Below are 119615 nucleotides of genomic sequence, written 5' to 3' on the forward strand. Positions count from 1 at the left end.
GTTGGGTATTAAGCCTGCGGTTTCTAGAGTCCCCAGACCTGGCTTCAAATTCAGCCCCCACTGTGGACTCCCAGTGAGAGCCTCAATTTGTCTATTTGTAAAATAGACACCTTACCGACACCGCAGGGTTGGCGTCAGATGGAGCCAGATGATACTTGTAAGCGCTGAGCACGTGCTCCGCAGGTGGGGCGGGAATTTCCATAGAAATGCTGCTAAGGGATTGTTTCCCAATGCTCCAATGTACTTTCTAATGGATTGGTTTTGGGTCGTTCTTAAAAACTAAGTTTTAAGAAGGATGCTAAGGTATACATTTGTTAATATGACGGTGAGGGGAGAGATTCAGTACTGTTACGTAAAATTCAGGGTCCTGCAACCTTGTGCTCAAAGGGACAGTAGGGCCTGAACTGAAGGAAGTAAGACAGGGAGGTGGGCTTGACCCAAATGCCTCAAATCTCCCAGCATGGCTAGCGGAGTCACGTGATACTTGCCCTTCCTCCTCCCCATGTCCTTGTCCATCTCTCTCTTCGAATTTCATCTCTCCTTTGTTTCTGTTCTCTAGTTTGTTTGTTTGTTTGTTTGTTTGTTTTTCTACAACGGTCATTTGTTCAAGTTCAGTTTTTAGCTGAATATTTTGGAAACGTACCCTAAAATGTCCTGGTTACCTAACTGACTAAGGGGGTGAGGGATGGGAGTAGAGGGAAGAGATCTGGCCACACTTGGTCACTGCTGAATCCGAGTGGGGGCACACAGGGGTGTGCTTTTGGGGTGTATTTGAAACTTTCTATAACAAAATGGCAAAAAACAATTTTACACTCTATAGGCCTGACAAGGAAAGATCAGTCATATTAAGTGAGAAAAACAGAGTGACAAGACACGTCCCATACCCTGATCAACTGAGAAAAGACTGAAAGTTTTTAAACCAAAAGCAAATAGTGATTTGTTTGTTTGTTTGGTTGGTTGGTTACAGATTTTATTTATTTATTTGACAGAGATCACAAGTAGACAGAGAGGCAGGCATGGGTGGGGAAAGCAGGCTCCCTGCTGAGCAGAGAGCCTGATTTGGGGCTGATCCCAGGACCCTTACTTAGATCATGACCTGAGCTGAAGGCAGAGGCTTAACCCATTGAGCCACCCAGGTGCCCCACAAATAGTGATCTTCTCAAAGAGGGCAGGATGACAAGTTCTTGTTGTTCCAATTTTGCAGAATTAGCATCACATTCTGGGTTAAAAATTAAAACAAAAACAAAAAAATCCCACCCAGCTGTACAAGAGCTATGAAACACTAATCTATCTCAGAAGTTTGAGTTGGAGGGTAAAGTCAGGAAAAGTGAAGAAAATCTTTCTCTTTGGGGAGGCTAAAAACTCCAGGGAGGAATGGGAGGAAACCATTCCCATGCAGCATGCGTATTCCCCTATGAAAGCTGAACCAGAGAAGCACCGTGGGGAAATCCCTCCGGAATCTGCTCCGGAAGCAGCTGGAAGGCTTGTGATAGGGAGAAGCTGCCAAACCCCAAGGAGACAGATGACTCTTCCTGGCAAGCAGAGGGAAGTCAGCAAATGCTTCACTCTCAGCGGGGACACTTGATACCAAGTTAAAATTTGGAGCAAATAAACAAACCCAAAAGACCCCCAGCAGGTTGAGAATAAAAGTACCTGTAACCTGTATAACAAAGCATTCATAGCTTTAATATACAAAGAGTTATTAGAGATCAATAAGAAAAAGATAAAACCTCCTGAAGAGAAAAGTAGGGAAAAGTCATGAACAGGCAATTCACTTAAAACAAAACAAAAGCAGAAACATAAAAATGGCCAATAAACATATTTTTAGGTTCAGTGCCACCATGAGTGAAATTTAAACAATGAAATGTCTGCGTGTGTCTCAAGTTGACTTTTTTCTTTTATGAAACTGTCTAGTGTTTGGAAAGGATATGGAGAATATGCAAAAATGCTGTTGATGGGAGTATAAGAAAGAGGCCAGCTTTTCTGGAGAGGAATAAAGTGGAGGTATGAGGATTATAAAAGCCTTGAAATGGTGCATATGTTTGACTCCAAATTCTGTTAGTAGACATTTACCCAATGGGAATAAGGACCGAGGTGGCCTAAGATTCAACTGCAGAATGTTCTGGGAGGAGGCAGTGGGAAGAGTGGCTGGACCTCAGTGCCAGAGGCTGGCTGCCCAGGGCGAGTTCCTCTCTGAGCCTCAGCTTCCTCATCTGTAAAATAGAAAGTATCATCAGGAGGCAAAAACATATCAAATGCCTGACACAAAGTAAATGCTCTGGACATGGAAGCCCTCGTAAAAGAAACTAGGCAGAAAATGACAAGCACCCAGGAGATGCGTGGGCCAAGGAGAGGAACAAAGTTTCACAGAAAAGAAGCTAAAATAGTTCTTAAACACACAAAAAGATGCTTAATCTCATCTCCAACAAGACATGCTTGTAAAAATGATGCCAAGACACCATTATTCACTCAGAAGATCTAAGAAATCCTGAGTCAGCTGGTAGCCTGTGCTGCTGGGGAAATGGGCCACCTTTACATGGGGGAGGGGCAGCAGGTGGGACCAGCCTGGTGGAGAGTGCTCTGGAAACTGCTGTTAAAATGCCAAACACAAAGGCTCGAAACTCTGAGATTTCACACTGGGGGATTTACCCACAGAGACCTGCACATTCCTGGAAAGTATGTACAACGTCATTCCCTGTAGCACTAACAGCTAGTTGGAAGACTAACTAGTTAGAAGAAGTAAAATGGCCATCACTGGGTATATTCTGTCAAATGGATTAAGGGGCCTGTTTGCAATCCTTCATTCTTGCTCGTGAATCCCCAAATATTCTGACCTCAGAAGTCTTTCTAAAACAGTTTAATCTCCATTTATCCCCACACTTGTGTATACTCATCAGTTTGTCTACAGTGATCGACTATGATCACTATGACTAGGCCAGATCAGCAATGTATGAGTGTATCAGTTAGCTATTGCTGTGTAACAAATGATCCCAAAAGTTAGCAGCTAAAAACAACACACATTATCTCAGAATTTCTGTGGGTGAAAAGTATGGGGGCGCTCAGCTGGGTGTGTTCAACAGCAACACTCAAGGGGACTGAGCTGTGAGCTGTTCTAGAATCCTGCACCCGCCCTGGGTTCTGAACATCCAGGTTACAGTTGTCCTGCCCACCAGTCTGCTTCTAGGTGGACCAGTTGTTTTCTGCCACATCTCAGGGAAGTCCCCATGATGCATTTCCATCTCACGACTGGAGCTGAGGATCTCTGCCCTGCCAGCAGCGTCAGCCACAGCCCTACATTCACTTACTGCTCCAACAAAGAGTTCGTTGTAGGATCCTGCAGCAGGAGGCCAGGCTGCCCTGGCCCTGAGCCTGGCTCCCTATACCCATCTCCTAGTACAGCCCTTGCTTGCAGTGGCCCCGAGGCTCCCATCACCACAGTCTTCCCTTGCAGTGTTGAGAACTCCATGAGCTTGACCAACTGGCTGGGTCAGGAGATAAGGTATATGTTGTTCCATCCAGGAATCCACACTTACAACCATCCCTCCCACCCCATGCCAAGCCCCCCCACTCCCCCAACAATTCACTGGCATGACCCAAGAGCTTGTGATGTCCTCACCTACTGCTGTCTGGTCCCATGGGGCCTCCGAGCAGCCATCCAGAATGCAGGACACGTCTCTGGCACCAAGGGCCCTTTTCAATTCTAAAGCGAGAGATAAACGCTTGCACCCACCTGAGGATTCCATGCATTCCCTCAGAGAGGTCACAAGAGGGCAAAGGATGGGAGGAAACATCTCAACCAGGAATCCAAAACAAGTGGTTCAAATAAGCCTCTCTCCGTACCTGTGCTCACAGCAGACAAGGCTAGCCGATCCCCACCCCTTCACTGAGCCCCCCACCAGTCCCACCAGTCCCCAACACAGCATCCCAAGCAGACATTACAAGTCAATTAAGGATAGAATACCGCTACCTGTAAAACCTCTAGGACAGAAACTCTCTGAGATTACCTGTTTCTGGATTTCCACCCACCCCCCATTAGAGAATAGCTTTTCCTCCACTGAAAATGCCCCTTTCCAAAAAGAAAAGAAAGAAAGATAAAAAGAAAAGCCCCTTTTCTAAGGGAACTTAGGGGGTTCTTTTTGCATGGATGCCCAAGGACCAAAGACATCCTCACCTTTACCTCCTGGTTCCCAGAACCCTACTGTCTTTGGCTTTCTCCCAAGAAAGGGGAGAGCTACCTGAATCCATCCTTTGCCTCCAGGACTGTGCCCTCAGCCTCCTCCTTGGCTTCCGGTCTGGTCACTGTTGCCCTCTGCTCACACACCCTCCATGGCTCCCCATTGCCTGCTCAATAAAGCCTAACCTCCTGAACCTCCTGTGCCTGTTATTTCAAGCCCTGCACACCTGCCCCAGCAGCCTCCTCTCCTTCCGTTCTCCTTCATGCCCTCTGCATCAGCCACATGGATGCCACGCCATTCCCTCAGCCTCACATGGCGCATCCCAGCGCACGTTTCTGCAGTCTCAGGCACTGGCTCATATGCAAACTGATGAAGCAAGAAGGAGAAGAGAGGGTTCTGGAGCCGCTGCCCAGCCCAGAAGATCCAAGAACTCTGGGGGCTTCAATGTCAGCCCGGAAAGAACAGGGAGTTGCTGAATGAATAAATATAAATGTCTACCCCCAACTTCTCCATTTTGCCTCCTTCCCCCCATCCTAAGACATCCTACACACTCCTCAGAGCCTTGTTCCAATGCCCCCTCCTTTAGGGAACTGCCATCAGTGCCCCTCGAAGACTCGCTCAGCCCATTCCCATCTGTCCCAGTCCTACCCTCCATCAACGGACTAGTATTGACAGGAAGTAAGAGGTGATAGGGAATGTGGTAGAGGCTGCTACACACAGCCAGGGGTCACGAGGCTTCCTTGAGGCAAAGAGGAATGGGGTTTACCTCCATCGATCCTCTGCAGCAGGACCCCCTGGACGATGTCTTTATAGATGCCCTTGACGGTCAGGGCTGGGCTACCCACGGCAAGGACGTCTCCTTCGAACTCAAGCAGCTCCTGGAACAGAGGCGGCTGAGGGGCTAGTCTGGAGGGGAGGGTGGCCACTCTGATCCTGTTTAGCTGGGGGGGCCTTGGGATTAAATTTCCTCATCTCTAAAATGGACTCCTTGATCCATATGCCCTCAGGTTGTTGTGGGGATCAATGAAACAGCACATCACATCTTACTGCGCATAGGGCAGGCATCTCCACTAGCCCTCCCACCCATCTTCCCTGGCAAGAGGATCTTGTCAGCCACTGAGGCAGACCCCTCCCTGATGCCCCTGTGTGACCAGGCCCCTGTGACCTTCTCTCTCACCCCCTTCCCATGCCCTCACTCACCAAGCTCCAGCCATGTGCGCCTCCTCACTATTCCTCCCACACACCAGACACTGGCTGACCTCAGGGTCTTTGCACCTGCTGTGCCTTCTGCCTGGTCCATGCTTCCCCAGGACATGGCTCATGCCCTCAGTTCACTGCTTCTCGAGTGTCATTCTCAGTGAGAGCCTTCCTGACCATCCGGCAAACCCCCCAACAGACACACATTCCCTCTTTGCCTCCCCACTTCCCTAAGGCCCATGTCACCCACTGATATGCGATGCCTGGGTGCATTCACCCACCCCCCTCTCCAGATTTCAAATGACAGATGCTGAGCACTCTCATGGGAGAAGCAGAGAGCATTGTGGGAGCCCAAAGAGCCATACATCCCAACCATAGGGCTTAGGGAACAAGAGTCTCTTATCATCACAGTGACTCCAAGGGAGAGAGCACTCTGCCCACTTTACAGAAAGACAGAGACCCTTGACTGTCCTCTAGGATGTGCGCATGCGTGCCCTCTTACTCACCACTGTGCAGCTCCCCTCCAGCTGGTGCAACACAAAGGGCAAGAAGATGGAGAGCAGCCACCCACGGGTAAAATTCCTCTGCACTGAGCCACTGTCTGACTGGAACTTCTGCCAGACACACACAGCAGCCGGTCCAGGGGCCATCGGAGTACCCAGGCCATGGGAGTAGCCATGGCCACCCAGTAGACCTCACCTTCAGCACACGCCCCCGGACTTTCTCCAGCTGCTGGGCAGCCTGGGTGCAGTCCAGGGCTGTGGTCAGACACTGGTCTGCCAGTTGTAGGAAGGTGGCCACGGCGTCAGCCATAAGCTGTGGAAAGAGCATCTCATAAGCCCCCTGGGAACCCACACTCTGGCCTTTTGGGCCCTGTGCCTACCCGGCTGACCCTTCTTGGCATCCAGACTAACCTGATCAGCCACTTTCCCCCAATTTCCTTTTTGTCTCAAGAAACAGCCTCTCCCTCCACTCAGGACCTGGGAGTCATGCAAACAGTGGGAACCTATGTATAATCTTGGCAGAAAATGCCCTTCCCTCTGGAGGATGGTGCCAGAGTGCTCAGTCTGGGGAGCAGAGGGCTGGTCGGAGTTCCACCTCTTTAGCTGAGTGCTCTTGTGCAGTGTACAAAATGAACAACTGTACCAGGCAGCGCTTGGTCTTCTCAATCCTTGTCTCCTTCACCCACCTTAGCAGGTCCCATTCCCTTGGCCTACAAATGCACCCCACTTCTCTCTATTAACGGCACCCATTCTAGTTCAGGCCTCCTTCTTGCCTCCTCTAATCCTGCCCCCAACAGCCTCTCTTCCCCACAGCAGGTAGGGCTTCCTAAATCTTGAATCTGGTCATGCCCCTCCCCTGCTCACATACCTGCTGGGGCTCCCCACTGCCCTCAGGACAGAGCCAGACCCCTTAGCCCCATATTCAAGTTCCTGACCCATCTTCCCACCCACTTTGATGGCATATCTCCTACCTTTCTGCCCTCACTTGAAACATACAACCCAATGTCTCCAAATGGCTTCATTTTCCCCAAATGCAGATAGACTCCCTCACCTCCTGGTGCTGATCCACACTATTCCCTCTACCCAGGACACAACCCATCCCCCATTTTCCCCCCTGCTGCCTCAGTTCAGAAGTTCTCTCCTCCTGAAGGCCCTCCTAACACTGGAGATGAATTGCACACCTCCCCAGGGCTCCCACAGCACCCCATGTGTTCCCACCACAACTCTGCCCACCACATGGGAGCCCAGGGAGGGAGGCCAGGTCTGTTGGTCATCATGATCTCCCCAGCACATTCTTGGCACCCGTTCAGTGGACGCGGCTGCCCCCACCTCCTTCAGCCTTCCACTCCCCACTCACCTGCTGGGCAAGATCCTGGGCCCCAAACATCAGGCTCCGCGTTCCAAAGAAGCCAAATGGCACCACCAGCTGCCTCAGGCGCCCCTGGCTTCTCTCAGCCTCACGGTAGCAGGTCTGCATCAGCTCTGGGTCCCATGGCATCTCCCCAAATGAGTAAACCTGGGCTCCACAGGCAAGTGAGAAAAATACCATCAGTAAATGGAAAAGAAAGGCCAAGGATCTCACAGCCAATTCATAGTAGGAGAAACGCGAATGAAAACACATCCCACCTCAGCCACCAAAAAAATGCATAATAAAAGTAACAGGTATGGTGTGATGGACATAAAATGGTAAAACCTGAAAAAATGGATAACATGCAGTGCTGGCATGACTGATAGGAAATAGGCACAGCCCTTGTCACACCTATACCCACCACCTGATGCCCTCTCTGTGCTGGGGAGCTCTGCAGCTGCAGAAATGAAGTAATCCAATATGGTCTTTGTCCTCAAGGAGCTCACAGAGAAGTTGGGGGAGGTAAACTATAGACTAACAACTACAGGGGTGTGTAAACCCATCTGTGAGGAGGGCCGCACAAGTAGCTGCGGATGCAGAGAAGAGCAGGGAAAGTTCCTGGAGGGGATGATTATGAAATGGAAGCTTAATGAGCTCAAGTTTTCCTGGCACTTAGTCGGTCTTCATTTAATATCAGAAAAACTGAGGTGACCTCCATGGAGCAGAATTCACTGGCTTAGGGGATGGGGTGGCCTCTGACAACAAAGGAATGGGAAAAGGAGGAATCTGAAGGTAGGTGGCTCCAGACTTATGTTAGTAAAATGCTACTCTTGTCATTTTACTCCTCTCTCCAACCATGGTTTAAACTGTGGCCCCAATGACCATAGCATAGTGGTCTACAACAAGTAAAAAGCAGCCTACAACAAAGTTAAGAAAAGGTTTTCAAAAGAAGTTTTCAAGAAAGAGGAAAAAGAGTTCACGCAACTCTTCTGTAAAGCCAATACACTGTCCATTGGATGAACACACACACACACACACACACACACACACGAGTCACCTCCTTGCGCAGCTGCGTGCCAGAGGAGCTCCCACGCAGATGGCCAGACAGGCGGTCCATGCCCTGAGCTAGGAGGGTCTGCACTGCCGAGAGCACGGCTCCCATGGTGCTCAGCAGCTTCTGCGTGACCAGGGACAGCTGTGTGTCCACCTTTCCGTGAAGGCACGACTCCAGGGGGCGCTGGACCTCGACTGGGAGTGGAGGACACTAGCCTGGGTCTCCTTCACAAGGTGCTCCGCAAAGGGCGTGGAGGCGGCCCGGGCTCAGCACAAGGAGGAGGACAAGAGCTCAGACTCTGAGCACCCTTTTATACCATTTTATACAGGAGAAAACTGAGGTTTGGCGTAGGGCAGCAGTCAGCGCGAAGTCCCACCGCCCAGAGGCAGAGCCCGGATTCCAAGCCGGTTCTTTTGGTTACTGAGCCGAGTGGGAACCTCCGCCATCTGACCGGGATATCCCAAGTCAGGTTGACCACTATCGGCGCCTCCACCAGTCTCCCGACTGGGTGTCCCTCCCTCTTGACCCCACCCGTGTCTCGCATCTCGGAGCCTCGGCCACGCCCAGACTCCCACCGACACCTAGTCCCTTGTGCTCACCCTTTCTCCCACCCCTTCTCCCACCCCTCCTCCCACCCCGCCCTGCCCTGCTGGGTCTGGGGTCCGAATTCTCGGCCCCACCCCTTACACCCACCCTCACACCCACCCGGTTCCCCTTCCACCTCTCAGGCTCCCGGCCCCGCCCCTCCCTGCCAGTCCCGGTCCCCAGGCCTCACCCCGCAGCCTCCCCGCCAGGCGCTCCCGCTGCCGCAATATCTGGTCTACGTCGGGCCGGATGGTTTTCTCCAGGACCGCGAGCAGCTCGTCCTTTTCTGGCTGGAAGGCGCGGAGCCCGGCGGAGGCCTCGGCAAGGACCGCGGCGTGCACTGCGTCTAAGAGCTGCCCGGCCCGGCCGAGGGGACCCCACACGGGCCAGAGGCGCAGGACGGAGCCGTGATGGGGCGGGGGTGCGAGAACAGAGAGACCAAGACGGAGACGCAGAGAGACGGCGGAAAGAGTTTCGGGGACAGACGAGAGGAGGGGGAAGATGGGCCCCCGGGTAGGGCCCCCATCCGCCTCCGCGACTCCCCGCGTGTCCAGGCCCCCCCTCCGCGACCCCGCGCCTACCTCGGTCCAGGCCCAGGCACGGTTGCGCCTGGCCCCCCGCAGGCCGGGCAGGGTCTGAGCTCGCAGCGCCGGCAGCAGCTTCCTCATCAGCACCCCGGTCAGCACCTGCGGGAGAGGGGACCGTGAGCGCCACGGAGGGCCTAGGGGCTCCCGGGGACGGCCTTGCTCGGCACTGACCTCAGCGTCCGAGCCCAGGGTCACGTCGTCATCGCCAAAATGGCCTTGGTGCTGACGATAGAGTCTTACGGCGTCCAGGAAGGCACGGGCGGCGGGGGCCTGACTTCGCTGCAGGACTGAGGGGGCAGCGCCTCAGGGCCAGCCCACTCCTCCTCTGCTCTCGCCTCCGCCTGGCTCCCCATCGCCCGGGAAGGAAGCCCTCCACCCCCTCACCGGGTCCCAGAACGCCCAAGCCTCATCACCTCCAGACCTTTGCTTGAGCAGTGCCATTTGCAGGGAACACGGTGCCCCGGGACCATCACCCGCCCAGGCTGCACAGCCACCCCCCGCTACCCCTCCACAAAGGTATATTTGTGCACTCAACGACCTGCTCAACATATGTGTTGGTCCTGTTCCCTTCTTCAGCCGGCTGACCCCTTATCCTTGTCAGACCCCAGCCTTGACAGCCCCTTCCTCCCCTCCTCCGTGTAGCCCTCCCTGACCTCCCAGGCTGAGCTGCTGCAGGGCTGTGTCCCCATCGTAGCCCTGGTTGCTTCTAACTGCCTGTTGTCGCTTCTGTCTCCCTCCACAATCCATTTCATAAGGAAACTAGAAGCTTTGAGGTGACCCCATAGCCAGCAGGAGCAGAGCTCCTGACCCACTGCTGCCTGGCCTTTCCCAGGACCCACCTGTGCCACGAAGCCGGATGCCACCCTGGAGGGCTAGCCTCCAGGCTCGCTGTGCTTCTCCTGTGGCTGCAGAGAAACACAGATGCCGGCGGAAGGGGTGCTGGAGGAACAGGGGGAAGTTCACCGGCATTTCCAGGAGGGGGTCAGACTCTTCCTGTGTATGCTCTCCTGCAAGTGGGCAGAGGGGATTGTCTTCATTCATGCACTCACTCTACAATCATTCATTCACTAGAAGAAAACACCCATGACGGGCTGAGAGGAGCCATGCGGTTGCGCAGTTGCTTGGTAAGGATGAGCTATGCCATCATTATTGCACTCTCCTTATTCTTGCTCAGTCCCAGGGGGAGGTGGGCCCACGATGGACATCAGCAATCCCTCCCAGCGTTGTTTCCCAGCCTCAGTATCCTCCTTAACCCAGAGGCCTGGGAAACCACCGCTAATCGAGCTAAGCTGGCATGCAATTTGAGCCCGGATTGCCCCTGGGGTCTCAGCCAGGTCCAGATTCAAACCCGGCCAAGTCATTTTGCTCGCTCTATGTTTAGGGCGCAGTTTCTCTGTCTGAAACTCGGGTCTCTTGCCTGAAAAATGGGCTTCAAAGTGATACCAATGAGATATTGAGAGGACTGTTGAAAGGACTGTTGGGGGCACTGTTGTGGGGGCAAAATGAGTGAATTTCTTTTTGGTTACTTAATTTGGGGTGTCCTAAATCTTCAGTGTTTGGTTCTGATTTCCAGGGTGATACATGGGACCACAGTAAGATGGAATAATCCAGAAGGTATAAATTCCTGGTCACCCCAGCCCTTCAACCTTGGCCCACCCACCAGTGCCCATCTCCCCACATGCTCACTGACACCAGGTTTTACTGTTTTACCTTTGCTACTTGGATTCTTATCCAATGTTCTAGGTCTCCTTCTCTCTCTGATGAGAGTGGATATTTTGCTTGCTAGAGCTGGGGTATTCAGCCAAAGACAATGCTGCCCCAAGGGGACACCTGATAGTGTCTGGAGATATCTTTGATTGTCATACCTCTCATGGGGGGCATGGAATGCTACTGGCATCAAGTGGGTGGAGTCCAGGGATGCTGTTCAACATGGTGCAATGCACAGGGTGCCCTTCCCCCCCTCGCCCCCACAAAGAATGATTTGGCCCCAACTGTCAACAATTCTAAGGTAAGGAAATCTGCTCTTGAGGATCCAGGAAACTTACCTGAGGAGACTGGGCAGAGAGTGTCCAACAGGTGGAGATATTCACGCTGGGAAGTCAGGACGGTATACCCTGTCAAGGTCGTGGAACCCAGGGGATGGCCCCCATTTTCATATTCCTATGAAAGGCATCGAGAGAACCAGCTTGGGACAGGTCTAGACTGTGCCTTCCATGTCCCAACTGTGGGATCAGGAGAAGGCGAGGGTTCACTAGGGAAGTCCTCCACCCCCCCTCCCTCCCTCCCCGTAGTCAAGCACCAGCACCCACTGTGTGCTAAGCTAGTCCCAAATATTGTATGAGGATTATCTCATTGACTCCTCACAGCCCTATGTGGCCTAGACCACCATTATCCCATTTCACAGAGATGGAAACTGAGTCCCAGGGACATAAATGACTTGAATTCGCCAGCAGATGTGATGCATAAAGGACTCTCACAGTTTCAACCTCAGCTCTGCTAATGACCATGAGTAAATCCCTATTCCTGGCCTGGACCTCAGTTTACCTCCCCGGCCCAGCAAGAGATGGCCACCCCTCCCAGGCCAATCTCACAGGGACCCTCAATTCATAGCAGGTGACTGAAGAAAGGAAAGAGGACCACATTGGGAGCTGCTGAGGGGAGTGGGATAGTGAGGCTCAAATGGAAGGGACAAGAGCCACTTGCTTACCTCCCTGTGGCTGAACCACTCCAGGCGGCCGTCCCCACGCAGGACACAGAAGATCGGCTGCCACCGAGGCGGATGGCCCCCAAGCTGGGTCAGAGGCCCTCGGTGCTCACGGACTCGGGGAAGCTTCTGTAGGAGGGACCAGTGGATGTCGGGGGCCCAGATCGGTATCCCCATGTCCAGATCACCTAGAAAACACCCTCCACCTCCACCCATCCCAGGCGCCACCAAGTACAGGACTCGGGCACTGATGTGATCGCACTGCTCTTCTTGCTCACACGCTAATACCATGCACTTGTTTGGGACACTTCCAAATACACACTGACTTCATTCCCTCCCACAGCCCTGGGAGGCAGACACTTTGTCATCCCCTCATCACTCGGAAGCAGCCCACCCCTGACTTGAGCCTCGGATGAGACCCCAGCCCCTCGCCAATATCTTTTTTATTTATTTATTTGACAGAGAGGGAGAGAGGGACAGAGATCACAAGTAGGCAGAGAGGCGGGGGGGGGGGTGGGGGAAGCAGGCTCCCCACTGAGCAGAGAGCCCTATGCAGGGCTTGATCTTAGGACCCTGAGATCATGACCTGAGCTGAAGGCAGAGGCTTGACCCACTGTGCCACCCAGGTGCCCCCCACCGGCCAACATCTTGATTGCAGCCTGTGAGAGACCCTAAAAGAAAGAACTCAGGAGGCTGTGTCTAGATTCCTGACCCACAGCAACTTTAAGATAATACATGTGGGTTGTTTCCAGCCACTGACAGTGTGATGTGTTGTTACGTGGCATTATCTAACTAATACAAGAGGGATTGCTGGGTCACGGAGCAGGTGTAGTCCGCCTTCCTGTGAAACAGCAAGTCCTCTGTCCACAGACCCCTCCCTTGGGCAGGGAGGGATATCCTTTGTTTTAATAATAAAACCCTTTTGTTTTATTATCTTTGCTGCTCTTCTCACTCCCTGGCCACCTGAATTGTATGTGTTTTGTTTCATCACTGGGTCCCAGAGCAAGGCCCAGTGCACAGATGGTGCCCAATAAATATTCAATGAATAAATTAACTGTATTTGTGATATTTTCATTCTTTGATGGGGTGGTAGAAAGTCAGGTGCTTGTTGAATGGTTCTCCAAACTTTCTCTGAGGTCTGAGATTTTTCATAATAATATCATTAAAACATTGTTATAGAGGGGTGCCTGGGTGGCTCAGCCTGTTAAGCGTCTGCCTTTGGCTCAGATCATGATCCCAGGGTCCTGGGATCAAGCCCCATATCAGGCTCTCTGCTCATCAGGGAGCCTGCTTCTTCCCACTTGTTCTCTTTCTCTCTCTCTCCCTCCCCCTCTCTCGCCATCTCTGCCTCTCTCTCTCAAAGAAACAAAGAAAAAAATTAAAAACTTAAAAAAAATAAAATCCTTAAAAAATAGTTATAGAAATGATGTATAAAATAAGTATATTATAAAGTGTTCAAACTGAAGCAAGGGGAAATCCCCCTACACTGTTTGAACCCCAGTGTCAATGGTTTCCTGGGCCCAGTGGCCAGAACCTACAGGTGGCAAGAGGTGCAGGTGGGGATGACACCTGGAGTCCTGAGATGCCCCAAGCAGGACAGGGAGCGCCCCAGGTGAGAGAAGGCTCTGCGTCCACAGGGCTGGGAGCCTCCAGCCCAGGTTGGGTGCGACTGGGTAAAAGGCATCCGAGAAAGATGGGATAACTCGGAGCCCTTGATTAGGGCAGGGACCCAGCAACTAGCGTGGGCTCCAGGGTCAAATCATGCCTCGCCTCTTCCTGACAGGGTGACCTCAGGCAGGTCACCTCACCTCTCTGTGCCTCAGTTTCTTCTCTGGTCAAAGACTCATTTCACAGGCTGGCAAGGACTGGGGCAGTGGTACAGGGCATGTGGAGCCATTCGTTGGCTCAGGAGACATCTGGAGCTGGACTGGGCAGCTCCACAGTCTTTTTTTTTTTTTTTAAGATTTATTTTATTTGACAGAGAGATCACAAGTAGGCAGAGAGGCAGGCAGAGAGAGAGAGAGAGGCAGAAGCAGGCTTCTTGCTGAGCAGAGAGCCCGACGCAGGGCTCAATCCTAGGACCCTGAGATCATGACCTGAGCTGAAGGCAGAGGCTCAACCCACTGAGCCACCCAGGCGCCCCTCCGCAGTCTTAAGTTCCATCAGCAAACTCTTCTTGACCTCCTCCTATGCATAGTCATCACGTGGGCACAAGGGATATGGCCCCCGCCCTCACAGGGCAGACGAGGGAGGGAGGCAGATGTGTGACCCAAGGCTTCCCTGGAAAAGCATCAGGATGGGGATCCCAGAGGAAGCACCCAACCCAGGAAGGGGCTGTGGTGATCAAGGAAGGCTTCTTGGAAGAAGCGTGGCTGGAGCATGAGGAACACCAGGAAGAGTGCCCTGGGCAGAGGGTACCATGTGTGCAAAGGCTTGAGGGTCCAACGGGCGGGCTTCACGCCCCATCAACAAGGCAAGCCTTTTCTACCTTGAGGGCTTTTGCATGGACTGTGCCGCCTGCCTCGAATTTCCTTCCTACTCTGGCTTCCAGATCTGGTTCCTTCTCATCTTTTACATCTCAGCTCAGAGAAGCCCGCCCTGCACCCCAGCTCCCCGCCCCTCGACACTGCCTTTCATCTTGTCTTCAGAGCACATATCAGAAGTCCTCCAGTACCATGACATGCTAACTTGTTTGCTCACTTCTTCCCCAGTCAGACTGTGAGCCTGGAGGCGGGGGGGGGGGGGGGGGGGGGGGGTGGGGGGCACTGCAAAGCAGGATCCTTCCTCCACCAATGCTGTGCGCTCCCGGCCCATATATCCAGCCCAGGGCATGGTCTGCTGTAGGTGCCCAGTGAATGTTTATTCAAAGAATGAATTTTTAACAATCTCCCTAGGTCTTGGTGTCTCCTATAGGGTAAAGGTGGAAGGCAGGAGGGCCCCGCAACTGAACCAAAGTCCCCCCAACTCCCGTCTCCCTCCCTTAGCAACCCCTCCCTTTGTGGCACCCACTTTACTGCGCATCAGCTGACATCCGGCTGGCTCCCTGGGCCCCAGCTCACGGGAGATCTGTTGCAGGACAGAGGCTGCCAGCTGCTCCCGGTAGCAGGGCAGGAAGTTCCTCAGCAGGGTGTCCACCTGGCCTGCAGCGACAAGGGCATGGTAAGGTGATAGACTCAGAACCCTGAAGACCTGCCTGGGGAGGGCAGAATAGGCAGAGAGGCCACTGGTGAGCTCCTGCCCTTGCCCCAAAGCTGCCCAACAAGATGTGCTCCAGATTCCACTCACCATCCATAGACTGCTTGTAGCCACGTGGGGGTCAGAGGCGGGGGAAATGAGTGACTCAGGCTTAATTTATAACTGATGCACAATAAACTTTAATTACATAAAGCATACGATCTGATGAAATTTGACACCTTTACACACCCTAGAAACCATCACCACGAACAAGATAATGAACAGATCCATTCCACCCCAGTTTCCTCTGGCCCTTTCCCTGGAGAGAGTTTCTGAATATTTTAAGCCTCACCCCAGCACCAGGGAACTTTCTGCATCTTGATCTAGAAAGTGATCGCACAAGTGTTAAAGTCCTTCAAGCTCTTCCCCTAAGATGTATGCACTTGACTGTATGTAAAACAAATCCATATCTGCTGCCTGGAATGTGGACCTAATGGCTGGAGCTTCAGCAATTATTATGTGCTATGAGACGGCCTTAGGTACAGAAGCCATGAGTGGTAGAACCATGAAGTGGAAGGAGTTCAGGAGTCTAACTTATATGAGGCTGCCTGCCACTGTACTTTTCTATAGGCGGGAGAAGTAAATCTTTATCTTGTTTAAGCCACTATAGAAAAAAACAAACAAAAAACAAAAACAACCAACATAGCAAAGAGTAACTTACTGAATCCTTACAATGGTTCCATGAGATAGACATTGTTGCTATCCCTGCTTTACAAATAAGAGAATGAGACCTAGAGAGACGAAGTCGTTCACCCAAGGTCACACAGTGAGTGAGGGTAGGGCTAAAGTGTGAACTTGCATGGTCTGAGTCCTTGCAAGACACACCACATGCCTGTGAACATGCTGTTCCCCCTACCTGGGATGCTCTTCCCACATCTCCTACCAACAAACTCCATCACAACCCTCCAGCCCTGGCTTGACCCTCAGCTCCTCAGTGGGCAGTTACCCACCCCTTTTCTTGCCCCCGACTTGGAGAACCTATGGGCTTTCCCACAATGCTTATCAGTCAACTGCTATTTTTGTAATTGTAACTTGATCTTCTTTCCTGGTCTAGGTCACGAACCCAGGAGCTGGGAACCATTCTTAACCCCACTGTGTCCTCACTACCCAGCACACTGGAGGTGCTCAAGCATGTGAGGGCACCAGCCACTCTTAGTCTTGAAGTGGAATCTGAGCCTGTTCCCCCTGCTGGTCCCCGTCCACCTAGTAAAACCATCCCAGGAGATCTGGCTGAGCCACCTCTCACCTGCTCCCTCGTCCTCATCCTGAGCCCATGCCCTGAATAGGGTTACCAGATTTACCAAATAAAAATATAGGTCATTGGGGTGCCTGGGTGGCTCAGCGGGTTAAGCCTCTGCCTTCAGCTCGGGTCATGATCTCAGGGTCCTGGGATCAAGCCCCACATCGGGCTCCTTGCTCGGCGTGGACCCTGCTTCCCCCAGCCCTGCCTGCCTCTCTGCCTACTTGTGATCTCTGTCAAATAAAGAAAATCTTTAAAAAATATATAGGTCATCAATTAAATTTGAATTCCGGATAAATTAGGTATCATTCTTTAGCATAAGTATGCTCCCGTGCAAAGTTTGGGACATACTTATACAAAACAAAAATATTCATCCCGTATCTGCAATTTACATTAGTAGGGCATCCTACTGTGTGTCTGACAACCTTAGCCCTGACCACCACCACCCCCACTCCCACCGTACCCCATGCCGGCTCACCCCTCAAGTGCTGCTGCTGCCGCTTGTCCAGGGGGCTCGAGGGCCGCCCACCCATCCTGCTGCCGTTTCTAGGGTCTCCCTCAGGAGCAAAGCAGACACTCCCTCCCCTCCCACAACCCCCAGGTTTCTGGGTTCAGGGGTACCCCGGGAGCAGGGCAACCAGTGAGGGGCTTGGATGCCGCTGAGACCAACTCCCTGGGAAGCCAGAGCATGGCCACTGTGTGAAATGTGTCGGGGGTGGGAGGGAATCCCCGCTCTACCCCTGCCCCGCCCCACCCTGCACCTGCGTCCTCCTGGTTCCCCTGGGGCCAAGGCCTTCAGAACTGCTGGTTTCTGCAGGGGCTGCTGGGGCAGCCCCAGGGGTGGGTTGGGGGTATGGAAGCCTAGAATCCTAGCATTGGAGGAGGGATGCAGGGCACACCAAGAAGGACAAACAGCAGTTGTCAGGTGTGTGAGGCAGGGAAGGAGGGTGGGCAGGGACAGGGACAAGGGGACAAGGGACAAGGGACAGGGACAAGGACTCCCCCCAGTGGGTGATGCTGGGTTCTGAGAGGACTCAGCACTGACCCAACAGTCCCCAGCAACCCCAGACTGGGGAGGCAGAGCTGAACAGACACCCCCAGTTCCTGGGAACTGTGCTGGGACCAGGGAAGAGGGCAGGCGGCTGTTGGTGTACCGTGAACTGGTGCAATGCGTCCCTTGCGTTCCTGTCTTGTCAGCCTGTCCTCCACCAATGCACACAGCACCGGACTGGCTCAGGCTAGTTGGACCTCCCTACCCCTTCACACCTGTTTTCCCAGCACCTGGCAGAGAGCAGCCCTGGTGAAGGGAGGGTGAGCAGGAGCAGAATCTGTGCTCCAGGCTGAAAATAGGATCAAATGGGAATCTCACAGGCTTTCAAATGAGGGGAGTGTTGAGTTCCAGTGGCTGGAAGGTAGATGTGATGGCTGGAGCATATGCAGTCCACCTTGGACCACGAGGTGAACCCCACATAGTGACAGTGGCACAATTATGATTTAGGAGCAAGGGGTCCCTGAAGAGTACATGACATTGCTCCAACCCCGGGTGGCCTCCCTCCAGAGAGAGAGCTAACCCTCCATTTTGCTTAAACCACCAGAAACACTGTAATCCTCACCCATGCCCAGGATTCATTTCTCCTCTCAACAAACATCACTCCTTGCCAGCCCAAGTGTCATCCTTGAACTTTGTGCCAGGGATGCAGAAGTGGGCAACACAGACCATGGCTCCAGCCCCCATGAACCGTCAGTTGGCATACCAACGAAAGTGTCAGATAACGACAAAGTAAGGATGAAAGATGGAGCTGGAAGAGGTAGAAAGTACTAGTGGTGGAGCAGGATCGGGGAGATGTTGCACGGTGACCTCAAGCAAGTGAGCACCCACACTGTACACAAAGCTGGAGAAAAGAATACTGGGTAGTGGGCAGAGCACAGACAAAGGCCCTGAGGTGGGAATGTGTGTGGCAGGTTCCAGTAGAACACAAGGTGGGAAGGTGAGTGAGCTGCGGCTACAGGGAGAGGAGTGGAGAGGTGACGCACCCCAAAGGACCTCCATGTGGGGACCCCACGCCTCTCATCACATCCCTCTGCTTCTTGGCACCCCCCCCCCATCCTGGCTACTGCCTGAAACACTGGGGGCACGGCCACCTGCTGTTGCCCAAGCCCACGGCTGGGCTGCTTTCTCTGCTTTTCTTCATGTTTTCGCCCCGGGCCCTGTCCCACTTCCTCACTCACACATCTGAGTGACCAACCCAGACAAGATGTTGAAGGAAACTTCACTTTCTGTGGTTTTGGCTTCAGGGTTTCAACCCCCACAGCCTGATCAGGTGCCTCTGTGGGATGGGCCCAGCTGCCAAACCTGACAAAGCTCCACATGGCTGAGGGCTCCCATGCACCCACCAGCCTCCCCCACAAGGCTGATGGGTGGTCTGTATGCACAGTCAAGCTCTGGGAAAATGCTGCAGCCCTGATACATCACAGACTGAGGAGTCTCGGCCCATTCAACATTCAAGGCTCTGACAAGGCCTGCAGCACAGCGGGACACAGAGGCTGCCACTCCCCTGTGTGCAGGGAGGGCTCAGTTAAGTGTGTAGTGAGCTGAACAGTGTATACCAAAAGGATATGTCCCCAGGCTACTTTCAAAACAAAACAAAACACACATTGGTGAGGTGGTGAAGAAGCCTTGGGCACCAGCGGCAGGAACAGAAAATGGTATAGCTGCTGTGCAAAACGGTACAGAGGGCCTCAAAATTTAAACATAGAATCACCATATGAATCACCCTTTCTACTTCTAGGAATATCCCCAAAAGAATTGAGTCTGTGGTAGCTCTGTCACAGTGAGCAAAGTGTGGGAGCCGCCCAAGCGGCGGCTGGTGGATGGACGGGAAACTACACGGCATATGTGCACGGTGGAATGTTCTTCTGCCGTGGAAGGAGGAAGGAGGAAGGAGGTTCTGACCTAGCCTCCAACACGGATGAACCTTGAAGACATTATGCTGAGTGAAAGACACCAGCCACGGAAGCACAAATAACGTGTAATTCCACATATGGGGGGTGCCCAGAGCGGTCAGAAAGTCGAATTGTGGGTGCCTGGGGCTGGGGGAGGGGAGATTGGGGGGCTGTTTTATAGGTGTAGTTTCAGATTCCCAAGAGTTCTGGGGATGGACAGCAGTGAAAGCAGAGAGAACATACTTAATGCCGCAAACGGGACGCTTAAAAATGATTAAGATGGTAAATTTTGTTACTTTTTAAACACACACACACACACACACACACAGGCCATGTCCCCTGGAACCTCCAAGAGTGACCTTATTTGCAGCTGTAATTCTTAAGGATCTTAAGAAGAGTTCACCCCGGATTTAGGGCTGCCTGATATCCACTGGCAGGTGTCCTTACTAGAATGGGAGAGGACACAGAGACACAGGGGAGGACATGTGACAAGAGCGGAGGAGACCAGAGCGATGAGTCTACAAGCCAAGGATGGCTGAGGGCTGCCAGCAGCCACCAAACACCGGAAGAATGGCATAGGACAGACTGTCCTTCAGAGCCTCCAGAAGGATCCAAACCTGTGGACACCTTGATTTCGGACTTCTGACTCCCCCACCCCCGAACTGAGCAACCATACATTTTGTGGTCCTTTGCTCCGGCAACCCTGGGAAACTCACCCAGGGTACCCCATCCCTGCCCTCCCCTTGCTGGGCCAAGGGCTTTGGGTCACACACTCAGCTGGGGCATCCCTGCTCCCACCACCCACCAAGGACCACGAGAGAGTGGAGACTTCAAGCAAATGCTCCCTTTAATCTCTGGTCCCCCAGAGCCCTGGCCGGTGGGCTGAGTGCCCCCAGAGCAGGGCTGGCAGCCAGACCCTGAGGCCTTCCTGCGGCACCAGGTGGCTTTTTGAAAATGAAGCCTGGAGTGGTGGTGGCAGTGGATCCCAGCCCAGGAAGGTCCTGGCCCATGAGGGCCATTTGTGGTCCCCGCCGTGGAGTCCCTCGGAGCCAGCTACAACGTGGAATGCTTCTCAAAGGGCACCGTCAGGAGTCCAGCCGCTGCCTCGTCCAGGAACCAGCAAAGTTTCCCGGTGTGGGGCTGCACCAACGCAGCGGGGAGCGGGTTCTCCTCCTTGTCCTCCAAAATGCGCTGCATAGAAAGGGCAGGAGCATGAGGCACCCCCCAGCATCCACACAGCCCCTCAGAGCTCCCAGTTCCCTGCATGGACAAGACTGTCCTACTCTCAAGAGGTGATGTCGCCCTTCCAGCTGTCTTAGCCTCAGTCGGTCCCTGCCTTTTCTATCATCCGTGACTACAGGACACGGGAGTTGGCACACCTACCCTGCACAGACCGGGGTCACACTTGCATTCTGCGGATCACACCCTGTCCCTGTCACAAGTGCGCAGCTCTGCTCTCACACGGCGAAAGCAGCAGCAGATGACACATGAACAAATAGGCAGAGCCTGTTCCCGTGAAGCTTTATTCACGGACACTGCAATCCAGATTCCACGGAATTTTCATGGGTCAGAGAATATTCTCCTTTTTCTTCCTTTTCCCATCTGCTTTAAAATCCTTCTTAGGGGTACCTGGGTGGCTCAGTGGGTTAAGCCTCTACCTTCAGCTTAGGTCATGATCTCAGGGTCCTGGGACCGAGCCCCGCATCAGGCTCTCTGCTCAGCAGGAAGCCTGCTTCCCCTGCTCTCTCTCTGCCTGCCTCTCTGCCTACAGAGAGGCAAATAAATAAATAAAATCTCTAAAAAAGAATTCCTTCTTAGCTGGCGGGATGTGGGCCCATGGGCTGTGGCATGCTGATCACCCCATGTGACCTTACAATTAGTGGAAATTATAAATGCTGCTTTCTGATAGCTGGGCCTGCCCCATTCACTCTGTGAGGTCACCTCTATGCCCAGCCCCATTTTACAGGTGGGGAAGCTGAGGCTTGGGGGGACTCAGGTGAGTGTACTCTGAGCTAAAACTGCCTGGACTGACCCTCAGGAGGTCCACAGGGAGGAGCCCTCCCAACCCACCCTACAGAACGGAAAGTTGAGGCTTGGGGTGGAGGTGTGAAGTGGCTGCCCAAGGCCATGCTGGGCATCATGGGCAGAGATCCTGGTCTGCTGGATTCTTTATAGTCTGCACCTTTAACCCTAACACCAAGCCAGCCCATGAGGACATCTGGGCTCAACTGTTTGGGAGGATGAATTGTTATTTGTTAATTTTTTTTTTTAAGATTTTTTATTTATTTATTTGACAGTAGAGATCACAAGTAGGCAGAGAGGCAGGCAGAGACAGGAAGGGAAGCAGGCTCCCCACGGAGCAGAGAGCCCGATGCGGGGCTCGATCCCAGGACCCTGGGATCATGACCTGAGCCGAAGGCAGAGGCTTTAACCCACTGAGCCACCCAGGCGCCCCTATTTGTTAATTTTTTAAAAATATTTCCAGTTTCTCCCATAGTTGGTCTTTCAATGATGGCAATTACAATATATTTTTTATTATTTTGTTTACTTTTAATAGCTTATATATTCTATATTTCCCTAAAATATTATGTTTAACTGTCTTTCTTTTTTTCTTATTCCTCCTTTTTTACTTATGCCTCCTACATAATTTTCCTCCCTGATTAGTTTTGCCAAGGGTTTATCTTTGGAATCTAATACCACTAAGCTTTTAAGAATACTAATCAATACATTAATTTCTTTTTTTTGAAGATTTTTTTTTCTTTTTTAGAGAGAGAGAGAGAGAGAGACCATGAGGAGGGTTGGGTGAGAAGCAAAGGGACAGTGAGAGAGACTCCAAAGAGGCACAGGCAGGCGTGGGGCTCAATCTCATGACCATGTGATCACCACCCCAGCTGAAACCAAGAGTCAGACGCTTAGCCCAGAGTCACCCTCCCCTTAACCAATTCATTAATTTCTGATTATGTCAGGTATTCCTTCCACTGACTTTTTCTAGACTTACGTTATTGTTCATTTCAAGTCTAAAGTGGTCAATTTGTTTAACAATTTTTTTTAAGATTTTTTTTTTTTAAGATTTTTTTTTTTTAACAACTGAGCCACCCAGGCACCCAAGACTTTATTTTTAAGTAACCTCTACATCCAATGTGGAGATTTGAACTTACACCTCCAAGCTCAAGACTCACATGCTCTACCGACTGAGCCAGCCAGGTACCCCTATTTAATACTTTTTAAAACTGCCTTTTCAGGGCGCCTGGGTGGCTCAGTGGGTTAAGCCGCTGCCTTCGGCTCAGGTCATGATCTCGGGGTCCTGGGATCGAGTCCCGCATCGGGCTCTCTGCTCAGCAGGAGCCTGCTTCCTCCTCTCTCTCTCTGCCTGCCTCTCTGCCTACTCGTGGTCTCTCTCTGTCAAATAAATAAATAAAATCTTAAAAAAAAAACAAAAAACAAAACAAAAAAAAAACCTGCCTTTTCAAAGCTATGAATTTGCCCCTGAATGCAGCTTTGGCCTCACCTCATCAATATGCTTTAATAATTGTTTATTCCTAACTAGCCTATAATTATAGCTTCCACCTCCCCTTCAGCCCAAGAATTATTCAAGTACCTTGGCACCTGGTGCTTTCAGCACTATGATATCTGGGGCCATATTCCATCCTTGGGCCCACACACCTTTGATCTTCTTGGGAACAGGGCCCTTGGCCATTACCTTCAGGACAGCTGCCTTGCCTTCTCCAGTAGCCACGAAGATGACGGTTCGAGCTGCGTTCAGCACAGGAAGTGTGAGGGTCACACGCTGTGGTGGTGGCTTTGGGGAGTCACTAATGGGGGCTACAATCTTCTCCCGCTCCTGGGGGAGGAAGGCCGGGATGTAGACAGAAGGACAAGGTCACTTCAGCTTCATGAGCACTCACACACACCCGGCATGGTCTGTTGGATCATTCCAACCCCTCCTACTGATCCTGTATTACTTGATTTAAATCCTCATTTTAAGATGGGTGAACTGAGGCTCAAAAGGGTTAAGCCCAGCCAACTGGCAGATGCTAACTAAACCCCGCTGTGGGTACCTCCTGGCCCCCAAAAGTGGCCCTCCCTCTGGAAGCCCCAGTCAGCAGAGGCCCATGTGGGCACACTCACCTGCAGGAGGGGGTGGTCTGGGAAGAGCGAGCAGGTGTGGCCATCAGGACCTACCCCGAGAATTAGCAGATCAAACACTGGAATGGAGTCCCCTTGGAAGGCCTAGATGGGGGAGAAGACAGTCCTGTGAGGTTGTGGGGGGTACTCGAAGGCCACAAAGAGACAGTGATCAGAAAAAGAATCCCAAGTGGTTTTAACAGGGAGCAACACCCAGTCTCACCTGCATGAAAGGGTCTCTACGAGGTTCCATGTTTCATCCATTTGACTGGCCAAGAGTCTGGAGACACAACTGTCCCCCAGATGTGAGAGCCTAAGCCCACTCCCAGAGGGTCAGAAGCTGGGCCACCCTGAGACACCCAAAGGTGGGGCTGTGGCCTCTCAGAAGAGGGAACCTCCTGGCATCTGTCCAGGGTGGGGCGGGATTTGCCAACCACCCCTGGGGGCAGTTTTTGCTGGTGACAATCATGCAGCGCCACCTGCTGGGCCACTCCCCCACCACCTCCCTGGGTGCCAAGTAGGCCTCCCTGGGGCCAAGTAGGGGGTGGGGGGCATGGGACAACCAGAAGGTCGACCACAACTCACCTGTCTCAGCTTCTTGGCATAGTCTTCCGCTGCCTCCTCCACAGGCAGCTGGGGGTTAATGGTGATCACCTGGCTGTCAGGAATGGGCAGCCTGGAGAGCAAGTGGGTCTGCAGCAGACAGAGGGAAAAAGTCACCCAACAGCAACACGCAGCTCCCAGAGGCACAAGGTTTGCATGGGTGACCGAATGGCCCCTGGGACAGACCCATCATCGCACCCACCTTCTGTGTGTGCTGGGATCCCGGCGGCACTCCGCCAGGAGTCTTTCAAGTCCAGCATGTTTGGGGGCCTCTGGCCCCAGCCAGCACCTGTGTGGCTGTACCACAGTCCTGTTTCAAAGCTCCCAGAGTCCCTTACACCTCAGGAGAAAAACCAGCCCCTCTCTGCCCTGCACAAGGCTTTGCAGACCCTGCGACCCCAACCCACACATAAGCCACTGCCCTTGCCTGGGAGACTCCTATGCGTCCTTCAGAGCACCTCCTCTGAGGACCCACCCCCCGCCTGTGCCTCCCCTACACCGCATGTGACAGTGGTAAGCACTGACTTCTCTTCGGCTGCCACTACAGGGTGTCCTTGGCCAGCATACAGCACATGCCCCGGGCTCGGGAAGGTGGATTTAATTTCTTTGGAAGCACCTGGAGTCAGGTCCCCTGCAAGGTGGAGGGCTCTAGCCTTTTCCCTCATCTCCCCAGATTTGATCTGCTCCAGGAGGGACAACTGTGACCCCCACGTTGGTGCCTCCCTTCACACAGGATCTTGGAATCCTGTGCCAGGGAGACAATGCCAAGCTGAGCCACAGTGGAAAAGCAGGAAGCCACAAAAAATACTGTATGAGAAGGGACAAGGGACAGGGCCAGGGACATGGAGTACACATACCAGACCACATAGGGCAATGGAAAGTCACCTGAACACTGGCCCGAGGAGTAAGAGCTCTCTCTGTATTAAGGGTAATGGGGAGCCAAGGAAGGTCTGTGAGCCAAGGAGGGTCAGATCTGTTGGCAAGACCTCTCTGCTTTGTCCAAGGTTCCCATTGATACACACCCTTAGGGATTACACTGAGCGAAGCCAGTGCAGGGTATCAGTGTCCTCTTTCTGTCACGTGATCCTCTCCTTAGCTGCCCCTTCCCACCAGGCTCAGAGCCATTCCTTTCTCCTCCTCCTCCTCTGCCTGGGCTCCTGCCAGGGAGCCAAGGGCTGGAGTGTCAGTCAGGCAGGTTCCTGGAAGTGGAACTGCTGGTTGATCGGACTGTTTCTCTCTTAACATTCTGTGGGCATTGAGAAACCATTCCTAAGAAGGAGGCAGCCTCAGCTAATCCCCCCAGCCCAGAGGAAGCCCTGGCCTCAGCAGCAGCAGACCCACAGAGCACACAGGGTAAGCAGAACACTCCTGCTGACAGAGCCCCAGGGTATACCGGATCTGTCCTTGAGGACAGAAGCAATCCTGTGCTCCTATACTGGGTTGACTCGTGGCCCCCAAGATTCGTGTCCAATCCAGAACCTCAGAATGAGACCTTATTCGGAAGGGGGTCTTTGCAGATGTCATTAGTTGACTTCAAGTAGAGTAGTGTGGGCCCTGAATCCAATGACTGGTCTCCTTGAAGAGGCAGATGCAGAGACTGGAGGCCAAGGAACACCAGGAGCCCCCAGAGGCTGGAAGAGACCAAGGATCCTCCCCTCGAGCCTCCAGAGGGAGTGTGGCCTTGCCAACACCTGGATTTTAGGCTCTGACCTCCAGAACTAAGAAAGTAAGTTCTTGTTTTAAGCCACCCAAGTTGTGGTCCTTTGTTAGGACAGGCCAGGAAACTCACGGGACTCCCCTCACAGGGAAACTGGCAGAAGGAGCAAATCTTTGCCCCACACTTGTTCCCATGGCATCACATTTGTCTCTGTCATACCCTCTGCCCCAGCTCTGCCCCTGGCCAGGACCTCACACCTCCAGGCCTCAGCTCAAACATCCCAGGCACTTTCTCTCTCATGCTATTATCTTTGGTCCACACTGCATTATGTGAATGCTCTGAGTGGACTTCCCTTATTTATTGCCCTGTGTGCTGGTGCCCGATGCCCCACTATGAGCTATGAGTCCCATAAGGGAACTTTCCAACACCCCACTGTGTCCCCAGCGCTGGATACAAGGACAATGAACAACCCTGCAACATTTTTTTTTTTTTTTTACTGTTTTGTTAGGATTTTGTTACTTGAGGAAGTACAGTTCAAAAAAAAGCAAAAGTTCTTCAAATTCATGCAAAGTAAAAAGAAAGAAATGTGAGCCCAGTTTTTAATGAAGCTTTTGAAGAAGACACACTGGGAGGCCCCTGCCCTTGAGATGCGTCCCTGAGGGTCCCTGGGGGGGTCCGTTCAAACCTTAGCTCCCCTGCAGGTCAGCAGGAGACCCCGGCACACAAGCTCTCCTTTTCCGGCCCCAGTTTCTCCATCTATGAAATGGAGGAAATGACAGCCTCGACTTCCTAGGTTATTGTGAAATTACATGAGATGATGTGGAGAAAATGTTTGATAATCAGTAGACCTTCCTTTTGATGACAAAACAAAACAACAACAACAACAGAAACCAGGAAATCGTCAGCTCAAGCTTCTACGCAAAGAGAAGGCAACAACACAACCAGGACCTAAGTGACCTGTAGCTTCTTCTGACCAAGCCCACCCCTTCCACACCTCCCTGGGCGTGTTTTCCCCAGGCGGACTTAGCCGATGCAGCTGGAGGACCCCAGCGCAGACCACGCCTCCTCCAAGCCTCAGTTCTCCTAATTGTGTAAGATCTGAGGCCACAAGTTAGATAACCAGACTGGGAGGTCATCAGCACCGAGAACAGCATGTAGATCATCCTGAAGGCGTCCAGGCTGGAGATGTGAAAACTGAGACCTAGGCTCCACACCAGATACCTCCTGCCTGGCCCTTCCCTAACTCTGCCCTTGCAAGCTACCGGGCTGGCGCCCCAGAACGTCTCTGGGTCCCTGGAATGGGCCACTGTTTCACCTCCACGCTCTCGCCTGGACTGTGTTCCCTCTCCCTGGCCACCGGACAAAGCATAACGAGACTTCAAGGTCCCTACCGGCCCACTCGGTGGCAGTGGACGTGGGAGTTCAGGGCACGCTGCAGGCCATTCCCAGATAGTGGCAGAAGGCAGAGTGTGACCCTATGCGACCCCCGTGGCGGGGTTCAGGAGGTGGGCGCGGCCTTCTTCATATGACCCCCAGCGGCCCCCGTAGTCGGGTGCGGACGGTGGGCGCGGCCCTCTCGGTGTGACCCCCGGCGGCCCCCGTAGCTCTCACCCGGTAGAGACCGTACGTGCTCTCGGCGTGCTCGAAGGGCACGAGGCGCTCGTCGCAGAAGCCCACGGTCCAGCGCGCGAGGCTGGCGGGGCCGGCGGGGGCGGCGGCGGCGGGCAGCTCACGGGCCAGCATGGAGACGAGGCTGCCGCCCGACAGGCCGAGCGCGAAGCGGGCGCGAGCTCCCGCCAGGCAGCACGCTGCCCGTTGCGCTACCAGTTGCGCTAGCGACGCGCCTAGCTCCTGCGGGCTCGAGAAGACCGAGATGAGGTCCGAGGCCGGCGCGGCCATGGCGACGGCGGCGGAAGGGAGGCGGAAGCGCTCCGGGCAGCCACCAGTGCGCCTGCGCGAAGGCCGGCCCTGCCGCACGGCTGTCAGTACCTACGGGCGGCCGCCTATGGCACATGCGCAGTCCCACGAGTGAAGTTGCGGCAGGGCCCTGCGGTGCATCCGAAGGGGCTCTTTGATTCTTTGCACGCTGTTCCTGAGCTCTTCCCTGGGCTGGAGCAGGCAGAACCGGTGTCAGGGTGGGGCCGAAGAGAGGAACCTAGAGCTGGGGTCCCTAAGAAGGGATTGCGAGGTGGGATGGAGGGAAGAGATGGGAGATCTCCTGGAGGAAGGCACCTTTTGGTGGACTTTGATGCTCCTGAGCCTGATATTTATCTTGTTGCTCTTTTTGGTCTCCCTCTTTAATTAAAATATAAGCTACAGGAGGACAGAGTTTGTTTTGTTCTCTGATGCTTGGAAAGCTCCCTGATGCCAGGAAAGCTAGGCACAGAGTTGGACCTGAAAAGATACTTGTTCTTTGGCAGAATTGCTTCTGCCAATGCGCCCTGGGGATCATTGCTCTTGCTTGGAGAGGCCCAGAATGGGGCAAATGTGTAATGGCTGATGAGAAGGAGTATTCCAGGGAATAGCATGGGCAAAGAAGTCTGGAAAGAAGAGAAGGCCTGGTGGGCCTGGGGAGCTGGCCCACTTATGGAGGTGGGCGGATAATTCAGTAAGTGCAAGGAGACATGCATAGGTAGTACATCTTTAAAATCAGTAGCAAATTGGTGGCTCAGTGGGTTAAAGCCTCTGCCTTCGGCTCAGGTCATGATCCCAGGGTCCTGGGATCAAGACCGGCATTGGGCTCTCTGCTCAGCTGGGAGCCTGCCTCCTCCTCTCTCTCTGCCTGCCTCTCTGCCTACTTGTGATCTCTCTGTCAAATAAATAAAATCTTTATAAATAAATAAATAAATCGGGCAAAGGTTCTGAATAGACATCTCCAATAGATTAAGAGATATCTCCAAAGAAGATACAAAAATGGCCAACGACCACATGCAAAGATGTCCTGTTCACTCCACTAGCCACCAGGGAAATGCAAATCAAACTATGAGATACCACTTCACAGACCCACTAGGGTGACCATGATACAAAAGGACAGATGGGGTGCCTGAGTGACTCAGTTGGTTAAGCATTCGACCCGTTTTGGGCTCGGGTCATGACCTCATGGGTCATGAGATGGAGCCCCAAGTGGGCTCCACGCTCAGCAGGGAGTCTGCTTGAATCTCTCCCCCCATTCACCCTCTCTTTATAAATAAATAAATAAATAAATCTTTTTTTAAAAAGACATAAATACACACTTGCGCACACACATACACCCCTTCTCATATTTCAAAGTTATCTAATTGCTTCTGTAATATGGCTCCACTCCTTTAATCCTGAAAAATCACAAAAAGAAGCTAGGTTCAAGACAGACTTGGAGGAGGGGCGCCTGGGTGGCTCAGTTGGTTGGACGACTGCCTTCAGCTCAGGTCATGATCCTGGGTTCCCCGGGATTGAGTCCCACATCGGGCTCCCAGCTCCATGGGGAGTCTGCTTCTCCCTCTGACCTTCTCCTTGCTCATGTTCTCTCTCACTGTTTCTCTCAAATAAATAAATAAAATCTTTAAAAAAAAAAAAAAAGACAGGGGCGCCTGGGTGGCTCAGTGGATTAAGCCGCTGCCTTCGGCTCAGGTCATGATCTCAGGGTCCTGGGATCGAGCCCCGCATCGGGCTCTTTGCTCAGCGGGAGCCTGCTTCTCTCTCTCTCTCTCTGCCTGACTCTCCGCCTACTTGTGATCTCTCTCTCTGTCAAATAAATAAATAAATAAAAATCTTTAAAAAAAAAAAAAAAAAAAAAGACAGACTTGGAGGAAAGAACTGCTTTTATCTGCTAGACACCTCAGTAACACAGACCATGGGCCAGATCTTAGTACTACTCACTAGACTGGCGGCTAGGACTCCATTTGCTGCAAACAGTCCTGACTGCCTGCAGTAGCTGGAAAGTAAGAAGGAGGGGCTGAATCCAGCCTGGGGAAGGGAGGGGTAACTGCATTCGTTCATTTCCAATATGTTGAACACATTTTGTCTTTCAAGCTTCTAGGCAATTTTGGTCCTCAGTGGTTAAGGGGTAGCAGAGGGCAGAGGGCAGAAGGTGGGATATCAGATTGGGAAGGGAAGGCAAGCATCATGTGGATGCTGTGTTGTTAAGAATCTGGTGGGTTGGGGCGCCTGGGTGGCTCAGGGTTGAAGCCTCTGCCTTTGCCTCAGGTCATGATCCCAGGGTCCTAGGATCGAGCCCTGCATCAGGTGCTCTGCTCAGCAGGGAGCTTGCTTCCTCCTCTCTCTCTGCCTGCCTCTCTGCCCACTTGTGATCTCTGTCTGTCAAATAAATAAAATCTAAAAAAAAAAAAAAATCTGGTGGGTTCCCATGGGGTCCCTTAAACAGTACAATTGAGGGCAGTGAATGAAGGTGCTATAGACAAATTATACAGGCCGACCCGCAAAGTGTTGTTCAGGCGAGTTTTATTATTTAGCACCCTTTGCTTCAGCAGAAATCAGGACCAGAGGCTTTTGTTCTGATGTCCTGGTTCCCACAATGCTGATACTTTACACATATAAGGAGCTGTCCTGCTCACCAGGGCTCCACGTGCCCTCAATCACCATCACAATACACCTGAGCCTTCCCTCAGATGCTCCCATTTCACACCTGGAGAAACTGAAGCTCGGGGAGTGCAATGCTTTCTTCAACCATTCATTCATTCATTCGTTCATTCAGAAAACCATTTCCCAAGCTCCACCTGTGCCCAATGCTGTCCTTCATCTGAATGAGCCCCTGAGGGCAGCAGTCCCTGCCCTCTCCTAGCTCGTACCCTCCTGGAGAAGTCAATGAACTGGTAAGCCACATAAACACAAGAAAAAAACCAGCACAATAATGGAGATACTATAGGGTGACGGGAGAGAAGGTGACTGGGGGCTGTAGAGATCGGGAGGTGAATGAAACAACATTTACATGGAAGCCTGAATGGCAGGAAGGACACAGTTGTGTATTTGGAGGAAGAGCGTCTCCAACAGAGGCACAAGGAGACTAGAGCCCCAAGGCGGGAACGAGCAGAAGGCAGACACGTGTAACTGGAGGCTGACCACCCAGGCCAGACAGGAAAGGTGAGACTGGAAAACTGATCTTAGGGGAACCTCTGGAGGGCTTTGAGTAGGGGAGTGACTAGGATCCGTTTTTAAAAAATCACTGTGGCTACTCGGTGAAGGGATTGTGAAAGAAGGTATGGAAGCAGGGAGGCCAGCTAGGAGCCCATTTAGTGGGCTAGAGAAATCTAGTGCTGGTTGGTTCGGTGGGTTCAGTGTGTCTTGGAGGCAGAGTTCTTGGTCCTTTCCGATTATGAGCCTTGGGATATGACAAAAAAGAGGAATCAGGACTGAGTCCCGAGTTGCTAGCTTAATTGGATGCACGTGGAGCGTTAACTGAGCCAGAGAAGCTGGTTGGGGAGAAGACTCAGGTCCATGTGCTGGCCATGTCTTGTCTGTAATAGATATTCCCAATAAGAATGCTGGCAAGGGACAGCAGGAGTAAAAGCATGGAAGCAAGACACAGACTGGAAACAACCAATCACCATGGAAGGAAAAGAGCCTTCAGGATGGCAGCACCCGGGAGACTGGACTCTTCCCCAGAGCAAGGGAGACCCTTGAAAGGTTAGAGGCAATGTGGGAAATTGCAACTTTGATATACTGTTGCTGGTGGGACCATAAAATGGTGCAGTCACTTTGAAAAACAGTCTGGCAGATCCTCAAAAGATTAAACAGTTACCATATGACCTGGTATTTCCATGCCTTGGTTTATACCAGAAAGAATTAAAAACATATGTCCACACAAAGACTTGTATATGAATGTTCTCAGCAGCCTTACTCACAATAGACAAACAGTGTAAATGACTTAATGTCCACCACTGGATAAATGGTCAACAAAACACGACCCATCCATTCAAAGGGATATTATTTGGCCATAAAAAGAGACAAACCTGGATGAATCTTAAAAATAAGACGTTGAGTGGAAGAAGCCAGACACCAAAGACCACATGTTGTATGATCTCATTGACATGAAATGTCAGGAACAGACAAATCTAGAGACAGAAAGCCAGTTAGTGGCTGCCAGGGTCTGGGGGAGAGACTTTAATGGGTCTGAAGTTCCCTCTTGGGGGAATGAAAATGTTCTGGAACCAGACAGAGGCGACGGTTGCCCAGCTTTGCGATCACTAAATGCCACCAAACTGTACGATTTACAAGCGTGGATTATTTGGCATGTGAATGACACCTTAATTAAAGATCAGCTGGAGTTGGCCAGGCATGCGGCATAGGAACAAGGGTTCAGGGACCTGGGACAGCAGGAGTAAAAGCATGGAAGCAAGACACAGACTGGAAACAACCAATCACCATGGAAGGAAAAGAGCCTTCAGGATGGCAGCACCCGGGAGACTGGACTCTTCCCCAGAGCGAGGGAGACCCTTGAAAGGTTAGAGGCAAGGTCCTAGCCTCCAGCTGATGAAGTCCCAGAACCTAAGTCAGGTTCGGTGGGGTGAGGTTCGGAGCTGACGACTAAAGAAAGAATTCTTAAGACATCTTTGGTGCAAAATGGTGGTTTATTAAAGCATGGAGGGGGGCGCCTCCTGGGTGGCTCAGTGGGTTAAGCCGCTGCCTTCGGCTCAGGTCATGATCTCAGGGTCCTGGGATCTAGGCCCGCATCGGGCTCTCTGCTCAGCGGGGAGCCTGCTTCCCTCTCTCTCTCTCTCTGCCTGCCTCTCTGTCTACTTGTGATCTCTCTCTGTCAAATAAATAAAATCTTTAAAAAAAAAAAAAAAAAGCATGGGGACAGGACCCGTGGGCAGGGAAGAGCTGCCCCGGGTTGTGAGGAGTGGCTGGTTATATACACAGGAGTTGGGTAGGTGAGGACAAAGGGGTGTTCAGAAGGGCTACTGGGGCAAAGAATACTATCAGGATATTGAAGTCCTGGTTACTATCAAGTAAAGACAATTGGGAGTCTCCTGGTGGAATGTTACATTCCTGCTATCAAGCATCCTTGTTAATGAGATTTAGGTTTAGAAGAAATTTAACTTTATTTACTTTTCCTTCTACCTCCGCCTCCTTTGGTTTTTTATGAAGGGGAGGGTGACATTAGGGCTTGAGGAACTGAGTTCTGTGTCTTTGGAAATTGGGCTATCGTTAAGGTAACTTCTTTGTTTGTAAATCTCAAGGACATTTGCAAACCAACTTGCAGGTTTGTGATCTCTGCAAGTTAGCTATTTATCGTTTTATGGCAGTCAGGGGTGCCTGAGGAATGCTACACATATGGAGGGGAGCGGGTGAAGAGGGGGTGCAAGGCGCCAGCTTTTGCTTTGTCCTCAGCCAGCCTCCTGCTCCCTCATCACAGCCACCTCTCCCTGGAAGCCTCTCATGTCCTCAACTCTCCCTCCTCCCCATGCCCTCTCCAGCATGCTTCTCCCCCCTTGTCCCTCACACACCGCTTAAGCCCTGACATTCCTGGCCCACGTATTGATGCCAGGCTGGAGCGAGTTTCTCTTCCCATAACACAGGGACAAACATCCTCTCTGTACACATCCTTCCTGAGCACCTTCTGATTCTGGCTTTCCTCCCCACCTAATGATGGTCCCTGGGGGCAAGTCACAGAACTTCTTGTTCCACAAAACAAACAAACAAACAAACAAACAACAACAACAACAACAAAAAAGCTTAACAACAACAACAACAAAAGCTTTTGGGGCACCTGAGTGGCACAATTGGTTAAGCATCTCACTCTTGGTTTTGGTTCAGGTCACGATCTCAGGGTTCTGGGATCCACCCCCACATCTGGCTCCATCCATGCTCAGCATGGAGTCTGCTTGAGATTCTCTCTCTCCCCCTCCCTCTGCCCCTCCTGCTCCTACTCTCTCTCTCTCTCTTTAAAATAAAATCCTAAAACAAAACAAAACAAAAACAAAAACAAAAAAAAAACACAAAGCTCTCAAGCCAGCCAAAGGCAAGGATCTTAAAAGCATCTTGCTAAGTCAAAGAAGCTGGTTTGAAAAGGCTGTACATTGTGGGATTCCAAGTGCATGACCCAGAAAAAGCAAAGCTATAGAGACCATAAAAGATCCACGGGCCAGGGGTTGGGATAGGAAGGATGAAGAGATGGGAACACAGGGGATTTTTAAGGCAGAGGAATGATGACACCATCACAATGGACGCAGGTCAAAACCCAAGGAAGGTACAATACAGAGTGGAAGCTGATGGAAGCCGTAGACTTCAGGTAATAATATTGCGAGAGCACAGACTCCTCGGTTGTAACAAACCCAGGTTGGTAATGCAGGACATAAATAGTAAGGGAAACAGTGGTGCGGGGTAGAGTGTATGGGAAGTCTGTACTTTCTGCTCATTTTTTTATGAACCTGAAATGGCTCTAATACTTAAAGTCTGTTATTAATTAAAAAGACAAACACAGAGCCTGCTGCCGAGAGTCACCAGGATTATTTCCCTGCCAGCTCAGAGGGAGCCTCTTACCCTGATGAGAGTCACAGGCTTTGGAATGGGAAAGGTCCCGCTGGCCCGCTTTCTCACCAGGAGCTGCCTTTGTGCCTGTTTTCTTATCTGTATAAGGGGGACCATGGCAGTTGCGAGGTCTGATGGGATGTCATATGGGATGCACTTGCTTTATCAGCATACTGGGGACACTCCATACTTGGGCATCCAAGGACCAGCCCCAGTCAACTAGGGCTTCATCCATCCCCCGCCCCAATCCATTCTCAGGGCTGGCCCCTCCCAGCAAATGCTCAGGCATCGCAACCCTTTCCTCCTCTGTCCCCTGCAGTGGAGACAAGATGAGACAGACATTGTAATACTGAAGGGGAAACAGCAGAAGTTAGGATTGAGTGTCTAGACTCTGGAGCTGGGAGTCCTGGATTGGAAAGCCAGTTCCAAAGGGCCCCTTTGCAGCTCACACCCAGAGCTAGGGCCACACTGGGGCACCTGCCAGAACCCACAGGCAGATCAACTGTCCCTTCCCTGGGGCTGAGGCTGGTGCAGGACTCTGTGAGGCCCCAGAGGCTGCCGGGAGGTAGGGAGGATGCTAACCACCCTTCTGCACCCCCAAGACCCCCATCTCCCACCCCTCCTCACTCCCCCACCTCCCCTCACCTCACCCCCACCCCCATATGCAGCCAGTCCCCAGACCCCAGAGGCCCTGCAACTGCGCTTACAGGCCACGCGGGGGCAGCAAGAAGTGACCATGAGTTCCCCAGCAAAAAGTCCTGCCATCTGAAACTCCGAAAGGGTTCCGCGCCACATGGAGACAGACAGTAAATAACCGGGATTCGGGCACCAGACACTCTGCAGGTTTATTTCTTGAATTCAACCAGGAAACAAAACCTTGGTGCTTGGAAAGGCCCACATGCAACAGCGCTGGTCCCAGTGTTTGTGGGACTGGATGCTGCTGCGGGAGGAGAGCAGGATGGACAGTCTGGGAGGCCAGTCCCAACCATGGGAGTCCAGGATGAGCCACCAACAAGGCCAACGGGGATGTCCGAGCCATCCTGGCTGTGTCGTCCAGGATGTCACCACCAGCACTGGGTCATCATCACCAACGAGGCCAGTGGGGATATTCAACAGGCTGGAACCCCCAAGGCCCAAAAGTCCATCTCGGACACCACCCCCCAGGCATGAGCCCTCCCCTGACACCCCTGCTGCCACTCCTATGGGTCCCAGCAGTAGCCGTGCCAAATGGGGACACCGAGAGGCCTCTGCCGGGGTGGGCATCTGAACAGTGAGCCGAACAGCCACCCAATGCAATCTTCAAGGCCCCCCTCTAACAGGAGCTCCGTAGAGACGCCTAAAAGGAGACATGTGGGCAGGGGCAATGTCCAAGGGGTAAGAGTTGATTCTGGAACCTTCCGGGCATCAGGAAGGGCAGAGAGTGTGTATGGGAGACCCAGCAAAGATGGTCAAGTGCAAAGGGCAAATGGCCCAGCCTGGGAGATCTCTAGCTGGCCTGGAGGTCCCTTAACAATGCCCCCCTACATCCAGGTGAGTGGGGCGAACCACCTGTGGCTCCTCTGCTCGGGGGCCGGTGGGGAGGATGGAGGGTCTGCCTGGCACTCAGAGAGGGCGAGGATGCCCTGGAGTCCGGCAGCCTGGGGAGGCCTGGACAGAGGCTCCTTAAGGCACAGCTGAGAGGGAAGCCAGGAGGCTCCACTCTGGGTCCAGGACCCAGCAGGGATGCCCCTCGAGGGCAACGAGGCCCTGCACGCCTATAGATCCCAGGAGAGAGCAGGGGAGGAGAGAGGGAAGAGGTGAGGACAGATGGAACGGAAGCAGGGAGAAGACACACACACACATAAACACAGAAGCCAGGATTCAGGCAGGAGAGAGCCTAGAGGAGAAAAGAGGAAAGTGAAGCTAGGAGAGCCGGGGGCTCCTGCCGGGATCCAGCTGCGCGGCACCAGGATGGCCCCACCTGGAGCATCTGGGCCAGCCCCTCCGCAGGCAGGGCTGTCTGGCTCAAGCTTGCGTCACGGGCAAGGCCCAGCTGGCAGCCTCTAGCAAGCAGAGGAGGAGCATCAGAGGGCAAAGGCACCCGAGCAGATGCGGGTGTAGACACCCTGGTCCAGCGGCAGGTAGTGGCCCTGCTTCAGGTCCAGGAAGAAGAGCCTGTCCGAGGTCTGGCGTGGGTCGAAGCCCTCGTGCTGCAGTCGAGTCTTCTGGATCTTGAAGGTGCCTGTGAGGGTGGGCATGGGGTTTCTCAGCTGTTGGGGGGAACGTTCTGGGATCCCCAAACTCACCTTCCTGTCCTATACCTCCAGGCTTCTGCATAGGCCATCCCCTAGCGCTGGAAACATGCTTCCCCGTTTTGCTGGCCTGATTCCCCCTTGTCCTTCAGATCCTGACTTCATACCCCCTCCTCCAGGGAGACCTCCCTGCCCACTACCCCATCACAATCCCAAACACTGTGGATTCCCTGCCTGGACATGGGTCCACTTCCCATGAGGCCAAGGCAGGGCTGAATCGGCCACAAAGTAGGTCAGAGGTCAGCAACCCAGAGCTGAGGGCCAAATGCAGCCCATCATCTATTTTGTAAAGAGTTTTTACTGGCACAAAGTGACACCCACTCATTTATACACCATCCAATGCAGCTTTTGCACAACAGAGGCAGAAGTAAGTTATTGGGACAGAGACTGCATGGCCCAAAAAGACCTGAGAATATTTACCATCTGGTCCTTTAAGAAACAGTCTGCACTCCCTGCCGTGGACAATTAAAGAAAAGTTTCATGAAAATTAAGGCTCAGGGGTAGGGTGACCTGTGTGCATTAGAGTTGAGAAGGTTTCTCATTTTAAATAAAACTTCAAAAACACAAGCCATAAGATTAACACCAGCAACAAAAAAAGGTAACTCTGTATCAAAATGAAGGGCTTCTTTTCAACAAAGGCCCCATTAACAAGGTTGACATTTAAGACTCCCAAAAAGAAGACTCCTGACATCCGAAACTGCTAAGGAATTAACATTGGGACTATGAGGAGAAACTTCTGGTCAAGAAGAAAAAGAGAGCAAGGCTATAAAAGATGGGCAAAAATTACAAACAGGTGACTTATAGGAGCTGGAACCTCCTAGTTCTGCGAACCTCAGAGGTACTAATATGATTTGCTCAAATTTCCTAGTCATCAGAAAAGTACGGGAGATGGAATAAATGTACCAAACACTGCAGAATGCCTAAGGGGGCCAGGATCGAGGAATGGGAATAAATAATGATGCAGAGAAAACAAGATAAGGCCCCTACATGAGCCCACGGTGCCTGCTGGCCATGGACCATTGCAATGGACCATTGCAATCTGGCGGGGGGGCCTAAACTGGGACAAATAAGCAAATGGTTGCTGAATCAACAGACAGATGGACAGACAGACAGAGACACAGGAGGCCGCACCTGTGGTGTCCACCTGGGGCAGGAGGCGTAGGAAGATGGGCCGGGCATATGGCGCCAGAACCTTCTGCAGCTCTTGGTACAGTGCATTGGGGCTCAGCTGGCCGTGGGGGTCCGCGATGGCTGCCATGCCTGCTTTTCCCTCCACTCCTGGAGACAGAGGTTTTGCTAAGAACACCCCACCTTTTGTCCCATCGCAGGACTGGATGCACCCTTGGAGGCCCCTGGCCTCTGACGTCCAGTCCCTGCCATCTGAGATAACATTTGCTGGAACAGTCACTGTGTTACTGAGCTCCTGCAGCACTCTCTGTAACAGTGAGACAGTAGCTTTCCTGATCCCATTTTCCGGATAAGGAAACCAAGGCTGATTATCATCCATGAGGGGTGACTCCAGATCCAGGGCCCCTATCCCGGCTGCCGTGTGCAGTTCCCCAGGTTGAGCACTGCCCCAGGGCACCTGTGCTTTCAAGCTCAATCAGGTTTGGCTCCTCTGGGGCTGCCACACCCTAGGACCAACCCCAGCTTGCCTGGCACAGCCACCCCATACACAGCCACGTCTGTCTGGCCCAGCAGGCGGCTCAGCACACTCTCCACCTCTGTAGTGGAAACATTCTCTCCACGCCAGCGGAAGGTGTCCCCGCCGCGGTCCCGGAAGTACATGTAGCCCAGCTCATCCATCACCAGCACGTCACCTTGCAGAGGGGACAAGGAGAGGTGAGATGGTGGCCCACCATCTCCATAGCCAGCACCCCACCCCCGGGGTCTTCGCACCTGAGAGGTAGGCACTGTCGCCCTTGCGGAAGACACTGTGGGCAATCTTCTTGCTGGTGGCACTCTCGCTGATGTAGCCATCGAAGCGACGCAGTGGGTCCTGCTGGTTGATCTGGCCCACAAGGAGGCCGGGCTCCCCTGGGAAGGAGGCCACTCTCAGACTGTGCTGGGTGGGCAGGGGGTCGGGGCCCCAGTTCCCCAGGGGACTGGACAGGGCCTGGCTCACCGGCCTGACATGGGATACAGAGGCCCTGGGCATCCCGCAGTAGTTCCATGGTGTCCTCATTGACCTTCACCAGCCGGATGGGGTACACATGGGGTAAGATACGGCTGTTAAAGCCACAGGAGCCAACCTGGGACAGAGCGAGCTGAGTTGGTGAGAAGCCCCAGGGGATGGAGGGGACACAGCGTCCTCCCCACGGACACCTTGCCTCTCCTGCCCCAGGGCCTGGAATGAACACCCCTGCGTTGCCTGAACTCTGTGACCTTGGGTGATCTGAAAAAGAGGGTCTTAAGGGCAGTGCCTCCTTCCTGGGACTCAGGGTCCCTCTTCTCCCCCTTCCCAGCTGTCTTTGCAACCATGTGAGGAAACCCGCTGACTGGTCACCACTTCCAGGTCCATAAAACCCTCTGTGCTGGCAGGAAGGAAATGTCTAGAAGGACCCTGAAGCCCACTGCCCACCTGACTCAATCCAATGAATAGAAATGCCTGTCTCTACACTGTTGGGCATGTTTGTTACAGCAGCAAGTTCCATGAGCATGGCCAGGGTATCTTCCCTGGCTGTCTATTCAACAGATATGCATGGGGCTGGGGCAGGGGGGAGGGGAGGCTGGCTCTCAGGTACTGGGGCCCCAACACAGAGACAGACAAAAAAGGAATCCCTGCCCCCAGACGCTTGCTTTATCATGATTCTCCTGATCTATGCGTGGCTTAGTAGGGCTGCGTAAGAGGAGGGTCCGGCTCAGGCAGAATGGAGACAGTGATTGCGAACCCTCAAACCATCTGCAGAGAGCCTGCTCCCTGGGGGTGCTGTGCTGAACTCACGGTCTGCTGGGGATCCAACAAACCCAGGGAGCTATCATCCCCACTTACAGATGATGAAACCAAAGCCCAAGGAGTCTGAGTGACTTCCCCGGTAGGAGGAGATGGGCACGCCAACCCCGGGCCAGGACCCCCAGGTCCCTGCTCACCCGATACCCCCACAGGTGGGACCTGAGGCTCATGAAGGCTGAGGCCTTGGCCCAAGGGATACCGCCTGACAGAGGACTTGAACTCTGGGGGCACCGACCCAGGGCTGTGTGTGGTCCTGCCAAGCCTAGGAGCTCCCCCTTCCCCCAACCCTGTCAGCCTGGCAGAGCCCTCCCAGGGGTAAGCCTGTCCTACGAGAACGGGGGGGGGGGGGGGGGGGGGGGGGGGGGACTGGGGAGGCCAAGGTGGCAGTGATCCCCGAACGTGATAACCTGCCCACGCCCACCCCCCCCACCCTCCACCCCATCTCCACCCCATCCACCTTGCCATCCATGTTGGCTATACTGCAGTTGCATTCGGTGGCTCCGTAGAACTCCCCAATCTGGCGCACACCGAAGCGCTCGGTGAACTCCTCCCAGATGTTGGGCCGCAGCCCATTGCCCACCGCCAGGCGCACGCGGTGCCGCCCCTCCGCCTCCCGCACCGGCTGCTTCAGCAGGTAGCGGCAGATCTCCCCGATGTACTGGACCACCTGGGGGGGGGGGGCGTGGGAAAGCAAGGGGTGGGCCTGAGGAGAGTCACCACTCCAGCCTGGGTGCTAAAACCAAATCGTCTTCAGGGCGATGTAACACCCACCCCCACCCCCAACCCGGGCCATATGCGCCTGCCCCTTGCTGGATGGGGGTGGGGGGCAGGAGGATGCACTCAGCGATTCTCATGCCCCTCCCCGCCCTTCTGCTCCCCACGCTGTCTCCAGGGACCCCCGCTTGTGTCACAGGCAGCGCAGGACTGCGGGGCGCACCGCTGACACCCCACCAGCCGGCCCTCAGCCAACAGCCCTAGCTCCGCGGGCTCCACTCCCAGTGGGGAGGGGTGCATCTCCCAGATACCTTAGGCACCTTCCAGTCCTCATCTCTGGGTTGACTTTGAATGATTACCACCAATATCCCCAATTTTTACTGAGGGTCACCAACAGTAAGTACCTGGACCAAAGCTGATAAACAGCAGAGCTTGATTTGAAGCTGGGCAGCCTGACTCCGGAGTCTGAATGAAGCAGTTTCGAGCTGGGGATTAACCGCCAAGCTGAATGTCACAGCTTCTAAGCACTCACACCTTCCACTCACACACAGGACAAAGTCCAAATTTCTGGCAGAGGCCAATTCCCTCTGGCCCCACCATCCTCACTGCCTCCTCTCCTTTCATTTCCAACCAACACCCGCTACCCCCACAGCTCCTCCTCAGGGCCTTTGCACATGCTTTCTTCCCTGGGGCATTCTTCCCTGGGATGCATCTGGCTCTCCCGTTTTGGGAGAAAGGTAACCGCTGCAGACAGACTGTCCCTGAACACTGCTTGCTAAATCTCTGATGAGAAAACAAATGTGCTGAGTACTCTCTCCCGCCAAGCAGAGTTCATTTAATTCTCCCAACACCCCATGTTGGACATGAAGCCCTGAGATCCACAGAGGGAAAGAGCGTGCCCAAGATCTAACCAGGAGGCAAGCAGAGATGGGGCAAGATTGGGACCCAATGGTGCTACGTTCCCTCCCTGGGCCCCCAGGCTCAGGTCCCTGCTTTTGCCTGTGGCCCAGCCCACCCCATCTCCAGGGCAGAGCGTCAGACAGGGTCTGGCCAATCAGCCCAGTACAACCTCAGCTACTAAGTGGTTCAAGCCTAACCAGAATTAGACCCATAAGAATCAGTCCCAGGATTTATGATAAACCAAAAGGAAGAGAAAGGCTCTTTATCTCCTGGAGCTGCTGGGAACCTTCCCAGCCCCAGAGAAGCAGGGCTGGGAAGGAAGCTGCCACTAAGGAAGGAGAAAGACAAGAAATGGAGAGGGATTGAGGCACTCCTGGATCAGGCTGTGCCTGAAGCTGTCCCCATGTGGAATCTTCAGGTCCATGAGCTAATAAATCCCCTTCTTTAGGAAGCCAGGGTTTAGGCTAGGCTTTTGACTCCTGTCAAATGATACAAAGTCCTGCCCTGAGCAGCTCTCAGCTGTTCTCTTCAGGCCAGGGGAGGGCTGCCAGCCATGATTGAGGCAGCTAAGGTGGTAATAACCCCCTCGGGCCCGAGGCTGTGTCCCTGCACTGAGAGCAAACATTTAATCTTTACCTCTGGTCTGGACCCTCAGACAGACCCAATGCTCAAGGGAAGACAACTCGGGTCAGTTCAGAGAGCCATACATCAGTGGGCCTATGCTAAGACCTCCCGCCTACAGGGTGATAGCTGGATAGAAACTGGGAGCTGGGGGGCCCTCTGGGGGGCTCAGTCAGTTAAGCATCTGCCTTCAGCTCAGGTCATGATCCCCGGATCTCGGGATCAAGCCCTGCATTGGGCTCCCTGCTCAGCGGGGGAGTCTGCTTCTCCCTCTCCCTCTGTCCCTCCCCACCCCCCCGCTGTGCACTCTATCTCATAAATAAAAAATTTTTTTAAAAGGGGGGTGGAAAAAAATAAAATAAAAAGGGGGGTAGGAGGATGGGAGAACCAGGTGATGGGCGTTAAGGAGAGCACATGAAGGAATGAGCCCTGGGTATTACAGGAGACTGGTGAATCACTGAATTCTACCTCTGAAGCTAATAAGACAGTATATGTTAATTAATTGAATTTAAATTTTAAAAAACAGATTGGATGAATAGGAAAAAAAAAAAAGATTCTGGGAGGAGATCATTGACCTGGGACCCCGCCATGACTCCTGTGTCAGGGTGATCTTATACTTTAAGTGCACACACCCCAGTGGGTATGGAAGAATAAAGACACCACATATTCAGTCCCCCAGGATGAGAAGGGGTCCAGCCCTGTCTCCTGCCTGTGTGTTCCTATGTAGCCAAGAAAGTGGGGTTCTAAATGACAGCCTGCTGTCTCCCGTGAGGATAGATGTTCTGTGATTTGGCTGCAGCCACCGTTTCCCCCATCCAACAGCCAGAGGATGGGATTTCTGAACCCAAATGCATGCGCTTGTTTTAGCAACATTCTTGTTAAACTTGACCTTTGAGGATTTTGTCCTCTATTCCTTAAAGGGCTCCTAGGGTTTCCTGGTACTTCTCTTGACACAGAAATTCCCCTTCTTAGAAACAGAATAGACTATCAAGGATGTGGAGACAGTGACCAGTGCCCAGTGGGAGTATGGCACGTCAAGGACAAAGAGAGGGACCACCAGACACTACGGGCCTTCTAGGAAAAAAAGTTGAACTTGAAGCTGATCAATTATCTAGACCAGAGGTTCTCAACCACCAGCAACTCTGTCCTCTCAGAACCCTTCGCAACATCTGGGTACATTCTTAATGCTCACAACCTGGGGGGGGGGGGGGGGGGGGGCAGAGGGGCGGGGTCTAGTGATTTTGGGTCAAGAATGCTGCTGAATATCCTATAGTACACTGGGTGCCCCCACCGAATGATCCAGCCCCAAATATCCTTAGCATCATGGCTGAGAAACACTGCATTGTACCCAACTCCCAACGGACAGGAAACACCGGGGATAGAGGAACATGTTAAGAGACACCCCAGCAACGTCCAGACTGGGAAAATACTACAGGACGCATAGCCCTTCAGTAAATACAAGGCAGAAAAAGAAAAAAGAGACAAAGGGCTCCTACAGATGAAGGGATCCTCATGAGACACATCGGCAGGTCATAATGTGTGGGTCTCCTCTAAAACCAGATTTTTTCCAAATTACAGAAACAGGGGGGAAAGTCACATTTTGACCCAGTGAGACACAGGGGGTGGAGCCACTGCCCAGATTTCTGATGACACTGAGAGCTCACTGTCACATTTTGGCTGTGATGATGGGGCTGAGCTTATGGGGTATTTGTTGTTTTTTTTTCCCTTTTGTTGTTGTGTCCACATATACATAACATAAAATTTACCATTGTGAGCACAGTTCGGTAGCATTAAGAACACTCAACCTGCCGTGCAGCCACTATCATCCGTCAGGACTCCTTTTATCTTGGAGAACTGAGATTCTGTCCCCACGAACCACTGACTCCCCACTCCACCCCAGCCCCAGGTGCCCACCAGGCTTCCTCCTGTCTCTATGACCGTGACTGCTCTAAGTCCCTCATATAAGAGGGATCATACAGCATTTGTCTCTGGGTGACTAGCTTATTTTCCTCAGCACAACGTCCTTGAAGTTTATCTATGTTGTGGAATGTGCCAGAATTTCTCCCTCTTGAAGGCTGAACAATATTCAGTCATATGAATACACCACTTCTTGTTTATCTATTCACAGGTTGGTAGCCCCTAGGTGGCTTCTATACTTTAGCTGTCGTAAATCATGCTGCTGGGAACAGGGATATACAAATATCCCTTCGAAATCTGAGAGGCAATGTGGGGGGGTTTGGGGGATAGGGAAGGAAAAAATGAAACAAGTTGGGATCGGTGAGGGGAGACAAACCATAAGAGACTCTTAGTCTCACAAAATAAACTGAGGATTGCTGGGGGGAGGAGGTTGGGGGAGGGGGGTGTGGTTATGGGCATTGGGGAGGGTATGTGCTATGGTGAGTGCTGTAAAGTGTGTAAACCTGGCGATTCACAGACCTGTACCCCAGGGCTAAAAATACATTATATGTTAATAAAAAATAAAAAATTAAAAAAATATATCCCTTCAAGACCCTGCTTTCAATTTTCTTGTTTTAACAATAGTCCTTACCAGACACAAAAGGCCACACATTATGTAAGTCCCACTTACAAGAGATGTCCAGAACAGGCCAATCCATGAAGACAGAAAGCAAATTAGTGGTTACCCAGTTTGGGGTGGGGGGTGCTGCTGGTGACGGGACAGGGATGGGGAATGACCGCTAACGGGTTTTCCCTCCGGCGTGATAGAAATGTTCTGGAACTAGACAGAGGTGATGGCTACACACCATAGTGAATATAGCAAACACCACTGAACTGTTCGCTTTAAAAATAGTTTCTTAGGGCACCTGGGTGGCTCAGTGGGTTAAAACCTCTGCCGTCCGCTCTGGTCATGATCCCAGAGTCCTGGGATCGAGCCCCACATCGGGCTCTCTGCTCAGCGGGGAGCCTGCTTAATCCCCCCCGCTCTCTCTCTGCCTACCTCTCTGCCTGCTTGTGATCTCTGTCAAATAAATAAATAACAAATCTTTTTTAAAAATTAAAAAATAAAAATGGTTTCTTTTATACGAATTTTGCCCCCAAAACAAAGTCATTCTCATCTTTCGGAGGTTTTCCCGAAGCATTTCTGTGAAGGACACACACTTCTCTCTGGGGGCTGCTTCACAAGGATGCAGGAGGGAGGTGGGTGGGGTTCGAGGGGGTGGGATGGGGTGTCTGAAGGCCCCCTGGGCCAGTGACAGGTGCTTGGGAATCACCTGTACCTTCTTCTGTCCATATTCATGTACACAGCCTTTGCCCACAACCTGAAAACAGAGCATTCCTAGGAAAGCTTTCATAAGCTGGAACAGCATCAAACATAATACCCTGATACCTAAAAGTACGGATTACACTTCACTTTTATGAAAGATATACATCAGTACTAGAATGTGTGTTGTTTTTTTTTTTTCTTGTAAAAGAGAAAATCCTCTTTGGAGTTCTTTCGGTTAGCGAAATCAGGGACTGATGTAAGTCTTTCCCCACAGCGAAACCATAATCGGAACTTTCAGAGTGTAGACTATCTATATTCACGACTCTTGATCATCAAGTTACTAAAATAGACTTCCGCATTTCAAGACTTGGTTTAACGATGTTCCTAGAGAGTTCCCCATGAGCAAAACGGAAAATCCTCAAAAGTGGAGCCGATCCCAGCCTCTGCCCCCAGGGGTCCCCAGGATGCCAGCCCAGAGCCCCCACCCTGCCTAGCTGTGTGACCTGGGCAGCCAGCCTGACCTCTCTGGTCCCCACCTGTCCAAGGCAAGGCGGGCACCTGCCAAAACTTGGCGGTCCCTGGCCACACCCCCTTCTCTCCTCTCCTCAACCCTTCTTCCTGGAGGAAGGTGCTAGAACCTGTATATAAACCCCCATCAGGGCATTGAGATCCTCAGGCTAGTTTCCTCTCACCGTGGAGGGGAAAAAAGAGGTTTGGGCGGGGCCTAGTCCCCCTTATCCTCCCCCTCTCCAGGACCCTGGATGTCCTCCACCTCTATCTTATGCTCACCCCGCCTGGAAGCCCCACACCTTGTGGCCCTAACCAGCCCAGAGCAGGGTCTGGACGCACTGGTCTCATTTCTTGATTTCCTGGGGCCACCAGCAGGGAAGACTCCTGGGGCACAGAGCGGACTCCTTAGAGAAGTCTGCGGCCTGGGCCCCACCCCGTCTGTAGTATAGGCCTCAGTTTCCCGGCCTGCAAAATGGTCTTGGTGGTGCCTCTGCCCACTCTCACGCAGTCATGCGGATCCACTGAGCTTACGGGGGGGGGGGGGGGGGGGGGGGGGGGGGGTGTTGGTTTAGCCTGGGGCGGGCCATCCTCCTGTCCCTCTCCAGAGCAGCCCTGGTGGGGTGGGGTGGGGCTGGTGCTCGGAAGGCGGGTGGGGTTGTGGCTGCACTGTGGAGGCGGCCTGGCAGGTGGTAGGTGGGGCCACGCGGGAGGGGCGGGGCCTGACCGTGCAGTTGTACTTGACGCAGTCATCCCAGAAGCGGCTGGCGGAGAACTTCTTGCGGAGGACCACAGTCAGCCCGTAGATGAGACACTGCCCCACGCCCATGATGTTCCCTGCAGAGGGCGGGCTCGGTGAGGAGTCCCCAGTCCCTGCCCCCCACCCCGCCCCCACCCACCCGCGGTACCTGCCGTGTGGTACAGGGGCAGGCAGTCATAGAGCACGTCTGCCACCTGCATGCTGTAGGCGTGGTGGCCGAAGGCTGCGATGCGATAGTACCTGCAGGGGCGGGGAGTGCGGGGGCTGCGACTTACATCCTCCCGGGCAGGGGAGTGGAGGGAACTTGCAGAGAGGGGCGGGGGGGGGGGGGGGGGACGGGGACAGAACACCGCAGGGACCCAGGCAGAGCCAGCCCAGCTCACAGGGGTCCTAGAGAGGAACATGCCGCCAATAACTGTCAATGGTGCTAGGGGCCATGAGAAATAGGAGAGCAGAGAAACGGAGAGGGGCTGAAGGTGACACAGCCAGAGAGGCTGGGGGATCCTGTGAGGGGAGGTGGCACATGAGCTGAGACCTGGTGAGAAGGAGCCATGGTGGGGGCCGGGGAGGGCCAGGGAAGAGCCGCCAGGTGGAGGGCACAGCATGTGCAAAGGCCCTGAGGCCAGAAGGACACTAGTGGATCTGAGGAAGTGTAAGGAGGTGAAAGGCTAGGAGTGAGAGGTGGAGAGAAGGAAGAGGACAGCAGAGAGAACTGGCAGGCGTTGCACAAGGCGACCATGGATTTTACTCTGAGGGCCAAGGCAGGTACAGGGAAGTCTGGCACAGGAGGGTCTGGTTTAGGATTTTAAACCCTCCTGCAGCCACTGAGGGGAGCAGAGCCATTAGGGGCAGGAGCAGGAGCAAGAGACCAAGGAGGGACACAGAGCACCACTGTCCCGAGATGGGCTGTGGGTTTTACTGGGTTGAGACAGAAATGTTCCCAAGATCCCAACAAGATTGAGGGAAGGGGTCAGCCATAGAGGCAACCTGGAGTCACTCTCCAAAGCTGGGATAAGGCCCATGGGCCCCTTACCTGCTGTGCACTACAATGGCAGCCTTGGGCAGCCCTGTGGTCCCCGAGGTGTAGATATAGAAGAGTCGATCTGCAGGAGATGCGTGTGTTGGAGACCGAAGACCGGGCGGGCGGGACGAGGGGACAGGGTAGGTAGGCACTGGCTGAAGAAGGGTGTCCCACCCTGGCCTCACCATCCATGCCCTTGTCAGGGGGCTGTGCCAGGGGGGCTGTGGAGGCCGCCTTCAGCAATGGGTCCAGGAGCTGGGTGTCTGGCAAGATGCCCTCAGGCCCCAGTTCTCCAGAGCAGAACTTGACCAGGCTCTTCCCCAGCTGTCCGCTCACCTCGGCCACCGCTGCAGCCCAAAACAGATGTCACTGTCAAGGACGGCCAGGGCCCCTCCCAAGGCCTGGGATGCACCACACCATCTCCCGGTCCTAGAAACCCGGGAGTCCCGACCCAAGGTGATAAGTGCACCCAACCTCACCTGCCGCCAGCTCCCCTCCGAAGATGAGGGCCTTGGCCCCCGAGGTGCCCAGGCAGAAGGCCAGGGGCTCGCGCCGTAGGTTAACGTTGAGCAGAGCGGCTTCCACGCCCACCTTGGCCAGGCCCAGCCAGAGCCCCACGAACTCCGGCCGGCCCTCCAAGAAGATGGCCACCACGTCACCTGATGCAAAGCCCAGCTGGCAGAAGAGGTTGGCCACAGCATTGGAGTAGGCATCCAGCTGCGCGAAGGTCCAGCACACATCACTGCCTGCGTCCACCAGTGCCAGGCGATCCGGCTGCCGCCGCGCCACCCCCTGGAAGATCCGCGGGATGGTGTGGCGGGCGCGCTGGTGCCTCCGCAGCTCCAGACGGACACGGATCAGCACGAAGAGGCCACTGGGAGGAGGGGCGATGGAGGGGATGGGGTCACTGGGTGCCCTGCCTGGCCTCCAGGAGACCTCTCCAAGCCTCAGCATCTCCATCTGGAGAAAGCAGAGGGAAAAGTCCTGCACCCCCAAGGAAGGCAAAGGTTTAATAAGGACCTTTTGGTCACTGGGTCTCTTGGGGGTACTAAGGGCATAGAAAGGGCAATTTGCCAGCCAACCCAGAAGTACACAGATGGTCAAAGCTGGCCATGCCAGGCCATGCCATGAAAATTAGTGACTCTGTCCTTCTCCACCCCAGCTAGTTCAGTGACTCAGAGGGAGCCAGGGTCCAGTCCTTCCTTCTTTTTCTCTCCTGGAACGTCCAGAGCCTCCCATGGACCCCACCACCACCTTTAGCCTGGATTCCTCATGCTGCATCCACCCCAACCTGGTGTCCTTATCACCTCCTCCAGGAAGACTTCTAGGGCTCAGCCCCTGCACTCTGCCCACTGCTCCCCCATCAAGCATAGAGTCCCCCAAATGGGGCCAAACTGGGGCAGGCACTGGCTGGGCTCAGAAAACTCTCTCCTGCCCACCTTGGAAGCTCCCCCTATCCCCTATTCTCCATCAAAGCCTCTGTGCAAAGCCATTCGATAATGGGTGCTCCCCCCCACTCCTAGATCGTGAGTACCCAAGGGGAAGTCACATCTGGTTTGGCTGAGGAGCCTGGCACCTACTAGATGCCCAATAAACAGCCCGACTGTACTCATGTGCCCAAACCTGGACCTCAGTGTGCCCTCCATCCCTGGAGGTAGCAGCCAGCACAGAGTCAGATTTTTCCATTCATCTCCCAAATGATGAGCATCTCCTGTGTGCCAGGCCCCCAGTGGGCAAGACCCAGTGGTGACCCGGACATAACCTTTCTCCCCCTCCAACTTTCTCCTGCTCCACCTCCCTTTCCATCCTGCTTCCCCTGCCAGCTCCCCCTTGCTCACTCCTCCAGCCATGGGGCCTCCTTGTTGTTCCTTGAGCATACCCGGCACACTCCTACCTCAGGGCCTTTGCAAAGGTCATGCCCCCTGCCTAGACCACTCTTCCACCAACATCTACATTGCTCCTACCCCATTTCCATCAGATCTTAGCTTAAATGCCACCCTCTTCAGGTGGCCATTCCCGGACAGCCATCTGTTACGGTACCATCACCAACCCCCTCTGATCCCTGCTTTGTTTATTTTTCAACACGGCACTTACACTGTCAAATGCCCTGTGCAGTTTCCTGATCTACCATCTTGCTGCTGGGCTATCCATCTCTCCCTGCTCTGGATGACAGGCACTTGTGTCTATTTTTGTTCTAGGCCCTGGAGAGACAGCCGTGGAGACAGACCAAGGCCCCACTCTCCTGGAGCACAGAGAGCCTGCCACAAATAATCCCACAGGACACCATTGGAGGGAGAGAGAGAGAGGCATCTGGAGCTCTCATGCCAGACCTGAATCCCGCAGCCCAAAAAAAGCAGCCACCTCTTTATGGCTGGCCAGATCTTTGGTGAGAGGAGGGGCAAGGTCCCAGGCCAAGACCTCTGTGAAGAGAGGCAGGACAGGCAGGGGGACAGCTGTAAGGACCAAAAACAAAGGGTCTTGGGGAGGATACCACCCACCAGTCCCCTCTGGGTGCCTGCCCCGTTACTCTCAGGGTGACTGATGGCCTCTAACCACAGAGCTCTGCTCATCCAAGCCCCTGTTTGCAGTGACCAGGGGAAGCGACACCTGCCTCCCACCGGGAGCCTGGCACATAGTAGGTGCTTAGCAAAGAGAGGCTAAATGACTCCCTTCAAGACCCTGAATCTGGAGCCCAGGAGCCCGCCCCTCCCTGGTGACCAGTGCAGAGGCACAGATTGCTTCATGCCCACACAGCGAGCACCTGCTTTGCACAGGTGAAGCTGATCAGGTGGGAGACGCAGATCGGTGGGGGTGGGGGGGGGCCACAGTGAGCGCTGGGGGGCTGAGATACTGGTGGCAAAGGGGCAGGAGGAGTCTTGTGGGGAGATGGGGATGCTCTGTATCTTGATGGTGGTAGTTACCTGGATCGAAAACCCCAAACGTACACTTAGCACGGGTATATTTCATTTTATGTAAGTGATACCTCAAAAACAACCCATGGGAACAGAGCCGATTGGCAGTTGCCAGGGGCTGCGGGGAGGGGAAAGGACTGCTAATGGGAATGGGGTTTCCTTTTAGGGTGATGGAAATGTTCTGGAACCAGATGGAGGTGGTGGTTACTAACTGTGAATGTGCTCGATGTCACTAAGGTAAATTTTATACACACTTCACTACAATAAAAATGAACAGGACAACTCAGGAAGAATATCTTGTAGCAAGTTAAAAAGGGGGAGTCTTTGCCTCCCAGAGACAGAGTCTAGAAAACTAAGAGGTGAAAAGATGTACCCGTGGGACTCCGAGAGCGGAGGGAGAGTCGGTGAAGGTCATGGATGTTGGGGGATGGGCACATGGGCTCACAACATTATTCTCTCCATTTCCATAGGCAGGAAATCTTCCATAATAAAATCTTTTATTTATTTTTATTTTTTAAGGGGGCAGGCAAGGGGCACAGGGAGACAGAGAAAAGAGAACTTTAAGCAGGCTCCATGCTGAGACACGGGACTCGATCTCATGACCCCGAGATCGTGACCTGAGCTGAAAACAGGAGACGGATGCCTAACCAGCAGCGCCATCCAGGCACCCTCTCCCCACAAAAATGTTTTAACCCGGGGCGCCTGGGTGGCTCAGTGGGTTAAAGCCGCTGCCTTTGGCTCAGGTCATGATCTCAGGGTCCTGGGATCGAGTCCCGCATCGGGCTCTCTGCTCAGCAGGGAGCCTGCTTCCTTCTCTCTCTCTCTGCCTGCCTCTCAGTGTACTTGTCATTTCTCTCTGTCAAATAAATAAATAAAATCTTTTAAAAAAAAAATGTTTTAACCCTCCAAACGGCCTGTGAAGCCCCACCTGCCCCAGCCTCCATCGATCTGTCCACTTGATCCTGCCCTCTATTCCTCCAGCTTTCTCTCACCTCCTTCCCTGATTTTCAGCCTGGCAAAGGTTCCTGCCCCTGGGCCTTTGCCCATGCAGTTGCCACTGCTGGAATATTCTGCCCCAGACGTCTCATCAGGCTTCCTTCACATCTTTTACCTCTCAGCTCCAGCTCCAGCTCCAGCTCCTGCCTGGAGAGGTCTTCCTTGCCCTGCCCAGCTTGGATCACTATGGCTGTTTGAGAACCTGCCTGCCAATTCCTTGGCAGTCTTCCCTTCAAAAGGCAGGTCCTATTTCCCTGCCCCTTGGGAAGGGGCAGACTCAGGGACTCACTTCTAATGAAGAAAACATAGCAACAGTGATGCTGTGTGACTTCTGAGATGGAGGCACAGAGACAGCACCCCCTTGCTCTAGGCACACCGATGTTCTCACTCTCTCTGGGGACAGTGGCCCTCAAAACCCAGCACCAAGTTGCAAAGAAGCCCAGACCATGTGGAGAGCCCATATGCAGGTGTTCTAACAACACGTCTGAGTGAACAAAACTTCAGGTGATTCCGGTCCCAGATTCTGAGTCGGCCAGCGGAAGCCCCAGACTTGGCAGAGCAGACAACATGGTGACATCTGACTTCCTGACCCAGAGAAACCACAGGAAATAATACTGGGCCTTGTGTTAAGCCTCTAGGTTCTGGGGTAATTTGTTACGCAGCCATGGAACTGATGGGTAACTGCTACGCTCCCAGCCCGTTTTATTCCTACGGAGCGATCATCACAATCGGAAATGACCAGCTTCCTTTATGGGTTTCCTGGCATTTTATGTTGATGTCTATGAGAGTAAGCACCCTGTCTATTGTGTCCGGGAATACAGTACTGGCACGAAACACAGGACGATGCTGGTGTCCTCCCACGCTACACAAACACAGCCCCACCTCCACCCCCGGAACGCAACTGTGGCTGTTGAAGAGTGTCCCCAATAATTCACGTCCACCGGAAACCTCAGACGTGACCTCATCCTGAAGTAGGATCTTTATAGATGTAACTGAGGTGCGTATGAGACGAGGTCATCCCGATTCCCCAGGCGGGACCTAAGTCCAATGACAGGCATCTTTTTAAGGAGAACACAGAAACACAGGGGAGGAGACAGGAGTGACACGGCCACGAGCCTCAAGACACCCGGAGCCCTCAGAAGCTGGAAGAAGCAAGAGAGGATTCCCTCGAGAGCTTTCTAAGAGAGCACACCTGCCGACACCTCGATGGCTGGCTTCTGGTCGCCAGAACTTAGAAGACAAGTTCCTGTGGTTTTAAGCCACACGTTTGTGGTCAGTTACAGCAGTCCCGGGACACGACAAATGAGGACAGTAAGATCCCCCACCTCCCAGGTCATGCTGGGGAGAAAAGAGGCCAGAGGTAGATCGCTGAAGACGGGGCCTGGCACATCCTATATTCCCAACCAACTCTGTTGCTATCCTTTGCCCCACGGAAGGAAGCATGGTGAATAAGAAATCAGAATGGAATTAGCACTTTATCTGCCCAGCAACTTTATTGGTATTCACCCTGCAAGGAAAAGAGAGGAACAAGCAAGTTATAAGAGCAGGGGTCAGCCCGCGAAGCCCCCAGGGGTAAGGCAGAGAGGCAGAGGAGGAGGCGGAGCTGATTTCTCAAGCACCTGTCCAGGAGCTCTGAGCCCCAACACAACCCAGGAGAAAAAAGTGCCCTAGAGTTCACGGTCTTAGGTCAAAGCCTCCTTGACTGCCTACAAGCTATGGGGGCCTGGGCAGACCCTGCCTCCCTATAGTTCTCAGTTTCCTTACTTGGAATGTCCAAAGACTGGACCAAACGACCTCCAAGGTATTCTCCAGCTCACTAAAGTGTAGGTCCTGCCACTGCCCTATTTACAAACAGGAAGTGGGGCCCAGAGCAGCCACCCAAACAATGCAATTCTCAGCCTAATACCTGTCAAGCATGTTAAGTGCCCAGCCAAGAAAAAGGGTTCTAGAAGAGGGATCTGTTGTTCCTCTGCCCAGCGGGATCCTGCCTCTGCGCTTTGCACCTGCTCTTCCCTCTTCCTTTCCCCAGATCTTTGCAAGGTTGCTTCCTCTCATCTGCCTACTTGCGCCAGAGGCCCTGCCCTGATCCCCTTGGCTGGAGTCACCACCAGTGATCCCTGCCCCCCCCCAACATGTTCAAGCCTTCTTGTCAATTTCAGATGTTTTATTATGCCCTCGTTGCCTTTTTGATTATTCTTCTCTCACTAGACTGTGGGCTCCACTGGACACATCCAGAGCGTGTCACACTGAACATGCTGTCCCATAAGCCCAGATGGGGTGTGGCACCTAGGAGGTCCTCAGGGATGGAGAGAACAAATGACTCTCTCCAGTGCAGACTAGCCAGAACCTGACCTTCTTGGCACCCCAGCCCGGGCCCCACCATGACTCCATGGGACCAGCACTGTAGTCAGTCTTCCTGGTCTCCTGGCTCTGCTCTGGGCCAGGCCCCATTCCCTGCACAGCAGGGTGAATGGTGGTCCCCAAAAGATATATCCAAGTCCTGGCCTCCTGAACTTGTGAAAGAAACCGTATGTGGGAAAAGGATCTTTGTAGATCTTAATTAGTTGAGGATCTTAAAGAGATCGTCTTGGACTAAGGTAAGCCCCAAAGCTAATGACAAATGTCCTTATAAGAGACAGAAGAGGAGACACAGACACGGAGAAGAAGGCCACGTGAGAACGGAGGCAGAGATCACGGTCGACCTAACTTTAAACCAAGGGACTGCCATGGAGCACCAGCTGCCACCGGAAGCCAGGATAGACATGAGAGAGTCTCCCCCAGAACCTCCCAAAAGATCCAGCCCTGCCCTTCTGGCCTCTATAGCTATAGCAGAATTAAATTCGGATGTCTTAGGTCACCCGGTTTGTGTCATGGGAAGTGAGCACAGGCATACCTCAGAAATATTGTGGGTTTGGTTCCAGACCACCACAATACAGCAAACAGCCCCACAAAGCAAATCAAATGAATTTGTTTCCTACGGCATATAAAAGTTATGTTTACGCTATACTCTAATTTATTAAGTGTGCAATAGATAGCATTATGTCTAAAAGACCAATGTATGTATCTTAATCAAAAAAATACATATTTAGAGACCACTGGGTAGCTCAGTCAGCTAAGCACCTGCCTTCAGCTCACATTGTGAACCCAAGGTTCTGGGATCGAGTCCCACACTGGGCTCAGGGAGGCTGCTTCTCCCTCTGCGGCTCTTTCTTGTTCTCTCTCTCTCTCTCTCATGAATAAACAAATAAAATCTTTTATTTTTTTTTAGAGATATTATTTATTTGATGGGGGACAGAAGAGGGACAGAGGGAGAAGGAGAAGCAGGCTCCCCGCTAAGCAGGGAGTCCGACATGGGACTCGATCCCAGGACCCCAGGACCACAACCAGAGCCCAAGGCAGATACTTAACGAACTGAGCCCCTTCAGCTCAGGTCATGATCTCAGGGTCCTGGGATCAAGCCCTGCATCAGCAGGGAGCCTGCTTCCTCCTCTCTCTCTGCCAGCCTCTCTGACTACTTATGATCTCTGCCTGTCAAATAAATAAATAAAATCTTAAAAAAAAAAATATGTTATTTAGCTCCTTTCTTCAGCTAAAACGTGCTGACCATCATCTGAGGCTTCAGTGAGTCATAGTCACTGATCACAGATCACCGTAACCAATATAATGATAATGAAACATGAGTTTGAAATATTGCAACAATTACCAAAATGTGAAAATGTGACAGAGACACAACATGAGCAAACGCTCACATGAGAAGAAAACAGTGCCAAGAGATGCGCACAACATAGGATTGCCACAAACCTTTAATTTATAAATAAAAATAAACCAAAACCAAAACAAAGCAAAAAAACCCACAATATCTGCGAAGCACCACAAACCGAGATATGCCTATACACCATGCTTCATCTTCAATCCTTGTCTTGCTTACTGTTCTCACCCCAGCACCTAAAACAGGGGAGCCTATGTTTCCATTCCTATTGTCCAGCAACAAGTCCACTTTCGGCCTGGTTGCCCCAAACCCCCCCTGCTGCACCACCCTCCTCCTCCTCGGTGCATGCCAGTCTAACCATGCTGCTCTCCTGCTCAGAACCCTTCCCTGGGCACACGACGCTCCTCTGCTCAGCATTCAAAGCCCTGGAAATCGGGCTCCGCTTGGTGACCTCTTTGGCTCCTTGAACTCCCAGCGCATACACCTCCCTGCAACACATAAGCAACTTTCACACAATCTCTTCAACACAAAACACAGCAGTCCCATGTTCCCTTTCTTCTACCCAGAGAAGCTGTCACGGGCATGTAATGGCTGGAACCACAGCAGCCAACATGAGACCATGAGGGTACCCAGCTGGAGACAAGAAACCTTTACAGCAAGGATGGCAGAGCATAAAGAGAGACAGAACCTGAGTCAATGACAACATATGGCACGATGAACTGACCCGCCTGAAGCCATCTCAGGTCAGAACTCCATGTTACAATCAGCTGTAAATGTTCCTAACTGCCAATGCCACTCCAAATTGGGATTCATGCTCCTTACACTCACAGGTGACTAGGTAGGTTTGATCACTGCCTACATGGGGTTTACGAGGAGAGGGAGTTAATAACCAAGGAAACAGCAAAGAAAAACAATGGTAGTCTTTTTGTTTTTTAAATTATTTATTTATTTATTTGTTTGACAGAGAGAGATCACAAGTAGGCAGAGAGGCAGGCAGAGATCGAGGGGGAAGCAGGCTCCCAGGAACCTGGAACCATGACCTGAGCAGAAGGCAGAGGCTTAACTCACTGAGCCACCCAGGCACCCCAGCAATGGTAGTCTTAATAATAAGTTTCCTAAAAAGGAAACAAACAGACTGATGTGATCGAGCATAACCAAGGAAGACATTATCCATGGGAATGGGGGAGGCCACGTTGAGGAAGCAACATCTGCACTGCACTGTAGAGGATAGGAAGGAGGCAGCAGTCGATAAAGCTCAGGGGGAAAGCATTCCAGGCAGACAGTACCCTGAGTGCAGAGGCCTGGAGGCAGGAAGGAGATTGGCACGTTTCAAAGACAGCCAAGGTCAGTGGGATAGAGAGGAGTGATTAAAACAGAGAGTGGGGGACGCCTGGATGGCTCAGTTGGTTGAGCAGCTGCCTTCGGCTCAGGTCATGATCCCAGCGTCCTGGGATCGAGTCCCAGGCTCCGCAGGGAGCCTGCTTCTTCCTCTGACTCTGCCTTCCACTCTGTCTGCCTGTGCTTGCTCTCTCGCTTGCTCTCTCTCTGACAAATAAGTAAATAAAATCTTTAAAAAAAAAAAAAAAGAAGAAGAAAACAGAGAGTGGGAAGAGACTGCACAGGGATGGGACTCTCTCCATGGCTCTGGATCGGTCCACTAATTAGAAGATCGGTCTCGGCCTGTTAAAGTCACATGGGGGAAATGATAGCATTATTCATTTGTAGCTTTCAATAAGCAGAAGATGGAAAGAACCCAATGTCCTGCAGTAGGGGAGGGGTCCAATGAGCAGTGGTTGGTCCTTACAATGGAAGGCTGTGCAACCATTATGAGAATGGGGCCCCAACACAGGTAGATGAGGAAGGAGCCACAAGTGAGAAAAGGCATGGGTGATTTCATGCAAAGCTGGCAGATCAAATACCCAGACCCTGACTGATCACTGTGTTTCCCTGCCACCCTGCCCCCACCAAAATAGCCAGGAAAGGGATTTTTTTTTTTTTAGTGTGAACACAAAGACTAGGAAAATGGGAATGGAGACCAAATCTCCCCACTTCTGGAAGCTGGGGAGCAGGGATGACAGGTGGGGGTCCCTGGAAGTGGGAGAAAGCTGAATCCCAGGCTCCAGTGTAGAATGGGTAGAAATGTGTCTAGGAAGCAACCTTCTATATAAAATCAGGAAGTCACAGGGATGTAACGTACAACATGGTGACCATAGTTCGTAATATAGATCTTCCTCCGGGCGCCTGAGTGGCTCAGTCAGTTAAGTGTCTGCCTTTGGCTCAGGTCATGATCCCAGGGTCCTGGGATCGAGCCCCATGTTAGGCTCCAGGTTCAATGCAGAGTCGGCCTCTCCCTCTGCTTGTGATCCCTGCTTGTGATCTCTCTCTCTCAAATAAATAAATAAAATCTTAAAAAAAAAAAAAAGAAAAACACAGATCTTCCTCGACTTACAGTAGTGTTACATCCCAATAAACCCATCATAAGTTGAAAATACCCTAAGTTGAAAATGCAGTTAATACATCTAACCGAACAAACATCACAGCTTAGCCTGGCCTATCTTAAATGTGCTCAAAACACTACATCTCGGGGCGCCTGGGTGGCTCAGTGGTTTGGGCTGCTGCCTTCGGCTTGGGTCATGATCTCAGGGTCCTGGGATCGAGCCCCGCATCGGGCTCCCTGCTCCGCAGGAAGCCTGCTTCCCTCTCTCTCTCTCTCTGCCTGCCTCTCTGCCTCCTTGTAATCTCTGTCTGTCAAATAAATAAATAAAATCTTTAAAAAAAAAAAAAAACTACATCTCCCCACAGCTAGGCAAAATAATCTAACACAAAGCCAATTTAATTAAGTGTTGAGGGTGCCTGGGTGGCTCAGTGGTTTAAATTAAGTGTTGAATATCTCACATAAGCTATTGAATACTGTACTAAAGTGAAAAATAGAATGCTTGGGTGGGCCGCTTACCCCCGATCGTATGGCTGACTGGGAGCTGAGGTTTACCACCCAGCATCACGAGAGAGTCTCACCGACTACCGACGGCCTGTCGGTAGTCTGGGAAAAGATCCAAAATCAAAATTCAAAGTACAGTTTCTAATGAATGCGTATCACTTTCACGTCACTGTAGAGTGGACAAATTGTAAGTCAACCACTGAAAGCCAGGGACTGTCTGTACTTTAGTCCATATTGGAAAGTTGCTAAGAGGTGCACCTGGGTGGCTCAGATGGTTAAGCATCTGCCTTCAGCTTGGTCATGATCCTGGGGTCCTGAGATTGAGGCCCACATGAGACTCCCTGCTCTGTGGGGAGGCTGCCTCTCTCTCTCCCTCTGCCTGCTGCTCCCCCTGCTTGTGTGTGCTCTCTCTCTGTCAAATAAACAAATAAAATCTTTTTAAAAAATGAAGTTTATAGGGGTGCCTGGATGGCTCAGTGGGTTAAGCCTCTGCCTTCAGCTCAGGTCGTGATCTCAGAGTCCTGGGATGAGCCCCACATCGGGCTCTCTCCTTGGCGGGGGGCCTGCTTCCCTCTCTTTCTCTGCCTGCTTCTCTGCCTACTTGTGATCTCTGTCTGTCAAATAAATAAAATCTTAAAAAAAAAAAAGAAGTTTATAAAAAATTAAAAATAAAATCTATTACTTTAAACAAATAATGATCACAATAAGAAATTCCAAATGTGAGGGCATAAGTCAAACATGAATAGAAAGGTTAGAAGGTATATTTGAAGAAATATCACAGAAAGTAGGATAATAAGATAGAGATGGAAAAGAAAAAAGAAAACGAAAATTAGAGAACCAGCCAAGACGGTCCAACATTACATTTATTCAATGAATAGTCATCAGGGGCGCCTGGGTGGCTCAGTGGGTAGAAACTTCTGCTTTCGGCTTGGGTCGTGGTCCCGGGGTCCTGGATGGAGCCCCACATCGGGATCTCTGCTCCGTGGAGAGCCTGCTTCCTCCCCTCTCTCCCTGCCTGCCTCTCTTGCCTACTTGTAACCTCTGTCTGTCAAATAAATAAATAAAATCTTAAAAAAAAAAAGTAGTTATCAAACCAAATGCTGTTCCAGATACTGAATAACAGGAGTTCCAAGAAGAGTAAAGGAAATAAACATAAGTAAATCATCAGTATCATTCAAGAAAACTTCATGGAACTGAAACCAACCAAAAGATCATACAAAGAATAGAAAGAGGGGTGCCTGGGTGGCTCAGTGGGTTAAGCCTCTGCCTTCGGCTCAGGTCATGATCATTGGATCCTGGGGTAGAGCCCCACATCGGGCTCTCTGCTCAGCAGGGAGCCTGCTTCCCCCCGCCCCCCGCCTCTCTGCCTGCTTCTCTGTCAAATAAATAAATAAAATATTTTTTAAAAAAATTTTTTTAAAATATTTTTAAAAATAAATAAATAAAATCTTTTTTTAAAATATCTTTTTTATAAAATCTTTTTTAAAAAGTCTTTTAGCCCACCATCTTGAAAAGATCCCACACACTTCCAGAAAGGGAAAAAAAAAAAAAAAATCAGAAATTGGGAGGGTTTCTGACTTCTCAACAATAATGTGAAAAGAAATGTCTTCATTTTTGAAGGAAAATAATTTCCAACCTAGAAGTCTATCCCCAGACCATCAGTCAAGTGTGATGGTAGAAATTAAAATCTTTTCATATGTGAAGGGTCTCAAAAAATTAACTTCTCAGGGTGCCTGGGTGGCTCAGTGGGTTAAAGCCTCTGCCTTCTGCTCAGGTCATGATCCCATGGTCCTGGGATTAAGCCCCACATTGGGCACTCTGCTCAGCAGGGAGCCTACTTCCCCCTCTCTCTCTCTGTCTGCCTCTCTGTCTACTTGTGATTTCTGTCAAATAAATAAATAAAATATTTTTTTTAAAAATTAACCTCTCTCTGGGCGCCTGGGTGGCTCAGTGGGTTAAGCCGCTGCCTTCGGCTCAGGTCATGATCTCAGGGTCCTGGGATCGAGTCCCGCATCGGGCTCTCTGCTCAGCGGGGAGCCTGCTTCTCTCTCTCTCTCTTTCTCTCTCTACCTGCCTCTCCATCTACTTGTGAACTCTCTCTGTCAAATAAATAAAAATCTTTAAAGAAAAAAATAAATAAAAATAAAAAAAAAAAATAAAATAAAATAAAAATTAACCTCTCATCCATATTTCTCCAAAAGCTAATAAGGATGTGCTGCAACAGATCAAAGGAGTAAACCAAAGAAAAAAACCACCAGGGATCCAGGAAGCAGGGTATCCAACCCAAGACTTTTCAAGATGGTGGGCTAATTCCATTTTTTTTTTTAAAGATTTTATTTATTTATTTGAGAGAGAGACAGGGAGAGAGAGCATGAGCGAGGAGAAGGTCAGAGGAAGAAGCAGACTCCCCATGGAGCCGGGAGCCCGATGCGGGACTCGATCCCGGGACTCTGGGATCATGACCTGAGCCGAAGGCAGTCGGCCAACCAACTGAGCCACCCAGGCGTCCCAAATTCCATTTTTTTTTAAAAGATTTTATTTATTTATTTGACAGACAGAAATCACAAAGAGGCAGAGAGGCAGGCAGAGAGAGAGGGGGAAGCAGGCTCGCCACCGAGCAGAGAGGCCGAAGCAGGGCTCGATCCCAAGATCCTGAGATCATGACCAGAGCCGAAGGCAAAGGCCTAATCCACTGAGCCACCCAGGCGCCCACTAATTCCATTTATTTTTATTTTTTTTAAATTTATTTGCCAGAGAGAGAGAGAGAGCGCAAGCGAGTACACACAAGCAGGCAGAGAGGCAGGCAGAAGGCAGTGAGAGAAGCAGGTTCCCCACCGAGCAAGGAGCCCAATGTGGGACTTGATCCCAGGACCCCGCAATCATGACCAGAGCCGAAGGCAGCAGCTTAACCCACTGAGCCACCCAGGCGTACCCCCGCTAATTCCATTTTTTAAAAAAGATTTTATTTATTTATTTGACAGAGATCACAAGCAGGCAGATAAGTAATACCCATCCTCGGGATGGTGGCTAGGATTAAGCCTAGATGATGGCTATGCACCAGGTGCAGGAGGCAACGAGCCTAGCCTGGGCAATTTGAAGGCTAGAGAGAGACTTCTCCAAAAAAGGTGAAACTGGAAGCCCATCTTATGCTATAAAAGTCATGAGAGAAGAGAGAGACAACTGTTGTCTGGGCTTGGAGTAATGATAAATACCAATAAAACTAACAAATATAAAGGCAACCAATAACCTCAAAGAAAATACACAAAGGTTGTTAACAGAATAAAAAATGATCATAGTATACTAGACAGCTCGACTAAGTGAGAATACTATGACTGTTGAAACAATGTAGGGGTGCCTGGGTGGCTCAATCGTTAAGGGGCTGCCTTCGTCGACTCAGGTCATGATCCCAGGGTCCTGGGATCAAGCCCCGCATCGGGCTCCCTGCTCGGTGGGAAGCCTGCTTCTCCCTCTCCCACTCCCCCTGCTTGTGTTCCCTCCCTTGCTGTGTCTTTCTCTGTCAAGTAAATAAAATCTTAAAAAAAAAAAGAAAATATAAACACCAATTACTGACCTGACCAAATTATAATAATGGATAATAGACAAGTCTCATTATTGACAGATTTCTTCATTGCAAATCTGCCTGCTCACTAAAATTTATTTGTAAGCCCAAAATCAACATTCACATTACTTTCACAGCCATTCGAGGACACACACAGAGCAGCAAGTAAGTTGCATTGCCAATGTGAACATTCCCAGGTTAGGTCAAACAAGGCAACACTCAGCCTTCTTGTTTCTGCTCATGCTGTAAACAAGCATCCTTTTGGCAGTCTATTTAGCGCCACATTTTTTGCATTTTTGTCCTTTTTGCTGGTGATTTTGCTGTTTAAAAGGGCCTCCAGGCATAATGCTAAAGTGCTCTCTAGTGTTTCTAAGGGCAAGAAGGCTGGGATGTGCCTTACTTAGAAAGTTTTGTTCAGGTGTGAGTTATAATGCTGTTGGCCATAAGTTCACTGCTATTGAGTCAAGAAAAGACATTTCTTTTAAAAGACTATGGTGTGGGGATGGGGGTGCGGGGGCACCTGGGCGGCTCAGTCATTAAACATCCATCTTCAGCTCAGGTCATGATCCCAGGGTCCTGGGATCGAGCCCCACATCGGACTCCCTGCTCAGTGGGGAGCCTGTTTCTCCCTCTGCCCGCTGCTCCCTCTGCTTGTGCTCTCTCTCTGTCAAATAAATCAATAAAATCTTTTTTAACAAATAGATAAATAAAAAGACTATGGGGGTACCTGGCTGGCTCAGGCAGTAGAAAATGTAACTCTGAATCTTGGGATCATGAGTTCAAGCCTCACACCGGGCACAGAGCTTGTTTTGGAAAAAAAAAAAAAGGGGTGGGGGAATGTATATAAAATGAAGTGTCTTTATTTTTTTAAGAGATTTTATATATTTATTTGATAGACAGAAATCACAAGTAGGCAGAGAGGCAGGCAAAGAGGGGGTGGGGAAGCAGGCTCCTGGCTGAGCAGAGAGCCCAATGTGGAGGTTGATCCCAGGACCCTGAGATCATGACCTGAGCCCAAGGCAGAGGCTTAACCCACTGAGCCACCCAGGCACCCCACGAGGTGTCTCTAAATAGAACAAACATAAAACAAGGTTATGTATTGCTTGGTTGATAAAAATGCTGTGACCAAAGGTTTGCAGAACCCTAACCCTGTACTTGCCCTAGGAATGATGGTTCAGTATTTGTTAATCCAATGTTTGCAGTGACTTTATAAAACAAAATTACCACAGATAATGAGAATCAACTGTAATAATATTGGGGCAATGAAGGTATGGAAAAACACGTGTCTGTTGGGGAGCAGGGCGTACATGCATGTAGAGGGACAGGAAGAGCGTGAGGACAAGGGGATAAAGGGGTGCCACATCCCTGTCTTCCACGGAGGGAGACGACTGATGAAGTGTCCAAGTGAAAAAATGCAGATATCATCCCATAACCCATTTAGAGACACGGAGTAAAAGCCCAAAGGAGTCAGACAAGACCTAAGAGTCATTCCAGGTAGGGAAGGAAAAGTGTGGGTGTGGCCAAAGGGTGGGGCTCGCAGCTGCCCCTCGAAGTAGAAGGCTCAGAGGCTTTCATCTCAAAGCTCATGTGACTTTAATAAAATTTAAAAATTACAAGTAAAAATGGAAGGCAAGCACCAGGTGAGGAACAGGGCGGAGAACATGAGGGCATTTACAAGTGCCTACAGGCACAAAGAACAGGTGGGTCTGTGCAGATTTTTCTAACAGTATCTTGGGAAAGTGGCAGAAGATGCCTCTAAGGAAGGAAACTGCAGGGCTGGGGGCAGCAGAGAGGACAACATTCACTGTAAACCTCTCTCTAAAATTTGAATTTTGTGCCACGGGTTATATATTGACTATTACACAAAACAAGTAAACACAAAATATTAAAAGACGCGTGTCGGGACGCCTGGGTGGCTAAGTCGGTTAAGTGTCTGCCTTTGGCTCAGGTCATGATCCCGGGGTCCTCATTCCCCGTACCCATGTCCTTGCTCAACACGGGGTCTTCTCCCTCTGCCTCCCACTCCCCCTGCCTGTATGCGCGCGCGCGCTCTCTCTCTCTCTCTCTGACAAATAAATAGATAAAAACTTTAAAAATTGAAATAAAACAACATTTTTAAAAAATTAAATAAAAATAACAAAATAAAAAAAATAAAATAAAACAAAATTAAAAAAAACAAAGTAAACAACAACAACAAAAATAAAAAAAAAAAAAAAAAAAAAAATTCACCCACCTCCCTGGTCAGATCCTGATATCTCACCCATTCAACAGTGAACAGAGTAGCTAAGATGAGCAGCCTTAGCATTTATTGAGCACCTACCGTGTGCCAGGCACTGAGCTAACCTCATGGACACCCTCCAAAGTAGGGTCCTGAGATTTCCACGTGACAGGTGATGGGATGAGGTGGGTGCTCAGAGAGGTGAATTCACATGCATAAGGTCAGCCAGCAAGTCAAGACAGAATAGCCCAGAACCAGGCCCCAGCAGGGGGAGCCTGCTGCTCCTCCACAGGCTTGCCACAAAGCATTAATAAAGTATTCACCACGTACCATGAGGCAGGCCACGTGCCCATGTTGCATGCAGGTGTTCAACGCATGCTTCCTGAAGAGGCGGTACCACACAACGACTGTTTTTACAGAGGGAGGAAGTGAGACTCAGAGGGTACAACTCCTGGGGCCAGCAAGGGGCACAGCTGAGGTCCACAGCTAAACACGCTGGCTCTGGCCACCCAGCCCCCAACCATCCAACCCACACAGCCACCAAGGCCCCACCCCCAGCGCCCCCAACCAGCTCATGGCAGCCAGCACGAATGCATTTGAGTGCCTACTGGGTACCCAGCTCTCCTCTGAGAGTTTGCCATGAATAAACTTGACAGAGCACCCCAAGAACCCCAGGAGCTGGCACTACTTTTATAGCCATGGGGAAAGGACCACCAGCAAGACTGGGAACCAGAGCAGGCAGCTCCAGCCAAGGAGCACCCCCACAGCCCCCATCCATAGGTGACATTCCAGGCAACGGGCCCTGAGGCCGGAGCTAGTGATGATCAGGGTACACGAGCACTCAGGGCGAGGCCCAGCCCTTACCACCTGTCCCGTCCTGCCCTCGCCCCCATTTTCTCCGGAGCACGCCCACGTGGGCAGGCAGTGGACTCCAGTGCTCTTAGCTCTAGCCACTTGCCTGGGCTGCCCCACCTGGCAGCAGCCCAAGCCACCCCTACCCGGAGACAAAGAAGCCACTGTCCACCTCTGAGCCCTTCCTGAGAGCTCTTCTCACCCTTCTCTTCTTCCTAGTCCTTCTGCCCCCTCATGTTTTCACCCCGAGCCCCAGAGCACCAGAACAGACAGAAACCAACTCGATAAACGGGATCAGATTTCAGGCCGCAAATACGGGACATGGGATGAGGTGGGAGAAGATGCCCGGGTCTCAGTGCAGGCCCCCCACCACTCCCAGCACAGCACAGTAGCTAAGAACAGGGACCCCAGTGTCCTAAGTCCTCCTTGGCTGTGCATTCTAGGTCAATGACCTCATCTCTCTGTGCCTTGGTACACCAGCCTGTAAAGTGAGGTTAGTAGGCATTCCTTCTTTCTAGGACTATGATCCTAGTCCCTAGAGAGGGCTAAGCAAGCTGCATTAGTTAGCTATTGCTGTGTAACAAATCACCTCCACAATTACCAGCTGGAAATATTTCTTATCTCCCAGTTTCTGAGGGTCAGGAAGCCAGGAGGGGCTTAGCTGGGTGGTTCTGGCTCCAGGTGTCTTGTGAGGCTGCAATCAATGTGCTGGCTGGGGCTGGAGTCCTCTCAAGGTTTCACTGGGACAGAATCCACTTCCAAGATCACTCACATGGGCTGCCTCGCATCAGGGCAGCCAGCTTTTCCTAGAGGGAGCGATCCGAGAGAGTACTGGTGATGGAAGCCACATTCTATTACTAATCTTGGGTATAGTATCCTAGTACTTTTGCTGTATTCTATTCATGGCAAGCAAATCACTAGATCCAGCCCACACTCAAAGCATGGGGGGGGGGGGGAATCATATGAAAGTGAAGACCAGGTGGTTGGGTCATCTTTGAGGCAGTCTCCTACAGAAAAGTGTGTCAAGCCCAAGGTCAGGGAGTTGTAGTCGGCCCAGCTCTTACTCCATCCCTGGGGGAACACAGCCAGGCACAGATACTCAGGATCAGTGAGGCACAGCTGGGGCCTGGACAAGCCCACGGTAGCCAGGGAAGGGCTGCCAGCTGCCATATGCGACCCTATGTGGAAACCAGTTCATCCAAGGTGGCATGAAGACCCCACACAGCTTCCCTTGTGCCCCCACAGGGCCCCCAGCCTGGCTGGGAGAAAGAGACTCAACAATTAAAAGGCAAGAAATCAGACACATAAGAGAATTACAAACGATGGGGCGCCTGAGTGGCTCGGTTAGTTAAGCAGCTGCCTTCGGCTCAGGTCCTCATCTCGAAGTCCTGGGATCGAGTCCCACACTGGGCTCCCTGCTTGGCGGGGAGTCTTCTCCTCCCTCTGCCTCTCCCCCTGCTCAAGCTCTCTCTCTCTCAGATAAATAAATAAAATCTTTTTTTTTGGAAAGCATTTAAATACAGATAATTACAAATGACAGATGCTACTAGTGGCACCAAGTCAAGCTTTGGAGCCATGCTGCCTAGGTTCTAATCCTGTCCCCACTACTTGCCCCCTGTGTGACTCTGGGCAAGGGACCAGCCTATGCTGTGCCTCAGTTTGCTCATCAGTTAGATGGGGACAAGAGAGTACCCACATCACAGGGTTGCTGGGAGGATTTAAAGAAGTCATGTTTAGCCTTGGCATGGAGGAAGCACTCTGCAAATGTTGGCCATTCTGCCAAAAAGCCAACAAGGTGGGAGGGCATACAGGGACACAGTGTCAGGAGAGGGCTCTTGGGGTGACATTCAAGCCACGGCGTGATGAAAAGGAAGAACAGAGAAAGAGTGACCCAGGCAGAGACAGCAGCAAGGACAAAGGCCCCAGGGCTGCACATGTTGAGGGCCAGCATGAAGGCCAGTGTAGCAACATCATAAAGCATCACCACGCAAAAGGAGGCTCGGCGTGTTCCAGGCAGAGGGGGAACATCCTGAGCCTGACAGGCACGCTGATGTGAGGGTCAGGTGAATCTATGAAGATGGGAGTGGCGAGTGGGCAGATCCTGGCGTAGGTCACAGAACCTAGTGTCCAGCTGGAGGTTGAGTCTTTCTCCTGCAGAGGATGGGGGTTGTGGAGGATGTGTCAATAGAGGGCACGGTCAAATCTGGTCAGAAAGACCAAAGGCAGAGGCAGGGGCCAGGGCATGGAGAGAAAAGGACGAGTTCTAGAAGGTTCGGAACCAGTCATTTGGCGGTGGGACTCTTCCCAACTCACCCCATCCCTGCTGCTCACAGGGATGTTTCTTTATCCTTACAATGGGTTAGTTAGTTTACCCCACCTCACCTGAGAGGATCAGTCCCGCAGACCCACAGCAGGTGCTCAGGCATTCCCATGTGGTGGTTGTTATTAAGATTCTTTCCAATGGGAACCCCCAGCAACACCTATTTCACCCCAGGAGGACCCCCAAAAGCTTCTTCAAGCATGCCCCTTGGAGACACCCCAGAGACCTTCTTCCAAGGAAACCCGCATAGGACACCAAAATCCCCTCGTGAGAGATCACGATCTCTAGAGATCCCCAAACAAGTCTTGGAATACGCAGCAACGTCTCCACAAACTCTGAACCCCTCAAATCCTGTACAGATCCCAAACTTTCAAAGAGCACCCCGGGACACAGAGAAACCGGTAAATGGCCCCCAGGAGACACACACCCTTCAGAAACCCTAAAAGTCTCTTATAGATGTCTCAAGAAGCCCCTTCATCCCTCACCCACCGAGAAAGCCCTAAAAAACTTCAAAGTGTCTTTGCATCCCCCAAAGACCACTGGGTCGCCACCGCGGGCCCCTAGAGACCTATGAGAATCCCTGAAGAACCCCTAGAAGCCTCTCACCGTTACCAAGTCCCCACAGAGACCCCCAAATAACAAAGCCTCCCAATCAGCCCCAGCTCTCTGGAACCACCAGCTGCCCAGAGATCTCCAAGTTATCGCCCAGCCCCCTGAGGTCTCCCAAACAGCCTTTAGAATCTTGAAACTTACTCTCTCCCTCCAGAGACCCTCTAGCTGTCCCCTCCAGTTCCCCTCAGAGACCCCCAATCCGTCATTCTTTCAGGTCCCGGCCCCGCCCTCATCTAAGCCTCGCCCGCCAGTCTCCAAAACCCCTCTCCCCAAGCCCTCAGAGCCCCCGACTCCGCCCCTGCAACACCCCCGCTCTGATCACCCCCCAAGACGCGCAGCTGGTCCGGGGCCAGGCCCCAACTGCACTCACAAGAGGTCCCGCCTTGCGGTCTTGCAGACGATGCGCAGGAAACGCCAGCCGCCACCGCCCACGTACACGCCGAGCGCGGCCGCTGCGCTCCAGGTCCACGGCAGCCCCAACAGCCACAGCAGCACGAGCGAGACCACGGAGGCCGAGCCTGCACCGGGAGCTTGCATCCTGGGGAGGCGGAGAGCTCTCAGGCCGCGGAAGGCTGGGGCCCCGCCCCCGGAATGAACTCCGCCCCCAGGCCCTGGCCCCGCCTCCTCAGGGAGCCCAGGCCACCCCCTTCGAGCCCCGCCCTCATGCCTGGAATTAGCCGGGTCCCGACAGACTCCGCCCCCGGATCAGGGCTCCGCTCCTTCCCATGCTGGGCACAGGCCTCCCTCCTCTTCTTAGCCCGGCTCTAGCCTCTTTGCCAATTCTTAGCACAGGCCACGCCCTCAGACGCAGCTCTTAGACTCCGCCAGTCACTGTCAAGACCTACCCCACGTCTTGACCTAGCGGCTGGGCTCTGAACCCAAGCTCCAGGCTCACGACTTGGCCCCAAACATGGGCTCCACCTCGTCCCTACCACAGACACAGGCCCTTCCCAGGCACTTGATCAGCCTTCCTCCATTGCCGTGATCTAGCGCCGTCCTCGGTTACAGGATCCACCCCAGTTCCCACAGGTCCGGGGCTTTCCTCCAAGACCCGTTTCTATCTCTACTCCGCCATTCATTGGGCCCCGTCCCCAGATTGGCCTCTGGTCCCGCCCACAATCCACGCCCCGCCCACTCCCAATTAGGGCCCCCCCCCCGGCCCGCCCCTAACCCAGGCCCAGGTTCCATCCCCGGCCACTGGCCCCGCCCTCGGGCTTTGGCCCAATCGACACCCTCTGGACCTCCCTCTGGCCCACCTAGAGCCCTAGGCCCCTCCCCATCTGCCAACCTAGGCCCGCCCCAAGGCTATCTTCCGACCTGTCCTGATACGAGCTCCGCAGCCGCTCAGCCAAAGCCCGCCTCTTTCGGGAGGCCACGACCATAGAGAGGGGCCCCAGGCCAGAGAGACGACGGCCAACGAGACCGGAGCCTAGAACGGCCCAGAAAGGGCGACCGCTGTCTTGGAGACACCCAAACGGCTCCCCCACTCCTGCCCCCGAGCGGCATTTAGAAAACACGTGCTCCCGCACCCTAGGGGCGTGGCTCAGGGCTGAGCACTGAATGGCAAACGGATTCCTAGCCGGGGGGACCAGAAAGTCTCGGATCACACCCAGGGCCTGTGTGTCCTGGGTTCTCGCCCCGTTTATCCTGAGTCTAGGCTGCGACGCCTCTTGGGTCTTACACGTTCAAGGAATCCGGAGAGTCCTAAACTCACAGTCTAGGAGCCTCGGGAGGTTCTAAATCCAAACCCCACCTCAGTCTTAATTATACATTTCAAGGACTCAACTAATCCCCAATCCATAACGCAAAATCTTGTTCCTACCCGCCACACCCGAAGTTCTAAATGCCCACCCAGAGACCCAAAAGCCCTCCTGATCAGGCACGGGCCAGCGCTGGCCTGGCTGCCCACTACCCTGGCTGCCCACTACCCTGGACCCTGGCTTACCTGGAGCGGTGCACAGACCCTCAGTCTTAGCCGCTTCCTCGAGGGTTCCCAGAAGCTGAGGCAGGGACGATGAGGCCAAGACAGAGGACTCCAAACCTAGCCTGAGAGTGGGGGCCCTCCGGAACCACTATTTCTGCAGACTCCTGGGCCCGGCTCTGCCTGTGCTGTGCCCATGCAGGCCATTGCCTTGGATCCCTCCCTCCAAGCTCCCCCTCTTTTGCCCCCCTGCCCACCCCACCCCAGCTTGTTTTCTGCCTTGCTTTGGCCGACCTTCTCAGCGCTCTCCTTGGGAGGCAGCCAGGGCCTGCTTCCAGCACCATTTGGAGGACAGGGCTGGGCAGGCTCCCACCCCTCCCACATGCTACCATTGGTGCCTGTAGTTGCCCAGGGTTGGTGGAATGGGGGGCAAGCGGGCAGATCTGGAGGACAGGCCGAGAGCCAGCCACTGGATGGCTATTTTCTTGGCCAGGGATCAGCAGAGTCAGCAATGACCAGTAAACACAGCTGCGCTCTTATCCTGTCAGGTAGCCCTGTTGTGCTCACCCCATTTTACAGGTAAAGAAATCGAGGACCGGAGCTGTCACGTGAGCTGGAGCTGAAATTCTCTCATTCACAAATGTGGGCTAGAGGCTTGCTCTCCCACCTCCCTCCACTTCCCCCCACCTCCCCCCTTCTTCCTCCCTAAACTTCTCCTCCCCCTCCTCCCTCTGACCCCAATTCCTCCATTCTTCCCCACTTCCTCCCCCTCCTTCTCTTCTCCTCCCCGCCTTCAGCTTTCTTCCTCCCCTCCCCCTTTCCCCCCACTTTCCCCTTTCTTTGCTCCTCCCCCACCTACTTCCTTCCCCTTCTCTTCTGCTTCATCCCTCCTCCTCTCCACCCCTCCTCTAACCCCCACCCCTGCCCTCCTGGCTTCCCTCCTCCTCTCCAACAATTTCTTCCTCTTCTCCCTTCCTCCTCCTCCCCCCTCCCCCCTTTCTTCCCTCCTACCTTCCCTCCTTCTCCATCCTACCAAATTTACTGAGACCTCACTAAATAGTGCCCATGAACTCTGAGAAACAAACTGAAGGTTTTGGAGGGGAAGGGGTTGGGAGGTTGGGTGAGTCTGGTGGTGGGTATTAAAGAGAGCACTTATTGCATGGAGCACTGGGTGTGGTGCATAAACAATGAATTTTGGAACACTGAAAAGAAATGTTTTAAAAATAATAAATAAATAAATAAATAAATAAATAGTGTCCATGACCATCACTCCCCAATTCTGCCCACAGCTCTTCAAGATACTGTTATGGGTCCTCAGTCTGAAATCCCCAATTCCAAAAGGCTCTGGAAACCCAACTTTTTCTTCAGGTGGGACCAGAACTCCAGATGTAGTTCTGGAGTAGGGTAGGGTGAAGGGTTCCCAAAAAAGAAAGATGAACCACAGCTTTCTTAACATAAGAAGTCATTTTAGGTTCCCAGCCACTTTGATCTACACCTGAAAGGCCCTCATTGCCCAAGCACATTTTCAAGTCCAATTGCGGAACTTCCTGGGATATGTTCAAATTGCAGAAAAATAGACCTTAATACTTAGTGATTTTAAAGAAACAAAAGAATGTGGGTGCCTGGGTGGCTCAGTCACTAAGCATCTACCTTCGGCTCAGGTTCATGATCCCAGGGTCCTGGAATCAAGCCCCTCATTGGGTTCCCAGTTTTTCAGGAAAACTGCTTCTCCCTCTCCCACTCCCCTGCTTGTGTTTCCTCTCTCCTCTCTCTCTCTCTGCCAAATAAATAAATAAAACCTTAAAAAAAAAAAAAAAGAAGAAGAAGAAGAAGAAACAAAAGAACTTGAAAACTAGCATCCACTACCAGGCCAGGGGCGAGCCTTACCATTTCAGACAATAAATCAGGGGTCATACTCCCAGCGCTGTTTTAGAAGTAAGGGTTGACCCAACACACAGCCTTGAGTCATTGCAGAATTTAAACCCCTTTGAGCTCTCAAACACTGATGACTTTTGCCCCAGTTCTCTACTGATCTTTCCTTTGCCAAGCCCCTTCATAAATATGCATGAATCCTTAGCTTAAAACTTCCCCAATTTTGTTGTAGGGAGGAGGGAGAGAACACTACTTTGGGAAATATCCTCCGTGGTCTCCCTACTTGTTGCGAATAAAACCCTTCCTTTTCCCACTCTTTGGCTTGGTTGTCTTCTAGCCAGACTCACACCAGGAGGAGAACCCAGTTTCCAGTGCAGAAGAACCACCTCCCACTGTGCTGACCCAGTCCATTTCAATGGTCAATTACCCCTTTGTATCCCTGTTTATCCATTATTTATGCCTTTGCTTAAAGGCTGTTCCTAGATTCCCAGGGGCATCACCCAATATACAGGAACTTTTACACTCGATTACTTTCATAAGACACCAAAAAACCTCCCAGTTCTGAAGTGCAACTGTCCTCCAGTTTTCTGGATGAAGCACTGTCTTATTCCCATTTCACAGACGTGAAAACTGAGGCCTGAACACCTGGGGGACGCAAATTCGAGTTCTACCCTCCAGGTGGTGGCCTTGGGCAGGTCCCCTCTCCTCTCTGTACTTTCGTTGCCTTCTGGGTGGTCCTGCTCATCTCCTAGAGCACTGTGCAACAAATATTTCTTGATCACCACTGCGCCACGGTTGACAAGTGACTTCGCATCTGCACACTGAATGGTCCAGGCACATGCTAGGTATAGGGACACAGGCAGTCATGCATCTCCCTCCCCAAGGCAACCACAAGGGGCTGCAGGCCACAGCAAAGGGAGTTCTTAGGACTTTCCGGAAGGAGAAAAATGAAGCATACATTAAAAGTAAAATAGTGGATGATCATAGCTTGGGGGTTTCACTGTAAAGAGAGCATGAGCCCCGTGGGAGTGAACAGTGTCTCTCTGCTCAAGTCATGTGCCCGCCACAAGCAGGGGTGAGTTTCCTCTGCTGCCCTAAGGAAGTACCACAAACCAGCTGGCTTAAAACAACAGAAATTTATTCTCTCACAATTCTGGAAGCCAGAAGTCTGAAATTCAAGTGTGAACAGCCATAGTCCCTCTGTAATTCTAGGGGAGGATCCACGCGTTCCTTGGCTATGGCCACATTACTCCGGTCTCTGCTTCACGTCCACATGGCCTTCTGCCTCTGTGTGTCTCCTCTTCGGTCTCTCTCTCTCTCCCTTTTTTTTTTTTTTGTTGAGATTTAACTTATTTGACAGAGACAGACACAGCAAGAGAGGAACACAAGCAGTGGGAGAGGGAGAGGGAGAAGCAGGCTCCCCACCGAGCCCCGGGATCATGACCTGAGCCAAAGGCAGATGCTTAATGACTGAGCTACCCAGATGCCCCGTCTTTCGTCTCTTATAAGGACACTTGTCATTGGATTGAAGACCTACCTACATAATCCAGAATGATCTCGTCTTGAGATTCTTAATTACATCCGCAAAGACCCTGTTTCCAAATAAGGCAACAGTCACAGATTCTGGGTTTAGGACTTGGACATATCACTTTGGGGGCCACCACTCAACCCACTACAGCAGAACAAAAGATTAGAGTAGTAGCTCTCAACTACCCCCTGGGGGCACCGGGCCATGTCTGGAGTCATATTTAATTGTCACAACGGGAAGGGTTGCTGCTGGCATCTTGCGGATCAAGGCTGGGGTGTTGCTAGGCATCCTACAATACACAGGACAGCCTGCACCACAAACAATGATCTAGCCCCGAATGTCAAGGATGCGGCAGTTTTGGAAATGCTTGGAGAAACGAAAGCCCCAATCAAGTTGGACTTGGCTCCGCAGTGCAGCACACCACACACACACACACACACACACACACACACACACATCACTCATTGGGTGACTTCCCCCTGCCCCGCCCCCACCACACATCATTCACTGGGTGACTTGGCTTTGACAATCTGTTTCTCTGAGGCTCTATGCTGCACCTGTACGATGGAATCAACTCGCACAAACCTGGCAGGGCTGTTCGGAGAACAGGAGCCTGGCACCCTATAAAGATTAGAGGAGAGTCCCCCATTACTGAGATCACTATGCTCCCAGTGCATCTTGCATTCACAACACGGCAGGACTTCCTGGGGTTCTGGTAGGCTGAGGAAAATCTGACCCGGAAATCATTTCTAAGCAGAATATAACAAGGACACATTAGGAATGAGCCCGTTCACAAAATCTTGACAACATGAATTAAATCTGGAGAATGTGGACTTTGTGATTTCCTTTTTATTTTATTTATTTTTATTTTTTACTTATATTTTGGAGAGAGAGAGAGAGCATGCATGCATGAGCAGGAGGGGCAGAGGAAGAGAAAAAGAGAGAGACTCCAAAACGGGGCTCAGTCTCACCACCCTGAGATCAAAACCTGAATTGAAATCGAGTCAGATGCCTAACCTACTGAGCCATCCGCGAGCCCCATTCTTTCTTATTGTTTAAAGCCAATGTGAAGTGTCTTTCAAAGTCTCTAGTGTTTTCCTACGCCTGGAAAAAATCCTCTAGACCTGGTGTACTAGTTAGCTATTGCTGTGTAACAAATCATAACCAATCACCCCAAACTGGAGTGGGTATACAACAGGGATCAACTGTTTTGGGGACCCCATAGGTTGCCTGGGCAGTCCCTCTGCTGGACTTGGCTGGCTCAGGCAATCTGCTACAATCTGCCAGTGGCTGGACTGGAAGATCAGGTGTGTAGCAATTGGAGCTGGCTCTCCTGTGAGCATCTAGCTCGCCTTGGTGAAAATTAATAAAGGGAAACCTTCCTGAAATGCAGTTGAAGGCCAGAAGGGGGAGGTCTCCTGCGGGTACCACCGCATTTCAATTACAGGAAGAAATGTCAATTACAGACCCTAAACAGAAATATCAACAGGAAGGAATTATCATTTAATGCACCCAACAGGAAAAGGTGGACATTGCACGTCCTATAAGGACTATCCAGTTGACTATCCAAGCATCAGCCAATGAGAAACCATCATCAGCCCAAACTCCTGGTTCCCCGCAGCGGACTTCCCTTCAAAACAACCCTTCCCAACTTCCTCTTTCTCCATAAAATCCTCTCTTTTGTTTGTTGGACAAGCCTGTGGTTTTTACCGTAGTTTGCTTCCCGTGAATTGCAATTCTCTGCTATTCCTGAACAAGCCCATTTTTGTTGGTAAAATAATTGACTCTTCTAATTTTAAGGTCAACACCTCCGTGTGGCCTCTTATCCAATAGGCTAGAACAGAGGTCTGCAAATACAACTCACTGGCCAGATCTGGCTTGCCAGAAGCTGAGAATAGTTTTTACATTTAGGAATGGTTGAAGGAAATCAACAGTAATATTTCATGACATGCAAAAATTTTATGAAATTCAAACTTCAGTGTCTGTAAATAGAGTCTTATTGGAACCCAGACACATAAATTCATATACATATCGATCGTCCAGAGCTACTTTTGCAAGACAGTGGCAGAATTCGAAATTGCAAGAGACCCTATGGCCCAGCTCACCTGGGTGGCTCAGTGGGTTAAAGCCTCTGCCTTCGGCTCAGGTCATGATCCCAGGGTCCTGGGATCGAGCCCCGCATCAGGCTCTCTGCTCAACGGGGAGCCTGCTTCCTTCTCTCTCTCTCTGCCTGCCTCTCTGCCTGCTTGTGATCTCTGTCTGTCAAATAAATAAGTAAAATCTTAAAAAAAAAAAAAAAAAAAAAAAAAGAGAGAGACCCTATGGCCCACAAATCCAAAAGTATTTACTATCTGACCCTTTATAGAAAAGCTTTGTCAACCTCTGGGCAAGGTCAGCTTCCTCACACAGGGGTTTTGAAGGCAGCCTTCTAAGAGAATGAAAATGACAAGCGAGGATAAGACACATCCTCCAAACTCAGACCTCGCACCACATTCTCTTGGTCAAAGCAAGTCATGAAGCTGACCCAGATTCAAGGAAAGGGGAACTAGTTTCCAATTCTTGATGAGAGGGGACTGCAAATGCTTGTGGCCATGATTTTCAACCTTACACACCAAGGGATCTTAAGGTGGGCTGTCCCCACTGAATTCAGGAGGGTGTAGGGGAAAAACCCCACATTTATTTTCATTAACTTCTGTTGACCTTAAAAATAAAGTCAGCTAGCAAAAATAAGTTTATTTGGGAATAGTACAGAATTTGGGATGATTCGGGAAAAGCAAACTACAGCAAAAACCGAAGCCTCTTTCAATAAAGAAGATGAAGGTTATTTTATGGAGAAGAAGGGAGGAACTTGGGAGGGGTTGTTTTGAAGGAAAGTCCAATGGAGAAAAGCAGTTCAGGGTGATGATGGCTAATTGGCTGAGTTGCAGGGGTGGCTGCAATGTCCCTCTTTTCCTGTTGGGAGCTACAATTGATCATTCTTTCCTCTGGATTCTTCTACCAAAGTTCTGAAACTGACCCGTCTTCCGGTAACTGACCGCTGGTATGGTGAGAGCGCCCCCTCCTGGCCTCCCGCGTCCATTTTAACAAGTTTCCCATTAAATTTTACACTTAACTGGAAGGTGGGATGTTTTTCATGTCCTGTCAAAGCAGGTATCAGCCAGCCCTGTGACTTTGACTGCCATGGAAATCAAAGATAATTTCACATCACATCCTGGCCATTGCAGGCAGACACTTCAAAATACCATTTATCACAGTAGAAATCACAATCATTTGTAGAGCCCAGGTGAACCACAATTAACACATTGAATTCATGAAGAATCTCGTATATTTTACATCACAACTTAATAAGATATTTTCACACCCATATGTCAGGATTACTGTTTTCCTTTGCAATCCTGTACTTTTTCTTAATGGATTTCTTCCGGGAAGGAGCCCCTGGGCAGCCTGCCCCTACCCTCAAAGGCAGCACAGAATCAGGTCGAAGTTTAAGCAGATTAGTGAGGTCCTAAACTGGCCTCCTAAAGATACCTAATCCTGGGCCAGCCGCCAGCCAGCAGACCCAGGGCCACACAAAGTCCCTCCGCCGTGTCCCCAGCTCCCAGCCAAGGCTGCCATGGCCTCCCTGTTCTCCGGCCGTGTCCTGATTCGCAATAACAGTGACCAGGATGAGCTGGACACGGAGGCTGAGCTCAGTCGCAGGCTGGAGAACCGGCTGGTGCTTCTCTTCTTCGGCTCTGGGTCCTGCCCACAGTGTCAAGCCTTCGCACCTATCCTCAGGGACTTCTTCGTAAAGCTCACAGATGAGTTCTACGTGCTGCGGGCAGCCCAGCTGGCTCTGGTGTACGTGTCCCAGGATCCCACAGAGGAGCAGCAGGATCTGTTCCTCAGGGACATGCCAAAGAAGTGGCTCTTCCTGCCCTTCGAGGATGACCTGAGGAGGTGAGGTGGGAGAAGAGGTCAGGGAGGGCTTCCTGGAGGAGGAGATATTTCTGCTGAAAGTGACGTTTTTATTTATTGTTCCCTCTGTTCCAGCTGGAATTAATGAGCGCGTCCTGTGTGCCAGTCTATCCCCAGATGGGGTGGGGAGGGGACCACCTAAGGGGCTACGTATGCCCGTTTCTACTTAGCTCCCAAGGAGCTTACAACCTAGATGGGAGACAGATGTGACACAAAGACTCAAACACATATATAATAAGAAACTGCAGTAATGGTCCAGAGGACAAAGGGAGGATGCCATGTGGAAATATAATGGGGAGATCTTGCTGAGGTTTGGGGTCAGGGAATGGTTCCTTGAAGAAGTGTTTTTAAAAAGAGACCCCCAAGGCCAGGGAGGATAGGAAAGAGTGAGGAGAGGGAAGGGTTCCCAGGCAGAGGGCACAGCACAGATGAAGAGGCCATCAGAGAAAGAGCAGCAGTTCAGGGAACGGTAAGCAATCACAGATGGGAGGGATGCCTGCGTGGCTCAGCAGGTTAAATGTCTGCCTTTGGCTGGGGTCACGATGTGGGTCCTAGGATCAAGTCCCACGTTGGGCTCTGTGCTCAGCCAGGAGTCTGCTTCTCGCTCTCCCTGCTTATGCTCTCTCTCTCTCTCTCTCTGACAAATAAATAAATAAAATCTTAAAAAAAAAAAAAAAGTAAGCGATAGGAGAGGTCTGCAAGCACCATGCAGAGCAGCACCATGGTCTCCATCTTAACGGGAGTGGATATGATCCTCAGAGTAGCTGGGAGCCAGGCAGGAGGGCATCGGAGCTGAGAGAGAGGTGGTGTACCCAGTTGCCCAATGAACCATGCTACAGCTCATGGCTGTCTTAGGACCCTCCCCTTTTCTGCAGGAAGGCGTTCCTTTTTTTTTTTTAGTTTAAAAATTTCTTTTTAACATTTTATTTTTAAGTAATCTCTACACCCAGCATGGGGCTCGAACTCACAATCCCGAAATCAAGAGTCACACTCTCCTCCAACTGAGCCAGCCAGGCGCCCTGGCTTTCCTTCTTTTTAAACTTCAACTTTTCATGATGAAAAATTTCCAAGATCTCTCAAGTTGGAAGAAGCATGCAGTGAAATCCACAGCACTCGTTGGCACCTGGCCATGTCTGCTTTATCTACACACACGGGAAGTTTGCAAGGAACCATCTGAAAGCGAATCACAGGCTTCTGACACTTGACTGACTTCATTAATTTTGCTCCCCAAGTTGGAAGTTTCTAGAGACCATCATTCTCCACCCACCATTATCAGAGTTAGGACATTTGCTTCCTCCTTCTGCCCTCTCTGCTGCTGAGGGGAATCCTTCCTGCAAAGTGGCAACATTTTCCTTCCCAGGGCAGAAATGTCAGCTGTGAGGTTGTGTCAGAGCCAAACTCGGACCTGCTGACCTCGTGTGACACAGGGTCCTCTGGACAAAGCCTACTCTGGGTGGCTTAGGTGTCTGGACAGAGAGTGAGCCATTCCCTACCCCCTTCTCGCCACCCTATACACACAGGAACACACACACACAGAGTTCCCAGATAAAATACAAAAACAAATTTCACATCAACAATGAGTCATTTTTTAGTGTATTTTTTACTTTTTATCTTTTTTTAAAAGATTTTATTTATTTATTTGACAGAGAGAGGGAACACAAGCAGGAGGAGTGGGAGAGGGCGAAGCAGGCGTCACTGAGCAGGGAGCCCAACGCTGGGCGCTGGGCTGGATCCCAGGACCATGGGATCATGACCTGAGCACAAAGCAAACGCTTAACCAACTGAACAACCCACGCGCCCCAGTATACGTTTTTTAGCGTATGTCCCGCATAGTGCATGTTGTGATGTGTTATAACATATACAATTATAATATATGACATGACATGACATGACATGACATGAAATATATGAGGTGGTAGCTTGTCTGAGGTATTGGAGACACAGTGCAGAGGCCACTGAGGTCTGGCCAGGTCCCCGGGCGCCCCCAGCGCACACCGTGCACACGGAAGGCGCTCCGTGAGTCCTGGGGATGGGGGTGGCTCCCCAGCTCGGGATCGGGACCGGCTTCCGACCCGACTGACGCGCCCGCCCCACAGGGACCTCGGGCGCCGCTTCTCCGTGGAGCGCCTGCCGGCTGTCGTGGTGCTCAAGCCCAGCGGGGACGTCCTCACCCACGATGCCACCGACGAGATCCGGCGCCTGGGCCCCGCCTGCTTCGCCAACTGGCAGGAGGCGGCGGAGCTGCTGGACCGCAGCTTCCTGCAGCCGGAAGACCTGGACGACCCCGCGCCGCGGAGCCTCACCGAGCCGCTGCGCCGCTGCAAGTACCGCGTGGACCAGACCGCCCGGGGCAAGCGCGGCCCCGGGAGCGGGAGCCCGCCGGAGCAGAAGAGCGGGGCGGAGGGCGGCGGGGCGGGGGAGCTCTTCTGACCCCCGCGGGGAGCTCGCGAGTGGGGATTCGGGGCTGCGACCTCCAGAGGAGTTACCGCCCCAGACTCTAAGGGGTCACAGAAGGGGACACTCGAGGCAGACGTCGTGGCGTCCGGGAGCAGCGCCACCCCCCCCCAGCAGGGGGCCCTCGGACTCACCAGCAGAGAGGTAAAGTGCCGCAGGGTGGGAGGCGGGGGGGGGGGGGGGGCGTGGCAAGAAGACAAGAAACCCATTCAAAACTAAGCAAAGGACCTGAAGAGGCATTTCTCCAAAGAAGATGCACAAAAGACCAAACCCACGAAAAGATGCTCAGCCTCCTTAGCCCTTAGGGAAATGCAAATCAAAAGCACGGTGAGGGGCTCCTGGGTGGCACAGTGGATTAAGCCTCTGACTTCGACTCAGGGCATGATCCCACGGTCCCCCATGGGGCTCTGCTCAGCAGGGAGCCTGCTCCCCCCCCCCACAACACCCACCGCCTGCCTCTCTGCTTACTTGTGATCTCTGTCTGTCAAATAAATAAATAAAATCTTAGGGGGGAAAAAAAGGCACGGTGAGATCCCACTTCACGCCCAGTGGATGGCTATAATGAAAACCCAGGGCGTAATGAATGTTAGCAGGGAAATGAAGAGAGTGGAGCCCTCGGGCATTGCTGGTGGGAAGGTAAAAGGGTGCAGGTTGCTGTGGAAAGCAGTCTGAGGTTCCTCCATAAGATAAATACAGAAGGACCGTAATTACCAGCAATTCCACTCCAGGTATAAACCCAAAAGAAATAGAGACTCAAATAAATAACCGTGTGCGTGTTCACAGCAACACTATTCACAACAGCTAAAAGGTGGGAAAAAGGGGCGCCTGGGTGGCTCAGTGGGTTCGGCTCAGGTCATGATCTCAGGGTCTTGGGATCGAGTCCCGCATCGGGCTCTCTGCTCAGCGGGGAGCCTGCTTCCTCCTCTCTCTCTGCCTTCCTCTCTGTCTACTTGTGATCTCTGTCAAATAAAATGAATAAAATCTTAAAAAAAAAAAAAAGGTGGGAAAAAAACCAAATGCCCCTCAACAGACAAATGCATAAACACCATGTGGTCCATCCATCAGTGAGATACTCTTCAGCCCCTAAAAGGAACGGAGAACTAATACACGGTACAATGTAGATGAACGTTAGTGAAAGAAACGGGACACCGGAAGTCATATAGGCTCTGGCTCCATTTGTATAAAATGTCCAGAACAGGCAAATCCAGAGACAGAAAGCAGATCAGCGGTTGCCAGGGCTTAGGGGAAGGGGATGGGGTCTCCTTTGGGGATGATGAAAATGTTCCAGAACCAGACGAAGATGCTGTTTGCACAACACTGTATGTACTAAATACCACTGGACTGTTCACTTCGGAATGGTTTCTTTTATGTCATGTAAATCTCACCTCAATGTTTAAAATTAAAAATAAATAGATAATAACCAAAACTACGGGCCTTGGGAGGAACAAAGTCGAACAGCAAAAGACAGGGGTGCCTGCTCAAGCCGCGGCCGCCAAAGGGCCTCGCCCAGGAGGCGACATTTCGGCAAAGCCTTAAAAGAAGGTCGAACGGAGGGGAAATCGCAGCCAACTGCAAGCGCCGCAGGTAAAGAGACCGAGTATCAGAGTGAATTATTTAAAAATTCGTTCAAGTTTCTTTTTTCTTTTCTTTTCTTTTTTTTTTTTTTTTTAAAGCAATGAAACAGGTGCTTCGGGCAGTGGGCGGTGTAGCGGTCCCTTTAATGAGTTTAGGGGCTTGTAGGGCTCCGGGGATCCAGCCACTGAGCCCATTCCTGTCTTGGGGCCGCCTCTGTCCCTTCTTAGCCCCGCCCCGCCCCGGCCCCGCCCGGCCAGGACCTGGAGACCGGGAGGGGGCGCCCGCAGGGTCCCTGGAGGGAGGGGAAAGACTTTGACCCAAGTTTTCGCAGAGCTTCCTCATCCCCACGGCGATCTGCACACCAATCCCTCTTCGGCCCCTCAATTTTCAGATACCCCTTGCGGTCCCGCCCCCTTCGGAACTCCTGGGGACCTTTGGACGCCAGCCCAACTCCCCTGCCCCGCTAAAATCTCTTTTTTTCCTCGACCGCCCCCCACCCCCACCCCGGCTCACAGACCCCCAGTCATGGCCCGGTCGTACGGCGGCCGGGTGCTGGCCGCGATGACCTTGCTGGGCATCCCGGCGGCCGTGCTGGCGGCACTGGGAGCGCAGCTGCTGTTCCAGCTGCAGGCGGGCCGCGCCGAGCTTCGGGGACTGCGCGTCGACGGGCTCGGCCCGGAGCTGGGCGCCGGCCCCGGGCTGCCCGAGGACGCGGCCGGGGCGCTGCTGCCGCTGGCCGCCGCGCTCGCCGCGCTCGCCCTGGTGTTGGGCCTGACCTGCCTTCTGCTAGCGGCGCTCTGCGGCCACCTGGGCGCCGAGCTGGCGCGGGGGCCCGGCCCCGGCAGGTAGGACAGGCCCCTCCGCCCCGAGGCCCGACTGGGGGCTGGGCAAGCCCAGGCGAGCCGCTGCCCCTGTCGGGACCTCAGGTTGGGGGAGAGCGTCCCCTCTCCCCTCTACTTGCTTCCATCCCGTCCTCTCTTCCTCCCCTCTCTCCATCCCCCACCCCCTCTCTCATCTCTTCCTCCCTCCGTCCCTCCCTCCATCGGGCGTGCATCGACTGCTGCACTCCCCCCACCATTTTACAGAGGTGGAAACTGCGGTTATTGGGGACCCAGGGCCGGGTGGCCCCAGTGTTGACAGCGCTTATCATTGAGGGAACCCTAAGCTCTATGTGCTTTTCGCATTCTGTGGACTAGCCAAGTGACCCCTGCGAGGCTGGTGTTCCTGCCTCTCTTACACAGGGGAAGCTGATCTCTTTAGGCTGCCCGGTTTGGAAGAGGGTGGAGGAGATTTGAACTTATTTCTGGTAGAGCCAGAACCTGTGCTCTGGTCCTGGGTGGGTATCCTTCCTCAGGCAGCTGAACTCAGGAACATGGGCACTGGTGGAGGCAGGTGTCAGGGGACAGGGAGTGTAGCGAAGAACCTTCCCAGTGTTCCCCTCCAGGATGCTGGGGGAGGGGAGCCAGAATCAGGGTCCCCTATTCCATGGATTTGAATGGATGGGAACTTTCACCACTGGGGTAGATCTCACCTAAAGTGTGCGCTATTCATTCCATAGCTCAAGGGGGGCTGAACTACACTCATGTGTCAGTCAACAAACACCCAATCATGGGTGTCTTCAGGGGGCTGAGCCCAGAACCAGGAGTAGAGGACACAGCAGGAACCAGGTGGACCCAGACCTGTCTTCATGGGGTAGAAAATAGAGGCAAGACAAATAACATTAAGTAACGATGAATGCTGGGAAAGGAGGAAAATGGGGTGATGCCAAGAAAGAGGGCAGAATGGGGGTTGAAATGGGACCATCAGCAGAGGCTTGAGCAGAGACTTGAAGAAGGGAAGGAGGCAGAAGATCTGGAGGACTGTGATCCAGGCAGGAGGAACACCATGTGCAAAGGACCTGGGGCAGGAATGTGCTTGGGGTGTTAGAGGGAGATCAAGGTGATTGATGTGGCCGTGGGGAGACATAAGGGAGATAAGGGCAGAGAAATCAGGAACTGGACCATGTAGCTCTTCTTGTGCTGTGATGAACACTTTGAGGGTTACTCTGCCTGAGAGGGTTGGGGGAGAAAGGAGGGGCATATCTGACTTCAGTTTGGAATAACCCCTCCGGCCACTGTGGGAAAAGGGGGCATGAGGTCAGGTGGTGGAGAGACTGGGGAGGAGGCCACTTCTGCTGTACCACTGGGAGATGAACGATAATGGAAGCTCTCAGAGCCTCTGTTTCTTAAGCCTCCAGGAGGGAGGGAGGGAGAGTGCACACAACAGAAGCACTTAGCATGGTGCCAGGCTCAAAACGAAGACCTCCATCAGTCTCAGCTCTTGGGAATCTCTGTTTCTACTATGTCTGATAACAAATTAGCCCTGGTTTCTTTACTTCCCAAACGAGCTTATGGTCTGTAGAATAATGGAAGTCAGGTGCACAGCTAGTGTCTGTGCATAACAGCTGCCTCGTGAGTGTTGCATGTTTGAATGGACTGATGTATACGGATGGGCCATAGAAGAGGGGGAGAGGATGGTGGATGGATGAGCGGTGAATGAGGAATGGATGAATGGACAGATGGATAGTTGGTTGGGTCAATGGATAGTGAGGGGGAGATGGATGGTGGATGGATGGGTGGGTGAAGGATGAAAGGGTGGTTGGAAGGACGGATGGGTAGTTGGGTGGTGAATGGCAAATGGATGGATGGACAGATGGTGGCTGTTTCAGTAAGTGGTTGGATGGATTAATAGAGCCTGATTGAATGGATGGGTGGCTGTACGGTTGAATAATCGATGGGGATGTGTAGATGGTAGTGGTACCTGGATGGATGGATGAATGGGTAGATAGATAGATGGATGGATGGATGGATGGATGGGTGGATGGATGGATGGATGGATGGATGGATGGATGGGTGGATGGATGGATGGATGGATGGGTGGATGGATGGGTGGATGGATGGATGGGTGGATGGATGGGTGGATGGATGGATGGATGGATGGGTGGATGGATGGATGGATGGATGGATGGGTGGATGGATGGATGGATGGATGGGTGGATGGATGTGTCCTTACATAGATCTCGGGCCTCCCTGGCCTTCCCCCACCAGCTCCACCTGAGCCTATTCTCTTCCTGCTGCCCCCTCAGGTCTGACTGGTTTCTCTATGACTGCCGCCTCCTCAGACACGTGGCCCTTGGCCTTTTCTGCTGTGGGGTCTCTGTCTACTTAGCAGGTGCGTGCTGGGGGATAGAATGTTGGGTGTAGAGCCCTGGGCTGGGGTGGCCAAGGGTCGTGGCCCCATAACTGAAGTCAGCTCCAGTGCCAGTCGGCCTGTGTTCAACTCTTGGCTCTGACACTTTCTTGCTCTGGGACCTTGGGCAGATTCCCTCTGTGTCCAGGTTTCCTCATCAGTACAGTGGGGATACATAGTTCCCTGCCTTCTAGAATTACTAAGGGGATTCCGGGTTAATCCCTGAGAAAGATTGTGAATGGCATCTGACCCCAGTAGGGGTTCCATAAGTCGTAGTGGTCTTCAGAACATTTTTGATTCTTCAGTTTCCTACCTTTGGTTTGAACAAAAACTTTCATGTCCTTGGTGTTTTTTTGGAGATAGTGTTTCATGGGTTGGTCTTAGTAAAAAGCTGTTGGTTACAAATATCAGAACCTCTAGCTCAAGAATGGCTTAGGTTAAAAAAAAAAATGCTTTATAAACCAGAAATGCAGTTGTAAATCCCATAACATGAAACATAACAAAAATTAAAAGTGTGGGTGCCAGAAGGACACAGCACATTGTCTTTCCTTCCCTGACTCGTGATAACTTTTCTTAGATCAACATCCTCTCACTCACACTTGCCAGTAAAGTAATCAAAGCATCAAGCATCCCAACATCTTATATATCATTCTAATCTTGGAAAATGCATTGATGGTGCTGCAGACCTAGGGCTGAAACATACACAGACCACTGGCAGTCCTATAAACAACCTGTTTTACTAGAAGAAGAAAATATTCAGCTGAATGAAAAACAAGGGGTTTGCTATTACTGTCTGTTTTGTTTTGTTTTGTTTTTTCATTTCTACAACAGAGAAATAGAAGTTTAGGAGATATATTTAAATTATTTATGAGATGTGAGCCTAGGGTTCATTATGGGACTATAAGGGTATATATGGATATATAAAGTACAGGGAACTCTGCATAACTTTTGCTGTTAGACTTAATAAAATGCTCCAGCTGTGAGTTTTTTAAAAAGGAGAGTGGAGGGGGTGACGCATGTATCTGTAAAGATCGGGCTGGTTGGCCTCAGGTGCAGATGGATCTAGGTGCTCCACAAGGTAATCAGAAATGCCTCTTGTTTCACCTCTTCACCTGCTATCCCCTGGAAAAGATATCTATAAGTGCTTTCAATACAATGCCTACAACCTTGAGCCCTTTCCCAGGCTGGCTAAAAAAATATATATATATATTGGGAGACTTGGAGAATAAGATATCCTCATTCTAATACACAAGAAACTCACAAAGAGGGGGGAAAAGGTAACTGTGTCAGCCTCATTAAGTTTTAAATTAAGAATTTGTTGAGCTCCCATTTAGATTCCTTTTGAGGTTAGATTACCTCACTCAGCAAGAATGCCCGAGCACATCCAGCCAATCACCCAATCATCCATTCGTTGCTAGCCAGAGCCAAAAGAATAATTTTAAAAACCTTTTCAAAAATGTTTAGAGCAAAAGAAGTCCTTGCCTCACTTTAATCTGTCGAACATGATGCAGTGTGACATCTAAAAAGCAAACAGTACAGAGCCAGAGAAAGCATAAAGACAGCCAGCAAAGTGCCAAGAAGGCTTCCAGTCCACTCTGGGCTTCTCCTGGACCAATTCCCCCGCTGCTGCAGTAAGAAAATTCCTCCCTACCCACAGCCCAGTCAAAAGCCCCAGGGCTCGCTTTGATTAGCTGGGCTTGGGTCATGTGATAGCCCTGCACCCAATCAGTACAACCAGGGGAAGCAATGTTCTGATTGGCCTAGCCTAGCACCATACCCATCAACATGTCAGAGAGGTGGCTCAGTGCTCCTACATTAACGATCTGGATGAAGGTAGGGACTGAGCTGGTGGTTTTCAATGGGATCAGATTCTGCTGATCCAGGGGACATTTGCCAATATCTGGAGACATTTTGGGTTGTCATGACAGGGAAGGTGGAGAATGCTACTGCATCAAGTGGGTAGAAGCTGCTAAATATCCTACAGTCCACAGGACAGTCCTCATCAAAAAGAATGGTGCCAACTGGGTGCTGGACAAGTCAACAAGCTAGCACAGATTGGTCCTCAAGGTCAGGTCACCAACCATCTCGTTGAGACTGGCAAACAGGCCAGAGAGGGGCTGTGATTCACTCAAAGTTAAATCACGGGATTCAGGAAGCCTGAGATCTGGGTTGTTTTAGTTGTGGTCAAGTACTTATAACATAAAATTCACCATTTTACAGTAAAATGCATGTGATGATGGTGTAAGAGGATTAGGTAGTTAAGCTATGTGCCCATCGTGTACAAGTTTCTGTGACTGCCCTCTGTTTGGGGGAGCTCTCCCAGAGCTTGGGGATCAAACGTTTGTTGACTAAGTAAATGAGAGCCATTTCTTTCCCCAGCACTGTCCATCTACGCCCTGCTGCTCTTTGAGATCGAGACAGGTGCAGCAGCCGCCTCCATCCTTGGAGTGGGTGCTCTGGTCCTCGTGGCGGCGCTGACCCACACTCTGCTCCGAGCTGCCCGGGCCACCCGCCGTGGCCTCCATGAACTGTCCCCACCACACTTTGAAGACGACCCTGTCCGCCCTGCTGAAGTCTCCAAGGCCAGCCCCAGGGCTCAGCCTCATCAGGGTACCCACCACCAAACCCCCTACTCATCCTGCCCAGAACCTGGGGACCCCCTCAGACCCACAGTCACTGCTACAGCACCTGCAGCCATGGGGGGAGTCCGGGAGAGCAGCCTGCCTTTATCCCGCTTGCACCGGACACTGTCGGCTGGCAGGGGCCACTGGGAAGGGGTCACCCATGAGATGCGTAGCATGCTGGGCCACCGGTCACGGGGCTCAGGGAAGGACTCTACACTGGTGTGAACCCAGGGATCAGGGATAGAGACCTGGTGTCAGGCAGCAGGAAGAGGACTCTGTAAAGATAGGTCCAGGCTCAGCCACAGTAGCAGTACTTGATTTCTCAGCATCCGTGCCTTGTGTCTGCAAGGTGGCTTCATGTCACAAAATGGCTGCCAGGGCTCCAGCCTTCATCTCCTCTCTCAGAGGGAAAGGCAGAGACCAGGGGGCACTCAGCACCTGGAAATCTTCCCGGGAGGCCTTGGGACCCTCCTGCTTATACCTCATTGGCAAGAACAGAGTCACATGGCCACATCTCTGGGCAGAGGAAGCCGGAAAATGTAGCTCTCCAGATGTTAGATGCAGGAGGGGAGGGTTGGGCTTAAACAGTGGTTCTCTAAATGTCTCCATCCATTTTACAGATGAGGAAACCGAGGTCCAAAGAAGGGCAGTGACTCACCAGGAGTCCCATGGCCAGTACTGAGCTTCAGAGTCAGGATTCGAACCGGGTTTCTGTAACTCCCATGCTGCTGACAGTGCAAGTCTCAGACTCTGCGACTTCTTCCAGGCTGTGAGCATTTGAAATCTGTGTGTGCTGAGCTCAGAGCACCGTAGGGCCCCAGGTGCACATGGACGGCTGGACCCAGCCTTCTGGCTGTGGGTTTCGCTGCTCTGTGTCTCAGTTTCCTTGTTTATAAAATGTGGCCAGAAGCAGTTCCCCCTCCTAGGGCTCCTGTGAGACTTGGTGTAAGCCAGTCCAGGTGCCTGTGCACAGTAGATCCTCAGTGCATGTCAACCTGTGTCGTCATCAGTCGGGTGCCCTGGTGGCAGGAGAAGGTGGGTTGATGGCCACTTTCTTGGGCTCACAAAACTGCCAAGGCTTAGAGTGGATGACTCAGAGCCCCAGGGATCTCCAGAGGCCCTGGCCCCATTCCCATCTCATGCAGCCCTCAAATAAACTCTGACCCTCGCTATCGCCTTTGTCACTCGAGTCACATCCAAACATGTGCGGTCCAGCCCAGGCCTCGGGTAATGGGTGGGATGACAGGAGTAGGGTGGGGAGGCAGAAGTGGGGGGCAAGGGTCTATTCCTTGTAGACCCTAGTTGGGGAGCCATGTCCCACAAATCTTCATGCACATAAATTGCACTGGGAGTGGGGATGCCTGGCCTCCACTCACCCCAAACGGACAGATGTCCCCAGAATTCTCCTACTGCATCCCTTCCTGAGCCACACAGGCACTCTGAGTCCCAGGGAGAAAGGAGACGGCTCAGCCACAAAGTGATTTCAAGCTCCCCTAGGACCCTTTCCAACAGACAGACAGGTGACAGCACTCGGGGGCGGGGGGGAGCTGGTCCCTCAAGCCTGACCCTAGCAGGAATCCTGCTGATCTGATACACCCAGACCTGAGTGGCCCACCAACTCCAGCTCCAGCTGCCTCCTCCCAGAGTGGCTGGTAAGATGCATAGACGACCTTGCTGGTGGAATGGAGCGAGGACAGAGCACACATGAACGTCCCACGTGGCGCCTGACACGTGCGAGCACCCAGTAAGCATGGGTTCTCGGGGACCACAATAAATATCAATGAAAAAGTTCAAATAAGAATAAATGTCAGGGGACCTGGCTGGCTCAGTCAGTAGAGCGTGTGACTCTTGACCTCAGGGTCATGAGTTCAAGCCCCATGTTGGGTGTAGAACTTACTTTTAGAAATAAATAAGTAAATAAGTGTTACATCATTATAACATGCCTGGTTCTGCAGACGCGTGCCAGGCACTTTCCTGGCTTCGATTTATCTTTGGGACAGCCCCATGTACAGATGGGGAAACTGAGACCCAGGAAATAAGGCCATATGGTGGCCATGGCTGGAACCTCATTACCCCATCACAGAGGGTTCCAGAACACAGCAGGTGCCTGAGAAACACTGGGAATTGTTGTTTCTGAGACTCCCCTGGACTGGGGCAGTCCCCTGGGACTCTGGGGTGTGGGACAAGCGAACGAGGAGGAAGGACCATGGCTGTCTGCCAGCGAGCAGCACCTCATCTCCTGGACTGGGCAGGGGAACCAGAAGCTGGACCCCTCAGCCTCATCTCCAGGGCCAGGCCTAGGGTGCAGGTGCAAAACTGGAGACCTAGAAGAATTGAAAACAGGTCTTCAAACAAATTCTTCTACAAGCATATTCGTAGCAGCACTAGTCACACCTGCCAAAAGGTGGAAACAGCCCAAATGGCCATCAACAGGTAAGCGGGTAAAAAATGTGATGAATCCATCCAGCGGGAATATTAACTCAGCCATGAGAAGGAACAAAGCACTGACCTATGCTACATATGGATGAAGCTCAGAAACATCGTGCCAAGTGAAAGAAGTCACACGCAAATGGCCACATAGTGTGTGATTCCACATATATGAAACATCCAGAACAGGTCGATCCATAGAGATGAGGCAGATCAGTGGCTTTCAGGGGGTGGGGGTGGGGGGGCATGGGGAGTGACTGCTCATGAGGACAGGCTTTCCTTTCTGGGTGATAGAAATGTTCTGGAATTAGACAGGAGTAATGTTTGCACCACATTGTCAGTGCACTAAATGCTAACTGAATTGTGCACTTTATAGATTTTATTTATTTATTTGACAGACAGAGATCACAAGTAGGCAGAGAGGCAGGCAGAGAGAGAGGAGGAAGCAGGCTCCCTGCTGAGCAGAGAGCCCCGAGAATTGTGCACTTTCAAGTGGTGAATCCTGTGTTATGTGAATTTCACCTAAATCAAGACAAATTTAAGGAGGCACTTGTTCTCAGGCTCCTGCAGGTACAGATGGGGTCCTGAACTAGAATGAGCTCCTTAAATGTTGTACCTCTTGAGCTCACTAGCCTCACTCTCGTCTGACCCTTGCACATCCTCACGGGACCCAGGACAGGAGCCCTGAAAACTATGCAAGGTTTCAGCTTAGAAGGCCGGCTGGGAGTGCTGCCCATAGCCCAGTCGAAACCTGCCCCACCTTGCCAGCTGTTCCCTGGAAGGGACTCCGAGCATCCTCATATCTCGGCCAGAATCAGGTGAGAGGGGATGAGGCTGATTCTGGGGCTGGAGCCAAAGGCTCAGGTCGCTCTGTGTCCTCCAGGAGCTGGGACAGACCTGGCTCTGGAAACAGTCATGCGACCTGCCACTTTAGTTTCCCTTACAAAATAAGGTAACCTCCTCCACTCTACCAAACACAGCTATGAGGACCAAATCAGAAAGGATATTGATGTCTCCATTAATTCCACGGGCCATGCAAAACCAGCAGCTATCAGCATCCTGTGTGATTAGAAAGTGGACAACATCTCTCAAAGATGTTGCCTTGGATTGGGATCATCAGAACTAGACCTTGAGAGGCGCCTGGGTGGCTCAGTGGGTTCGGCTTCTGCTTTGGCTCTGGTCATGATCTCAGGGTCCTGGGATCAAGCCCCACCTCTGGCTCTCTGCTTGGGTGGGGAGCCTGCTTCCCCCGCTCCCTCTGTCTGCCTCTTGTGATCTTTCTCGCTGTCAAAGAAATAAATAAAATCTTAAAAAAAAATAAAAATAAAAGAGAGAACTAGACCTTGAGAGGATTTGAGGGATGTGGTTTGTCTATATGGGAGATTACCCCAGGAACCCCCAGAGGCCTTCGGGGACGCCAGTGAGCAGATAGTACTGTGGGCAACTGAGGCTCCATGCTGTTGGGGACCCCTGGGAAACAGTATAGAGCACACACAGCAGAGTGGTCCCCACACAGGGGCTTGGGCCTGGGGTGTTTATCCACTGAACCCCATCAGGTATTGGCTGAGAGCTGCTTCTAGAGAGATTAACCCCTCACACTTCTGGTCTTCCCTGTGCACAAGCTGGACACACTCTTGTGGCCAAAGGAGGGCCCAAGAAAGGTTGGAGGTATTTTCTGTGAATGACATTCATCAGGAAGAGATAAACATGAAGAGGGTGAAAGGGAGGTGGGGGCAGAGAGTGTCTGTTCCAGCTTTGTTGCATTTTTGCAACAGCAGGCATACTGGGGGATACTGAAAACACTTAACCACACTATTCCTGGTTGAGAAGAACTATTGAGTTTTGGCTGCCCACCATGGCTTGGATACCCTGAGTAATTCACACAAGCATCACCGTTGTTGTCCCCTGGATCCAACTGGTCTCTCTTTAGTTCTGCACATGCAATCTACTGAAAGTGGCAGGACAGAGCTGGGGTCCTCTGTGCTTGTGATATTTAGAATGGAAAGCCAGATGCCACCTTGAAGGAAATTGCTCTGCATGACAAGGGGCATATCCCCCCCCCCCACACACGCACTCTCCAGAGAACACTTTATGAACACACTTTAAAACATATTTTGGGTGAAATAAGAGTTTTGGAAAAGGCCTCATGAACCCTCCATTTCAGGACTGTTCTAGGTACAGTGCAAATTGGACCTTAGGCTCAGAAGTGTTCAGAAGGCTCAGAAGACCACCCAAGATGCAAAACTGAGCAATAATCACAAAATGGAGCAATAATCACAAAAATACTATCTGAAAATCCAGCACTCTTGCTTTCCAACTTCAATATCCTTTGAGTTTGTATCTGTTAGCTCTTGCTGCAAATCATCCTCCCAAGTTAGCCGCTCAGAAGGACACGCATTTAGGGGCGCCTGGGTGGCTCAGTGGGTTAAAGCCTCTGCCTTTGGCTCGGGTCATGATCCTGGGGTCCTGGGATTGAGCCCTGCATCAGGCTCTCTGCTCAGCGGGGAGCCTGCTTCCTCCTCTCTCTCTGCCTACTTGTGATCTCTGTCTGCCCAATGAATAAATAAAATCTTAAAAAAAAAAATGACACGCATTTATTATCTGACAGTTTCTGGAGATTAGGAATCTGGGGCATGACTCAACTGAGACCTCCCCTTCAGACTGCAATCTGGGTTCAACAGGGGTGGGATCTGCTTCCAAGCTCACTTTGGGGTTGTTGGCAGGGGTCCATCCATTCCCTCCAAGCTGCGGAAGTAAGGGCCTTGGTTCCTTTCTGGCTGTTGGTAAGAGGCTGCCCTCAGTCCCATCATACATCTTTATATCTTTATAAGCCAGTCTGCTTTAGCAAAACCAGCAAGAGAGTCTGCAACCAGATGGAAGCCACTGGCTTAGAACCTAATCATGGAAGTGACACCTATCCACCTTGCTATGTTCGGTTGGTTAGAAGTGAGTTGCTAGGTCCAGCCCTACCCAAGGGAGGGGATTATAAGGGTCTGAACACGGGGACACCATGGTCTTTGGGAACCATCTCAGAAACTACCTAATGTCTCGTAAATTCTCGTCAGGCTCTGCCCGAAGACAATTAAAAAGGGCAGGGGTCTGAGCAAGATGAGAAAGGGGTGTTTTCCATACAGCACAAATCAGCTGTTTTCAGTTAGGATCTCTAAGCCGCCAAGACTGCAGAACAGCTAAGGAACTCAAACTCTGGCGAGACCAACGGCCAAAATTAACGCAATTGCGATGCCAAGTGTTGGTGAAGACACAGAGTCGCTGAAACTCATTCACTGGGGGCGGGAGCGTAAACTGATACAACAGCCTTGGGAGTCTGCGTGGCTACAACTCTGAGAGCGGAACACAGGCCTCGCCTACCACCCACGATCTCCACTCGGGGCATTTACACAACAGGAGTGGGTGCGCGTTCCTCAAAAGACATGGGCAACAGTACCCAGGGTGGTTTTGTTTAGTGGTCGCAGATGGAAGACAATCCAGGTGTTTATCAGCAGGGGAGCAGGGGAACAGACTGGCACATCCATGCAATGGACTCAGTAATGAAGAAAAAGGAATGACTCATACAGGCGACACCCTAGATAAATGTCAGAGAGGGAAGACTGAACAGAATTAGCCAGACTCAGAAGAGAACTCAGGAGGGCATTACACTTCTATCAAGTTCAAGAGCCGGTAGGATGACTGATGAGGTAGAACCCTGAAGGGGGCTTGAAGGCGGGTGGCAAAGGGACGTTTGAATCTGTCCCAGGTGGGTGCTCTGATGGGGTGGAGAGAGCAGTAGGGGCCACAGCTGGGCTCAGCAACATTTGAATACAGGAAGCACGGGTTTTGCACTAGCAGAGGCCGCTGGGGTTGCATCCCTCCTGCACCTGCTTGGACTTTGCACTCCAGAAACCATTCAGCTGGGCAGAACTTTTGGAGCTGGGAAGTGTTTCTGCATGTCAGTAGAGCCGTGGAGGGATGAGTGCGTTCTCCCTCAGAGCTGCACTGAGGTAAGGCCCATTGAGATTCCCATTATAAAGATGAAGAAACTGAGGTATGGAGAGGCTAAGCCACAGCTCAGCGTCACCAGCAAGTGAGCAGGGGAGGTGGGACCTCATCTCGCCCTATGTCACCTGTCTCAGGTGGGAGCAAGCCAAAGGCAGGAGGGATAAAGCTTTGGCCCCCTCCTCTGTAGCCCAAGCTGGTGTAAACTCAGCCACAGGAGTCAGGGTTGATGTGGCCCAAGATAGAAGTGCACGAGTAGGCTCCAAGGTGACCCTCACGCACTTCCCAATGCTGTCCTCGGGCCCCAGGGGGCTCAGAGGGTTGGGATTTTGCTGGGTCATCGGCCTAGCAATACCAGCAAGTCCAGTCAGATCCAGGGCCAGGACGGCTCATCTGGGGGCCCCTGGTCACCCACGGATGCCCTGGAAAGTGATCCAGAGCTGGTTTCAGGGTGGCCAAGAGGGTGACCAGGGAGAACAAACAGTCTTTGCTTCTCGGCCAGATCAGATTCCAGGGCTGGCGCCAGAGCTGCCTGGGCGGGACCAACAGGCGCCCAGAGAGCTGAGAGGTGGGGAGATGTCTCAGCACCGAAGGCCTAGTTTTCCCGAGGCAGCTGAGCTATACGGGGGAGGGAGCATATTTTCAGTTTCCCCTTGCCCCCCTGTCCAGGACAGCTTGCTGTCTCTCCCCTCAGATGTCCAGGACAGAACCATTCTGCTTCCCTCTGACTCCAGACCAGGACAGGACACAAGTGGCTGAATGGATGGTACACCCCTGCGGGGGACCAAGTGGGGCGAGTTCTGGCCGGTGATCTGTGACCAGAGCTCTGACGCGGCACTTCTAATCCAGGGTATCTCACTGACAGGGCAAGAGCTTCCTGAGTCTGGCCATGCTGTCACAGCAGAGAAGGGGCAGCCCCTTTGGGCGGGTCTCAGAGCCTGTGACCAGCAGTCTGTTGCTGCCCCACCATCGGCACCCAGTACAAAAGAGAAAGAAGCCTTAGCCTTTCTAAGCCACAGAGATACGGGGATGTTCCTGACATCAGCAGAACCTGGGCCACTCTGATGCTGCGGGGACCTAGGGCGGACAGAGCGGGAAAGGAAGAAATGCGGGGGTGCGGGAGAAAAGTGGTGTGAGCCCTGGATCATTCATTCACACATTGGCCCACCCCATTATGCGCAGATCCCGGTGTTTGTTGGGTTCCGCGGGCCGAGACTGATTTGCCACCTTCAAGCCAAAGCTTGTAGCCCTTCGTGGTCACTCAGGGACACGCTACAGAGCAGGGTTCCGGAAATGTGAATCACCGAGGGACACGGCCCCCGTTGAAGTGTGACGCCATCTCACATCAGCTTGGACTGTGCACAAGCGACCTTTCTATGGTCCATCTAGTGGCATTTTCCACATTTTTGCATGGCAGTTTTGCTATTTAAAAAGGGTTCCGGGGGCACCTAGGTGGCTCAATGGGTTAAGCCTCTGCCTTCCGCTCAGGTCATAATCTCGGGGTCCTGGGATCGAGCCCCGCATCGGGTTCTCTGCTCAGCAGGGAGCCTGCTTCCCCCCCTCTCTCTGCCTGCCTCTCTGCCTACTTGTGACCTCTGTCAAATAAATAAAATCTTTTTTTTAAAAAAAGGTCTCCAGGGGTACCTGGGTGGCTCAGTCAATTGAGCAGCTGCCTTTGGCCTGGGTCATGGTCTCAGGGTCCTGGAATAGAGCACCAAGCTGGGCTCTCCACTCAGCAGGGAGTCTGCTTCTCCATCTCCCTCTGCCCCCCTCCCCCACTGGTACTCTCTCTCTCTCTCTCTCTCAAGTAAATAAATAAAATCTAAAAAAAAAAGAAAAGAAGAAAAAAGTCTCCAAGCACAGTGCTTAGTGCTGTCTAGTGTCCCCAAATGCAAGAAGGCGGGAATGTGCCTCCTGGAGAAAATGTGTGTTTGCAGAGCTTTGTTCAGGCTTGAGTTTAGAGCACGGCCGGCTGGAAGTTCAATATTAACCAGTCAGCCGTATGTATTAAATAAGGTGTCTTGAAACACACCAAAGTCACGTACTGATTGTTCAACAAAAAGGTGACTAAAGGCTTGTAGGAACCTACCTCTGTATTCGCTGTGGAATCCAGTATGCCCTAAGTCAGCGTTCACTGCAATGTTTCAGAACGGAACCACCGCGAATAAGAACTGACTGAATGGATCCACCGCAGAGAAGAGCAAAAAGATACACAGAGGAGCCTGAAGACGTAGGCTCTGGGCTCAAATCTCAACTGCGGGGGCGCCTGAGTGACTTGGTTGGTGAAGCGTATGCCTTCGGCTCAGGTCAGGATCTCAGGGTCCTGGGCTGGAGCCCTGCGTCCGGCTCTCTGCTCAGTGGGGAGCCTGCTTGCCCCTTTGCCCCTGCTCCTGCTTGCTCTCTCGCACTCTCTCTCTTGAATAAAATCGTTTTTTTTTTTTTTAAAGATTTTATTTATTTATTTGTCAGAGAGAGATCACAAGTAGGCCAACAGGCAGGCAGAGGGAGCAGGTTCCCTGCTGAGCAAGGAGCCCGATGTGGGACTCGATCCCAGGACACTGGGATCATGACCACAGCTGAAGGCAGCCACTTAACCAACTGAGCCACCCAGGCGCCCCTCGAATAAAATCTTTTAAAAAAAGAACATCTCAGCTGTGACTTCAGCTGCTCTGGCCTCAGTTTCCCTATCTGTAAGATGCCAAAACTAGGGCTTCCTATCAGGGTGTGGGAACACCAAATGAGACACTGCACATCAGGTGTTGGGGATCTGACCCCCTCCCCATGATCCAAACGCTCCTGCTACGTGCAGTGTCGGAGGGGCAGACCAAGGCTTCTCTGATCTACAGGCCCACTCAGTCGCTTGCTAAGCCTGTTCCCTGCCTCTGCGGAATATTCTGGCCGTGGCAGTGGAGCTGCTGCCTCTCCTCGATTTTGCTTACTGGGTGGGCACCTGCCCTGTCTTGTGCTGGGTGCGCATGGCAAAGACGGTGAGCCACAGAGGACCAGCAGCCAGAATCAGGACTCCAGACGGTGGGCACAGGGTAGTGTTTATTGCCAGGAGGACGCCCGCGTGGCCTCCAGGCACCAGAGAGTTTTGACACAAATGACTTGAAGGCACTGGTTTCCGTCCAGCCCCCACACCTGCCCTGCAGGGCCCAGGGGGCGAGAGACCCCATCACCAAGCAGACCGGTCTTGCTCCTTCTCCAGGGCTGTGGCTCCCCTGGGTGGCTGAGGTCTAGAACGCCTTGCCCTGCCAAGGTTCCCAAGAGGCTGTGGGGCAGGATGGCGGCCGGTCCCAGGGTGGCGGGTGAGGGGGCTCTGTCCCGGGGCTGACCGAGAGCTACGAGACGCTGGGGGGCAGGCGTGCGGCTGCAGTCTTCTCTACCACGAAGCCATAGTTATACTGGGGGGCAGCAGAGCAGGGGGAAAGGGAAAACAGAGTGAGTGAGGGGGGCATAGTGGTGCCTGAGGAATGGTGAGGGGGTGAAGACAATTAGGGCTTAGCGAGCTCCAGCTCTCAGGAGATGGGGTGTGGCTGGGGCAAACTGGGGTACCAGGAAGGCGGGGGTCCCCTAGCACCCCATCCTGGGCCCCACACCCACCTCCTCTTCAATATCCGCCAGCGACTTGATTGTCAGATCAGCAAAGGCAGAGAAGGCCTGGTGGGCAGACATGGGTCAGTCTTGCGGGAGGGACCCTAACCTCCTGGAAACCCAATCCCTCATCCTCAAGGAGGGCCGCCCCCCAGTATTTGCCTGAACATCCCCTCATCCTTCCTGCCACAGCCTCCTGCCGCCAGCATCCAGCTGTCCCGCCTGATTCCCCATTCTGGGACTACGACCCTCTGGCTTCCAGCCTCCTCCAACCCAGGAACACGGGCCTCTGTGCTGGGCCACTGGGTACACAGATGACACTCTTTCCCTCCCTGCATCCTGAACCCTTAGGAAGGCAACTGGCAGGCGCAGACCCAGGAGCCCCCCAGCAGAGACTCACCAGGGGGCCACAGCTCTTGCCCTCAAACCGGGGGTGCAGGGTGAAGGGAACACCATCCATGGCTGAGGAAGGCAGGTAAGCGTAGGGGCTGAGACACAAGGCGGGTGCGGCCTGCCTGCGGTCCACCCCCAGCCGGAGAGGCCCTTTCCTAAGCCCCAGGCTCTCTGCCGTCTTTGCAAAAAACTGGGGAGGCCCAAGCCGGCTTCCAACCCTGACCCCACCCCCTCCTGGCCAGCCCACCTCGAGCCAGTCTTACCCCGCCCCAGGGCCTCGGTTTCTTGCATGGCGCTCACCTGAGATGCCATAGAGGTTGGAGGCCTCGTAGATGGAGTCGCTCCGCCGCAGCGTAGATGCCCGAGAGCCTAACCTGGACAGGGTCCGCTCTGGAAAGCCATCCTTACTGACGGGGGCAGGACAGCACAGGTCAGCCATAATTCCCCCCATGGCCACCCCATCCCCAAGCCTGAGGACTCACCTGGGTTGGGCAGGTGGGTCCAGGGAGAGGCCCCGCATGTCCTGGCTGAGAGCTCGGGGCTTGGGCACCGGCCTTGGGGCCTTGGCCTTCCTGCACCAAATGGCAAAGCCCCCCATGTCCCTAGAAGGAGAGAGAAGTAGGGAGAGGTCCTGGCCCAAGAGGATGACCCCAGACCTTTGGGGGATTTGCCTTCTGTCTTAGCCCACACCCTGAGCAACATTCCAAATTAATATTGCTGCGTCTGAGCACGTACTGTGAGCTTCAGACTCATCAACGCACCCCTCACAAGAACCCTACAAGACTGATACAAATTAGCCCAGATTTAACCTGTGGAAACTGAGGCACAGGGAAGTGACGGAAGGCACAGGAAGCCTCAGGCAGAGTCCCTGAGGGTCAGCAGGGCAGATACGGGAGCTGGAGAGCAAAGGAGGCCAGAGGCCGGGGGTGGCCGTACCCTACTCGCAGGTATCCAGGCACCGTCTTGGTCTTCCCGCTCAGCCGGACATCGAACACAGCCATGTCTGCAGCCCCCAGGGGCACGAGCTTCACACACATGCGTTTCTTCTTGGACACAGAGGCCTCTGGGAGTGGGGGGCGGGTGGCAAGGGTGTGAGAAGAGGGAAGAAGCAGTGAAGGGGGTCCAAAGATGGCTCCAGGATGACGCTCGCCAGGGCACTGTTTAAAGCAGCTCCCTGGAGAGCTTTAGGTCAACGGTTCAATCATGAATGGTATAGCCAAAGGAGGGGACTCCATGTAGCTCTAGGAGCTGGTGACATGGAGAAGCATTCATGGGATGACCATGGGCACCTACAGCAAGGGTGGACAGCTATGAACTCAGACAGAACTGAATGCCTATCCTGGCCTGCAAACCTCACTTTTCCTTCGTCCTCTAATCCAGGGGTCTGCAAACCCTAGCCTATGAGCCAAAAGACGTCCAAAATTTGTTTTCACAGGGCTTATGAGCTAAGAATGGTTTTCATGTTTTTTTTTTTTTTTAAAGATTTTATTTATTTATTTGACAGAAATCACAAGTGGGCAGAGAGAGAGAGAGGAGGAAGCAGGCTCCCTGCTGAGCAGAGAGAGCCCGATGTGGGACTCGATCCCGGGACCCCGGGATCATGACCTGAGCCGAAGGCAGCGGCTTAACCCACGGAGCCACCCAGGCGCCCCTGGTTTTCATGTTTTTAAAGGATTGTGGGGGGTGGGGGGAGCAGGGAGGCAACAGCACTACCTGGCCTGCAAAGCCTAAAACATCTACTATCTCCATCTGAACAGAAAAACTTTGCCAACTCCAATATCCATAGAAACATCCTGAGAGTTAAATACACGTGACAAGTCACAGCGAGAGGCAGGGGGAGCCAGGTGGTTGGAAAGCAGCAGAGGGTCAGGCCTGGGAGGACAGCTCCGGCTATAGGAGCCAGAGGAGAGGGGTGGGGAGAGGTAACCAAAGACCTGGGGGAGAACCAAGTATTAGCTAGCGGGAAGAGTCCTGGAAGGGTGCTCCAGGCAGAGGAAACCGTGTGCAAAAGCCTGGAAAGGAAAAGGCTTGGCAATGACCCGTGGTGCGGCTTGGCTACGGTGTAAGATGCAGCAGAAACAGTAATGAAACGGGTCACAACTCTTGGTCTAGGTCAGAGGCTGTGCCAACCACACATTTTTACGCAGGGCAGGGCATGCGGCCCCGCCCCAGAACAGGGCTCAACTCCACAGCCAGCCCTGTCATCACCCAGTGCGCGGTCGTGGCTCGGAAAACAAGCACCTGTCCAGTCGTCCCTCCACCCCTCCCTGGTCCTACCCACGGGGACCCGAACGCGGCCCTCCATCCCACCCCCAGCCTCGGACGCGGGCCTCACTGGAGTCCAGGGGGTCGCAGACCGGGGAAAAGCCCGGTGGGAGGGGGCTCTTGTCCACCAGGACCTGGATATCGGCCACCACATTCTCCTGCGGATTCTGAGGGGGAGGAAGGGGAGGACACAGCGACAGTCACTCTGCAGCGGGGACAGCGCGCCTGGCGTAGGGCCCCGCAAGAGGACGGGGGAGTGGGCGTACCCGGGGGATGCCGAAGGACGGCGCCCCTTACCTCTAGGCTGCCCAAAGAACTGAGGCACAGAAAATAGCCAGATTTCTGCGCGAAGCTCTTGCCGAAGCTGGCGGGCGTCCCTTCTACGGTGCAGGAGATCTACGTCGGGGACCGGAGTCAGCATCAGGCTCCTACCCCGACGCGGCCGCCTCTGCCCCCAACTAATCCCCGGGCCCCCGACGTAGCTCACCGCACTGAATCCCCGCGGGGGAGGCGCCGAGGCCGTCGACCAGGCCAGGCCAGTCAGCGGCGCCGTGTCGGTCCCGGGTCCTGAATCCATCCTCTCAGACAAGAGCCGAAGCCCGGGACGGCTTCGCAACTCCGAGCGGCAGAACCGCCGCGGAGTTCGGTAAGAGTCTGAACTACAAATCCCAGACTACCGTAAGGAAGGCGGGGTCAAAAGAGCCGATTGCGCGTGCCCGGAAGACAGCTGGCCAATCGCATGGGAAAGTGCTGCCACGTCCCCGTGCGTCGCGCAGGAGCGCCCGTGAGCGACGTTTACGGAAAATTGCGTTGCTTCCTTCTCTCTCCTAGCGACTTCCGCCAGAAGTATCCCCGCTCTGCGCCAGAAGTCTTGGCTTACCCTAAACCAGAACTACGCTCCCCAGAAACCCTTGCGGCATCACCCTCTCCCGACGCACGCACGGGCTTTTAGCGGAGAAATGTAAAAAAAAGCAATTCTAGTTCTAGAAAGTCTTCCTAAAGTAAACTTTCATGGGTTATGCAGCGATTACTTTAAATAACAAAAAATACGGACCACCATGAGCCAATAAATTTTGTGTAACTTGCAGACTTGTTCATGTTACCGGGGGAGGGGGGGGGCGCGTTGTGTGAATGGAGGTCTCGGTTCTTGAATTTCCCACGAAAGATTTATCCGAGGATCTGCGCTGGAGTGAAGACAGCCAAGAGCAAGGTAGCAAGCACAAAGCAGTTTGTTGAGAACCGCACACTCGACGTGGGAGAGCGGGCAGGTTCAGGGATCGCAGCTGACCTGAGGCTAGGGGTGTCTTTTTTCCTTTTATGTTTAGGAGCACAGTTACGGTGGTCTGCCATTGAGGTTTCCAACTAAGGGATTCCTCCTACCGGTTCGGAAGGGGAGTTTTTGACTCTACAGGGTCTTGCCGGAAGTGTCGTGGCCATCTTCCCCCACAGTGGGGTAGGAGGTGGGGGTCAAAGCCACAATGTAAATATATTGTAATGAGCCCAGGCAGTCACCCTGAAGCACAGATTGGAGAGGAGACCACAGGTTCTGCACCCGTGGTTCTTGGTCGATTAGCCTGCGCCCACAAAGCCACAAAGACAGCCCCCAGGCTGCTAGTGTGTGACCTATTTGTCGCCACCCTTGCCCCCAGCTCAGGTCTAATAGCTGCCAGTGGTTGAAGGGGGCAGGGAATCAAAAGGGTTCTTAGTGACATGTGAAAAGTATAGGACATTCAAATATCAATGGCTATAAGATGCCCCAGGACACCTGAGTGGCTCAGTGTTAAGTGTCTGCCTTCAGCTCAGGTCCTGATCCCAGGGTCCTGGGATCCAGCGGGTGGGGCTCCCTGCTCCGCAGAGAGCCTGCTTCTCCCTCTGCCTCCTGCGCGCCCTGCTTGTGCTCTCCCTCTCTCTCTCTCTCTCTCTCTCTGACAAATAAATAAAATCTTTAAAAAAAAAAAGGGGGGGGGGGAGGAAAGAAAGAAAAGAAAAAGAAACAAACATCCTGGAAAAGATGAACCAAAAAGAGAAGGGGGTTTCAGTTAGCATGGAGGTGGCCTGCTTGGTGGCTGTCCGGCTACAATGGAGGCAGATGCCACAGCAGCATTCTAAGCACATGCAAGACAAAACACAAATTGAGGGGTGCCTGGGTGGCTAGGTGGGTTAAGCCTCTGCCTTTGGCTCAGGTCGTGATCCCAGGATCCTGGGATCGAGCCCCACATCGGACTCTATGCTCAGCAAGGAGCCTGCTTCCTCCTCTCTCTCTGCCTTTCTCTCTGCCCACTTGGGATCTGTCTGTCAAATAAATAAAATCTTAAACACACACACACACACAAATTGAAATAATGACTTCCAAAATAAGTAACCGTTTTTTTCCACCAGGACTCCCATGATCCAAACTGCTTATTTATTAAGTCCCTTAGGCCGTGGGTGGGATCTCTCAGGACATTCACTGTGTCCTCCTGTGCTTTAATTAAGATGATACATTAGCAGACTCATCAGGTATGAACTTGGATAATGGGACAGGCGCTTCCATGCAAGGCGGTCATAAATCCGAGTCCATTCTAATTTGGCAGACAGCTTTTCTCATTACAGATATTTCAGGGTTTAGTAGGACAGGTTTTGTTAGTTATCATTTAAGGCTTTACAGAGTGAATTTAGTAAGGGCGTCTCTGCGCACTATAACTTCCTCCAGGCCAATGGAGGGAACAAACATGGTGGCTCAGCGATCATACCAGTGGAAAACGTGCCCATCTGACCTCGAGGAGAGGGAGACGGTCAACTTTTGTTACTACAGAGCAGATTGCTGGGAGAACCCAGAGTTAACTGGCCCAACGACCCAGGTGGAAGCCAAGCCAAAGATTTGAGCCACACCATCATTAGGACCCATTTGGATTTACATTACAGTAACATCCATCCCATATCCCTGGTGTACCTGGGTTGGTTCCATTTAGAGTGTTTTGTTTTGTTTTGTTTTGTTTTGTTTTCTGTTCCCCACATTGAGGTACATGCGTCCTCTACTATCTGTAATCCAGGGAAAGCCACATGAACCCATCCCAAACCGGAGTGAAGCCACCTATGGCTCTGATAGTGGTATTTTAGGATCCTTTGGATGGGCTGCCTGTTTTATTCAATCAAAAGAAAAAGAATACCCAGTGCCCAATGTTTTGTTTTGTTTTTTAAGATTTTATTTATTTATTTGACAGAGAGAGACATGGCGAGAGAGGGACCACAAGCAGGAGGGAGTGTGAGAGGGAGAAGCAGGCGTCCCACTGAGCAGGGAGCCTGATGTGAGGCTCAATCCTAGGACCCTAGGATCATGACCTGAGCTGAAAGCAGACACCCAACGACTGAGCCATCTGGGTGCCTCCCCCCATGCCCAATGTTATTGAGAGATGTGCCACAGGCCAGATTTCTGGATCAGTATTGGTAACATCCGCTGAATTAGGAGCACCTGTCCTAGCTTATGCTTCCTTAATGTACTGCTTGTGTGCCTTCTGCTCTGCTCCCTGGAGGAGTGGTACCCACAGCAATCCTGACAAGCTAAAGAGGGACAGCTGCCCGAATCCCCACAGGTGTGGACTGACTCCTTTGCCAGGCACACAAGTGGGTCCTCAGTAGAAAGGTAGTTCCCTTGGGTGCCCATCCCATGACTGGACACCCTCTGGGGCAGCTGAAGTCTAAGGCCAAAAAGATAGCTATGTAGTAGAAACTTGTACGGGGAAGTCTTGTTAATGTGGCTGCCACTTTAGGAACCTGGCTGGGCTGTACGTACCAGGACTGACCTGTTGGCCGGGGGAGAGGTGAAGAGACAGGACGAGGGGCAGGACAGGCTCAGGATCTGTGTGTTCTCCCCTCTTTCTGGGGTGTGGGGTCCATTCCAGGTTTAGTGGGATTCCACAGATCGGGCTTAATAGCAGGACAACAGGATCCCAGTGGAGACTGAAGATTGAAGTAACTCACGCAGCGCAGGGGGACATCCCATTGTCAGTTCCAGTAGATAACGCCTCTCCCCGGCGGGATGGGGCTTAGTGTCCTCAACAGCACAGCACGCTGGTTGCAGCGAAAATCAGGGCCATCGCTGTCTCCGGAGACTCCCAACAGCTTTGCGGGATTGGGAGCCTTGCCAGGGGACCCCAGGCTGGCAGATGGGGTGGTGGGTTGATCATTCCAATGCCTTAAGCCTGCAACAGTCCCTTTGTCCATCCTGCCAAGCTGGCTTTGGCTTTACCTGTTAGCAATTTAACCTGCTGCTTTAATAGTCCATTCTTCCTTTCTCCCAGATGTGCTGCTCATGGCTGAGTGGGGAGATGGAGCCTCCATTCCCTGTTCTTCTGCCCGGTCTTGCACATTATGACCTTAAAACGTGACCCCAATCACTGTCCACTTGATGAGGATTTCCATACATCATACTCAGCGTCTCTAATCCCTTAATGGAGGCAGCCTGCTTTGCACCTCGGTGACAGGGGAAAGCTTGGGTTGGGCCAGATACATGGACCTCACAAACCAAACCATAGTTAGAGCCCTTGCTCAGGGGTGCCTCAGTGGCTCAGTCAGTACAGCGTGTGACTCTGGATCTCAGGGTCGTGAGTTCAAGTCCCACTCTGGGTGTGGAGATGACTTAATAAATGAACTTAAAAAGTCAGCGGGAAAGGGACAACAAAATAAACTTGGCAATGCCTTACTGGTTGGGAACCCTGACAACTCCTTTGGCAGTTACCTGGGGTGTTGTTCTAGAACATAGAGTACATGGTATTCCATTAACCAAGTCACTGGATTTCAAGGGCAATCCTTGGCAATACACCGTCCCGCCCTGGTGCCATAGCGGCTACTCTTCCTATGTACCCAGTCTGTGGTATCTGCTGAAAGAATGGTGGCCAGGCCTCCTCCCTGGGCTGGGGCATCAGCTCTCTGAATTTTGGGAGCCCGGTGTGGGGGTTTAGCACGTGGAAGATAATGAGGATGCCTCTGTCTCCTGCAGGTGAACGCAGATGTTCTCCCACATACCCCGACCCCACAAAGGCTTGTTCATGATCGCCCACCTCTAAGCTTTCCTTGTCTAAGCCCTGGGGTTCATCCTTTTAAAACAGCCCAACTATCAGTGCAAAGGGTTAACCCAGCTTCTGAGTGATAAGCCAAACCAGCTCTGAGCTGAACCCACTGGAGGCTGTGGTTTGTTCCTTTTTCCGTCCAGATGGTGTCAGTGTGAAACTGCCTAACGATGGTAGCTCACGTGGGTAGGCTACCCAGACTAGAACATTCTGCGCGCCAGGCATCAGCGGAAAAGTGCCCCTCGCTCCCTGTGGGCCACGAAGGCTCCCCACAGGAATAGGGGCAGGGATCCTGGAGGCTCTAGCTCCTCCGTGTGGCCTACCAGCACCTCCTTTCTAGATGCTGTGGGCTGGTAGGTAGGGTACCCCATTGCTAGAAGTCAGCATGCCTTAGTCAAAGTGGGAGTTCAAACCAGGGCAGAGGTGAGTCAATGGGACAGGCTCTCAACGCACCCCTTGCCCCGGCAGAGAAGTTCTTACCAGGATATGCCCTCCCTTCGTGAGCGGCTCAACCTGCATGGCGGTGCCTGGGTCTTGAGTTTGCCACAGGTTCACCGCACATCCTCTCACCTACAGATGTCCCAGCGAAGTCTGCAGAGCGTCCCTGAACAGAGACCGGTCTTTACGTGTCGGCATCATGTCATTGGTGTAATGGACCCATTTTACGGATGTGGGGAGGGAGGATGGGGGCCAGCCTTGGGCTACCATCCATCCCGTGACATACGTTGAAGCTGGCGAGTAGCCTTGGGAAGCAGTTGAGAGGCCCACTGGGGTCCCTCCCACATGAAGGCAAATTGAGCTTGCGTCTAGTGGCCAGGGGTGTATTGGAAAAGGCATTTGCCAAGTCCTGCTCAGCATGATACACTCCTAGGGCCATGGGCAAGGTATGCGAGATGGTGGCAGTGTTGAGCACAGCCCTGTGGTTGGGGGACCACAATTTGTTCAAGTCTCAGCCATCCGCCAGGAGCCATCTGTTTTCTCTACTGGCCATACTGAGCTGTTGAAAGCACCAGAGGCAAGGTGTCCCATACCAACTTGGTGCGGTGCTTGATTCATCCCTCCTCTTTCTTTAGGCCCCCTGGGCAATTATAACACCATTACCCCTCTTTCATGTCAATGGCTGGCCTCCAGAATTCACCTTTAGAGGTTTGCAGACTTTGGCCTCATAGGATGTCTGTGCCCAGCATGTTCTCTGGTACTGGAGAAGGAAAACCCTCCAATTCTCCATATTATTGGGGTACCTGGGCAGCTCAGTTGGTTAAGCATCTGCCTTCAGCTCAGGGTATGTCCCCAGGGTCCTGGGATCCTGCCCCATATCAGGGTCCCCTGCTCAGAGCGGAGCCTGCTGCTCCCTCTCCTCCCTGTTCCTGATCTCTCTCACTCTCCCTGTCCCTCTCTCTCCAGTAAATAAAATCTTTACAAAGAAGAATTTGCTGTACCTTTTCTATCGATTTCCAGGGCCGCGTCCTCAGGGGGTCCTCCTCATTGGGCCAAGCCTCCCTGCAGGCTGGAAGAATCCGCTCTATAAGGCAGCGAGTACCTTGAGGCCCCTGCAGGTGCTCTCAGAGGCTGGGGTGTGTGCTGGTGCTGCTCATTTTCTTGGCCTCCTGCCCAGGAAGAGAAACTCCATCGTCTGGATCCCATAGGGCACTGCACTTGCCTGGATAATTTCCCTGGCCTTTTGCTGGGACTTGGCCCCCATATCGATAAGCTCAGCGGGAACAGATTCTCTTATCTTGTGCATTTCCAGAACGGGGGAGCTGCCCCCGTTCTGGAAGGAAAGAAAGGAAGGAAGGGGGCGCCTGGGTGGCTCAGTGGGTTAAGCAGCTGCCTTCGGCTCAGGTCATGATCTTAGGGTCCTGGGATCGAGTCCTGCATGAGGCTCTCTGCTCGGCAGGGAACCTGCTTCCTCTTCTCTCTCTCTCTGTCTGCCTCTCTGCCTACTTGTGATCTCTGTCAAATAAATAAATAAAATCTTTAAAAAAAAAAAAAAAAGGAAGGAAGGAAGCTGTCTCCAGGTATCTCCTGGGGACAGAACCGCCTCTGAGTAAGAACCCTCTCGCCAGCGCCTTCTTACAAGCCTGGAGATGACCTCTGTCACCCACCCAGGGCCATGCACTACTGAAAACATCTCAAGAGTAAGACATTACACAACAAGGCGTTTGGTCAACACAATGAAATGCGTGTGTAGTTTAACAACAAGAAAGAGATAAAAGACCTGAGTGAAGGGAGCAGGATTGTGGGTGACATTTTGAACTTTAAGAAGTTTCTTTGGCATCCCTACATGATCCTCTCAAGATTAACCACAAAAGGAAAAAGAGCGTGTGCTCTTCTGGTCCTGCTCCAGATGTAGGCTGAGGTGTGGCTGTGCCCTCTGACTTCCTTCCCCCAGGTCACCCCACCGACCAGGGGAGGAGAGTGACTTCCGGTGGAGACACCCGATGGAGCCCATCTCAGCCAGCTGATCCAGGTCAACACCACGGTGAAACGCCACGCTGATGGCATGTGCCCTGGACCCCGTGTGCTGGGCAGGCCGCTTCACCTCTGCGGTCCTCCCCCAAAACCTGTCACCCCCAGTCCAACCTTGAAAAAACACCAGACAAGTCACAGCTGGGCAATTTCCCACAACACACCTGACCAGTTCTCCTCAACACTGCCCAGGTTATCAACAGCAAGAAAGTCCAAGAAACTGTCTCAACCCAGAAGGGCCTAAGGAGATGTGACAACCAAAAGTAACGCCGGGTCCTGTGTCATAAAAAGGACATTAAGAGGGACGACTGGGTGGCTCAGTTGGTTAAGCAGCTGCCTTCGGCTCAGGTCATGATCCCAGTGTCCTGGGATCAAGTCCCACATCGGGCTCCTTGCTTGGCAGGGAGCCTGCTTCTCCCTCTGCCTCTGCCTGCCACTCTGTCTGCCTGTGCTTGTTCTCGCTTCTCTCTCTATGACAAATAAATAAAATAAAAAATCTTAAAAAAAAAAAAAGGGACATTAAGAAAAACTGATGGGGGCGCCTGGGTGGCTCAGTGGCTTAAAGCCTCTGCCTTCAGCTCGGGTCATGGTCTTGGGGTCCTGGGATTGGGCCCCGCATCAGGCTCTCTGTTTAGCAGGAAGCCTGCTTTCCCCTCTCTCTCTGCCTACTTGTGATGTCTCTCTCTCTGTCAAATAAATAAATAAATAAATATAATATTTGGAAAAAAAAAAAAGAAAGAAAAAGAAAAACTGACGTGGGTGCCTGAGTGGCTCAGTGGGTTAAAGCCTCTGCCGTCGGCTCAGGTCATGATCCCAGGGTTCTGGGATCGAATCCCACATGCGGCTGTCTGCACAGCAGGGAGTCTGCGTCTCCCTTTGCCTCTGCCCCACTCCTTGCTTGTGCTCACTCTTGCTCAAATAAATAAGTAAAATCTTACAGAAAAACTTTTTGTTTGCAGGGCTGGGACTAGAGCGAGGTTGAGTAAGGCACTCTCTGCAGTGGCAGAATTTTGGCGCGCACCGGTTTCATTTTTATCATCCCCATTCTACAGCTCCAGAAACCAAGGCTTAGAGGAAACTTCTCATCCAGGTCCTACAAGAGGGAGGGCTATTCGTACACAGCCTTGGCCTCTGACCTGCAACTGCGGGCCCAAACAGACCCCAAAGTTTGAAGGCCAAAGTTTGAAGGGCGAAGTCAGCTTTGCTGACAGTCTTGTGTTTGCCCCTGGGATCCTGGCTAGGGAGGGAGGGCCCTTCTCTAGGGACACACAGTCTCCCCCCACCCCCCCGCCTCTTCAGCACGGGCATCCCTCATCCCTTGTACTTTGGGGGCTGAGTGGTTTTTGTGGGGACTTCTAGGCGGAGCATGTCCAACTGGGTGCCTAGAGATGCTTCTCCAGGCCTTCTGGGAGGCCTGGGCCTTGGCTATGGCCCTGCCCACCCGAGGTCCAGCTCACCACAAACCCTAGAAATGGCCGACCCAACGGAACGTAGGTTGGAGTCTGGGCTGTGGGGGCCCTGGAGCTGAAGAAGCCACAGGACACATACATGACAACCTTCCAGCTGTCCCAGGCAGCCGGTGGGAGCCTCTGGTCAGACTAATGTCCAGCAGGAAGCTCTGGCTCCCTTGGCCACTGAAATGCCCAAATTCCGGGACCCCCAAAGACGACCACCAGAGTCCAGAGTCAAAGCCAAACAGCAAGGATCATTTATTACGAGTTCAAACCCGGACCTCCGCGCACTCTTTACCAGTGACACTAAGAGGTCCCGTGCTCAGGATCACAACACCTTTTATACACTATTTTTGGGGAGGCAGGGACTTAGCATACATCAAAGTATCTTGTAACAAATCGCCACATACCGCAGGAAAATCATAAAGCAACTCTATAATATGACCGGTGCGCTACAGAGCGGGAAAAGGCTGGGAACAGATTATTGGTTAGGTCAAAGGGCTGTCTTTCTTCAAACTGCTTGGTTGGCACGGCTAGGGTATGTGTCACCTCAGGATTGGCCGGGGTCTCCCTGCCAAGCCGCGGGGTGCCAGATGGTTATGATCTCTTGCACCCAGAGCCGGGTAGAGGGGTCCGGGAGCAGTCATTCTGTCAGGTTCAATTCTGGGTGGAGGATGTGCGGTTACAGAGTGTCTAGAAAGTCTGCTGGTATTTTTCCCTCTCCTCATGGGTTAGCAAGCGAAGGTACAGAAGCAGAAATAGCGGTTAGGTGTATAATGGTCATAATTTTATTCCCTAAGCTTCTCAGCCACATGCAGAGGAGGTCAAGGCAGTCTGAGTCCTCTAAGGCTTCCCTCCAGGGTTCAGACCCCTTCTGAGTCCTCTTGTGGGCACTCCCCAGGCTCTTTGGGTCCAGCATATCCCAAATGGACTGGATTGTCTTTCCTCAAAATGAGTTCCTCGCTCCATGACAGTATTTCTGTGTTTTTTGCCTTTCCTCCGTTCTGCCCTGGTCCGCACATCTGTTGAGTGCCTACTGGATGCCGAAGCCCTTTCCTAGAAACTCCTCACCAGAACCCCTTCCCCCATGAGGCTGTGCCTGCTATTGCCCCCAATTTACAGATGGGAAAACTGAGATTCAGGGCGCCTGGGTAGCTCAGTGGGTTAAAGCCTCTGCCTTCGGCTCAGGTCATGATTCCAGGGTCCTGGGATCAAGCCCGCATTGGGCTCTCTGCTCGGCAGGGAGCCTGCTTCCTCCTCTCTCTCTGCCTGCCTCTCTGCCTGCTTGTGATCTCTGTCAAATAAATAAATAAAATCTTAAAAAAAAAAATTGAGGTTCAGAGGGTTTGCTTGGGGTCCTGGTGATGAGGGAGCAGAAAGCTGGCTGAGGACAAAGCAAAATGCTGATACCTCACCATCTTCCCCTCACCCCAGCAAAAGGCTGACACTTTGCAATCTCCCCCCCCCCCCCACTCCTGGGTGGGACAAATGTGACATTCTTTAGGAATCACCCAGCTATCTTGATGTTAATGGCTTGCCAAAAGGGAAAAGACAACATTGATCAAGCCTCAAGACCTCCAGTATCCCGGCACCTAGTAGGCCCTCTTTAGCATATGAAAACTCCATTGAAACCTCCCTTTCCCTCACCTTTCCCCCCCCCCAACCACAGGGTACTTAACCTGCCATCCCCCACAACCCCGGGCAGCAGCTCTTCCTGCCCACGGGTCCTGTCCCCGTGCTTTAATAAACCACCATTTTGCACCAGAGCTGTCTCAAGAATTCTTTCTTGGTCATCGGCTCCGGAACTCACCCCTCCAAACCTCACCTAGGTTCTAGAACTTCATCACTGGGATGGCAGAGGCAGATTCTAGAAGTAAGAGCCTATTCCCTGCGGGAGCCAGGACAGGATCTAGGAGACGGTATTTTGAGGGCTAGGGCGGCCCTGGTGGCCAAGTGGGAAACTGCAGCCTCCGTCCTGGGGTCCCAAGCAGAGCTTCTCCAGCCTTCAGTCCCTCCTCAGACACCCCGTGTGGGTGCAGGGGTGCTAAGTGACCACCATGGAGAACCTTAAACACAAAAGGTGGCCTCTGGGGTTCGAGCCAGACCCCGCCCCCAGTCCACCCCCCCCCCCTCAGCCTCAGTTTCCCCAGCTTGGAGCTGAGCCAATGACAGCCACGATGTCTTCGGGTCCTGGGACCCGCGAACACGAGGCTGGCCTGCATGAGACGTTCAGTAACAGCAGTTGTCACCCTCAGTTACGAGCAGGAGAGGGGCGGGAACTTCAGATGGTCAGACTCAGGCTGCTCCAGCTCCCCTCACCACCCCCCTGCCAAACCGGAAAAGCTCAAGGTTTCAATTCACCGCAAACAACCCACCTTTTTCCTGGGAAATTGAAACTGAAAGCCCAAACTGTTTTTTGCCTCCGGATGCCCCCATTTCAAGCCTCTAGGTCAGAGGATTGTCTCGGAACATGTCATTGGTCAGGACGGCCCCTATGTTAATAAGGGGGTAGCCCCAGCCAGTAGAAGGTCTGAACGTCCTATCTCCTGCCCTAACTCCCTACATCCAGGGGCAGATCAAGATGGCACCAACTTTTTACCATCATTGGCCTGAGCCCGTGACTGAAAAATCAGCGTCCATGGAGCAAAGTCAGTGGTGGGGGTGGAAGTGGCTGAGCATTGGCCTAACCTTGCTGGCACCGGCTCTGTTTGTGGCCCTGATCGTCTTTGCCGTCAGAGCCAACAGCAAAGCTTGCAAAGAGGGCCTCCTAGCAGAGCAGGAGTGTCGCAATGTCACCCGCCTCCTGGAACTCCAGCTAGCCCAAACCCGGCAACACTTACTGGGGGCGAAGGACGAGGCTGCCACCTGCAACCAGACTGTGGTAAGAGACCAGCAACCCCCGGAGAGGGCCGGGTGGTTGCGCGGCCCCCGCAGGTCTAGATGGGGGTGGAGAAACTTCCTCTGGGCCCCCGCATCGGGAGTTGGGTTTTCCCGCTAGGGTTTGGGGGACCTCTAAACTTTCTCAGTGGTGCTGGTCTAGGGCAGGGCTTTAAACGCCCCCAGAGCACCCAAATCCCCACTAAAATGTGGGAAGAGTCTCCAGCCTGTTTTGGGAGAGCTAGCAGCCGCTCTCTGCACCAGAAATCCCATCTAAGGTTTGGGATGGAGACTTCACCTCGTCCAAAAGAAGGGTGGGGCTCCGAATACACCCACCCCATCCCTGGGAGACTATGAAATGTTCACGTGGGTCCTAATATGGGGGGCCTTGAAACTCCCCAAGATATCTAACTTGGGCTCGGAAATCCCTATGTTCTGGGTTTAGAGAAGGACATCTAAGTCTTGGGCAATAGCCCATGAGGTCTGAGAGTTTCCTCGAGGGCTTGGGCATAGGGAGCCTCCAAATACCCATGTGGGGAGCCTCAAATTCCCTATTTCGGGGATCACATCCTTAGTTGTCCTGGGAGGGTGGGAGGTTGTGGCCCGTTCTTAGAGGTGGGAGACCGGGGTGCAGAGAGGGTTGGAGGGAAACCTGAAAGGGCTTTGGACCCGGGCCCCTCCGACCACCGGGCCTGGGGGAGAGATCCAGGGCCCCCAGCAGCAGCTACCTCCACTCCGCAGGCCAGAAGGCCAGTCTCTGATACCCCCCCCCGCCCCGTTCCAGGTGAACCTTTCCGCTTCCCTGGAAATGGAGAAGGCCCAGGGTCTGGAGCAGCTCAGGGGAAGAGAGGAGCTTCAGCGTAAGAAAGCATAAAACCAGGGTTCTGCAGGGGGGGGTGGATTGGGAGGGGTGGGTCAAGCACTGAACTCCCGGGAGGAGGAGGGGCGGGGGACAAGGTGGGGGGGGTGAAGTCCCAGGGTCGGGGTCACCAGGTCGTGGTCAGAATCCAGTGAAGGGTGGGAAAGGAGGACCCCAGGTTTCCAAGGTGGGGTGGCGTGAGGTTGGGACTGAAGGCGGCGTTGGATCCCAGGGTAGAGCCAGGCAGAGAATGTGGCCACTTGCCACGCCATGTCTGGGCCACCGTGCCACTGTGCTGACAAGGCCCCCTGATTCTCTCCCACCTTAGGAGAGGTTGAGAAATTGAAGAAGCAGCTGCAGGACGCTTCGGAGGAGGTGGAACGACTCAGGTCTGCACCACAGCCCCTGACTGTACCCCTTTCACGACACCTGTCCCCTCCCAAGACCTAGGACGCCCTTTGCCTGCAAATTTCCCATTGCTCAGGGCACAGAGTTTGAATGCCAACCTTGTCCCTCCGGTCACACCAAGCCTCGAGAGGAAGCGGCCCACTCTCTTCCCCACTGACTTGGTGGGGGAGGAGGGGAGATTCTGAAGGGCGACAAGGCCAGACCCGGTGCAGGCCCTGGCAGCTGCCTCAGTTGTCCCCACATCTTCCCCCAGAAAAGAGAAGGAAGCCTGGAGCAAGGAAGGGGACCCCAGCTTCAGCAGCTCCTCGAAGTCACTCGGCCCCTGGATGGTCCCCATGTGCCTGTTCCTGGGCCTCACTGCTCTGCTGGCCTGAGGCCTGCTGGTAAGAAGGGTGGCCTGGGCTAGAAGAAAGCTGGGATTGGGAGGGAGGGCAGGAGGGAGTCTAGGATAGGCCAGGGTCTGGGGAGGTGACCTGTTACAGGGCAGTTGGCAGGGCACAGAGAGGGAGGAGCCAGTGGGGAGCTGGCCCAGAACAGGGCGGGGCCACCTTCTGTCCTCCTCCAGGCCACCCTAAGTCCCCCTTAGGATGTCTCCTTAGCTCACAGCCTGGACTTTCCCCTTCAAGGCTTCCCTGGCCAGACCAGATCTGAGGGAGCCCCATGGCTGCCTGGTTAGGGGGAGGTGGGCGAGATAGTGGTGGTGGTCGGGGGGAGAACACGGAGCCACTGCTGGGATGGACCAACAGGGCGCTTGGCCCAGGGCTGCCTCCTCCCCCTACCCCCACCCTTGACTTCGCCTGCCCCCAGAGCAGGGCAGGGCATGGGGTGGGGAGTAAATACTTCTTAGTTTCTTGGTTTCCAGAAGCTCACTGACTTCTAAAGTCTTTGAACTCCAAAAAGTAGACACCCCTTGGTGGGGGGGAGACCATACTCTTAAGTTCCTGGAGTGAATGCACCCGGGGCCATCCCTGCAGTGAGGGCAAACCGGCTGACATCTACACCCAAGCTTCCCCGCTCCAGAATGTTCCCAGAGACCCTTGGGGTTTGGGCAGGAGCCATCCCTCTGCCTCCCTGGCCCTCTTCACTGGGCCATTCCTCCCGAGGGAACCCCTCCTCCCAAGAGTCTCTCTGCTTCTTCAAAATTCAGAGCTGCTGTCTCGATAGACACTAAGTCGACTTTCACGACTTGCATGGATCTGCCCAGCCTCCATCAATCCTTCCTCCAAGTCTGCCGTGGTTGGGGGCAGCAGGTTCACATCCTGGGAGAACCTCTGCTCTCCAGGCAGAGCTTCCGGGTTTTCCTCACTTTCCCCAGCTTGTGGGAGGGCTCAGGAGTTGTTCTTGGGGCTGCTTTAGGATGACAGAGTCATTTCACCCCCTAGGAACAGCCCCCCCCTCTTCTCCCAGCCCCTCCTCACCAATAGGGAAACTGAAATCCAGAAAAGTTCCTGGACTTAATCAGGGCTTCTGAGCTGCTCAGGGAATTGAAACTTCTGATTCCCAGAAGCAAACCCTTCTCATGTGACCTCCCTCAGTCCGGCCCTGCCCCCACCACCCTGACCCCCCAACCTGTTCTTGAAGCTGGAAAGGCAGGTATTCCAGAGCTGGGTTCTGACTGGAAAGGAACAAGAGCGCAGTTCAGGAGGCTGGCCACCGGGGGGAGAAGGCGGACTCTCTTCCAAGAGCCAGCTCCAACGTTTCTGCCCGGCCCAGAGATTTTTCAAGGGATTTAGGGCAGTTAATCAGTTAAGGGAGGCAGTGGCCTGAGATAATTCTTGATTATGTGCAGTTTAGATGGTGCCCACTATGGACATAATTACGGCCCTCACAGCTCGTGCCTGGGATTCTGGGTCCTTGGTTCCCCCAGGCAGTGCAGACGTGCTGTTCTTTCCAGTAAAGAACGCAGGATCCATAAATACACAAAGGTTTAAACTAAAACTTAGATCGGCTACTAGAGGTCAGAGGGGCCAAAGAGGCTTCACCTCCCCCACTATCCTCAACCCCCACTACCAGACTGTCCCAAACAGGGCTGCCTCCCCACCCCACCCCACACCCACCCCGCCAGCCCGTGCCTAGGCTGTCTTCCCATGGTGATGGGGGACAGGTTTGCACAATATGATGGATTCAAACTGTTTAGCTTCTCCTCCCAAGCCCCCACACGTGGCTCAGTAGAAACTTCTCTCCTTTCTAGAAATGCCCCTGTAGGGGCCAAGGATGGGCCGTTTTGGCATGAAGACTATTGAGTAAAAAAGACAGTCAAGGGGCACCTGGGTGGCTCAGTCTGTAGAGCATGTGACTCTTGGTCTCAGAATCATGAGTTCAAGCCCCATTGAGTAGGGCATAGAGCCTACTTTAAAAAATCAAATATTCTGAGTTAAAAAATAAAATAAGGGCGCCGGGCTGGCTCAGTCGGTTAACCATCTGCCTACCTTTGGCTCAAGTCATAATCCCAAAGTCCTGGGATGAGGGCTGCCTGCTCAGCAGGGTGTCTCCCTGTCCCTCTGCCGGTCCCCTCCACTCAGGCTCTCTCTCTCTTTCACAAATAAATAAATATTTTTAAGATTTAAAATCTTAAATTTTAAAATTTAAGATATTAAAATTAAAGATTTTAATTAAGATTAAGACTAATCTTAATTAAAAATTAAGATCTAAAATTAAAGATCTTAAAGATCTTAAAATTTAAAATCTTCAGAAGATTTTATTTAGGGGTGCCTGGGTGGCTCAGTGGGTTAAAGCCTCTGCCTTAGGCTCAAGTCATGATCCCAGGGTGCTGGGATTGAGCCCCACATCGGGCTCTCTGCTCCACAGGGAGCCTGCTTCCCCCTCTCTCTCTGCCTGCCTCTCTGCCTACTTGTGATCCCTGTCAAATAAATAAAATCTTGAAAAATTTTTATTTATGTATTTATTACAGAGAGAGATAGCAAGAGAGAGAAGACAACCTTGGGCAGCTGGAGAGAAGCAGGCTCCCGGCTGAGCAGGGAGTCCGATATGGGGCTCAATGCCAGGACCCTGGGATCCTGGGATCATGACCTGAGCAAAAGGCAGATGCTTAACAACTGAGCCACCCAGACGACCCAAATAAATAAAATCTTTAAAAAAATAAAATAAGCAATCAAAAATTAGCCTGTCTAAAGACAGAGGGGACACCTAAGGTGAAAGTGTTTTATTCCAAGCACCTCTTCAGCAAGCTCACAGACAGAACTCACAGGCTGCAGACCTTGCCCTGACTCTCCTTTTTCCAGGTCATGGTGCCCCTTGTTCTCAGAAAACAGACCACCAGGGATGCCTGCGTGGCTCAGTCAGTGAGGCGAAGCGTCTGCCATCAGCTCAGGTCATGATCTCGGGGTCCTGGAATCGAGCCCCACCACCAGGCTCTTGCTCAGCAGGAAGCTCGCTTCTCCCTCTCCCTGCTGCTCCCCCTTCTTGTGCTTTCTCTGATAAATAAGTAAATAAAATCTTTAAAAAAAAAAAAAAAAAAAAAAACCAGACCGCCACCACGAAGCATGTTCTTTTCTAACGACAAAGCACATTCTTTTCTAGTGGGAAACCCACATCCCGGATGAGCCCCAGAAAGAGCCTGACCCTGTAGAAACTTGTCACCTCCTGTTCTACAGGGCCAAGCAAACATCGACTTCCCCCCTCCCCACTCACCCTGCCCTAGAGGCTCAGCTGCAACCCTCTCACACCCTTAAAAGCCTTTATTTTATTTTATTTTATTTTATTTTATTTTAAGATTTTATTATTTATTTGACAGACAGAGATCACAAGTAGGCAGAGAGGCAGGCTGAGCGAGAGGAAGGGAAGCAGGCTCCCTGCTGAGCAGAGAGCCCGATGCGGGGCTCCATCCCAGGACCCTGGGATCATGACCTGAGCCTAAGGCAGAGGCTTTAACCCACTGAGCCACCCAGGCGCCCCCCCCTTAAAAGCCTTTAAAAGGCCCAGCCTTACAGAATCTCACCCAACAGATATCTCTCTTGATGTCTGGCCCCTCTTCTCCCTTGGAGAGTAAGTAAATTCTGTCCTGCTTGGGGTTTTAACCTCTGCCTAATTCTTTGCCGCCCAGCCCACCGGCTACCTTAACATCATTTCAAAGCTTTCTTCCAGCTTGGTCATCCTGGGCTTCCCACTATTTGCCCTATACTCCTCTCCCCAAAGACCCCTCTCCCTCTCCCCGGTTCTCCCCACTCAGACTTCAGCTCCGCTGACCGGCCTCTGCCTTTCCACCGACCCGCAGGTGATCCTCCCTTGGCTCTTCCCCAACCCCATCTCCTTCCCCTCAAGACCCTCTGTCACCCCGTCCCCTTCAGCGCTTGCCTCCAGGTCTGGATCCTTCTTCCCCCAACACATGTTCTTCCCAAACCCCCCCCCCCCCGCAATTCCCTCTTGGCAAAGTGGCTGGAGCAGAGGGCATGGTTCGGGTCTACCTTCCCTTCTGCTCACCAGATATTTCTCTTATAAGATGTAAGCTTGGCTTTTTTTCCAACTCATCCTGCCAGGTTCACTAAGGAATCTGAGTAATTCACCCTCTCTGGATGTATCGTGGAGGGACCTATACAATTAGGAATGGGATAGGGAGGCCACCCAGAGATCAGATAAAAATCCTGCTCTTGTCCTTTTGTTCTCACTGAGGCTCTTCAAAAACTCACCGACCTTGATCCTAACTCTCATGTAGGAAAACTGAACGTAGCTATGCATTTCATCTCCCAGTCGGACCCACATATTAGAAAAACAAAACTAGATAAAGCCCACAAACCCCTCAATCCAAAGTACTAGACCCAGCCTTCAAAGCTTTTAACAGCAGAGAGGAGGAAATCAAAGAGGAAATGAGAAAGGGACATTAAAAAAAAAAAAAAAACAAAAACCGATCTCAGGTTTATCAGCTCCTGCCTTCTGCCGTTACCAGAGCTATTCTAGAAAAGTCTCACCCTGCTGGCTTGACCCAAACATTCAATAAGTCCCCCTGGGTGGCTCAGTGGGTTAAGCCTCTGCCTTTAGCTCAGGTCATGATCCTAAGGTCCTGGGATTGAGTCCCACAACAGGCTCTCTGCTGGGCAGGGAGCCTGCTTCTTCCTCTCTCTCTGCCTGCCTCTCTGCCTACTTGTGATCTCTGTCTGTCAAATAAATAAATAAAAACTAAAAAAAAAAAAAAGGTTTAAAAAAAAAGACCCCTCCAGGAGCTTGTTACACTTGCAGTAAGCCTGGCCACTGGTTCAAACCATGTCCCAATTAAAAAAAAAAAAAAAAAAAACAAAAGCAAAAGCAAGGGGCGCCTGGGTGGCTCAGTGGGTTAAGCCACCGCCTTCGGCTCAGGTCATGATCTCAGGGTCCTGGGATCGAGTCCCGCATCGGGCTCCCTGCTGAGCGGAGAGCCTGCTTCCCTATCTCTCTCTCTCTCTCTGGCTGCCTCTCCCTCTACTTGTGATTTCTCTCTGTCAAATTAATAAATAAAAGCTTTAAAAAAAAAAAAAAAAAGCAAAAGCAAAACAGGGCCACCCAAAACCTCTTGCCCTGCCTGAAGAGTGATGGGACCCCATCCTCAAAGTAGAGGGCAGACACCTCCCAAAACCTGTCTTCAGATCCCAAACAGGGGGGGAGGGTCAGCCCCATCCCAGGGTATCTCTTGGGGCTTCTTCAGGATAAGGACTGACACCCCCCACCCAGGATCTCCCTGGATTTTCAGGACCCTCTTCTCCCTCCCCCATCTCTGTTGCTGGGGTTCATGGTGTTTTCTCACCCATCAGCTACCCAGCTCTTGTCATGTGCCCTGGGAGATCAAATCTCCTCCCCCAGCATCCAGGATGAGACGTCATGACCAAACTAGAGACTCGCTTTTCTCGGCACCCCGTACACACCCAATCCCAATTCCTGGGACTCCCTACTGAACCTACACATCACTCCCACTTCATTCTCTCCAGTTACGACTCCAGGTCCCACGTCCATAGGGGACACCTCCCAACCTGTCAAGGCTACTCACCTCACCTCCATCACCATACACCTCAAGGAGCCTACTTTTTTCCCTTCCAAACACCAATATGCTCTCAAACCTCAGGCTTGCAGCCCCTCGTTTCCAAATCCCTTTTCTCAAATGTATTTTTTAAACGATTTTATTTATTTATTTATTTATTTGACAAAGACAGCAAGAGAGGGAACACAAGCAGGGGGGAGTGGGAGAGGGAGAAGCAGGCTCCCCGCTGAGCAGGGAACCCAACCCTCAGGGCTCAGATCCCAGGACTCTGGGACCATGACCAGAGCCGAAGGCAGAGATGCCTAAGGACTGAGCCACCCAGTCGCCCGTCTTTCCTCAAATGTACTAAAGCCTACTAACAATCTTTACAATATTCCAATCCCTTCTGACAAAAAACCAGTGCTAGAGACGAGTTCAGGATCTCAGAACGATCATTGAGGCAGTCCTCCCCAAGCCAGAGCCCCCTTCCCCACCATGCCACCCTCCTTTATGTACTTCACTGTCTTAGATCTTAAAGATGTCTTAAATCTTATGTCTTTTGTCTTAGATCTGAAAGACGTGTTTTTCAGTATTTCCCTCTCCCGTAGGACCCGGAAACCTTTCCGCCTCAACACGAAACAGTTAACCTGGACGCTTCTCCCACGGGGTCTTCGGGCTAGCCCCCACTTCCGCAGACCAGCTCCGGCATCAGATCTCTGCAACCTCTCCGTCCCGATTAGCAGCCTTCTCCCACCTGTGGATGGCCTCCTCTTCAGTCCTGCTGGGCCCACTTCTATCTCTGACACCATCACTGCGCTCGCCTTCCTCAACAACAAAGGTTAAGGAGTCTCCCTTTCCAAAGCCCATTTAATCAACCGTCTGTCCCACACCTAGGATTTTTGCTCACACGGGTACAACCCACCGTATCACCCTGCACAGAGCCTAACTCTCAAACCTACTTACTCTTTGGCAAAGCCCCCACTTGGAAGGGGCACCGCACCATCGTGTACCTAATTCCTGACCAACACCTTCCCAACTCACCAGCCCTCCCACCCCTAACACAGGTGCTCAAGTAGAAACCCAGGCTTGGGGCGCCTGGGTGGCTCAGTGGGTTCAAGCCTCTGCCTTCGGCTCGGGTCATGATCCTGATGAGGCTCGGGTCATGATCTGATGAGGGAGCAGGAGGCTGGCTGAAGACAAA

At 52.4% G+C, this 119615-nt stretch overlaps 7 protein-coding genes across 18 annotated transcripts; 3 read left to right on the top strand and 4 right to left on the bottom strand.

Moving 5' to 3' along the window:
• Nucleotides 1–1070: 1070 nt before the first annotated feature.
• On the bottom strand, nt 1071–17352 carry NIBAN3 (niban apoptosis regulator 3). 2 transcript variants are annotated; one of them, XR_006607277.1, is made up of 16 exons: nt 17106–17352; nt 15163–15293; nt 12157–12282; nt 11495–11609; nt 10289–10456; nt 9621–9736; nt 9444–9548; nt 9053–9215; nt 8281–8471; nt 7233–7391; nt 6072–6188; nt 5879–5986; nt 4942–5053; nt 3617–3700; nt 3306–3482; nt 2136–2213 (listed from the first exon to the last, which is right to left on the bottom strand). XR_006607277.1 is itself a non-coding variant. In XM_004761019.3 (15 exons), the coding sequence occupies exons 1-15, from the start codon at nt 17158–17160 to the stop codon at nt 2107–2109; spliced, it is 1857 nt and encodes a 618-aa protein (XP_004761076.1). In that variant the 5' UTR covers nt 17161–17350; the 3' UTR covers nt 1071–2106. The 2 variants fall into 2 exon arrangements, 1 of the variants encoding a protein (XP_004761076.1); XM_004761019.3 differs by lacking the exon at nt 3306–3482 and having other exon boundaries at nt 1071–2213; nt 17106–17350.
• A 3047-nt stretch (nt 17353–20399) lies between these two features.
• Nucleotides 20400–27906, bottom strand: PGLS (6-phosphogluconolactonase). Its single transcript, XM_004761022.3, has 5 exons — nt 27567–27906; nt 24281–24388; nt 23699–23800; nt 23271–23411; nt 20400–20761 (listed from the first exon to the last, which is right to left on the bottom strand). Exons 1-5 carry the CDS (start codon nt 27852–27854, stop codon nt 20624–20626), a joined length of 777 nt encoding a protein of 258 aa, XP_004761079.1. The 5' UTR covers nt 27855–27906; the 3' UTR covers nt 20400–20623.
• Nucleotides 27907–35241: 7335 nt separating this feature from the next.
• Nucleotides 35242–70068, bottom strand: SLC27A1 (solute carrier family 27 member 1). 5 transcript variants are annotated; one of them, XM_045081895.1, is made up of 14 exons: nt 69473–70068; nt 67898–68065; nt 47891–48285; nt 47597–47758; nt 47424–47493; nt 46539–46630; nt 46358–46467; nt 40784–40864; nt 40123–40332; nt 38838–38964; nt 38612–38749; nt 38368–38532; nt 37844–37990; nt 35242–36642 (listed from the first exon to the last, which is right to left on the bottom strand). In XM_045081895.1, the coding sequence occupies exons 2-14, from the start codon at nt 68062–68064 to the stop codon at nt 36485–36487; spliced, it is 2022 nt and encodes a 673-aa protein (XP_044937830.1). In that variant the 5' UTR covers nt 68065; nt 69473–70068; the 3' UTR covers nt 35242–36484. The 5 variants fall into 5 exon arrangements, with proteins under 5 accessions (XP_044937830.1, XP_044937825.1, XP_044937836.1 ...); XM_045081890.1 differs by lacking the exon at nt 69473–70068 and adding an exon at nt 68845–68862; XM_045081901.1 differs by lacking the exon at nt 69473–70068 and adding an exon at nt 68373–68636.
• A 6393-nt stretch (nt 70069–76461) lies between these two features.
• On the top strand, nt 76462–79401 carry NXNL1 (nucleoredoxin like 1). Its single transcript, XM_004761026.3, has 2 exons — nt 76462–76787; nt 78902–79401. The coding sequence occupies exons 1-2, from the start codon at nt 76462–76464 to the stop codon at nt 79233–79235; spliced, it is 660 nt and encodes a 219-aa protein (XP_004761083.1). The 3' UTR covers nt 79236–79401.
• A 1692-nt stretch (nt 79402–81093) lies between these two features.
• TMEM221 (transmembrane protein 221) lies at nt 81094–87856 on the top strand. Of its 2 annotated transcripts, XM_045081917.1 has the most exons (4): nt 81100–81679; nt 83959–84044; nt 86442–86672; nt 87307–87856. In XM_045081917.1, exons 1-4 carry the CDS (start codon nt 81360–81362, stop codon nt 87366–87368), a joined length of 699 nt encoding a protein of 232 aa, XP_044937852.1. In that variant the 5' UTR covers nt 81100–81359; the 3' UTR covers nt 87369–87856. The 2 variants fall into 2 exon arrangements, with proteins under 2 accessions (XP_044937847.1, XP_044937852.1); XM_045081912.1 differs by having other exon boundaries at nt 81094–81679; nt 86442–87856.
• Nucleotides 87857–96136: 8280 nt separating this feature from the next.
• On the bottom strand, nt 96137–100028 carry MVB12A (multivesicular body subunit 12A). Of its 2 annotated transcripts, XM_004761028.3 has the most exons (9): nt 99846–100028; nt 99656–99754; nt 99429–99525; nt 98030–98156; nt 97576–97695; nt 97394–97500; nt 97101–97162; nt 96710–96766; nt 96137–96510 (listed from the first exon to the last, which is right to left on the bottom strand). In XM_004761028.3, the coding sequence occupies exons 1-9, from the start codon at nt 99933–99935 to the stop codon at nt 96448–96450; spliced, it is 822 nt and encodes a 273-aa protein (XP_004761085.1). In that variant the 5' UTR covers nt 99936–100028; the 3' UTR covers nt 96137–96447. The 2 variants fall into 2 exon arrangements, with proteins under 2 accessions (XP_004761085.1, XP_012916189.1); XM_013060735.2 differs by lacking the exon at nt 97101–97162.
• A 10752-nt stretch (nt 100029–110780) lies between these two features.
• BST2 (bone marrow stromal cell antigen 2) lies at nt 110781–119326 on the top strand. 5 transcript variants are annotated; one of them, XM_004761033.3, is made up of 5 exons: nt 110784–111207; nt 111988–112063; nt 112391–112451; nt 112724–112853; nt 118983–119157. In XM_004761033.3, the coding sequence occupies exons 1-4, from the start codon at nt 110908–110910 to the stop codon at nt 112842–112844; spliced, it is 558 nt and encodes a 185-aa protein (XP_004761090.1). In that variant the 5' UTR covers nt 110784–110907; the 3' UTR covers nt 112845–112853; nt 118983–119157. The 5 variants fall into 5 exon arrangements, with proteins under 5 accessions (XP_004761088.1, XP_004761090.1, XP_012916150.1 ...); XM_013060696.2 differs by having other exon boundaries at nt 119005–119105; XM_045081929.1 differs by lacking the exon at nt 118983–119157 and adding an exon at nt 115713–115852.
• The last annotated feature ends 289 nt before the right edge of the window (nt 119327–119615 follow it).

The sequence above is a fragment of the Mustela putorius genome, unplaced genomic scaffold (genome assembly GCF_011764305.1).
Source record: "Mustela putorius furo isolate JIRA1106 unplaced genomic scaffold, ASM1176430v1.1 tig00000095_pilon_pilon_pilon, whole genome shotgun sequence".
NCBI lineage: Eukaryota > Metazoa > Chordata > Mammalia > Carnivora > Mustelidae > Mustela > Mustela putorius.

Excerpts from the sequence above, each read along its gene's own strand:
- NIBAN3 (XM_004761019.3), bottom strand. The coding sequence starts at position 17,160 with ATGGGTGGGCGGCCCTCGAGCCCCCTGGACAAGCGGCAGCAGCAGCAC. Across the intron at positions 15,294-17,105 it reads GCAGCAGCAGCACTTGAGGG|GCCAGGTGGACACCCTGCTG; the intron begins GTGAGCCGGCAT and ends TTGTCGCTGCAG. Across the intron at positions 7,392-8,280 it reads GCACGCAGCTGCGCAAGGAG|GTTTACTCATTTGGGGAGAT; the intron begins GTGACTCGTGTG and ends TGTGGAGCCCAG.
- PGLS (XM_004761022.3), bottom strand. The coding sequence starts at position 27,854 with ATGGCCGCGCCGGCCTCGGACCTCATCTCGGTCTTCTCGAGCCCGCAG. Across the intron at positions 23,801-24,280 it reads ATGCCAAGAAGCTGAGACAG|GCCTTCCAAGGGGACTCCAT; the intron begins GTGAGTTGTGGT and ends TCCCCCATCTAG. Across the intron at positions 20,762-23,270 it reads GCAAGGCAGCTGTCCTGAAG|CGCATTTTGGAGGACAAGGA; the intron begins GTAATGGCCAAG and ends CTTTCTATGCAG.
- SLC27A1 (XM_045081895.1), bottom strand. The coding sequence starts at position 68,064 with ATGCAAGCTCCCGGTGCAGGCTCGGCCTCCGTGGTCTCGCTCGTGCTG. Across the intron at positions 46,468-46,538 it reads GCCCCTGTACCACACGGCAG|GGAACATCATGGGCGTGGGG; the intron begins GTACCGCGGGTG and ends CGCCCTCTGCAG. Across the intron at positions 37,991-38,367 it reads GTATGGGGTGGCTGTGCCAG|GAGTGGAGGGAAAAGCAGGC; the intron begins GCAAGCTGGGGT and ends CTCTGTCTCCAG.
- NXNL1 (XM_004761026.3), top strand. The coding sequence starts at position 76,462 with ATGGCCTCCCTGTTCTCCGGCCGTGTCCTGATTCGCAATAACAGTGAC. Across the intron at positions 76,788-78,901 it reads TTCGAGGATGACCTGAGGAG|GGACCTCGGGCGCCGCTTCT; the intron begins GTGAGGTGGGAG and ends CCCGCCCCACAG.
- TMEM221 (XM_045081912.1), top strand. The coding sequence starts at position 81,360 with ATGGCCCGGTCGTACGGCGGCCGGGTGCTGGCCGCGATGACCTTGCTG. Across the intron at positions 81,680-83,958 it reads CGGGGGCCCGGCCCCGGCAG|GTCTGACTGGTTTCTCTATG; the intron begins GTAGGACAGGCC and ends CTGCCCCCTCAG. Across the intron at positions 84,045-86,441 it reads GGTCTCTGTCTACTTAGCAG|CACTGTCCATCTACGCCCTG; the intron begins GTGCGTGCTGGG and ends TTCTTTCCCCAG.
- MVB12A (XM_004761028.3), bottom strand. The coding sequence starts at position 99,935 with ATGGATTCAGGACCCGGGACCGACACGGCGCCGCTGACTGGCCTGGCC. Across the intron at positions 99,755-99,845 it reads CCCCGCGGGGATTCAGTGCG|ATCTCCTGCACCGTAGAAGG; the intron begins GTGAGCTACGTC and ends TCCCCGACGTAG. Across the intron at positions 97,696-98,029 it reads CCTGGATACCTGCGAGTAGG|GGACATGGGGGGCTTTGCCA; the intron begins GTACGGCCACCC and ends CTCTCCTTCTAG.
- BST2 (XM_004761031.3), top strand. The coding sequence starts at position 110,908 with ATGGCACCAACTTTTTACCATCATTGGCCTGAGCCCGTGACTGAAAAA. Across the intron at positions 112,064-112,390 it reads GGGAAGAGAGGAGCTTCAGC|GAGAGGTTGAGAAATTGAAG; the intron begins GTAAGAAAGCAT and ends CTCCCACCTTAG. Across the intron at positions 112,452-119,022 it reads GAGGAGGTGGAACGACTCAG|GACCCGGAAACCTTTCCGCC; the intron begins GTCTGCACCACA and ends CCTCTCCCGTAG.